At 43.1% G+C, this 134,801-nt stretch overlaps 4 protein-coding genes across 5 annotated transcripts; 2 read left to right on the top strand and 2 right to left on the bottom strand.

The window, feature by feature from the left end:
• Nucleotides 1-38,150: 38,150 nt before the first annotated feature.
• On the top strand, nt 38,151-72,336 carry LOC311131569 (DNA-binding protein RFX2-like; the record flags this gene model as incomplete). The annotated part of the gene is made up of 17 exons (XM_084164626.1): nt 38,151-38,255; nt 48,274-48,363; nt 48,823-48,905; nt 49,441-49,708; nt 51,099-51,173; nt 56,486-56,667; nt 56,836-56,955; nt 57,312-57,433; nt 57,630-57,748; nt 63,639-63,751; nt 63,865-64,016; nt 64,134-64,231; nt 64,354-64,503; nt 64,629-64,837; nt 69,464-69,617; nt 69,827-69,863; nt 69,976-72,336. 17 exons carry the CDS (start codon nt 38,151-38,153, stop codon nt 70,089-70,091), a joined length of 2,193 nt encoding a protein of 730 aa, XP_084020752.1. The 3' UTR covers nt 70,092-72,336.
• Nucleotides 72,337-72,341: 5 nt separating this feature from the next.
• Nucleotides 72,342-108,603, bottom strand: fcho1 (FCH and mu domain containing endocytic adaptor 1). The gene is made up of 27 exons (XM_084164625.1): nt 108,521-108,603; nt 99,889-99,941; nt 91,581-91,672; nt 85,994-86,068; nt 84,928-85,069; nt 84,631-84,783; nt 84,281-84,385; nt 83,494-83,592; nt 83,204-83,300; nt 82,998-83,115; nt 82,854-82,878; nt 82,342-82,418; nt 80,733-80,922; nt 80,280-80,304; nt 80,096-80,152; nt 79,375-79,426; nt 78,995-79,122; nt 77,779-78,786; nt 77,478-77,584; nt 77,063-77,177; nt 76,772-76,886; nt 76,510-76,665; nt 76,271-76,403; nt 75,873-76,069; nt 75,573-75,637; nt 73,227-73,394; nt 72,342-73,103 (listed from the first exon to the last, which is right to left on the bottom strand). The coding sequence occupies exons 2-27, from the start codon at nt 99,913-99,915 to the stop codon at nt 73,075-73,077; spliced, it is 3,555 nt and encodes a 1,184-aa protein (XP_084020751.1). The 5' UTR covers nt 99,916-99,941; nt 108,521-108,603; the 3' UTR covers nt 72,342-73,074.
• Nucleotides 108,604-109,568: 965 nt separating this feature from the next.
• znf692 (zinc finger protein 692) lies at nt 109,569-113,807 on the bottom strand. 2 transcript variants are annotated; one of them, XM_084164597.1, is made up of 11 exons: nt 113,559-113,807; nt 113,074-113,278; nt 112,886-112,917; nt 112,131-112,769; nt 111,962-112,040; nt 111,766-111,858; nt 111,142-111,189; nt 110,940-111,018; nt 110,727-110,841; nt 110,396-110,495; nt 109,569-110,241 (listed from the first exon to the last, which is right to left on the bottom strand). In XM_084164597.1, the coding sequence occupies exons 2-11, from the start codon at nt 113,271-113,273 to the stop codon at nt 110,070-110,072; spliced, it is 1,557 nt and encodes a 518-aa protein (XP_084020723.1). In that variant the 5' UTR covers nt 113,274-113,278; nt 113,559-113,807; the 3' UTR covers nt 109,569-110,069. The 2 variants fall into 2 exon arrangements, with proteins under 2 accessions (XP_084020723.1, XP_084020724.1); XM_084164598.1 differs by lacking the exon at nt 113,559-113,807 and having other exon boundaries at nt 112,131-112,765; nt 113,074-113,100.
• Nucleotides 113,808-119,744: 5,937 nt separating this feature from the next.
• LOC311131554 (leupaxin-like) lies at nt 119,745-124,772 on the top strand. The gene is made up of 9 exons (XM_084164606.1): nt 119,745-119,803; nt 122,057-122,148; nt 122,252-122,340; nt 122,505-122,607; nt 122,828-123,109; nt 123,338-123,511; nt 123,625-123,706; nt 123,847-123,995; nt 124,224-124,772. The coding sequence occupies exons 1-9, from the start codon at nt 119,791-119,793 to the stop codon at nt 124,488-124,490; spliced, it is 1,251 nt and encodes a 416-aa protein (XP_084020732.1). The 5' UTR covers nt 119,745-119,790; the 3' UTR covers nt 124,491-124,772.
• Nucleotides 124,773-134,801: the final 10,029 nt, after the last annotated feature.

The raw sequence follows: 134,801 nt of genomic DNA, 5'->3' as shown, positions 1-134,801 counted from the left end.
TCTCAAATCTCTGGAAGACTGAAATAGGTTTCCCTCAAGAATTTCCCTGTATTTAGCACCATCCATCATTCCTTCAATTTCCCAGTCCCTGCCGATGAAAAACATCCCCACAGGATGATGCTGCCACCACCATGCTTCACTGTGGGAATGGTTTTCTAGGGTGATGAGAGGTGTTGGGTTTGCGCCAGACATAGCGTTTTCCTTGATGGCCAAAAAGCTCAATTTTAGTCTCATCTGACCAGAGTACCTTCTTCCATATGTTTGGGGAGTCTCCCACATGCCTTTTGGTGAACACCAAACGTGTTTGCTTATTTTTTTCTTTAAGCAATGGATTTTTTCTGGCCACTCTTCCGTAAAGCCCAGCTCTGTGGAGTGTATGGCTTAAAGTGGTCCTATGGACAGATACTCCAATCTCCGCTGTGGAGCTTTGCAGCTCCTTCAGGGTTATCTTTGGTCTCTTTGTTGCCTCTCTGATTGATGCCCTTGATCCTTGCCTGATCCGTGAGTTTTGGTGGGCGGCCCTCTCTTGGCAGGTTTGTTGTGGTGCCATATTCTTTCCATTTTTTAATAATGGATTTAATGTTGCTCCGTGGGATGTTAAAAGTTTCAGATATCTTTTTATAACCCAACCCTGATCTGTGCTTCTCCACAACTTTGTCCCTGAGCTGTTTGGAGAGCTCCTTGGTCTTCATGGTGTCGCTTGCTTGGTGGTGTTGCAGACTCTGGGGCCTTTCAGAACAGTTGTATATATACTGTGATCATGTGACACTTAGATTGCACACAGGTGGACTTTAATTAACTAATTATGTGACATATGAAGGTAATTGGTTGCACCAGATCTTATTTAGGGGCTTCATAGCAAAGGGGGTGAATACATACAGTGGGGAGAACAAGTATTTGATACACTGCCGATTTTGCAGGTTTTCCTACTTACAAAGCATGTAGAGTAGTCTGTAATTTTTATCATAGGTACACTTCAACTGTGAGAGACGGAATCTAAAACAAAAATCCAGAAAATCACATTGTATGATTTTTAAGTAATTAATTTGCATTTTATTGCATGACATAAGTATTTGATACATCAGAAAAGCAGAACTTAATATTTGGTACAGAAACCTTTGTTTGCAATTACAGAGATCATACGTTTCCTGTAGGTCTTGACCAGGTTTACACACACTGCAGCAGGGATTTTGGCCCACTCCTCCATACAGACCTTCTCCAGATCCTTCAAGTTTTGGGGCTGTCGCTGGGCAATACGGGCTTTCAGCTCCCTCCAAAGATTTTCTATTGGGTTCAGGTCTGTAGACTGGCTAGGCCACTCCAGGACCTTGAGATGCTTCTTACGGAGCCACTCCTTAGTTGCCCTGGCTGTGTGTTTCGGGTCGTTGTCATGCTGGAAGACCCAGCCATGACCCATCTTCAATGCTCTTACTGAGGGAAGGAGGTTGTTGGCCAAGATCTCGCGATACATGGCCCCATCCATCCTCCCCTCAATACGGTGCAGTCATCCTGTCCCCTTTGCAGAAAAGCATCCCCAAAGAATGATGTTTCCACCTCCATGCTTCACAGTTGGGATGGTGTTCTTGGGGTTGTACTCATCCTTCTTCTTCCTCCAAACACGGTGAGTGGAGTTTAGACCAAAAAGCTCTATTTTTGTCTCATCAGACCACATGACCTTCTCCCATTCCTCCTCTGGATCATCCAGATGGTCATTGGCAAACTTCAGACGGGCATGGACATGCGCTGGCTTGAGCAGGGGGACCTTGCGTTTGCTGCAGGATTTTAATCCATGACGGCGTAGTGTGTTACTAATGGTTTTCTTTGAGACTGTGGTCCCAGCTCTCTTCAGGTCATTGACCAGGTCCTGCCGTGTAGTTCTGGGCTGATCCCTCACCTTCCTCATGATCATTGATGCCCCACGAGGTGAGATCTTGCATGGAGCCCCAGACCGAGGGTGATTGACCGTCATCTTGAACTTCTTCCATTTTCTAATAATTGCGCCAACAATTGTTGCCTTCTCACCAAGCTGCTTGCCTTTTGTCCTGTAGCCCATCCCAGCCTTGTGCAGGTCTACAATTTTATCCCTGATGTCCTTACACAGCTCTCTGGTCTTGGCCATTGTGGAGAGGTTGGAGTCTGTTTGATTGAGTGTGTGGACAGGTGTCTTTTATACAGGTAACGAGTTCAAACAGGTGCAGTTAATACAGGTAATGAGTGGAGAACAGGAGGGCTTCTTAAAGAAAAACTAACAGGTCTGTGAGAGCCGGAATTCTTACTGGTTGGTAGGTGATCAAATATTTATGTCATGCAATAAAATGCAAATTAATTACTTAAAAATCATACAATGTGATTTTCTGGATTTTTGTTTTAGATTCTGTCTCTCACAGTTGAAGTGTACCTATGATAAAAATTACAGACCTCTACATGCTTTGTAAGTAGGAAAACCTGCAAAATCGGCAGTGTATCAAATACTCAAATAATCTCCCCACTGTATGCACGCACCACTTTTCCGTTATTTATTTTGTATAATTTTTCGAAACAAGTTATTTTTTCATTTCACTTCACCAATTTGGACTATTTTGTGTATGTCCATTACATAAAATAAAAATCCATTTAAATTACAGGTTGTAATGCAACAACATTGGAAAAACGCCAAGGGGGATGAATACTTTTGCAAGGCACTGTATATCAGACTGTATACCACGGGTATGACAAAACATGTATTTTTACTGCTCTAATTACGTTGGTAACCAGTTTATAATAGCAATAAGGCACCTTGGGGGTTTGTGGTATATGGCCAATATACCACGGCTAATTGCTGTATCCAGGCGTTGTGACTAAGAACAGCCCTTAGCCGAGGTATATTGGCCATGTACCACACTCCCTCATGCCTTATTGCTTAATTATTATATCATGAAATTACTTCTAAAATATGTGGAAACCTAAATCCATATGAATCACTGTACAGCAGCCCCCCTGTTTATATACGGTCTATGATAGCCTACCACATTTCTCTCTGTATTTTTTAAAAAGAGAACACAAAAAGGTGTGCATCATAAACATTTCCTGTGTCCTCCTTCGGTCTGCATAAAGTCTAGGTTATCAAACCTGAGAAGTCGAGCATACCCAAGTTTTTCAGGGGTGTAATCATTAGTCCAGTTTTGCAATTAAAACAATTGTTTTTATTAGACAAATTCAGGCAGGTCCCTCCCCGTTTAGTTCCGTTTGCTTCCGTTTATTAAACGTTTTGAAACCTGGTAAAGGTCTTGGCCTCTATGGAGAAAATACAGGTTTCATATCCCAGGTGAAATTAGTGTTGATAGTAAGAGTGGCAATGAGTGGAAGAAAAGGAGCACATTGAATGGCAGTATAGCAGCTACGGAAAAACTATGAACCTGTACTGCCACCATGTGGTTGAGATTTTATGCACTGGCAAGGTCCTATTTAGACTAGAGGTTACTAGTAACTCAATTGATTACTGATTACAGCCTTATTGTTGCTTATCTTTGTGTTGACCTTTACTCAACAGATGGGTTGTCATATGTTTATCAAGATTTAATTAATAATAATATGTATTTTATACAAATCAAATCAAAAAAGATTTGGCATGGGTCCCCAGATCCTCAAAAAGTTATACAGCTGCACCATCGAGAGCATCCTGACCAGTTGCATCACCGCCTGGTATGGCAACTGCTCGGCATCCGACCGTAAGGCGCTACAGAGGGTAGTGCGTACAGCCCAGTACATCACTGGGGCCAAGCTTCCTCCCATCCAGGACCTACACTACCAGTCAAAAGTTTGGAAACGCCTACTCATTCAAGGGTTTTTCTTTATTTTAAAAATCCTTTACATTGTAGAATAATAGTGAAGACATCAAAACTATGAAATAACACATATGGAATCATGTAGTAACCAAAAATGTGTTAAACAAATCAAAATATGTTATATTTGAGATTCTTCAAAGTAGCCACCCTTTGCCTTGATGACAGCTTTGCACACGCTTGGCATTCTCTCAACAAGCTTCATGAGGTAGTCACCTGGAATGCATTTCAATTAACAGGTGTGCCTTCTTAAAAGTTAATTTGTGGAATTTCTTTCCTTCTTAATGCATTTGTGCCAATCAGTTGTGTTGTGACAAGGTAGGGGTGGTATACAGAAGACAGCCCTATTTGGTAAAAGACCAAGTCCATATTATGGCAAGAACAGCTCAAATAAGCAAAGAGAAATCACAGTCCATCATTTCTTTTAGACATGAAGGTCAGTCAATACAGAACATTTCAAGAACTTTTAACGTTTCTTCAAGTGCAGTCGGAAAAACCATCAAGTGCTATGATGAAACTGACTCTCATGAGGACCGCCACAGGAATGGAAGACTCAGAGTTACCTCTGCTGCAGAGGATAAGTTAATTAGAGTTACTTACCAGCCTCAGAAATTGCAGCCCAAATAAATGCTTCACAGAGTTCAAGTAACAGACACATCTCAACATCAACTGTTCAGAGGGGACTGTGTGAATCAGGCCTTCATGGTCGATTTGCTACAAAGAAACCACTACTAAAGGACACCAATAAGAAGAAGAGACCTGCTTGGGCCAAGAAACACAAGCATTGGTCATTAGACCGGTGGAAATGTGTCCTTTGGTCTGGAGTCCAAATTGGAGATTTTTGGTTCCAACCACCGTGTCTTTGTGAGACGCGGTGTGGGTGAATGGATGATCTCCACATGTGTATTTCCCACCGTAAAGCATGGAGGAGGTGGTGTTTTGGTGTGGGGGTGCTTTGCTGGTGATACTGTCTGTGATTTATTTAGAATTCAAGGCACACTTAACCAGCATGGCTACCACAGCATTCTGCAATGATACGCCATCCCATCTGGTTTGGGCTTAGTGGGACTATCATTTGTTTTTCAACAGGACAATGACCCAACACAACTCCAGGCTGTGTAAGGGCTATTTTACCAAGAAGGACAGTGATGCATCAGATGACCTGGCCTCCACAATCCCCTGACCTCAACCCAATTGAGATGGTTTGGGATGAGTCGACACGGCAGAGTGAAGGAAAAGCAGCCAACAAGTGCTCAGCATATGTGGGAACTCCTTCAAGACTGTTGGAAAAGCATTCCAGGTGAAGCTGGTTGAGAGAATGCCAAGAGTGTGCAAAGCTGTCGTCAAGGCAAAGGGTGGCTATTTGAAGAATCTCAAATATAAAATATATTATGATTTGTTTAACACTTTTTTGGTTACTACATGATTCCATAAGTGTTATTTCATAGTTTGGATGTCTCCACTATTATTCTACAATGTAGAAAATAGTAAAAATAAAGAAATACCCTTGAATGAGTAGGTGTGTCCAAACTTTTGACTGGTACTGTATATACTAGGCGGTGTCAAAGGAAGGCCCAACAAATTGTCAAAGACTCCAGTCACCCAAGGCATAGACTGTTCTCTTTGCTACCGCACGGCAAGTGGTACCGGAGCCCCAAGTCTAGGTCCAAAAGACTCATTAACAGCTTTTACCCCCAAGCCATAAGACTGCTGAACTAATCAAATGGCCACCCGGACTATTTTACACTGCTGCTACTCGCTGTTTATTATCTATGCAGTCACTTTACCCATACCTACATGTACAAATGACCTCGACTAACCTGTACCCTCACACATTGGTCAATACTGGTACCCCCTGTATATAGCCTCATTATTGTTATTTTATTGTGTAACTTTTTATTTTATTTCTTACTTTAGTTTATTTAGTAAATATTTTCTTAACTCTATTTCTTGAACAGCACTGTTGGTTAAGGGCTTGTAAGTAAGCATTTCACGGTAAGGTACCTGTTGTATTCGGCGCATGTGACAAATACAATTTGATTTTGATTAGATTTACAGTTTTTTCCAACTGCTTACACACAAAATCTTTTCATGTCACACGATTTTTGAAACCTCTCACTCAAAGTGCAAAACTACACACTAAATCTCCAAAACCATAAGCTATTTCTCAGCCTTTGACTCAGTTGTCAATTGCATAAAACACTTTTTTCAAAACACTACACACAATTCTCTACCTAAAACACAAAAATCTAACAGGAAGTGACTTGCTTTCCTTTTGCAAACACAACCAATCAAAATGCTACACTTATTCACCAGGTCAAACACACTCTCCTCACATGTGCAAACACTAATTGCTTAACTGATCACTAACCAATCACTGCTTTACTGTAGTATAGGACTGTTTTGAACAATGGATGCCAACAATGGACAGAGAGCAAGAGGAGTAGGAGGGAGAGGCAGGGGACAACAACGAGGACAAATTCAAAGGCGAATAGTTGGAAGAGGAGGAGTAGGAGGAAGAGGAAGAGGAAGAAGAGGACGAGGGCAAAGAAGAGAAGGAAGGAGAGCCATCTCTGATGAGATTAGGGCAACACTTGTTGATCATATGATCAACCACGGTTTGACCATGAGAGAGGCTGGACTGAGAGTCCAGCCCAACTTGAGTCGATTTACAGTGGCGTCCATAATTCGAACCTTCAGAAATGAGAACAGGTATGCAACTATCTAATGACTATTTTAGCATTACAGTAATGTACTGTAAAATGCGTATGACTGCATAGTATTGCATAAACATTTGTAACTCTAAGCCATCCATTTACTGCACTGCATTGAATGAATGAGGTTGGTTATCATGCTGTACTACATTTTTGTGTACATTGTTTACAGTTCCTATGCTGAACACATACTGTGTTTGAATTCTGTACAGAGTGGAAAGGCAAAGACATCATGGAGGACGAGGACGCTTGTTTACAGATGTACAAGAGACTGCAATTATAAATATGGTTTTGGCCAACAATGCAATTAGGATTTGAGAGATGAGAGCATATCTTGAATAATGACACCATATTTAACAACATCAATGCTGTAAGCCTGTCGACCATACAACGCATCCTGCAATGGCACCAAGTGACGATGAAACAACTTTACAAGGTGCCATTTGAGAGAAACTCTGACAGAGTCAAGAATCTGCGAAAAACGGGGTCCTCCATCACAATGCTACACTGGGTCCGTACAACACCGGCCATATGCTCACTTTTTTGGATGCAATTTACACAATGCTTGTCCCTGATCCAGATCAGGAGCCTGCTAGATTTGTGGTTATATGGGACAATGTTAGTTTTCACCGGGCTGTTCTGGTCCAAAACTGGTTTGCCACCCATCCACAATTTGTAGTTTTGTACCTACCCCCATATTCACCTTTTCTAAATCCTATAGAGGAATTATTCTCAGCCTGGCGCTGGAAAGTGTATGATTGCCAACCCTATGCCCGCATGCCCCTTCTCCAGGCAATGGAGGACGCATGTGGGGACATAGAGGTTGCCTCTGTCCAAGGTTGGATACGCCATGCTAGGAGATACTTCCCTCGATGTTTGGCAAGAGAAAACGTATCTTGTGATGTGGACGAAGTATTGTGGCCAGACACAGCCCGGAGAAGAGATGAAGCGTAGCTTAGCACTGGTGACTGCCCCCCCCCCCCTACCATTTCCTGGACTGCCCCCCCCAGGACCCCCCACATACATTTGTGTTCTTTACTGTATTCTAAAGAATATACTTTTGGTTTACATATGTTTATGGTTTTGTTGTATGCTACTATATACAACAGTAATGTTTGGCCTAATAAATATTTTCTGTTTCTACATTGCATTGGTGTTTACAGTGTACTTGTTACCCCTCTCAGCAGATTACTTTCACTGTAGAACATTGTATTGAAATGTGTATATATAAGCCTATGAAAGACCTACGAGATTTAGAACAACAGTGTTTACATGGTATATCCAAAAATGTACTATTATGAAAGTAGTGTTTGCCATTTGATGCAAATGCTTCATTCTGACATGTGTTTATGGCATTTTGAATGCAGTGTTACATTTTGAAGGAGATGTGAGGCATTTTGGATTTTGTGTGTGCAGTTTTAGGAATTGTGTGTAGAGTTTTGAAAAAAGGCGACAGTTTTGAAAACGTGTGTAAGCAGTTGGAAAAAACTGTAAAACGGACGAGTCAGCGCCAAACGTAGCGGTATCTTGCCTTACCTGAGGAATAGGGTCAGAGCGCCCTCTAGTGATCGATTGGCCTTATTGGGCGGAGTCAATGCAGTATTCCCGCCCTCATTTTTTTTTTTTTTTTTTATCCACTGACGTATGTAGGAGAGGGTAGCAACAGTTGCCTCGAGACCCCCGCGCCATAGTGACTGTAGCCGTGGAGACAGTTACTTACCAACGGGCGCAACACTCAGCAGCAACTGGAACACAACGAGCAAGTGATTTGAGAGAGTGGAAAGAGAACACAGCCAGGGCAGAACTTATACAAAGCAAAGGTGACTATATCTTTACAGAGTTGAGACGATACATTTATTCTAATTTGGCATAACGATACTGTGGTATTGAATGCATACCGCCATCAATCTCTTTCACACCCTACCTGCTACTTTCCCTTCGTCGCATTCACCCCATAAATCTTCTAATGTCAAGCATTAACGTTACGTAGACAGCCAGCTAACTAACGTCGTTTACTCCATCCAACGATTGCTTGTCAGTCATTTATATAAGTTTACCAGCAAGTTAACTGTCTTATTGCTAGCGATTTTAGCTAAGTTAGTTCCACATTTTGTCGTAATGTTTCCATTGTTATACACACGGGTTTAAACCTTGTGCCAGATTGTGTGCAGACTGGAATGTTCAGTTTATTCTGCTATCATATTTGCTTGTTCTGATGTGGCCAAGCTTGCCAGCTACAGGTTGTAGCTAGTTAGCCAGGTTAGCTAGCTAGCTAACTTTAGCTAACTAATCTCATGACATGGGTGAAATGTTACCGTTACATTTTACCTTGTGGATGTGACTTGTGACAACTTGCTGAAATGTTGTCTAACTCCGTCTAAGCTAGCTAGCTCGATAACACATGATGCACAGCGAATTAATTAACCTAAACCAGCAGTCAAACTGTTTCACGCACAGTTTAACCGATTGAGTTAACGTTAGCTAGCCAGCTGGGCCAGGTAGCTAGCTAGCATTAGCCTAGCTGTTCCAAATTAATTATATTTTACCAACACCATCTCTAAAATCGGCTTACTGACGTTGATATACGTTGTCAATGTCAACTCAGGATGAGACCCATCATATTGCTTTTAAAACATGGAACAGTGGCGCGAGCTGATCTCCAATAGCTCACTAACGTTAGTACTCGTTATTTGCAATGTTTATTACCGATCCTGTTACCAACAAGCGGAAAGCTCGTCAACTTGCTGGCTACGTTAAATTCTGGATGCCACTGTCGTGTGTCAATCTCGTTTTGGGGAGGGCGTGCGATGGTGGAGTAGTTTATTTGGCATGATTTTAATAGGAGGCTGTGTGAGAACTGCTTTTGAAATCTGTAATTTGCCCATGGCAAATATACTGAACAAAAATATAAACGCAACATGTAAAGTGATGGTCCCATGTTTCATAAGCTGAAATAAAAGATCCCAGAAATGTTCCATACTCACAAAAAGCTTATTTCCCTCAAATTTTGTGAACAAATTTGTTTACATCCCTGTTAGTGAGCATTTCTCCTTTGCCAAGATAATCCATCCACTTGACAGGTGTGGCATATCAAGAAGCTGATTAAACGGCATGATCATTACACAGGTCCACCTTGTGCTGTGGACAATAACAGGCCACCCTAAAATGTGCGGTTTTGTCACACAACACAATGCCACAGATGTCTCAAGTTTTGTGGGAGCGTACTATTGGCATGCTGACTGCAGGAATGTCCACCAGAGCTGTTGCCAGAGAATTGAATGTTAATTTCTCTACTATAAACTGCCTCCAACACACCACAGACGACGTGTTTCAACGCCAGCCCAGGACCTCCACATCCAGCTTCTTCACCGGCGGGAAACCGTCTCAGGGAAGCTCATCTGCATTCTCGTCGTCCTTACAAGGGTCTTGACCTGATTGCAGTTCGGCGTCGTAACCGACTTCAGTGGGCAAGTGCTCACCTTCAATGGCAACTGGCACGCTGGAGAAGTGTGCTCTTCAAGGATTAATCCCGGTTTCAGCAGTACCGGGCAGATGGCAGTCAGCGTGAATGGCGTCGTGTGGGTGAGCGGTTTGCTGATGTCAACGTTGTGAACAGAGTGCCCCGTGGTGGGATTATGGTATGGGCAGGCATACGCTACGGGCAATGAACCCTATTGCATTTTATCGATGGCAATTTCAAGGCACAGAGATACTGTGACGAGATCCTGAGGCCCATTTGTCGTGCCATTCATCCGCCGCCATCACCTCATGTTTCAGCACGATAATGCATGGCTCGATGTCGCAAGAATCTGTACACAATTCCTAGAGGCCGAAAATGTCCCAGTTCTTCCATGCATACTCTGGATCGATGTGTACAACTGCATGTTCCAATTCCCGCCAATATCCAGCAACTTTGCACAGCCATTGAAGAGGAGTGGGACAACATTCCAAAGGCCACAATCAACAACCTGATCAACTATGCGAAGGAGATGTGTGGTGCTGCATAAGGCAAATGGTGGTCACACCAGATACTGACTGGTTTTCTGATCCACGCCCCTACCTTTTTTAAAGGTATCTGTGACCAATATATGGAATCCATAGCTTAGGGCCTAATTAATTTATTTCAATTGACTGATTTCCTTATATGAACTGTAACTCAGTAAAGTCTTTGAAATTGTTGCGTGTTGCGTTTTTATATTTTTGTTCAGTGTAGAGACTGTATTCTGCTATAACAAGATACTAACTAATAGTAATGCAATCACAGAATACAATTCTTAGCTAACTATCAATATTCCCCCTTTTCCACACCTTTAAAAACATAATTACCAAATAGATGTTACAGCTAGGTGGTGCTATGATAGTTATTCCTCCTTAGTGGACCTTTTCCATTTTGTTTTCTTTCCATCTTTGTGGGGAATAAGTTTGAGTGTGTTAATATAGATGGTCCATGTGGAAATTGTCAGTCAAATATTTTAGACATCTCACCTGAGAAACACATTTATTCATTATTGTACAATTCAGATGAATGTGGATCAGAATCACCTTTATTCACCAAGTACATTTACACATACTCAGAATTGTACTTAGTGATATGGTGCTGCTAGTGATAGAGTTTAAACAAAGTTGATACATCAAATCAACATTTTATTTGTCACATACACGTGTTTAGCAGATGTTATTGCGGCTGTAGCGAAATGCTTGTGCTTCTAGCTCTGACAGTGCAGTAATATCTAACAATTTCACAACATATACCCTATACACACAAATCTAGTAAGGAATGGAATTTAAGAATATATACATATATGGACAAGCAATGACAGAGCGGCATGGACTAAGATACAGTAGCATATTATAGAATACAGTATATACATATCAGATGAGTAGTGCAAGATATGTAAACATTATTAAAGTGACTAGTGTTCCATTTCTTAAAGTGGCCAGTGATTTCAATAGGCAGCAGCATCCTCTAATGTGCTAGTGATGGCTATTAAACAGTCTGATGGCCTTGAGATAGAAGCTGTTTTTCATTCTCTCGGTCCCAGCTTTGATGTACCTGTACTGACCTCGCCTTCTGGCGTCCCGAGTGGCGCAGTGGTCTAAGGCACTGCATTGCATTGCTAGCTGTGCCACTAGAGATCCTGGTTAGAATCCAGGCTCTGTCGTAGCCGGTCGCGACCGGGAGACCCATGGGGCGGCGCACAATTAGCCCAGCGTCGTCCAGGTTAGGGGAGGGAATGGCCGGCAGGGATGTAGCTCAGTTGGTAGAGCATGGCGTTTGCAACGCCAGGGTTGTGGGTTTGATTCCCACGGGGGTTACGAAAAAATAAAATAAAATAAATAATAATAATGTATGCACTCACTAACTGTAAGTCGCTCTGGATAAGAGCGTCTGCTAAATGACTAAAATGTAAATGTAAAAAAATTGATGATCGCGGGGTGAACAGGCAGTGGCTCTGGTGGTTGATGTCCTTGATGATCTTTTTGGCCTTAATGTGACATCGGGTGCTGTAGATGTCTTGGAGGGTGGGTAGATTGACCCCGGTAATGCTGTCGGCAGACCGCACCACCCTCTGAAGAGCCCTGCGGTTGCGGGCGGTGCAGTTGCCGTACCAGGCGGTGATACAGCCCGACAGGATGCTCTCAATTGTGCATCTGTAAAAGTTTGAGGGTTTTAGGTGCCAAGCCAACTTTCTTCAGCCTCCTGAGGTTGAAGAGGCTCTGTTGCGCCTTCTTCACCACACTGTCTGCGTGGGTGGACCATTTCAGTTTGTCAGTGATGTGTACGCCAAGGAACCTGAAGCTTTCCACCTTCTCCACTGCAGTCCTGTCGATGTGGATAGGGGGGTGCACCCTCTGCTGTTTCCTGAAGTCCACGATCATCTCCTTTGTTTTGTTGACGTTGAGTGAGGTTATTTTCCTGGCACCACACTCCCAGAGCCCTCACCTCCTCCCTGTAGGCGGTCTCGTCATTGTTGGTAATCAAGCCTACTATTGTTGTGTCGTCATTATATGGATCCCAAACTAGCCCATATTCATTTGTCTCAAAGGTCAGATAGACTTCAGGAGACATTGACTGTAACAGCTTGACTCCGCTTGTCTGAGCTCAGTCCAATTTTCTAGGTACACGTCATCACTACGGGGATGTTACACCTATTCAACAGAGCCAAGGCAGTTAATGAGTCCTATCCATGATAGTGACACATTGTCCAGGTCTCATTGATTTCTCTTCAGAGCTGAGTGCCCATACCAGGGGCAACAGGTAGCCTAGCGGTGAAGACCATTGGGCCAGTGAACTCACTTTTCTAGACAGCTTTCAGACAGTCCTTTGTGAAACCAGTTTGCTGTAGCGGCAGCAGTTAAGTGTTTGCGGCATGAAAATTCACTCTTTTAATTAACTCTATCTGGTTTCTGGTAATGTCATACACCGTCACAGGTGCATGTCAACATAGGATTCATCTCTGAAGGCAGAGAACGGAATGATGCATGTTTTAGATGCATTATTGATAGGGCCCAGTACCCGTTTCCTTTCATGAAATGGGCCGTATATTGTTTTTTGTATTTTCATTAGCTGGTCTGTATATTTATGAGAATTAGGTTGATGGTGACTTTTTGAATGCCATCTGTTAATGGGTATTTTGTTGGAGAACGTTGGTAGCCAGCGCTACACTGAATATAGTTTCCTTCAAAACAACGTTTTTCCTTGCAGTCTAATAATTTTACTAATCACCTGATTTTGAACAAGTATTAAATCAATGTTTAAGGGATTATTGCACTTATTTTGACAAAGTAGCCTACTTATGAAAAAACCTAGCTTTGATTGGTCACACCCACACTAGCTACAAAGAAAATAATGTCCCTGAAACGCCATGCACCCAGAATCTCAGCATGCTGCTGTTATGTTTACATTGCAACTTTATATTTACAAATACACCCAAAGTCATGGAAAGAGAGGGGGTGGGCCAGGGGGGTAATGTGTTATTCTGTGAAAAGTCAGTGTTTTTAAATAGGTTATTTTTTATCTCCCTGGATGTGACGGTATGCATCGTTTTGGCTTGCAGAGGCAGGTCAGGAGGAAAAGTTGCTCAATAGAGGAGAGTGAGACAGCATAGAAAGCAGTTGGTACTGCCTAAAACCCATTCTGAGGTTTTGTACTAATTTGTATTTTGGGATGTGGTTGTCTTTCTTGGACTCTTGAAAAGAACAAGCCAAAAAAACGTTAATTTGGTGGTCCAGGTGAAAGAATACATGTGTTTTGGGTAACTTCTGACACATTTTTTATTTTGCTCTGTCTGCCTGATATCTGTCTGCTCTTGCTACGTGTACACCAAACATACATTGACCTACACACATTCACATGTGCGCTACACCGTAGAGCCTACACTTGTATACACATGTATACTGAAGAGCAGCGAACCAGTGGTTTCGTTATTGACGCAGCCTGGGATCGTGGTCATGCTTCAGTGCCTCCCAGCGATGGATGCCATGGTGACCTGTGATTCACTGCTGCCGCCTGTGGTCCAGGTTTAGTCTTGTCTGTACTCCTCCCATGGTCCCCTGTCGTGAGCAGTGTCCACAGTAACCCTATACAATGTTGAGGTTTTAATGGACTCGTCTCTGGTACAGTGCAGCTCTCAAATGGACAGCTGCAGTTGTCCCTGGGTGGGGAGGGGGTTGACCCGAGACGGGTCACGTCCACTGTGTGTGTGTTCGTGCTGTATTTAGCTTATCTGGATGAGGCCCAGCTCAGAGGAGAGGCTTTCAGTCCAATACCCGGCCAATGGCTGCCCGATCAGTTATTGAGAGAAGTCCTGCACAAACTGTAACAGACTGCTTGATAGAAGCAATTATGCGTGTCGCAAATTAAAAATGTTAGCCTAAGAACTTTAATATTTTCAAAAAATTGATATCATGACAGAGTAATCTCTATTGTGGGCAATGGCTCACTGACGGTGCATTTGCCAGAACTCAATCAATCAATGTGTGTTGATGATGGCCCATTTTTTTTATTATCAGCCTTTGAATTGTCTTAGTAGCTTTGATTCACATCTTATTTTAAAAGCATATAGTTGGCACTAGCAGGCAGTGTGCCTAATTATATGTAGATGTCATCACTTTACAGGTATGGTGTTTAGATCCAAGAGCATTTCAAATTGGGTTTCGTCCTTGCTGTGCTTACTGAACCATCTGGTCTCTGTACATTTGATTATCTGACATTAACTCAGATTTTAATGAGATGCACCAAAACTCCAGTCAGAAATGTCATGAGTTCACTGAACAGAGCTGAGGCACAGAGAATAGGATGAATACCTTTGGGGAGTTGTTAATGTGTGTAGGCCTACATTGAAAATATTGGCGTGGTGGTTTTCTATATAAGAAAGGGGCAGGACTCTGGTTAAGTTTTTCCTATTTTGTCATTACAACGTACAGAGACGACACTTGTACAAAACCAACGAACGAGAGGGAAATTGTTTCATCTCAAGTGTCTATGTGCAGTAAATGTGTTTTGTCTTGCAGACAGTGTTGAGTTGTCGACACAGGTAGTGCAGTTTGTAAATCATAAAGTAGGCTTTTGTCTCCAAGCTACTGAGAAACAGTCTCACCAGGTACAAAAAACATTACCCATGATTGGCTCTCAGTAGCAACATGTTAAAACTTGTTATGAAATGTTATTCAGTGTCTCTCTCTCTCTCTCTCTGTCACCAGGGGCATTCTTTACATTCCACCTGGTTTGTATCGTAGCTACACAACTGCTAATTGAATTTCCTGCCACAAACCGCAGACAGGGTTCAGATATTTGCATCACAATGATAGCCCCTCCTTTCCTTTCAGCCAGGGACAGTAGACTCCCCCAACCCTATCCCCACTTTCTCTCTGGTTATTTTCTTTTGTGGAGCTTTCCTTAGTTAAAATACATTTTTGAAATGTGGATGTTTTTTAATTTCTGAAGTAAAAAAAGCATCAAGTGTGACTGAACTTGCTTCAAAATAATGACTATGTCCTGTGAGTCATTGGGAAGAAATGTTCTCTGATTTCTGAGCAGGCTACTTACTGCTTCTTTGCAGTCTTCATTTGTCTGTAGGGCTGCACTTCAGAAGCCCTTTAATGAGATGATTTGACAAGGAACTGGGCAGAGGAGGCTCGCAGGCCTCTCAGGTGGAAGGCTTCCTGGGCTCCGGGTAGAAAGCACTCATCAAAGACTATTCTCACTACGAGATATTTACATTTGACATTTTTAGTCATTTTAGCAGATGCTCTTATCTAGAGCGACTTACAGTTAGTGAGTGCATACATTTTCATACTGGCCCCCCTGGGAAAAGAACCCACAACCCTGGCGTTACAAGCGCCATGCTCTACCAACTGAGCTACACGGGGCTCTAGAGGTTTTGAGAAAATACCCTTGGCTAGACCTTTTACTGTAATGTATCCTGAGCCTTGTTCTAAGGTAACTTCAATATGCTATGTAGCACGGGTTGGAACAGAAATTATTTTCCAATCGTTTCGTTCTGAACAGAACCATTATTTTTTTTCGTTCTGTTCCACTGTTCCGACCTGCAAAATAACGTTTTGAACCGGTTCGAACCAAAAGAAAGTACCGCTTTATGTTGTTCCTTTTTAAACCTCTGAAATATATATTTTTAACATTTAGCTCGACAATAAATGACTTCACCAATCAGTGCGGATAGAGCAGCTTGCAATGGAGCGGGCAAGCTATAGACTAGTTATTTACATGTGTGATGGACAGACAAGCGTAGGGCGCTAGATGTGACTGAAATTTCCTGGTGGGGAGAGAACAATGGAGGGTAAGGAGGATGCTTGGCTTGAAGCGCTGGGCATCTTGGAATGACACAGCCTACATCAGCTGAATTAGGCCCACAGAATATACAGTGCATTCGGAAAGTATTCAGACCCCTTCCCTTTTTCCACATTTTGTTACGCTACAGCCTTATTCTAAAATTGATTAAATTAAACTTTTCCTCATCAATCTACACACAATACCCCATAATGACAAAGTGAAAACTGGTTTGTAGAAATAAACATATCTTATTTACATAAGTATTCAGACACTTTTCTATGAGACTCAAAATTGAGCTCCGGTGCATCCTGTTTCCATTGATCATCCTTGATGTTTCTAAAACTTGATTGGAGTCCAGCTGTGGTACATTTCAATTGATTGGACATGATTTGGAAAGGCACACACCTGTCTATATAAGGTCCCACAGTTGACAGTGCATGTCAGAGCAAAAACCAAGCCATGAGGTCGAAGGAATTGTCCGTAGAGATACGAGACAGGATTGTGTCGGCACAGATCTGGGGAAGTGTACCAAAACATTTCTGTAGCATTGAAGGTCCCCAAGAACACAGTGGCCTCCAACATTCTTAAATGGAAGAAGTTTGGAACCACCAAAACTCTTCCTAGAGCTGGCCGCCCGGCCAAACAGCAATTGTGGGAGAAGGGCCTTGGTGGGAGGTGACCAGGAACCCGATGGTTACTCTGATAGAGCTCCAGAGTTCCTCTATGGAGATGGGATAGCCTTCCAGAAGGACAACCATCACTGCAGCACTCCACCAATCAGGCCTTTATGGTAAAGTTGCCAGACTGAAGCTACTCCTCAGTAAAAGGAACATGACCGCCAACTTCAAGTTTGCCAAAAGGCACCTAAAGGACTCTCAGACCATGAGAAACAAGATTCTCTTGTCTGGTGAAACCAAGATTGAACTCTTTGGCCTGAATGCCAAGCATCTCGTCTGGAGGAAACCTGGCACCATCCCTACGGTGAAGCATGGTGGTGGCAGCATCATGCTGTGGGGATGTTTTTCAGTGGCAGGGACTGGGAGACTAGTCAGGATCAAGGGAGAGCTGAACAGAGCAAAGTACAGAGAGATCCTTGATGAAAACCTGCTCAGGACCTCCGACTGGGGCGAAGGTTCACCTTCCAACAAGACAACGACCCTAAGCACACAGCCAAGACAACACAGGAGTGGCTTCGGGACAAGTCTCTGAATGTCCTTCAGTGGTCCAGCCAGAGCCCGGACTTGAACCCGATCGAACATCTCTGGAGAGACCTGAAAAATAGCTGTGCAGAGACGCTCCCCATCCAACCTGACAGAGCTTGTGAGGATCTGCAGAGAAGAATGGGAGAAACTCCCCAAATACAGGTGTGCCAAGCTTGTAGCGTCATACCCAAGAAGACTTGAGGCTGTAACTGCTGCCAAAGGTACTTCAACAAAGTACTGAGTAAATGGTCTGAATACTTATGTATATGTGATATTTCTGTTTTTGCTTTGTCACTATGGGGTATTGTGTGTAGTTTGAGTGGGGAAAAAACAATTTAATCAATTTTAGAATAAGGCTGTAATGTAACAAAATGTGGAAAAAGTCAAGGGGTCTGAATACATTTACATTGAAGTCATTTAGCAGACGCTGTTATCCAGAGCGACTTACAAACGGGTGCATACTTTCCAAATGTACTGTACCAACAGAGGAGAGGCTTCTTGTGTGCAGCCTTATTAACTACCTTTTTTGTAGTTAATAAATCCAATCTGAAATGTGATAACTACAATATCCTTAACTAGCATTTAAATAATTAATCCATTCTGCTCTAATTAAAATCGATCCCTAATTTCTGAATCATGCTTGTAACGTTAGTAGGCTACAGTAGCCTATGCTTGGGATGGTTTGAGTGAGTGGGGGCTTTGCATAGGCGCTTTGTTGCGTTTTTTTTGTGGGACTGAACAAAATGGCTGTAATGTAAAATAACGTAATTAACCGGTTTCTATGCTTTTAAAACAACGGTTCTGTAACAGTATAGATCACTGTCGTTCCCTGTTCTGATTCTGTTCCTCGAAACATTTTGTTTTCGGTTCTGTTCCCTGAATCGGTTCCAACCCCTGCTATGTAGGCTGAAAAGCAATCTAGCTATGGTTCAGCTAACGTTGGCTGACATTAGCATTCCGCTAACTAACTTAGCTAGTAAGTTAGCGGCAGTAAGCCAGTAGTATGTGAGGAGGATGCAGACATTTTGTTTAGTTTGCTACCTTGCTCTGCATAATATGAATGACACTGAATGATAACATTACTGTACTTTTTATATTCGTCTGAGAGGGGTAAATGTTAATTTTTGCTATGCTTAAGTTACTTGATGAAGAAAATGTTGTTAGCTAGCTATAGTAGTAGCTGTGCAACCTTGTCTGTGTTATTTTCTTGCAGCTCAATTAATTAGTGTATGGATAAGAAAATGAAACATTTAAATGTCTACACATGGCTAATATGCTTGTGAATTGTTGCATTATTGTCCCCCGCGATGAAATCGGGGAGGGACTATGGATATGTCTCACGCGATATCTGACACCGCTGGCCCAATTTTGACAACTTGGGTGGATGATGAGTCTTGCCATAAAGATCTGCCATTTACAAAATTACACTGATTGGCCCAAGGGGGGCGCTATAGTAATCAACTGAAATTCATTAGTCACATGCGATATCTCAATTAGCCAAAGGGGGGGGCGCAGCATCATTCATGGGGGACGACATGTTTACTATTGCCTTGTTCAAGAGTGTAATAAGGTTTTGTTATATCCTAATCAAGAGTGTAATATGGTAAATGAAAAGTTGCTTGCATAGTTGAATAGGTTGCATGCTTACTGTCTAGAGGCTACTGTGATATTTAAGTTACATTTGAGCTTTGGAGCTAGAATGTCATGTCGACAAGCCCCCGAACCCTCTCTCGGCATGTGACATTCCATTGCTAATGCAAATAGAAACGTTTATGTACATATTATGTAAATTGATATTTAGTTGCTTCAACTCTCTTCAGTCTGAATAAACCCAAATTGTCATTCAGACAAATTGCCACATTTTCCTTCCTCTATGACTACATCAACCATTTTCAAATATTATTTTTTACCAATGTCAGGTTGTCATGGAGATGTAGTAACAACAGATGTTGTTTCTCTATTCAGAGAATGTCCTAACTGGCTGGGGCTTTCTTCTAACCTGATCTTAATAATCACGTTTGAACTGGCTCCAGACACATAGATTCAACGCCCACATGCTCACGCTGAGTCCTTGTACCAATGATGACACACCCTTTGTGCCTGACTGAAACAGCCCTTAAATAACTGCCAGGATAGTATTTGGCCACTTAGCAGTCATAGAGATTGTCACCTTATGATGTTGTTGTGTTGTGAGGATAAAAAAGACTGGTCGAGTCACGTCCGTCTGATAGTAGAAGAGGTCATCATACTATCCATTGCATGAGAAACCATTTGTACATTTTAATGAAAACAATTTACTGGGTGACTCATTGGTTTGTTTTAATGTAGTGCTCGTGAAAGCATTTGATCAATTGCTGTGTGTCATGTCTGTGTGGAGTGAATCCCCTGGCAAGGAAATGGAGATTCCTCTTGTGAGAACCTGCTACTTGGTTTCAGAGACAAGGGTGCTAGCTGGAGGCACTACCTCTGCCAGCTACGGAGGTAATCTCTCAGCTATCTCTCTCTGTGGAAAAAATTATTCACACCTGCACAAGAGCAACTGAAAAGAGATCTGAAATGCACTTTGTTTGTTTGACTGCTCTCAGCCTGTCTTCTACGGGCAGGTACTGCTTGCACATTTAGTCTTTGAAAGTGAAAATATAATATGCACATCTGGACAGGAAGCTAATGTGGGTTTATATTGAAATATTCCTGGGATATGATTATGAAAATTCATAGTCCATGGCGTTCCGTGATAGCGTTGGAAAACAGCAGAGGCATTGAATTTCACTGAGCCTGATGTTCATTAGTCTTGTCTCAAATCACAGCTGCAAGATTAGTCAACCTACCTCCATGGATATGGGTTTGTCTTAGATTTTAGGACCAGGTTAACACGAAGTGCATGCCATGGAGTAGGGCTGGCCGGTATACCGTATTTTACTATATACCGGTATTGATGCACGGACCGGTTTGTGTTTTTACTTTACCTTCTATAACGGTATTTAGATTTTAGTCATTTAGCAGACGCTCTTATCCAGAGAGACTTACAGTAGTGAGTGCATACATTTTCATACTTTTGAATGTTTGGTTTGTTAAATGTGATACGCTGTGTGTAACGTCAATTTTTTAAATAGTTTGCTTCACTACTTGAGTCCTCTCTCTCTCCATGCCACGCCACTTTCCCCTGTCACTCAAGGAGCGCATTTGTTCCTGTGATCAAGAGACATTTGTGTTCAGTCTCTGCATGGTCAATTCAGCACATGCAACAATGTTAATGACAACGATGCTGTTTTCACTTTGCTTCTTAATATAAATCCACTAGGTTGTGTTTTTTACATCTGCAAACAGCTAGTTTGTCTTTTCTTAGTAAGTTGGGCCGAAATCGTGTTAGCCGCTAATGCTAATCGCTAGCTAGCCAATAAATGTACTGCGTCAGAGCAAACGTAATTAGCTATACAGCCTGATAATACCAGTGATGGTGTAGAACTACATCTGCATAATTTTTGTGTAACAATATCTTCTAAATCAAAGAGGAATACACGAAGCAAGTGCTAGTGTAGTAAGAAATCCGAGGAAGATTTCTAACGAAAGCACACGTAATGTAGAGAATATTTCGCATGACAGAGTAGCTATAGTTGAGTTTTTCCTTTGCCAGTATGGGCTTTGCATCTTGCTGTGTACGATTCATAAGTTGCCGTTTCGACCTCTGTTTTGACACTCAAATATGGAAACAAGGGTATTCTGGAAAGCTTGAAAAGAGGTGTCTACAGTGCACACTTTACCCATTTACTAGTCGAGTCATACTGTCTAGGCTATGTCTTTAAATTTTGTGAAAGTCTACATTGTTAAATTCTAAATGGTAATTTAAGGCAACATGGGGCACTACAAAGCAGTTCTATTGTTTGCATTATAAGTGAATTATTATAGGAATGCCTTAGGTTGTGGTTTCATCAGATGCCCACAATCTGCTGGTGTATTTGTCTGCGCAGATAATGGCACCAATTCCATGGCATGAAAATATTTTTATTGGACTTTTGACATTGAGTTGGTAAATATGCATTGATGAGCATCACTTAGTGATGTTAAATTTGTTTTTGTCTATGCTATATTTTCTAAGCTATATGCTTTGTCTAGGCTATATATAACTCTGCATGCTAGCTGCCACGTGGGAACAGTTTTTTTGTTTTGTTTATTTTCACAAAGTTTTTCTATCTCTATGGGCAACAAGGTGGCATGAAAACAAAGACCTGATGTTCCCTCAACTCTGTCATCACCCCCGCTGGAAAAACAGGAGATAAATGTTCATTAAAGAGAGAGACACCCACATGCAACAGATTACCTTCAGGACTCTAGTTCCTCCCTGCCCTTCTGGTTTGTTTTCCAGCAGGTTGACTTCTCAGAACTATACTTTCTTATCCTTTAACACAGTATATTCAGCTTAGGGGTGGATGTAGAATGGGGATGGGAGGTGGTGGAAATCTGGAAAGGGTTACAGAGGTGGGGGATTGGGGGAGGTGTATGGGTGAACACAGTCTCTATGGCAACAGTTTCATAATTCTTGGTCTGTCAGGCCTGCACTCCACATGGTGACGGGCTGTGGGCTGTAGTGGTAACCAGAGGTGGAATCAGGGAAAGAGAGTGGATCCAGGATCAGTGGCTGGTTTAGCGGCTCCTTGAACGGCTCCTCTCCTCTGTTAGCTGGCCAGGTCCCCTCCTCTCCCTCCAGCCTCACCATCTGCAGACCCCAATAGCTGCTTTGATTGGATTAGCCATGAATTAATGAGACCGGCTTGAAGAACAGCCTCGTCGTGGAAATCTCTTATCATATCTTAATTCGCTTTTTGTGTGAGTGCAGCGCCTGTGTGCTATGGTTATGGGTTTTTTAATAGAATCAATAAGGAGCCAACCTGGGTTTCTTACAATGGGGATGGCTATTGGATTTGTTACCCAATAAAGATTACATTGATTGAACTCTTTTCAGAGTATAAATGCAGGTATGGAAAGCCTGTTCCTTCTCTGTTTAAGTATATTTATCTGTTATATAACTGAACAAATAGGCTAGGGATTGGGGGTGGGTGTGGGGGCAGGATATGGTGAACAGAGGACTCTTGGATAAAACTAAGTGCACAGACAGACAAGGCTAGCTGGAATACAAGCAGTGGTGTACAAATGTCCCCCCTAAACAGGACTTTAATGGCACCAAGTGTCTGCTTTATTGCCTGGTTGTTTCAACTTCCGATGTGCAGTAAAAGCCTCCGGAGTCGGACTAGTCTGTGCTCTCCTCTCCAAGGTCTCCTTTCTGCTGCATGGATTATAAAAGTTGGAAAAGTCATTTGTGCTTGATTTTCAAAGTAATTGTTGTTTTTGGAGCGGAGAGGTGTAAACCAAGCTTAGAGAATTGGCTGTTGCATTTCTGATGACTTAAACATTCCTCCTTTATTTGACCACTGAGTGCATAAAAAAGAAAACACTACATTCTGCCTTCAATCTAGTTGAAACCAGCATGGAGTTAACATTTTTATATAATCTTTCCTCTGCATGGTACTGGAATTAGCCTGCCCTCTGTGTCTTCCCCCCAGTGTCTGAAATTAATAGCTTACGTATTTATTGTTGTAAGTTTCTGCTTAGTGTGAGATAGAGGGATCAGTTGGGGGATGGCATTGTTTGGTTTGGGAAGTATTCTGTTGGTTGCATAGCAACAGGCTCCTGGAAACGGGAGTGGACGGTGTTGCCACTAGCAACCGTTGTTGCTCTGCAAACAATGTGGGCCAGTGCAAACAAGAGCCAAGACTGGGCTCCTGTTTTTAATTGAACATCTGTATGTGTTTTTCTCTGAGTGCTGTTTTCAGTTAGATTTGTCATTGACAGATGTTTAAATCTTGTCCATATTTTCATGCCAAATAGCAGGTATGTTTTATAGAACTGCACATTTAATTTTAGAAGTCTAAAATGGTCAAGTTCTTCATTCTTCCCTTTCCCTCACAACTCGGTTGACTCTTTAACAGAGGGAAATTGGTCCACTCACGCAATTGTCTTAATTGCTCATTTGTGATTTGCTTGAGTGAAAACCGGCTCCTTTTGTAGGGGTTTGTGTGTGAAGTTGTCTCGGGGCTGTGAGGAGAAAGGCTGTTTTTAAAGTGCAGCCCATTCACCGTTGGGTTCTACAGTGGTGTGCTGGGGCTCCCCGCTGTGTTCTGCCTTTGTGCCGCTCATAGCAGCTGGTGGGGAATTTGTGTGGCTTTTAACCTTTACTGGGGGTTCAGATCATATTGGCTGCCTGCCTGCCTGCACTTTCTCCCTCCTCCAGTCCAACGCATGGCGCACTTCACCACTCCTACCAAAGCTCCCATTTAATTGAGCTTTATGCATGAAAACCTAAAGGACAAAGCCCAGGTTTATGAGCTGCTGCACCACCCCACCCCACCGCTCCCTCTCCCTCTCCCTCCCTTCATTGCATAATAACCGTGCTAAGGAAAGAAGTCCAAAGATAACTGCAGGGATTGTTACCAGTGTATTTATAACTCAAGTGACATTCTACAAACAAATGTATTTCCTTTTAAAACATCTGACCGATGGAGCTTTAAATAAAAATGTTTTCCCTTTTAACTTAATTCAGAAAATCCTAAATGAGTTCTGCGATTATTTGCTTTGCCACAAGGAATAATGCAAGAAATGGACAAAGGAGGATTGTCTGTCTCTAGGGTCTACTCTGGACCCTTACAGAATGGTGTTAATTTTGCCTCCTCTCTGACAAATACATTTGAGAGGGACCAGAGGGGGCTGCACGTGACAGAAGTTGTTTGTGACTGTTTAGAGAGGTTACACAGAGAAGGACTTGGCTTTGTCGTCTCAAACAGCTTTACAGTGGGGGAAAAAAGTATTTAGTCAGCCACCAATTGTGCAAGTTCTCCCACTTAAAAAGATGAGAGGCCTGTAATTTTCATCATAGGTACACGTCAACTATGACAGACATTGAGAAAAAAAATCCAGAAAATCACATTGTAGGATTTTTAATGAATTTATTTGCAAATTATGGTGGAAAATAAGTATTTGGTCACCTACAAACAAGCAAGATTTCTGGCTCTCACAGACCTGTAACTTCTTCTTTAAGAGGCTCCTCTGTCCTCCACTCGTTACCTGTATTAATGGCACCTGTTTGAACTTGTTATCAGTATAAAAGACACCTGTCCACAACCTCAAACAGTCACACTCCAAACTCCACTATGGCCAAGACCAAAGAGCTGTCAAAGGACACCAGAAACAAAATTGTAGACCTGCACCAGGCTGGGAAGACTGAATCTGCAATAGGTAAGCAGCTTGGTTTGAAGAAATCAACTGTGGGAGCAATTATTAGGAAATGGAAGACATACAAGACCACTGATAATCTCCCTCGATCTGGGGCTCCACGCAAGATCTCACCCCGTGGGGTCAAAATGATCACAAGAACGGTGAGCAAAAATCCCAGAACCACACGGGGGGACCTAGTGAATGACCTGCAGAGAGCTGGGACCAAAGTAACAAAGCCTACCATCAGTAACACACTACGCCGCCAGGAACTCAAATCCTGCAGTGCCAGACGTGTCCCCCTGCTTAAGCCAGTACATGTCCAGGCCCGTCTGAAGTTTGCTAGAGTGCATTTGGATGATCCAGAAGAGGATTGGGAGAATGTCATATGGTCAGATGAAACCAAAATAGAGCTTTTTGGTAAAAACTCAACTCGTTGTGTTTGGAGGACAAAGAATGCTGAGTTGCATCCAAAGAACAGCATACCTACTGTGAAGCATGGGGGTGGAAACATCATGCTTTGGGGCTGTTTTTCTGCAAAGGGATCAGGACGACTGATCCGTGTAAAGGAAAGAATGAATGGGGCCATGTATCGTGAGATTTTGAGTGAAAACCTCCTTCCATCAGCAAGGGCATTGAAGATGAAACGTGGCTGGGTCTTTCAGCATGACAATGATCCCAAACACACCGCCTGGGCAACGAAGGAGTGGCTTCGTAAGAAGCATTTCAAGGTCCTGGAGTGGCCTAGCCAGTCTCCAGATCTCAACCCCATAGAAAATCTTTGGAGGGAGTTGAAAGTCTGTGTTGCCCAGCGACAGCCCCAAAACATCACTGCTCTAGAGGAGATCTGCATGGAGGAATGGGCCAAAATACCAGCAACAGTGTGTGAAAACCTTGTGAAGACTTACAGAAAACGTTTGACCTGTGTCATTGCCAACAAAGGGTATATAACAAAGTATTGAGAAACTTTTGTTATTGACCAAATACTTATTTTCCACCATAATTTGCAAATAAATTCATAAAAAATCCTACAATGTGATTTTCTGGATTTTTTTTCTTCTCATTTTGTCTGTCATAGTTGACGTGTACCTATGATGAAAATTACAGGCCTCTCTCATCTTTTTAAGTGGGAGAACTTGCACAATTGGTGGCTGACTAAATACTTTTTCCCCCCACTGTATATTGAGTGAGTCCCTATTTGATCAATGGTTAGAAAACGATTGACACATGCCAGCCTAAAGTTTTTGAAGAATTTCAACATCAGCTCCACCATTGAGGCTATTACTCATCTAGACAGCCAATCCTCCTGTGTGGAAAATGTCAGTAGCACACCCGGCTCGGTCTGTTGTGGTGAAAAAATAACATTTCACAATCATGTTTCACAATTTGTTGTTTGATTAGCCTAGGTATGGTGTTGCTCACAACTAATTGTCCTCATGCCCTAATGTTAATCTATTATTTGCCATCAGTCTTTAACTTGGTGTACAGCTCTGAAGCAATTTGCCACCAGTATATAAGCAATCGGCATTTTACATTCACTCACTGTTGAATGCTATTAGAACGAGTCTCTTAAGTGTCATAACAGATTTGTAAGAAATACTGGCATTTAAAGTGCTGGGGGTGTTTGAGCAGAGGAAGAGCTGAACAGCACCTGTTGCCCACCCACTATCTTGATTAAATCATTATTAATGACGGTCTAATCAAACCGTATTAAAAGCCGCCTGTTAATGTAAGCTATTCATGCTTCAGGCAGTGTAGTACTGATCTAACCGGCAGCAAGCAGTGTTACTGTTTACATATGAGCTTTGATTATGGTAGATATGATAAAGCTTTGTGTATTATTATCCTGTGTAATGATAGGGCTTTTATTGCAGTAATTGTAGCCTATATGTAGGGAGTGTTTATCAGTGTGTAAAATTATTTTCCTAATTCAGCCTGTGCCTGCCTGGTATGGTGGCCTTGTTTTAAAGTGGAACTGACAGCGGTTTAACTACTTTGCAGGTATGAAACAAACCGACAATCATATCAGTCAAAAATATAAAATTCCTAGTTTATGCTACAAAACTAGCTTTATAAGAGGTTTTAAAAATTGGTTCTGTTTGACAAAAAATTCCATAACGCATTGTTGGCAGAATAGATGGATGCAGTTCAATCCGTGATTTAATATAATTCACCAATAACTTTTCATGGTAGTACACAAAATATTGCTATCAGGTTGTAAATCATAGCTGGCCTGATACATTGTTTGCTGCCTCCACCCATTTGGGATGCACTGTTTCAGTTTCAATGACTCAACATTTTGGACAAAAACAAACGAATGTAACTAAGGCTGGGAATGTCAATACAATCAAATTAGCAAGGGCAATGATCACAAGTCAATCATAACATGGCTAATAGGCAGGTGTATCTATTTATGTAGCTATTTAGCAAGCTAATAACACGGAGCCTAACGCTAGCTAGCTGCTGGGAGGATGCCATGTCATTGAAGGAGTGGGTGAGTGACCGACTTCTTCCCCTCATATGGTTTTTTTGGTGGCTACAGCTACAGATGCAGGTGTCATTTGGTTAGCTGGCAAGAAATGTGAATCGCTTTGCTAGCTACCTATGCTGACCTTTAACGACTGTTATCCAGTTAGCCAGAGTGAATTTACGAACACAAGAGATATGCTATCTACTCTGATTTCAGAGCTCTCTCGTCTGAGTGTGCCAGAGCGCAGAATAACTAATGAATTTACGAACACGCAACACCCGCTGAATATGTCCGGTGTCAGTAAACGTTGGCAAAAAGAGTAATTAAATTGTTGCCAGCAGCACAGTTAGTCACTAAAGCTCTAGATAACGTTAGTGACTACGTAATGTAAACAGCCTAACCAGCTCTGCTAGGGCGAGTAAAATGGTCAGTGAGGTGTTCTCTCATTTGTGTCTGGAAGTTGCTAGCCAACTTTAGCCAGTTAGCTTGGGGATTGACTGCCGTTGTGAGGAACGCTCGGTTTAACCCTACTTCTCGGCCAGAGTGTCCAGTGTCAATAGTGCAGTGTGCGCTCTGAACGCTCGGAGAGCGAAACGCTCTAAATCTACGAACAGACAATCTGACAACGCTCAATTTATGAACGACGCAGCGCACTCTGACACACTGGAGGCAATTTACGAACGCACCCTTAGTTGTAAATCAAAAGTATTTGGCATCGATCAAATGGGCGGGCAGGCAAGTTCCCATTCAGTTGTCAAAACGTGGTTTGGGACAAGCATGCATTGGCAGGCAAGCTGCAGAAGGATGAGCAGGCTACTATTCCCCATTGTTTATTAGTGCAATTTTAATGGCCAATTAGCTGAAAAAGTTTGAGAGGGTTTATCGAATGTTCCCTGGTTAAATTCTAGCTCATCTCGCTCTGGCTAGCATTTAGTTGTTGATCTTGTTGTTGATGTGCATAAATGAGGGTGAGAGCCTACCTTTCCATGGTTGTTTGATCAATAGGACTGTATAAGTTCCCATATATATATGAGGACTCCCGTGGTATTTTCATATTTGCAGAAATCCATTCATGTGTATTTTGTGGCTTTTGGTGAATGCGTTCTAATGATCTGAAGTCGCGCTGTTGCTACTGCCTGCAAACACACAGTCCAGTTCAAAGTGAATAATGGCAGGCCCGTGTGGTAAATGGCTTATTTGTATTGTAGCTCTGATTGACTCTGGTGCACTGGTCTGCGTAGTCTCCGGTCCTGGATGAGACAGATGGTTTTATTTACTACAGTGTCTATTAATTGTCCAAACGCACGCTATAGAATTTTTATAAATGCCTTAAACTACATCATTCCCAAACATTCTATGAATTTATGAAAACGTGAAAATTACCATATCTAAGTGCTCGCGTGTCAGAAAATGTAAAATAAAGCGGTCATATTTTTCCTGGGGGTGTATATGAACAGATTTTACTAAGATTTCATGTTGCTAAAACGCTGGCAGTTCCACTTTAAGGCAGCTCCTCCTGGCGACTGACTGACCTGAGGATTAATAAGTAATGGCAGTGGCATGTCTAAGGAGCGATTTCAGTGCCAACAGAAATTGTATTTGAATTTGATTTCAGTGCCAATGGATTGTATTTGAATTCAAAAAAATTTTGTATTAGGATATTGAATTAGTAATGCACAAATTGAATATATAAATTCATAAATTGAACTTTCATGACTTGAAACTGAATCTAATTAAAATTCAATTTAATTGAATATGTATACACTACTGTTCAAAAGTTTGGTCACTTAGAAATGTCCTTGTTTTCGAAAGAAAAGCAATTTTTTTAACCATTTAAAATAACATCAAATTGATCAGAAATACAGTGTAGACATTGTTAATGTTGTAAATGGCTATTGTAGCTGGAAACGGCTGATTTTTAATGGAATATCTACATAGGCATACAGAGGCCCATTATCAGCAACCATCAGTCCTGTGTTCCAATGGCACGTTGTGTTTGCTAATCCAAGTTTATCATTTTAAAAGGCTAATTGATCATTAGAAAACCCTTTTTCAATTATGTTACCACAGCTGAAAACTGTTGTGCTGATTTAAAGAAGCAATAAAACTGGCTTTCTTGAGACTAGTTGAGTATCTGGAGCATCAGCAATTGTGGGTTCGATTACAGGCTCAAAATGGCCAGAAACAAAGAACTTTCTTCTGAAGCTCGTCAGTCTATTCTTGTTCCGAGACATGAAGGCTATTCCATGCGAGAAATTGCCAAGAAACTGAAGATCTCGTACAACGCTGTGTAGTACTCCCTTCACAGAACAGCGCAAACTGGCTCTAACCAGAATAGAAAGAGGAGTGGGAGGCCCCGGTGAACAACTGTGCAAGAGGACAAATACATTAGTGTCTAGTTTGAGAAACAGGTGCCTCACAGGTCCTCAACTGGCAGTTTCATTAAATAGTACCCGCAAAACACCAGTCTCAACATCAACAGTGAAGAGGTGACTCCGGGATGCTGACCTTCTAGGCCGAGTTGCAAAGAAAAAGCCATATCTCAGACTGGCCAATAAAAAGAGAAGATTAAGATGGGCAAAAGAACACAGACACTGGACAGAGGAAGATTGGAAAAAAGTGTTATGGACAGACGAATCGAAGTTTGAGGTGTTCGGATCACAAAGAAGAACATTTGTGAGACGCAGACCAAATGAAAAGATGCTGGAGGAGTGCTTGATGCCATCTGTCAAGCATGGTGGAAGCAATGTGATGGTCTGGGGGAGCTTTGGTGGTGGTAAAGTGGGAGATTTGTACAGGGTAAAAGGGATCTTGAAGAAGGAAGGCTATCACTCCATTTTGCAAAACCATGCCATACCCTGTGGACGGCGCTTGATTGGAGACAATTTCCTCTTACAACAGGACAATGACCCAAAGCACAGCTCCCAGCTATGCAATAACTATTTAGGGAAGAAGCAGTCAGCTGGTATTCTGTCTATAATGTAGTGGCCAGCACTCTGAGCTGTTGTGGGAGCAGCTTGACCGTATGGTACGTAAGAAGTGCCCATCAAGCCAATCCAACTTGTGGGAGGTGCTTCAGGAAGCATGGGGTGAAATCTCTTCAGATTACCTCAACAAATTGACAACTAGAATGCCAAAGGTCTGCAAGGCTGTAATTGCTGCAAATGGAGAATTCTTTGACGAAAGCTAAGTTTGAAGGACAGAATTATTATTTATATTAAAAATCATTATTTCTAACCTTGTCAATGACTACATTTCCTATGCATTTTGCAATATTTCCTATTCAAACTCATTTCATGTATGTTTTCATGGAAAATAAGGACATTTCTAAGTGACCCCAAACTTTTGAACGTGTGTGTGTGTACATTGAGGGAAAAAAGTATTTGATCCCCTGCTGATTTTGTAAGTTTGCCCACTGACAAAGAAATGATCTGTCTATAATTGTAATGGTAGGTTTATTTGAACAGTGAGAGACAGAATAACAACAAAAAAATCCAGAAAAACGCATGTCAAAAATGTTATGAATTGATTTGCATTTTAATGAGGGAAATAAGAATTTGACCCCCTATCAATCAGAAAGAGTTCTGGCTCCCAGGTGTCTTTTATACAGGTAACGAGCTGAGATTACGAGCACACTCTTAAAGGGAGTGCTCCTAATCTCAGTTTGTTACCTGTATAAAAGACACCTGTCCACAGAAGCAATCAATCAATCAGATTCCAAACTATCCACCATGGCCCAAAGAGCTCTCCAAGGATGTCAGGGACAAGATTGTAGACCTACACAAGGCTGGAATGGGCTACAAGACCATCGCCAAGCAGCTTGGTGAGAAGGTGACAACCGTTGGTGCGATTAGAAGGTGGTGAGAAGGTGACAACCGTTGGAGCATCTTTTTAAGTGGGAGAACTTGCACAATTGGTGGCTGACTAAATACTTTTTTCCCCCACTGTAAAGCTGTTTGAGAAGACAAAGCCAAGTCCTTCTCTGTGTAACCTCTTTAAAATGTCACAAAACTTCTGTCACGTGCAGCCCCCTCTGATATTAGTACCAGTCAAAAGTTTGGACACCTACTCATTCAAGGGGTTTTCTTTATTTTTACTATTTTCTACATTGTAGAGTAATAGTGAAGACATCAAAACTATGAAATAACACATATGGAATCATGTAACGAAAAAAGTGTTAAACAAATCAAAATATATTTTGTATTTGAGATTCTTCAAATAGCCACCCTTTGCCTTGACAGCTTTGCACATTCTTGGCATTCTCTCAACCAGCTTCACCTGGAATGCTTTTCCAACAATCTTGAAGGAGTTCCCACATATGCTGAGCACTTGTTGGCTGCTTTTCCTTCACTCTGCCGTCCGACTCATCCCAAACCATCTCAATTGGGTTGAGGTCTGGGGATTGTGGAGGCCAGGTCATCTGATGCAGCACTCCATCACTGTCCTTCTTGGTAAAATAGCCCTTACACAGCCTAGAGGTGTGTTGGGTCATTGTCCTGTTGAAAAACAAATGATAGTCCCACGAAGCCCAAACCAGATGGGATGGCGTATCGCTGCAGAATGCTGTGGTAGCCATGCTGGTTAAGTGTGCCTTGAATTCTAAATGAATCACAGTGTCACCAGCAAAGCACCCCCACACCATAACACCACCTCCTCCATGCTTTACGGTGGGAACTACACATGCAGAGATCATCCGTTCACCCACACCGCATGTCACAAAGACACGGCAGTTGGAACTAAAAATCTCCAATTTGGACTCCAGACCAAAGGACACATTTCCACCGGTCCAATGTCCATTGCTCGTGTTTCTTGGCCCAAGCAGGTCTCTTCTTGTTATTGGTGTCCTTTGACCATGAAGGCCTGCTTCACACAGTGTGTCTGTTACTTGAACTCTGTGAAGTAATTATTTGGGCTGCAATTTCTGAGACTGGTAACGCTAATGAACTTATCCTCTGCAGCAGAGGCAACTCTGGGTCTTCCATTCCTGTGGCGGTCCTCATGAGAGCCAGTTTCATCATAGCGCTTGATTGTTTTTCTGACTGCACTTGAAGAAACTTTAAAAGTTCTTGAAATTGTATTTTCCGTATTGACTGACCTTCATGTCTTAAAGTAATGATGGACTGTTGTTTCTCTTTGCTTATTTGAGCTGCTCTTACCATAATATGGACTTAGCCCTATTTGGTAAAATACCATTTTCTGTATACCCCCCCATACTTGTCACAACACAACTGATTGGCTCAAACGCATTAAGAAGGAAAGAAATTACACAAATTAACTTTTAAGAAGGCACACCTGTTAATTTAAATGCATTCCAGGTGACTTCCTCATGAAGCTGGTTTAGAGAATGCCAAGAGTGTGCAAAGCTGTCATCAAGGCGAAGGGTGGCTATTTGAAATATATTTTGATTTGTTTAACACTTTTTGGGTTACTACATGATTCCATATGTATTATTTCATAGTTTTGATGTCTTCACTATTATTCTACAATGTAGAAAATAGTAAAAATAAAGAAAAACCCTTGAATGAGTAGGCGTTTCCAAACTTTTGACTGGTACTGTATATATATTCCCTAATCACTCAGAGATCGATAGATCTAGAGACACCATATTTTATCACATAAACTAGATTAACCATAATTTTCTCAACTCACTTTAATGGGAATGTAGTGATGTTTTTCACAATTTTCAATGACTATTCATGCTTAGCCCTACAAATCAGGTGCACTCCAGCTGTTGTCATTAGCACTGCTCGTGTCTTGATAGAATTAATGTTTTTAATCTCTTCACTAACGGCAAACTCATCTTGCTTATGACATTTCCATGGCTTGACACAAGGTAATTGACCCCCAGAATCATAAAGATGTATATTTTTTACTTAGGCTTGTGTGTGGCTGCTCGGCCATGTAAACCCATTTCATGAAGCTCCCGACTAACAGTTATTGTGCTGACGTTGCTTCCAGAGGCAGTTTGGAACTCAGGAGTGAGTGTTGCAACTGAGGACAGATGATTTTTACGCGCTACACGCTTCAGCACATTGGCGGTCCCGTTCTGTGCGCTTGTGTGGCCTACCACTTCGCGGCTGAGCCGTTGTTGCTCCTAGAAGTTTCCACTTCACAATAACAGCACTTACAGTTGACCGCGGCAGCTCTAGCAGGGCAGAAAGGTGGCATCCTATGACGGTGCCACGTTGAAAGTCACTGAGCTCTTCAGTAAGGCCATTCTACTGCCAATGTTTGTCTATGGAGATTGCATGGCGGTGTGCTCGAATTTATACACCTGTCGGCAATGGGTTTGGCTGAAATAGCCGAATCTAATAATTTGAAGGGGTGTAGGTAGGTAGGTAGCATTCGGAAAGTATTCAGACCCCTTCACTTTTTCCACATTTTGTTACGTTACAGCCTTATTCTAAAATTGATTAAATTGTTTTTGTCCTCATCAATTCCCCATAATGACAAAGCAAAAACAGGTTTTTAGAAATGTTTGCTAATTTATTAAAAATGAAAGGTCCCACAGAGAACAGTGCATGTCAGAGCAAAAACCAAGCCATGTGGTCGAATGAATTGTCCGTAGGGCTCCGAGACAGGATTGTGTCAAGGCACAGATCTGGGTAAGGGTGCCAAAAAATGTCTGCAGCATTGAAGGTCCCCAAGAACACAGTGGCCTCATCATTCTTAAGAAGTTTAGAACAACCAAGACTCTTCCTAGAGCTGGCCACCTGGCGAAACTGAGCAATCGGGGGAAAAGGGCCTTGTTCAGGTAGGTGACCAAGATCCCGATGGTCACTGACAGAGCTCCAGTTCCTCTGTGGAGATGGGAGAACCTTCCAGAAGGACAACCATCTCTGCAGCACTCCACCAATCAGGCCTTTATGGTAGAGTTGCCAGATGGAAGCCACTCCTCAGTAAAAGGCACATGACAGCCCGCTTGGAGTTTGCCAAAAGGCACCTAAAGGACTCAGACAATGAGAAAGAAGATTCTCTGGTCTGATGAAACCAAGATTGAACTCTTTGGCCTGAATGCGAGGTGCCACGTCTGGAGGTAACCTGGCACCATCCCTACAGTGAAGCATGGTGGTGGCAGCATCATGCTGCGGCAGGGACTGGGAGACTAGTCAGGATGAAGGGAAAGATGAATGGAGCAAAGTACAGAGAGATCCTTGATGAAAACCTGCTCCAGAGCGCTCAGGACCTCAGACTGGGGAGAAGGTTCACCTTCCAACAGGACAAGACCGTGAACACACAGCCAAGACAACGCAGGAGTGGCTTCGGGACAAGTCTCTGAATGTCCTTGAGTGGCCCAGTCAGAGCCCGGAATTGAACCCGATCAAACATCTCTGGAGAGACCTGAAAATAGCTGTGCAGCGATGCTCCCCATCCAACCTGACAGAGCTTGAGAGGATCTGCAGAGAAGAATGGGAGAAACAACCCAAATACAGGTGTGCCAAGCTTGTAGCGTCATACCCAAGAAGACTCAAGGCTGTAATCGCTGCTAAAGGTGCTTCAACAAAGTACTGAGTAAATGGTCTGAATACTTATGAAAATGTAATATTTCTGTTTTAATTATTTTATAAATTTTTATAAAAAAACGGTTTTTGCTTTGTCATTATGGGGTATTGTGTGTAGATTGATGAGAATAAAAAAACTATTTAATCAATTTTAGAATAAGGTTGTAACGTAACAAAATGTGGAAAAATTGAAGGGGTCTGAATACTTTCCGAATGCACTGTGTTTTTTTGGTTTTGGGGGGGTTGGGGGCACCCCCGCCTTGCAGGGCCTGCGGGTGCGTGCTACGCCACTACTTATAAGTGAGGTATAACTATAAGAAATCTAAGATGTCCAATTTTATCCAGCTCAGGGCTCCAGCTATGCATTTGATTTGCTAACTTGCTAGCTAAGTGGTTAGATGTCAAGATCAAGCTTCTTGGTACAGCCGAGACATTCAATCCCCTCCTGGATCAAGATCCCTGTTGCCTAAATAGTTTTGTGCGTACATAAAAAAATGTATTTTTATAGCGCCCCTTGTGTGCACATTCGGTAATACCGTATACCCCGGTTTGGTACAGAAACTGAATGACGGTATGAAAATCTGGATACCTACCAACCCTAATTGTTAGGGCGGAGACATGAGCATCTCCTCATTATGTACAGATCTCTAACTAAGGTAACATCTTTTAGGGAGCGGTAATGAAGTGACCAATAATGGTTGCAATTGAGATCAGCTGTGTGCTATTAAGGGTTTAACGAGACATCAGCTTTCGATAATCTAGTGCCATTGATTGTTGCAATAGGCCGCTTGTTATTTGATTATATTCCTATAGGCTACATTCTGTAGGCTACCCGTGTGAAAACCAATAATTAACTGTTTATTACCCTGGTTGAGTTGATGAGCTGATTTGGGCCATCAGTTGATTGACAGATGTAGGCCAACTGTAGAACGATCAACTTTTCTCCAGTGTAGATGCTCACGCTATATATAAAATAAAATAAAATAAAATTGCAGAGGTGGGTAGAGTACCTTAAATCTGTACTTAAGTAAAAGTACCGTTACTTATATTGTAATTTACTCAAGTAAAAGTAGCCCTCTTAAGAAACCACTTGAGTGAAAAAGTATCTGGTCAGAAAACAAAGTACTAGTTACAAATTTAGTTTAGTAATTTTTTACACCTTCTGGTAAGCTATGACAACAAACAAAAAGGACAACAACTTTCAAGTACATGTGACGGTGAATGTTTAATTTTTCACTCAGAATGAAATGTAAGTATTACAACAGTCAAACAACAATCAATATCGAAATTTCACTATCAATCATATTACTACGGTAGTATGAAAATCGGACACATTTTAGCATGGAATTAAACATCAACGTAGGTATTTAAGTAAGAATCGTGTTGGTAATAAATAATCAAACAGTGCAGATATCAATTGCCATAGTCGACTCAATCATCTTTTTCCTGCCAAGGTAGGATTTACCCTCCATCCTCCTTCTCTTGCGAACCTCTCCTTTCCACTTTGAAGGGTATTTTCATTTCTTGGCTGGCCTATTTTCCTCACCCTCGGTTGTTTCACTACAAGCTGTAAATAAAGACATACACACAAAATGTATTTCTAGAATATGGCACAAAAAGCGTACTGAGATGATACACTGACTGTATGACGTGCTTATAGGCCTTGTCATAAAAACAATGACACACACACACACACAGAGTGAGAGAGAGAGCAATGGAGTGGGAGGATGCTGCGCTGGACTGACCGGATGATCTAGCTAACGTTAGCTAGCAACATGGTTGACACTGCAGCTAGTTAGCTTGCGCAACTTGCCACATTGGCTTCAGAAACCGCCAGAAGCTTCTGTTTACCACAGAGAGCGTTTGAGTCTATCTGTTCTCCGCTACCTTTCCTAACTGGCAAAGAACAAGGATGTTGTCTCTGGTTTTGAATCTGAATTTAGAGAACTGAATCTGAATGCATCTGAGAAGTTGAATATATGAACTTGAAATGATAGTTTGTAAACTTCATACACAGACAATGAATGCAATATCTACCGTATTGAAAATGAATATATACATACTGAATTTGAATATTCAAATTGAATTTGAAAACTGAACGCAATATTAATTACATTCAGTTTTAAATAATGAAATGCAAGTTAAATTTCTTAATTCAATGATCCAATTTGTGCATTGCAAATTCAAATTTTTTAAAATTCAAATTCAGTGTTATAATACAAATTCAAAATTATGGAATTCAAATACAATTTAATTTTGCACTGAAATCACTCCATACTTATCCATGTCTGCTGACTGATTAGGCATTTGTTTTAGCTCCCGATCTTCTAGAGGTGTGCTGCCTTCTTCCCTCCTGCAAGACCCTCAACCCCTTTCTTTATTCCTCTCTCCTTCACCTCCTCCCTTGCTTTGTGGCCACATTTGAAAGTTCCTGTGCATGAGCTTTATAAATAAGAGAAAGGACAGCACAGTGGGGGGAGGGAGGAGAGCGGGGCAGAGTTAGGGGTGGTCGTCATGGATTCCTCACCATAGCAACCGGCAAACGTTTACAAAGCATTGAGGAATTTCCTGATATCAGCTGGATTATTGGAGCCCCCAGAGAACAGTTCTCATTAGAAACAAACACTGGATATCATCAGGCCCTGGCGGGGGTAGGAGCCCCACTGCCATTTCAATCTTTTTTCTCTCTTCTTTTGAGGGGCTGTGAAAGTTTTTTTTAGTTTTTTTACCCCCCCAAAAAAGTTTCCCCTTGCAGTTCCATTCTTCTCAACAACCCCTCCCTCTCCCCTCTCCCCTCTCCCCTCTCCCTCTCTTTCTCGCTCTGAAAGAGAGAGCCTTTGTGTCACTACATTTTTAGCTCGCCTCACTCCCTTTTGCCATGCTGTGCACATTTTCACCCAATGTTGGAGAGAGAGAGTGTTTACAGTTTGGAGGACCGGGCCTCCTAAGTCCTGACGATACTCAACTGTTTTCACCACAACTTTTTAATCTGCTTCTTTCCTAGCAGCTGGACTTATACTAAGCAGCTGCTTAGTGTTGCTGGCTTTACCAGTGTTGTTAATATTCCAGTAATAAAGGCCAGAGGTGAGGTGTCTCTAGGACTCTGAGGTGACTTGGCAGGGGCCTGGGGCCTGGTCTGGACCCCCTCCTGGGCAATATGAAAGCCCGGGCCCTTCTCTCAGGCACGCTGTGAAAAGGCCATTTGTTTGGCATGGCAGCACATGCGCAGACCAGGCTCTGAGTAGGGATGCATGCTGGCTGTTCTCCTGTCCTGTCTGGCAGGGCTGTGTGTCTTGTCTCTTGCCTTGGATATCCTTGTGCTCACTCCTCCTCTTCCCTCACTCCCCCATCTCTCCTCATCCCTCTCTCCCCGTAGGTTCCCAGCATGCAGAGTTCAGAGGGAGGGTCCGATTCGTCATCCAGTGTGGCGCTGCGTACGTCCACCTCCGCCCAGGCCCCCGTGGTGCAGCCTGTCCCAGCCTCACAACAGGTAAACTACTACACTATCAACAAGGCAGGTCCTACAGGCCCTAGTTTTGTCTCACCTGGACAACTGTTCAGTCGTGTGGTCAGGTGCCACAAAGAGGGACCTCGGAAAATTACAATTGGCTCAGAACAGGGCAGCAAGGCTGGCCCTTAAATGTTTTATGTATTTAGTTTTGTTTTGGTACTTTATACCCCCTTTTCTCCCCAATTTTGTGATATCCAATTGGTAGTTAGTCTAGTCCCATCGCTGCAACTCCCGTATGGACTCCGGAGAGGCAAAGGTCGAGAGCCATGCGTCCTCCGAAACATGACCCTGCCAAGCCGCACTGCTTCTTGACACACTGCTCGCTTAACCCGGAAGCCAGCCGCACCAATGTGTCGGAGGAAACACTGTAGCCACAGGAGTCGCTAGAGCGTGATGGGACAAGGACATCCCGGCCAGCCAAACCCTCCCCTAACCCGGATGACGCTGGACCAATTGTGCGCCGTCTCATGGGTCTCCCGGTCGCAGCCAGCTGCAACACAGCCTGGGATCGAACCCGGATCTGTAGTGACGCCTCAAGCACTGCGATGCATTGCCTTAGACCGCTGCGCCACTCGGGAGGCCCCGTGGCCCTTAAATGTACACGGAGAGCTAACATTAATAATATGCATGTAAATCTCTCATGGCTCAAAGTGGAGGAGAGATTGACTTCATCACTACTTGTTTTTGTAAGAAGTGTTGACATGCTGAATGCACCGAGGTGTCTGTTTTTAAACTACTAGCACACAGCTCGGACACCCATGCATACCCCCACAAGACACCAGAGGTCTCTTCACAATCCCCAAGTCAAGAACAGACTATGGGAGGTGCACAGTACTACATAGAGCCATGGCTACATGGAACTCTATTCCACATGAGGTAACTGATGCAAGACGTAGAATCAGATTTTTAAAAACGGATAAAAAATACACCTTATGGAACAGCGGGGACTGTGAAGAGACACACGCTTACACATACACATGGATTGTGTATTATAGGTATGTGGTAGTAGAGTGGTGGCCTGAGGGAACACAATGTGTAGTGAAAAGTGTTATGAAATGTAATCTAGTATTTTAAATTGTGTATATAACTGCCTTAATGTTGCTGGACCCCAGGAAGAGTAGCTGCTGCCTTGGCACCAGCTAATGGGGATCATTAATAAATCAATACACAAAACCAGGCTGTACTCTCTCACATGCAGCGCAGTGGGTCTTTCTCACTCAACCATAACTCTACCTCACAGTACTAGGGCTGTGGCGGTCATTACATTTTGTCAGCCGGTTATTGACCGTTAATTAACACGTTTAGCATCTCTAGGCCTCCACACATACAAGCCACTGATGTGCGCCTTTGGAACATCTACATAAAAAAAATTATAATCACATTTTTTAATAAACATCACAATAAATCCATTATGTATTTTAGTCGGGTGTAAAGAAACATTATGATATGAATAAAAAATATGCTAAAAAATGACTAAAATGTATTTCAGAAAAACAGAGTAGGAGTTAGCCTAATGTAGGCCTATGTTATCTGGCTATGCTCCATGCCATAGGCTGTAGGCTTGTTCATTTAGCTGACAAGATATGCTTCTAAATCCTGTGACATTATTTTATGATTGTATAGTAAGAAGAATATAATTTAAACTTAGCTGACTAAAATAGTAAGGATCTTTTTCCCATTACAGAGCGAGTGTGCATATGAAGTGGTTATGTTGAGCTAAAAGTGAACATTTGAAACAGGTCCTATATGCTAGATTTAGAGTTATTTGGCAACTTTAGTTGTGAATGATACAAACCTTAGAATGTGTTAGAAATCAAACATATATGGGCTGCATGGTATGACTGTAGGCTATTGATGATTTGAGAAAGTAGCAAAAAAAGCTTGAGCTCTGTTCCTTGCCTCAGGCTGCACAGCTGTTCTCTCATCAAGTGATCATATTTTCACCCATCAGACTATTCTCAATTTAATCTACTCTTTACTAATATGTAAAATTAGTTTAGATTTAGAATGGCCCACCATCAAATGAGCAGGGGAAAAAATACATGTCATCTGTATGCACTCGAATAGCGAATGGAGGCCGCGTCGGTCCGTTTTGTAGGCTACTTCGGGTTTATAGCAGAGCATGAGCTTAATATGAGCAGCTAGGGCTGGGCGGTATACCGTATTTTACGATATACCGGTATTGATGTACAGACCGGTTTGGGTTTTTACTTTACCTTCTGTAACGGTATTTGAATGTTTAGTTTGTTAAATGTGATACTGTGTGTAACATCTATTTTTATAGTTTACTTCGCTACTTGAGTATCTCTCCGCTCTCTCTCTCTCCATGCCGCTTTCCACACTGACATAGCCCCGCCCCTGTCACTCGAGCGCATTTGTTGTTCCTCGACCACTAGACTTTTGCGTTCAGTCTGCGTGCTCAATGCAGCACATGCAACAGTATTAATGACAAGGATGCTGTTTTCACTTTGCTTCTTAATATAAATCCACTAGCGTTCTATAATTACATTGTAGTTTGTGTTTCTTACATCTGCAAACTGCTAATTTTGTATTTTATTAGCAAGTTGGGCCTAAATCTTGTTAGCCGCTAATTGTTAGCTGCTAATGCTAATCGCTAGCTAGCTAGCTAATAAATGTAAGAGTAAGAGCAAATGTAATTAGCTACAGTGGGGAGAACAAGTATTTGATACACTGCCGATTTTGCAGGTTTTCCTACTTACAAAGCATGTAGAGGTCTGTAATTTTTATCATAGGTACACTTCAATTGTGAGAGACGGAATCTAAAACAAAAATCCAGAAAATCATATTGTATTATTTTTTAAGTAATTAATTTGCATTTTATTGCATGACATAAGTATTTGATCACCTACCAACCAGTAAGAATTACGGCTCTCACAGACCTGTTAGTTTTTCTTTAAGAAGCCCTCCTGTTCTCCACTCATTACCTGTATTAACTGCACCTGTTTGAACTCGTTACCTGTATAAAAGACACCTGTCCACACACTCAATCAAACAGACTCCAACCTCTCCACAATGGCCAAGACCAGAGAGCTGTGTAAAGACATCAGGGATACAATTGTAGACCTGCACAAGGCTGGGATGGGCTACAGGACAATAGGCAAGCAGCTTGGTGAGAAGGCAACAACTGTTGGCGCAATTATTAGAAAATGGAAGAAGTTCAAGATGACGGTCAATCACCCTCGGTCTGGGGCTCCATGCAAGATCTCACCTCGTGGGGCATCAATGATCATGAGGAAAGTGAGAACTACACGGCAGGACCTGGTCAATGACCTGAAGAGAGCTGGGACCACAGTCTCAAAGAAAACCATTAGTAACACACTACGCCGTCATGGATTAAAATCCTGCAACGCACGCAAGGTCCCCCTGCTCAAGCCAGCGCATGTCCAGGCCCGTCTGAAGTTTTCCAATGACCATCTGGATGATCCAGAGGAGGAATGGGAGAAGGTCATGTGGTCTGATGAGACAAAAATAGAGCTTTTTGGTCTAAACTCCACTCACCGTGTTTGGAGGAAGAAGGATGAGTACAACCCCAAGAACACCATCCCAACCGTGAAGCATGGAACTGGAAACATCATTCTTTGGGGATGCTTTTCTGCAAAGGGGACAGGACGACTGCACCGTATTGAGGGGAGGATGGATGGGGCCATGTATCGCGAGATCTTGGCCAACAACCTCCTTCCCTCAGTAAGAGCATTGAAGATGGGTTGTGGCTGGGTCTTCCAGCATGACAACGACCCGAAACACACAGCCAGGGCAACTAAGGAGTGGCTCCGAAAGAAGCATCTCAAGGTCCTGGAGTGGCCTAGCCAGTCTCCAGACCTGAACCCAATAGAAAATCTTTGGAGGGAGCTGAAAGTCCGTATTGCCCAGCGACAGCCCCGAAACCTGAAGGATCTGGAGAAGGTCTGTATGGAGGAGTGGGCCAAAATCCCTGCTGCAGTGTGTGCAAACCTGGTCAAGACCTACAGGAAACGTATGATCTCTGTAATTGCAAACAAAGGTTTCTGTACCAAATATTAAGTTCTGCTTTTCTGATGTATCAAATACTTATGTCATGCAATAAAATGCAAATTAATTACTTAAAAATCATACAATGTGATTTTCTGGATTTTTGTTTTAGATTCTGTCTCTCACAGTTGAAGTGTACCTATGATAAAAATGACAGACCTCTACATGCTTTGTAAGTAGGAAAACCTGCAAAATCGGCAGTGTATCATATACTTGTTCTCCCCACTGTATACAGCCTGATAATACCAGTGAAGGTGTAGACCTAAATCAGCATGTTGTTTGTGCAACAGTACCTTCTAAATCAAAGAGGAATACGCAAAGCAAGAATGTTAGCTACATGAAGTAGCTAAGAGAACATTCAATGTAGCCAAATATTATAGGGTCCCCTAGGAAACACTTAAGTGATAATGCCAGAGAAGCCTGTGTTTTGGAGGATATATTGGCACGGGTGTTGTTTGTTGAGGGACGGCAAACCGTGCCAATATATCCTCCAAACACCGGCTTCGAGGGCATTATCACTTTTGTACAACGGGTTACCAACATATTCAAATAATGATTGACATATTTTCATTAAACGTTATTTTGATGAATTTATTCATACTATTTAATCCTTCCACAAGATGTAGTCCCGACACAAATCTAGGGCTGCTACCCAAGCCGGCTGGTCGTTCGTTATATCGGTTGCCAGAGACGCGACCCAGTCGTTCGTTCTAAATGTTCCATTGCCATATTGGCCGGCAACATTCTTATCCCTTGCTTGCTAGCTAGCCAACTACGGCTAATTTATAGTAACGTCAAACAGTGTAGCCAGAATAACAACAGTAGTTGCATTTGTTTTAAGCTGTTTTCTAGTGACATTTATTTGGATACATCCATAACAATGAGCTAATGAAGCGCGATGTCGCCTGGCATAGAAAATGTGCTCTCTCGTCATGACACTGTTGTTCAGAGGAGCTAGACAAGAACACAGCTAACACAATTACTTCAAACTGAAGCTGGAAAGACTGCAAACTAGCTGCACTTTGTTTCGTTTGACCTTTCTTTCAATTTATATTGATTTGTATATATCCATTAAAATGATGCCAGCCCGACTCCTGTGGTGGGCTTGGTGCAGTGCACGCTGACACTGTCGCCAGGTGTACGGTGTTTCCTCCGACACATTGGTGCGGCTGGCTTCCGGGTTAAATGGGCATTGTGTCAAGAAGCAGTGCGGCTTGGCTGGGTTGTGTTTCGGAGGACGCACGGCTCTCGACCTTCGCCTCTTCCGAGTCCGTACAGGAGTTGCAGCGATGGGTCAAGACTGTAACTACCAATTGGATACCACAAAATTGGGGAGAAAAAGGGGTAAAAATGATGCCAGCTGACTGGCTGAGAAACGCTGCCTGCCTGTCTGTCTCGTCCAGACTCCCGACACGTTCATTACTATGGGACAGCTGGAGATAAAAATTTAATATTGAAACAATGTTGCAAATGTCGGAGACGGAGGCAAGGTTTTTACAAATCTCTGCTGTTGAAAACTAAATGTTACTCTAAAATAAATGAGATAATGTCTAGATGCTTTTTTATAGTCGAGATCAAGTTTATAAATTGCCTGGCTGGGCTGATGAGACAATGGATTGCACAGTCAGATGGAGCAGAATAAATCAGCATTTTAAGATCATAGATTTAGCCGGTGGTAACTTGTGGAATAGACACCGGCTGGAATGCGGTTTTAACCAATCAGCATTCGGGATTAGAACCACCCGTTGTCAACAATTGTCAACATCCTACCATATCACAATAACTCCTCCCTGGCATTTTCATTCGTTGTCATGTCAAACAACACTATTCAAAGTGGCCACTATTATATTCTAACTATAGAATTTGAATAATCATTCTATTTCCATGATTCCAACAGTTCACCCAAATGTTTTGCTCTAAATCGCAAGTCAAATCACAATTACAACATTTGGTTAAAAATAAGGCCTCGATTGTTTGCCCATATCGTGTAGCCCTACGTGGCAGTGTGGAAATGATCTCGAATGAGTGCAGGAAATGCAGAAATTGCTGAACGTTTAATTGAACAGTATAAAACAATCAGAATGGAGAAAGACCCATTTGAAATCACTTAGAATGTATGCGTTACCACCCTGTCATACCGTCCAATTTAAAAAAAAAATACAGTGATATGATATTTGGGCCATATTGCCCAGCCCTATGAGCAGCTGAGAAATAAATATAAGAACACTTATTTCACGCCACGCATCAACCACTGTTTGAGGAGCATGCACTCTCTGCCCGACAGGTGATATTCCGCCTAAACTCTGTATGCCATGGGGTCTCCAACTTTGTTCCTGCAGCTACCCAGTGCTTAATTTGGGAAACCAAGTGAAATCTGTTCATGAACATCGATAGTAACATGTTTTCAAAACTAAACATATTTCACTAAACTGTTGACAGCCCGTCTGCACGCTCTGGAAAGGCATAAAGGAGAGAGAGGAGGAGATGGAAACGCATGGTGGTGAGATATTCTGTATAGCCAATTTAATGATGGAAATATAAAAAATACCCTTACCAGGCTATTAAAAATCAAATTCACTAATTGTAGGCTAACAGTAAGCTACCCTGCACAATCAATGAACCAACAGCATTGCCTAGGGCTATACATTCTCTCCCAGACTCATGGATTGACATTTTGGAGCGTAGCATAAGGTAACCAGTCCATCCAGTATGCATAATAATACGGTCCACACTCAAAGGCGATTATTCAAATTTGTTTAATTTTGGAGTATAGGCTAGACCAATTATGTACCAAAGACATCTTAAATCAGTTTTGTTTTAGTTTTTTGCCATGCGGAATATGTAGTAGGCTTTGTATAATGGCACAATCATAATTTTAATTCAGGATTTATTTTTCTGGCTTGGGCTCATAAGCCTATGCATAAGCTCTAATATGCGTATGAGAGTTTTGAATCAATCATCACCTTAGAAAGCACTGCCCATTTCATTGTGTTAGTCTTTGAAACAACATCCACAACAACCATGTTTTACACTGTTTCAACCTGCTGTTGAACTTCTTTCTTCAAATTGATCATCACAGTTATGTGAGTTTTAAAAGTATGATAGGCCTACTGTTTTGATAAGTGTTTGATGTGATTTTCAATTGCATCTGCATTGATGTCAGAGTGGTTAGAGGGACAATAGAGCCCGGAGTACCAGGCCATTAGGACCTGATGGTAGTTAGCAAGTTGGGTACTACCAAGGCATGTCCAGAGTTCATAAAAGGAGATTACCGTGACTCAACGGTCACGTGGAATTTTACTGTGGTCATGACTCATGACTGCCGGTGTGGCAGTAATACGGTCACTGCAACAGCCCTACACAGTACGCTACATCACAGCATCCCACCTCACTCCCAACACACAATATTCTCCCCAGGGGAGCCAAGCCCCTCACACAATGTACTGGGAAAGAGCAGCAGAATGTTAAAAGGGAATTCTCAACAGATGTATTATACTGCAGAGCAATCCTTTTAATGTGAATTTATTTCCAGTGTACAGTATATTAAGAACCACCAAAATATATCAACAAGCATTAGCCTAGATGTGGCTGAAGGCATCATGAATCATTTGATATCATGTTGTCGTGTGTGATCAGATCTGGCTAGGCAGGAGTTTCTGATCAGTACAAGTAGGACCTGTAACCTTGTATTGCCACAGCTGTTCGGGGAAAAGGACATTGGTCGACGAGAGAATCCGTAGAAACCAAGCAGTAAATATCCTTATGTTAATATTTTTGGATAGTGCATTGTATGTGCCTTGACAGCTGGCTATGCTTGAGAGAAGCCATTGCTGAACTATATGCCTATACTACACCACAGTCTGCCTCTCACATACTGTATCTCAGGCTCTTAGAGGGAAACATATTTTAGTTGTCATGAACACACATCTCCATTAACACTCCCCTGAAGAGGGATACCAGGAGTGGTCGTCTGCGACCGCCAAAGAAAAACGTTGGATCCAAACGAACATACATTGTGGTCGCCTGTAATTAGTGAAAGCCTAGAATGGACTTGCACAAAAAGATGTTGGCTGCACTGCTGCTGGATAGGAAATCATTGTATTTCCCACCAGCATTCACTTCATATTTGTCTTAGTTGACAGAAGAAAGGTTTTGCACAGTATACAGTGAGGAAAAAAAGTATTTAGTCAGCCACCAATTGTGCAAGTTCTCCCACTTAAAAAGATGAGAGAGGCCTGTAATTTTCATCATAGGTACAGGTCAACTATGACAGACAAATTGAGAAAAAAAAATCCAGAAAATCACATTGTAGGATTTTTAATGAATTTATTTGCAAATTATGGTGGAAAATAAGTATTTGGTCACCTACAAACAAGCAAGATTTCTGGCTCTCACAGACCTGTAACTTCTTCTTTAAGAGGCTCCTCTGTCCTCCACTCGTTACCTGTATTAATGGCACATGTTTGAACTTGTTATCAGTATAAAAGACACCTGTCCACAACCTCAAACAGTCACACTCCAAACTCCACTATGGCCAAGACCAAAGAGCTGTCAAAGGACACCAGAAACAAAATTGTAGACCTGCACCAGGCTGGGAAGACTGAATCTGCAATAGGTAAGCAGCTTGGTTTGAAGAAATCAACTGTGGGAGCAATTATTAGGAAATGGAAGACATACAAGACCACTGATAATCTCCCTCGATCTGGGGCTCCACGCAAGATCTCACCCCGTGGGGTCAAAATGATCACAAGAACGGTGAGCAAAAATCCCAGAACCACACGGGGGGACCTAGTGAATGACCTGCAGAGAGCTGGGACCAAAGTAACAAAGCCTACCATCAGTAACACACTACGCCGCCAGGGACTCAAATCCTGCGGTGCCAGACGTGTCCCCCTGCTTAAGCCAGTACATGTCCAGGCCCGTCTGAAGTTTGCTAGAGTGCATTTGGATGATCCAGAAGAGGATTGGGAGAATGTCATATGGTCAGATGAAACCAAAATAGAACTTTTTGGTAAAAACTCAACTCGTCGTGTTTGGAGGACAAAGAATGCTGAGTTGCATCCAAAGAACACCATACCTACTGTGAAGCATGGGGGTGGAAACATCATGCTTTGGGGCTGTTTTTCTGCAAAGGGACCAGGACGACTGATCCGTGTAAAGGAAAGAATGAATGGGGCCATGTATCGTGAGATTTTGAGTGAAAACCTCCTTCCATCAGCAAGGGCATTGAAGATGAAACGTGGCTGGGTCTTTCAGCATGACAATGATCCCAAACACACCGCCCGGGCAACGAAGGAGTGGCTTCGTAAGAAGCATTTCAAGGTCCTGGAGTGGCCTAGCCAGTCTCCAGATCTCAACCCCATAGAAAATCTTTGGAGGGAGTTGAAAGTCCGTGTTGCCCAGCGACAGCCCCAAAACATCACTGCTCTAGAGGAGATCTGCATGGAGGAATGGGCCAAAATACCAGCAACAGTGTGTGAAAACCTTGTGAAGACTTACAGAAAACGTTTGACCTGTGTCATTGCCAACAAAGGGTATATAACAAAGTATTGAGAAACTTTTGTTATTGACCAAATACTTATTTTCCACCATAATTTGCAAATAAATTCATTAAAAATCCTACAATGTGATTTTCTGGATTTTTTCTCTCTCATTTTGTCTGTCATATTTGACGTGTACATATGATGAAAATTACAGGCCTCTCTCATCTTTTTAAGTGGGAGAACTTGCACAATTGGTGGCTGACTAAATACTTTTTTTCCCCACTGTACATATAATAAGGAAGGATATTCTACCAAAAGTCATGTAGAAATTCCAGTCAAATTCCCTGTTTCGTTTGTGATTTTCTGGTGCTCTTTAGGGGCTTAAGGATTTGTATTTTTTCTTTTTTTGTGTCGATTGGCATAGTGTGTGTTTGCTTGTGCATCTTATGTGCTTACCAATAATGGTGCGTGTCCTCTCCACCCAGAGAGTGCTGGTTCAGGCCACAGGCTCGGCCCAGAAGGGAGCGCAGGTGCAGCAGCTGTCAGTCCCCCGGGTGCAACAGGTCCCTCAGCAGGTACACACTATCATCACCACCCCTCCTTCCTTCTCTCCAGCTCCCAGGACACTCAGTCAGTCAGGCTTTATCCACACGCACAGCATGGCTCCAGCACAGTAGCATCAGACATATTGATACCGATCACATTCTCCACTGTATTGTAAGCTTTGTTGCTTTTGAATGGTATGGGTTTCTAACTGATATAATTGCTGTTAGATCTCAATCTGTTGTGCTTCAAGTGCTCAGCATGGATTTTCTTTATTCTCAGTATGACACTTTGGTCCCACTGCCACCTACTGCCAGTACTGTGGTAATATATGATCAAGATAATGATTATGGAAGACATGAGTTACTCTGTTTCTTTTGATTACTAACAAGCATAGGATATCTATCTAATTTCAAGGAATGAAAAACAGCCTAGAAGTGGATACTCCCTCTTGATAATAATGCTCAAAGGTTGTGTTTCTCTCTCCATAGGTCCAGCAGATCCATCATGTCTACCCCTCCCAGGTTCAATATGTAGGAGAGGGAGGAGAAACAGTTTACACTAATGGAACCATGTAAGTACTGCGGTGCTCTTCATTTAAGGCAATGGAACGTGTTCCAGCTGCCTTTAAAATACTTCTAAATAGAATACCATTAAAAGATGCACTATGCAGAAATCGCTCCGCCATTTCCTGGTTGCTAAAATTCTAATAGTTTGGCTATTTTCAGTTTGTGACAAAACAAGCAAGTATAGTGTAGAGAATCATTGTACCATCTAAACCGCTGTGAAAAATATTTTCCATAACCAAAAATATTATATTTTCAGCTGTTGGAAGCTGGTGTACAAAAACGAAACCGATCTACCGCTTCTTAGACTTGCTTTCAATGAGTGACAAATCTATAACACATATTTCTATGTGAATTTGGTTGAGTCACCCAAAAAGTTACATATTGCAGCTTTTAAAGCTAATTGAACCCCTAACGTGAGATTGTAGATGTGTAATATTATAATAGAAACACAAACTAAGTGAATGTAATGTTATGTGATTGCTGTTTCATTCTGTATAGATCTGAGGTCATACCTTTACATTATGGCACCTCTCTCCCTAGCCGGACAGCCTACTCCTATAACCCTGAGGCCCACCTGTATGGCCAGGGCAGTGGAGGAGCCTATTTTGACTCTCAGGGCGGGGGTGCCCAGGTCACCACGGTGGTCTCCTCGGCCAGCGGTGTGCCGCCCCACGGCATGGTGGGCATCGCCATGGATGTGGGCGGCAGTCAGATCATCTCAGGCGGCAGCACCTACCTGATCCACGGCGGGGGCATGGAGGGAGGCCGCCACCACGCCTCACACTCCTCCCGCTCCTCCTCCGCTATGGTGAGCACCTTGGATGAGTTGCATATACTCTGTGTCCTTGTTGGGACTTAAGGATTTAGTAGGAAGAATTATGTTTCCAGTCCAGTAGGTATCTCCGTGAAATTATTATGATGTGATTATGTAAGTCCATCAAACCTGATGGAATAGAAGAGGCACCAACACCTTTAGAAATGAATGCCCATGTCTGAGAGTCAGTTATTCCAACTCATCCCAAACATGAGGGATGGTTTATGGTTTCCATTACTAAACTGCTTTTTAAGCCGTGCATGGATGAAAGTATTCTCTATGAAGTGTGTATAAATCATTAGTTACACCAACAAACAAATTGCCCTGCCGTAGCAGACACATTCCCTGCCTTGCGCTGCTGTGCCTGTGACGCACACTGGTGTGCCTTTCCTCACCGCTGCCTGCCTGGCCGATCTACTGAGCCTCAGGGAAACCTGAGTATGGGGGTGGGCCTCAGCCTTCCCAGTGCCCAATGGAGTTACGAGAGAAGCGGGACAGGGGAAGCAAGGCGCAAGCTGGTTTAAGTAATTCAGCTATGCCTTGTTTTGGAGTTTTTCACAGGCACTTGTGCGCCCTGCAAAACAAAGCAACCCCTGGGCCTCATTACCATTTGGCCAACAGCCCTTGGGAGCCTTTTTAAGGCTTTGGAAGGATGCCAGGTTTTTTTTTTTCTCAAGTTTGGCCGCTATACCACACATCTTTCTGTGGGTGTTTCCCCCCCCCCCCCCCTCTTTTCTTTTACCCCCTAAGCTTTAAAGCCCATGGTTTTGTAATTCGCTATGCCTGCTAGTTTAACTCGTATTTTCTCTAGTCCATGAGACTGCAGAAAAAAAGTCTAAATTATCTGGTAAATTCATTGAAATGGTCCCTTTGGGATAACAAATGGAAAGAAAAGATGGGGGATGATATAAAATATGGAAATCTGTTGCTCCTGTAGGAAAAAATTTCTATTAGGACAGTATTTGTGTTTATAAATGGGTTTCAACAGTGACTTTTACATATAACTTCTCAAGTTTTGCATTGTGTGATGATTTTCTTTGGGTGTTAGGTGGAATTTGTTGACTCATTGTCATTGAGCATGGTGTGACCCGTGGCCCTGATTGCAGAGTTAATTTGCATACGTTAGTGTCAGACAAGGAGGGCCTTCAGTCAGCAGCTTAACCCCTTGAGTCCCTCTCATTTGCATGCTTTTTCAGCCAATAATGAATTTGGCCGCAACACTGACTGAGTGTAATGGAAATGCAGAGATCTGGCTGCTGCTAACCTTCTTATTTCCTTTCTGTTTTGTGTTTTTGTTTTTCCCTGTCTACCCCCCTTATTTCATTTTCCTCATTTTTTTTCTTCCTCCTGTTTCATTTTTTGCATGCTCATTTTTTTTCTTTAGCTTGAAATGGCGATTGAGAACCTCCAAAAGTCGGAAGGGATTGCAACTCACAAAAGCAGCCTGCTCAACAGCCATGTAAGTCAATCAGGAACTTTCTTTGAAAAGGACAAGAAAGACCTGCCTTTGTCTCCCTGGCGCTACCTTACCTCTTCACTGTGATCTTTTCTCTTTCTGATGAAGGGTACATACTTACAGACTACTGCTAGCCTCAGTGTGCTGTGACCCAAAACACTACATTGTCTGACCAGAGACGTTCTTTGCATCTGCTGCCACTTGTTTCTCAACAACAACTTATTGATTGGGGGACTTGCTGCTGGCTGAGCTTGCCTTGTCCTTGTCTTGACAGAAGCTACACATGTATTTAACCTGTTGCTTTTTCAGATTCTCCATCCTCCACATGGTGACAGCTACGTGATTGTTATAGCCACATAACGCCCTCCACCTTTTTCTACTGTCAGTGAAGCACACATTCCCACGCGAATCAAGACACACTCACTATTTGTCAACAATTACATGTTGTATAATGTGAGTCGGTGTGTTGGCGACACATCTCCATAATAACAGTGTGATATGGTAATGAGATGTAGTACTACTTGACTCTACTTTATTACTCCATCAGAGCTGCCATTCAAACCAGCTATTTTATTAGACGTTAGGGGTTTATTCTCCATTCCAGTTCTTAACCCTCGGTCACCTCTAGAATCTCTATATTATTGTCATCAACTCCACGCTGTGTCTGTCACACTCAGTCTGGCCACCCTGTATATTGAGATAAATATCAATGTGTTTTATATTTCTTCTTTTTACGTACCATTCACCATCCACACAGACGGGTAAATCATTGTATCTACCCTGTTGGGGAATAGGGGACAGCAGAGTTCTATATTTCTCTTGTGGACAGGTATAAAATGAGTGAGCAATTATCACATTAAATATACTCATTCACTCCCTCTGACAGTTTTAACCCACTGACATGTTTAAACTCACTAAACAGGTGGTTGGAGTGTGTGTGTGTTTCTGCTCTCTGTTGATGTGGTAATAGAAGATGGTGCACTCTCTCTCCTCTGGTTGGGCAGACAGCTGCAGGATTGGAGTAGGGTTGAATATTTTCCCGGTATTTTACAAATGTTCCATCCCGAGAATAGATCATTTTCCTCCCAGGTAACCCAGTATTTCCCGCCAAAACCGGAAGTGTCATTCAAAAGCATTATAAAGCACATAAATGTCTGGATTTGATAAGATCTTTGAACAGCATGAAAATTCTAACCTGATGCTACCTGAGCCTGATGAGCCTTATATTAAATACATTAACGACATTTAATGAAACCCAAGCCCAAAAAATACCAAATGATTGTACCGTTATCCAATTAATATATGATATAGGCTACTGCACATTAAGCACGACAGAAAAACATAAAAGCACATACAGTTGAAGTCGGAAGTTTACATACACTTAGGTTGGAGTCATTAAAACTTGTTTTTTCAACCACTCCACAAATTTATTTTTAACAAACTAGTTTTGGCAAGTCGGTTAGGACGTACTTTGTGCATGACACAAGTAATTTTTCAAACAATTGTTTACAGTCAGATTATTTCACTTATAATTCACTGTATCACAATTCCAGTGGGTCAGAAGTTTACATACACTAAGTTGACTGTGCCTTTAAACAGCTTGGAAAATTCCAGAAAATGATGTCATGGCTATAGAAGCTTCTGATAGGCTAATTGACATCATTTGAGTCAATTGGAGGTGTACCTATGGATGTATTTCAAGGCCTACCTTCAAACTCAGTGCCCCTTTGCTTGACATCATTAGAAAATCAAAAGAAATCAGCCGACCTCAGAAAAGACCTCCACAAGTCTGGTTCATAATTGGGAGCAATTTCCAAACGCCTGAAGGTACCACATTCATCTGTACAAACAATAGTACGCAAGTATAAACACCATGGGACCACGCAGCCGTCATACCGCTCAGGAAGGAGATGTGTTCTGTCTCCTAGAGATGAACATACTTTGGTGCGAAAAGTGCAAATCAATCCCAGAACAACAGCAAAGGACCTTGTGAAGATGCTGGAGGAAACAGGTACAAAAGTATCTATATCCATAGTAAAACGAGTCCTATATCAACATAACCTGAAAGGCCGCTCAGCAAGGAAGAAGCCAAAACCGCCATAAAAAAGCCAGACTACGGTTTGCAACTGCACATGGGGACAAAGATCGTACTTTTTTGTGAAATGTCCTCTGGTCTGATGAAACAAAAATAGAACTGTTTGGCCATAATGACCATTGTTATGTTTGGAAGAAAAAGAGGGGGAGCTTGCAAGCCGAAGAACACCATCCCAACCGTGAAGCACGGGGGTGGCAGCATCATGCTGTGGGGGTGCTTTGCTGCAGGAGTGACTAGGATCTAGTTCTCAAAATAGATGGCATCATGAGAAAGGAAAATTATGTGTATATATTGAAGCAACAGCTCAAGACATCAGTCAGGAAGTTAAAGCTTGGTCGCAAATGGGTCTTCCAAATAGACAATGACCCCAAGTATACTTCCAAAGTTGTGGCAAAATGGCTTAAGGACAACAAAGTCAAGGTATTGGAGTGGCCATCACAAAGCCCTGACCTCAATCCTATAGAAAATGTGTGGGCAGAACTGAAAAAGCGTTTGCGAGCAAGGAGGCCTACAAACCTGACTCGGTTACACCAGCTCTGTCAGGAGGAATGGGCCAAAATTCCCCCAACTTATTGTGGGAAGCTTGTGGAAGGCTACCCGAAACGTTTGACCCAAGTTAAACAATTTAAAGGCAATGCTACCAAATACTAATTGAGTGTATGTAAACCTCTGACCCACTGGGAATGTGATGAAAGAAATAAAAGCTGAAATAAATCATTCTCTACTATTATTCTGACATTTCACATAAAGTGGTGATCCTAACTGACCTAAGACATGGAATTTTTACTAGGGTTAAATGTCAGGAATTGTGAAAAACTGAGTTTAAATGTATTTGGCTAAGGTGTATGTAAACTTCCGACTTCAACTGTAGATGTAGCTAGCTATAGGCTCCAGTAGGCTAATCTTTCTGCGTTGAACTTTATTATTATTGTATTATATGGGCTGGAATTACGCACATCGTTCAAACCACGATAAAGTGGAAGAGAACATGCAATTCTGGTGCAGCACATGCAGCCTACAAAGTAACATGTATAGGCTAGCGAATTTGATTTTAATTTTGAAATATAATAGGGCCTATTTGTATAATAAGTAGGCTGATGCATATATACCTTTCATAATATTTCCCATTTTTTAGCCTACCTCTTTCTCTCTCGTTGCTTCATTCTTTTCTCGCTTTCAACATTTAAATGAAATAAGTTTTGTTGTCCTTATCTTAATCATTTTAATGACATCCTTGAATAATATACAGTAGGACTGGAATTTGATCCAAAATGTTTTCACTTCTCTTCACGAAGATTGAATAGTTATGGGTCTGAATAAATAACTGCTATGGCTTACCGCCATCGCACATTCGCTCTTCTTTCAAACTACCCGTGAGTTCTATTGGCTGCTGTATTTAACATTCAGCCAAAAAGAACTTGCGTCCTCTTCGAATAGTCTATTGGTATAAGAAATGCACACAAAAAAAAAGTATGCCGCATTGAAGGTCCCCAAGAACACAGTGGCCTCCATCATTCTTAAACGGAAGAAGTTAAGAACCACCAAGACTCTTCCTAGAGCTTGCCGCCCGGCCAAACTGAGCAATTGGGGGAGAAGGGCCTTGGTCATGGAGGTGACCAAGAACCCAATAGTCACTGACAGAGCTCCAGAGTTCCTCTGTGGAGATGGGAGAACCTTCCAGAAGGACAACCATCTCGGCAGCACTCCACCAATCAGGCAGAGTGGCCAGATGGAAGCCGCTCCTCAGTAAAAGGCACATGACAGCCTGCTTGTAGTTTGCCAAAAGGCATCTAAAGTACTCAGACCATGAGAAACAAGATTCTCTGGTCTGATGAAACCAAGATTGAACTCTTTGGCCTGAATTCCAAGCGTCACGTCTGGAGGAAACCAGGCACCATCCCTACGGTAAAGCATGGTGGTGGCAGCATCATGCTGTGGGGATGTTTTTCAGCGGCAGGGACTGGGAGACTAGTCGGGATCGAGGGAAAGATGAACGGAGCAAAGTACAGAGAGATCCTTGGTGAAAACCTGCTTCAGAGCGCTCAGGACCTCAGACTGGGGCAAAGGTTCACCTTCCAACAGGACAATGACCCTAAGCACACAGCCAAGACAACGCAGGAGTGGCTTTGGGACAAGTCTCTGAATGTCCTTGAGTGGCCCAGCCAGAGCCCGGACTTGAACCCAATCGAACATCTCCGTAGAGACCTGAAAATAGCTGTGCAGCGACGCTTCCCATCCAACCTGACAGAGCTTGAGAGGATCTGCAGAGAAGAATGGGAGAAACTCCCCAAATACAGGTGTGCCAAGCTTGTAGCGTCATACTCAAGAACACTCAAGGCTGTAATCGCTGCCAAAGGTGCTTCAACAAAGTACTGAGTAAAGGGTCTGAATACTTATGTAAATGTGATATTTTAGTTTCTTATTTTAAATACTTTTGCAAACATTTCTAAAAACCTGTTTTTGCTTTGTCATTATGGGGTATTGTATGTAGATTGATGGGGGAAAAACAATTTAATCAATTTTATAATATGGCTGTAACGTAATATAAATGTGGAAAAAGTCAAGGAATACTTTCCGAATGCATTGTATTTTGGATGCAATTTTCAATGGAGTTGATGGAGAGAGCGAGGGACTGCGAGAGAGTGCTCGTACGTGCAGTGATTTAAAGCAACGATATTCGAGTGATAGGCTGTTTTTTAAAACTCTACAGCTGCAATAAAACAAAAAAATAATATTTTTACAATTTAAAAAAACAATGTGACCTCTGAAAGCCAGATGGATGGGTAAATTAAATGCGCGTTCGGTCTTTATATTACTGTGACATAGGCTATGCTGCAGCAAGTGTAGGCCTACCTGTCACAAGAAAAAAAGTTACCATGAGATGATAGGTCTACATGCATTGTGAACTGCACACCATACTCAGATGGGTCTGTCCCCACCCTGAGTGTTTCTTCATAATGCAGAGGCCGTAGTGAACCCAGATTTAGACATCGCATATAATTTAACAGTTCCATTTACGCCATGTTGTTCATATGAATAATAATTTACCGGTGTCTCAGTTATTTATCCTGGGGAAAAAGGAGTGGTTTTGGCCGGTAAATCTCGGTAACCGGGTTCCCGCCATTCCACGCTAGGATGGAGGTGTACTGTAAGGATCAGAGTGCAGCAGACATGGCCCAGTAGGTGTGACTAACTGTGTTTCTGTGCTGTGTGTGTTTAGCTGCAGTGGCTGCTGGATAACTATGAGACAGCGGAGGGGGTGAGCCTGCCCCGGAGCTCCCTCTACAACCACTACCTGCGCCACTGTCAGGAGCAGAAACTGGACCCGGTCAACGCTGCCTCCTTCGGGAAACTCATCCGCTCCGTCTTCATGGGCCTCAGGACCCGCCGTCTCGGCACTAGGTAAGACCATGATGATAAGGGTGAGGGTGATGAAGAGCAGGATAGTGTTAATGATGGATTGGAATGATTGATTGATGTGGTGATAATTAGTATTTATTCTGATAAGACTGATTACAAAGCTGACTACAATATTTGCTTATTAACCCCCGATGTTCCTGTTTGTTCCAGGGGCAACTCCAAATACCACTACTATGGCATCAGACTGAAGCCAGACTCCCCACTCAACAGACTGCAAGAGGACTCTCAGTACATGGCCATGAGACAGCAGCCTGTGCACCAGAAACAAAGGTGAGCCCTCCCTCTCACATCCTCCTCTTCTCTAGTTCTCTTTAATCTGTCCATACTGTCAGCCAGAACTTTAATCAAGTTCATTTTTAGCTTTAAAAAAAAAAAGATTTGACTTCATGTCCCCTGCCTCTGCCCAAATAACTTTTGTGGATTTTTAAATGCTTCTCTGCAGCAGAGTGAAATGGTGCACTCACCCATATTTCAGATACATGCTTTATTTAACCTCTCACACCTGTCTTCATTCTCCACCCTCTCCTCTCCACTGTTCTTTTGTGCTTCCTCTCCTCTCCCAGTCATCCATTAGTTCTTCCCAGCCCCACCCAACATAGCTGTGCTGCCCTCTCCCCTCTCCGCAGGTTCAAGCCCCTCCAGAAGGTGGATGGCATGGGGGACAGCCTGTCAGGAGGCTCCCAGCATTCAGCCAGCACCCCAGAGCAGTCTGTGGCAGCCCAGAGCCAGCACCATCAGCAGTACATTGGTAAGGAGCGCCGCTAGCCACACTAACACTCAGACAGAGCATCAGGTCCCCTGTACCAAAACGGAGCTCACATTAATGCCATAGTTTGTGAACACAGGATAAAACTGTGGTGATTTTTAAAAATCACCTCACTTCAAAGGATTATTAGACACCACTTTGTTGTTTGGGATTTAACCGTGTGTCATTGTGTCTGCAGATGTGTCCCATGTCCTGCCCCCGTTCCCAACCCCTGACCTAGGCACCCAGCCCCTCCCCGAGCGCATCAACATGAACGATGTGAAGAAGTTGCAGAACCTGTACAGGGACCACTGTGAGGTACGTACACAACAGCGCCAACTAGCTGCAAACTCTGCACTGCTCTGGTGTGGTCTGGTCTGGTGCAACAAGCGCTGCCAGAGAGAGAGGCTGCAGCCATCAACAGGTGTCCCGTTCAATGTTCTTTCTAAGCCACACAGCTCCTGGAGACTAGAATTTGCTAGCCCACGTAGATGAACGAGATTGATCTTCACTAAAATGTACACTAGCTTTCCTTATTTGCTGTGGAAATTGGGATTGAATCAACATAATCAATATTTTTCTGTGAAACAAACCAAATGTAACTTCATGACTGAGTTGGTGATTTTGTTTTAGGCTGAGGAGCAGTTTTGTTCTCTTATAAGTGTTTTTTTCCATCACCCCCGATCGGAGAGTAGCCTATATGCGCATTTGAGATCCCAGAGCAGCGTGTAGCCGCGTGTGCACATTTGTTGATATTCTTTGCTAGTTAGTGAGTTACTAGCCCGGTTATAGCTAATTTTGGTCAGGAATGGGGGAGTTTTTGCTTCCTACAAGAGCACAAAACTTGAACATACAGTGCCTTCAGAAAGTATTCACACCCCTTGACTTTTTCCACAATTTGTTATGTTTCTGTCTGAATTTAAAATGGATTACATTGATATTTTGTGTCACTGGCCTACGCACAATACCCCATAATGTCAGTGGAATTAGGTTTTTAGAAATGTTTACCTGAAATGTATTTAGTCAATAAGTATTCAACCCCTTTGTTATGGCAAGCCTAAATAAGTTCAGGAGTAAAAATGTGCTTAACAAGTCACATAATAAGTTGCATGGACTCACACTGTGTGCAATAATAGTGTTTAACATGACTAGCTCATCTCTACCCCACACATACAATTATCTGTAAGGTACCTCAGTCGAGCAGTGAATTTCAAACACAGATTTGAGACCAGGGAGGTTTTCCAATGCCTCGCAAAGAAGGGCAACTATTGGTAGATGGCAAGAAAAAAAGCAGACATGGAGTATCCCTTTGAGCATGGTGAAGTTATTAATTACACTTTGGATGGATGTATCAATACACCCAGTCACTACAAAGATACAGGCGTCCTTCCTAACTCAGTTGCCGGAGAGGTAGGAAATCGCTCAGGGATTTCACCATGAGGCCAATGGTGACTTTAAAACAGTTACAGAGTTTAATGGCTGTAATGAGAGAACTGAGGATGGATCAACAACATTGTAGTTACTCCACAATACTAACCTAAATGACAGAGTGAAAAGAACGAAGCCTGTACAGGATACAAATATTCCAAAACATGCATCCTGTTTGCAACAAGACACTAAAGTAAAACTGCAAAGAAAGGAACATTATGTCCTGAATACAAAGCGTTATGTTTGGGGCAAATCCAACACAACACAACACAACACATCACTGAGTACCACTCTTTATATTTTCAAGCATGGTGGTGGCTGCGTCATGTTATGCGTATGCTTGTCATAGACTAGGGTGTTTTTTATGATAAAAATAAACTTAATAGAGCTAAGCACAGGTAAAATCCTAGAGGAAAACCTGGTTGTCTGCTTTCCAACAGACACTGGGAGACAAATTCACCTTTCAGCATGACAATAACCTAAAACACAAGAACAAATATACACTGGAGTTGCTTACCAAGACGACATTGAATGTTCCTGAGTGGCCTAATTACAGAACCTTACAGATAATTGTATGTGTGGGGTACAGAGATGAGGTAGTCATTCAAAAATCTAGAAATGTTTAATTCATTTGTAAAAATGTCTAACAACAATTCCACTTTGACATTATGGGGTATTGTGTGTAGGCCAGTGACACAAAATCTCAATGTAATCCATTTAAAAATTCAGGCTGTAACACAACAAAATATGGAAAAAGTCAAAGGGTGTGATTACTTTCTGAATCCATGTGGAAATGTTATTGCATTTTCTCCATTGGTTTTGTTGATAGGCCACTCTGATGGGCTTACATTATGCTCAAATAGCCACAATAGCCTATTGGCCACTGTCTGAAACTGTAACTTAAAGTGGGTATAGCCTCTGTGTTCACAGTTCATGTGTGCCGGAAGTTGCACAGAATGTTTGCAAAATGTGTTTCTGCTCACAAGACCTGTAATTTGCTCAGTGCCAAAACATTTGAGGGAATATTGGTCCTGTCCTAGTTTATGTACAGTGGCTTGCGAAAGTATTCACCCCCCTTGGCATTTTTCCTATTTTGTTGCCTTACAACCTGGAATTAAAATTGATTTTTTTGGGGGTGGGTTCGTATCATTTTGATCTACACAACATGCCTACCACTTTGAAGATGCAAAATATTTTTTTGTGAAAAAACAACAAATAAAACAAAAAAACAGAACTTGAGCGTGCAGAACTATTCACCCCCCCCCCCAAAGTCAATACTTTGTATGTCTCTATAAGCTTGGCACATCTAGCCACTGGGATTTTTGCCCATTCTTCAAGGCAAAACTGCTCCAGCTCCTTCAAGTTGGATGGGTTCCGCTGGTGTACAGCAATCTTTAAGTCATACCACAGATTCTCAATTTGATTGAGGTCTGGGCTTTGACTAGGCCATTCCAAGACATTTCCCCTTAAACCACTCGAGTGTTGCTTTAGCAGTATGCTTAGGGTCATTGTCCTGCTGGAAGGTGAACCTCCGTCCCAGTCTCAAATCTCTGGAAGACTTTCCCTGTATTTAGCGCCATCCATCATTCCTTCAATTCTGACCAGTTTCCCAGTCCCTGCCGATGGGAAAAACATCCCCACAGCATGATGCTGCCACCACCATGCTTCACTGTGGGGAAGGTGTTCTCGGGTGATGAGAGGTGTTGGGTTTGCGCCAGACATTTTCCTTGATGGCCAAAAACCTCAATTTTAGTCTCATCTGACCAGAGTACCTCCTTCCATATGTTTGGGGAGTCTCCCACATGCCTTTTGGCGAACACCAAACGTGTTTGCTTATTTCTTTCTTTAAGCAATGGCGCTTTTCTGGCCACTCTTCCATAATGCCCAGTTCTGTGGAGTGTACGGCTTAAAGTGGTCCTATGGACAGATACTCCAATCTCCGCTGTGGAGCTTTTGCAGCTCCTTCAGGGTTATCTTTGGTCTCTTTGTTGCCTCTCTGATTAATGCCCTCCTTGCCTGTTCCGTGAGTTTTGGTGGGCGGCCCTCTCTTGGCAGGTTTGTTGTGGTGCCATATTCTTTCCATTTTTTAATAATGGATTTAAAATGGTAGGATGTTCAAAGTTTCGGTTATTCTTTTAGAACCCAACCCTGATCTGTACTTCTCCACAACCTTGTCCCTGACCTGTTTCGAGAGCTCCTTGGTCTTCATGGTTTCCCTTGCTTAGTGGTGTTGCAGACTCTGGGGCCTTTCAGAACAGGTGTGTGTGTATATATATACTGAGATCATGTGACACTTAGATTGCACACAGGTGGACTTTATTTAACTAATTATGTGACTTCTGAAGGTAATTGGTTGCACCAGATCTTATTTAGGGGCTTCATAGCAAAGGGGGTGAATACATATGCACGCACCACTTTTCCATTATTAATTTCTTAGAATGTTTTGAAACCAAGTAATTTTTTTCACTTCACCAATTTGGACGATTTTGTGTATGTCCATTATGTGAAATCCAAATAAAAATCCATTTAAATTACAGGTTGTAATGCAACAAAATAGGAAAAACGCCAAGGTGGATGAATACTTTTGCAAGGCACTGTATGGGGGAAGTGACATTTCAGAGCTGGTGCTAGAACCTCCTTAGTTACTGTTGAATGTGGCTGATGAGAATACCAACTCCCTGGATGGGATACAATGATCAGTGAGTGAAATATTTAATGGAAATTTTTTGGGGACTTTTCAAGCTACAGAGAGCGAGAAGGAGAGATACAAAAAGGGAGAGGGCCCTGAAAAGCTTAATTAAAGCGCTGAAGCCGTGGGTTTATCATATTATCCGTGGCCTCCCCCTGTCCAGCCACACCACGCTCCTATTGTTCCAGCCTCCTTTCATCTCAGCGAAGCCTTTAAGACATGCCAATTAACCTTTCAGCGCGCTGGGTGGACATCTTGGTGTCTTTGTGCTCACCTCCCCCTGGGCCTTTGTGTTGCCTTGTCTGTGGATGGGCACATGGGCTCCTGCCTTTATCTTCCCGGTGCATTTCTGTCACTCTCACAGCACTCTGTGTGTGCATTTGAATGTTTATGCGCTTTTTTCTTTGTGAGCAAACAACGATCTGTTAACTTTATACTAGGAGGATTATTAATGGTAATTGAAATTTACACAGCAAATAAAGGTAACAAGTGTACAAAGGACAAATCAAGGTGTAGTTTCAGGAATAACCTATTCCTCACCCTGCATTAAGTGGAAACAAAGCTGTAGATTTTGTATTTGAACATTTGTTCAAGCAAGCAATGCATTAATTATCTCTACACATCCATATTCATTGGCTTTGGCTTCCATACTTGCATTTATTAATGTCAAAGTTGATATTGATAAGAGCCAAATATCCTGTATCAACCACGCCAATTAATCCTGCTGTTGAATCTGAGTTGAATGATAAAATGAGTAATAAAAACTCCAGCCTGAAAGGAATAAATCACAATCAAAACCACATTAAGAAATGAATGTGTGTTGGGGCAGCGTTAAGGAACCACAGTCCCAGCCTGCTCCTCTTTCTCTCTGCCTCTCTTGTTCTCTGCCTCTCTCCAGCACGCAGTTTTTCCTGTGTGGTGAAACTGGGGAGGTAAAACACTTGTTTGTAGGGGCAGGGGAATTCTCCTTTTTGTTTTGGAGTTCAGTGTTTTAAGCTGTTGCTGGGGCAACGGTAAACACGGTTGCCATGGTGATCCTAGGAGAGGAAGCAAAAACATCATGTGATTGAAGGAAATACTGTGCTGGGCTGTAACTGGAGAAGGGGAGCATGTCCTGCCAAAGGAGAATCTCTGGGCATGGTGTGAATCATAGTGAAGAGAGACACTGTGCCACAGAGCACTGATAGATAAAACATACAGCTCACTGCTCATCCGTTACTGTGAGGGTGGCCTGCGGCTTCACTGTCTAAATGATGTGCTATTAGAACCTACCGTAGGCTAAATCTGTGACCTTTGTTGTGTGTACCATCTGGAATGTTATATGAAATTATTTTTTACAAATTCTCACTGAAGTTGTCTCCTTTTAGCCCATGAAGTTACTGGAAACTTGTATAGAGTTAGTAAATCTGTAGTATAATAAATCTGTCATGGATGTGTTGCAGTGGAGTGTTGATTATAGTGTGTAGCACATGCTCTAAGTGAGAGTTCAAACAGGAATGAGGAAGTCACGTGTGGGTGGGGAGTTGAGCCTGCCAATGTCACAGGGAGGTAAACGCTTATAGCACACACTATAATCATTAAGGCCGGGATGATACTAGTATCGCAATATTTTTTTTCCATGGCAAAAATGAAAACACGAAGCAGACAACTCTTTGGTCATTTAAAAACCTGCTGTATGTAAAATATTGTGTGCTTTAGCTTGGAAAATAAATACATGTGACTGGATGACAACATAATGATGTTTGTTTCCAACATTAGGGCTGTTTTCCTAAATAAGTTAAATCCGCTTCATGTTTTGTTTCCTTGCCACGATACCGCGATACTGGTATCATCCTGGCCCTATAATCCATGCTATAAAAAAATTAACATTAAATTCATATTAGTTTAATTCGTAGTAAATATCACTCTCAAATATGATCCTCGTTGTGGTTTGGGATCAATGGGTTGGAAGGAAGGCAGCGTTAAAAAAAAACTCTGAAACTCTCAGACTCTGAGGGTTCAGTTGGGAGGCTGCTGCAGAGAAACTTTGTGTGTCTGGTTGCCATGGCTCAGCTCTGTGTGTTTTGTCCTCCCCCTCCTCCCCTCCTCTAGGCTACTCTGGATGTGGTGATGAACCTCCAGTTCCACTACATTGAGAAGCTGTGGCAGACCTTCTGGTATTCAACAGCGCCATCTAGTGATGGATCCACCACCATCCCCAACAGGTCAAACAACTGAAGTACTCTATTTTAATTAGGAAAAACATGCAGGCATTATATGTATGTTTTCTGTGATTTTTAAACTGTGCTTTTAGTGATTATATGTTGTGTGTCTGCAGTGATGAGGACATGGAGGGGGTGATCCCCAGGCAGAAGCTGATTGCGCTGTGCAAGTATGAGCCTGTCAAGCTCTGGATGAGGAACTGTGACCACATCTTGTACCAGGCCCTGGTGGAGATCCTCATCCCCGATGTGCTGCGGCCTGTCCCCAGTACGTTCACCTAAATACCTTCAACACTATTACTACACTTCATCACTGCTACTCCAACTCAAACACATACTCCTCCCTAGTCATTTATATTTATTCAGGTTCTGTTTTGTATTACAGGCACTCTCACTCAGGCCATCCGCAACTTTGCCAAGAGTCTGGAGGGCTGGCTGACCACAGCTATGAGCGACTTTCCCAATGAGATTGTCCGCACCAAGGTACAGAAAACACTCCAACATCCTGATAGTCTCCCTGGATACTCCCAGATATACAGTAGTAACGGTACACTGAGAGACATTCCCTGGTGAAGTCAACCATCTCTCCCCTGTGCGTCTTCTAGGCGGCGGTGGTGAGTGCATTTGCCCAGACCCTGCGTCGGTACACCTCTCTGAACCACTTGGCCCAGGCGGCCCGCGCCGTGCTGCAGAACACCTCTCAGATTAACCAGATGCTCAGCGACCTCAACCGTGTCGACTTCGCCAACGTACAGGTACGCCTTTTACCTATCAACACCTGTTGATAGTTATGACTTCTGACTCTGTGTCTATTCATATGTGTTTGTACCTCCTACTTTGTATATCCTCTCTGATTTGTTTTGTGTGTGTTGGTGAACAGGAGCAGGCGTCGTGGGTCTGCCAGTGTGACGAGAGCGTGGTTCAGCGGCTGGAGCAGGACTTCAAGGTGACCCTGCAGCAGCAGAGCTCTCTGGACCAGTGGGCCGCCTGGCTGGACAACGTGGTCAACCAGGTCCTTAAGCCCCACGAGGGCAGCCCCAGCTTCCCCAGGGCCGCACGACAGTTCCTGCTCAAGTGGTCCTTCTATAGGTACGGACCCAATCTATATATGTATACAGTTTATTAGGTACACCACCCCGTTCACGAAAACGGTTCACTCCTACAGACAGTGAGGCACGTGGTCGTGGCTTGCTATATAAAGCAGGCAGACAGGCATCAAGGCATTTACAGTGCCTTCGGAAAGTATTCAGACCCCTTGACTTTTTCCACATTTTGTTACTTTACAGCATTATTCTAAAATAAATAAATAAAAATCAACAGCAATCTACACACAATACCCCATAATGGCAAAGAGAAAACAGGTTTTTAGACATTTTTGAAAATGTATTTAAAAAAACAGAAATACCTTATTTACATAAGTATTCAGACCCTTTGCTATGAGACTCGAAATTGAGCTCAGGTGCATCCTGTTTCCATTTGTTCATCCTTGAGATGTTTCTACAACTTGATTGGAGTTCACATGTGGTAAATTCAATTGATTGGACATGATTTGGAAAGGCACACACCTGTCTACAGTGAGGGAAAAACGTATTTGATCCCCTGCTGATTTTGTACGTTTGCCCACTGACAAAGACATGATCAGTCTATAATTTTAATGGTATGTTTATTTGAACAGTGAGAGACAGAATAACAACAAAAAAATGATTTGCATTTTAATGATGGAAATAAGTATTTGACCCCTCTGCAAAACATGACTTAGTACTTGGTGGCAAAACCCTTGTTGGCAATCACAGATGTCAGACGTTTCTTGTAGTTGCCCACCAGGTTTGCACACATCTCAGGAGGGATTTTGTTCCACTCTTTGCAGATCTTCTCCAAGTCATTAAGGTTTCGAGGCTGACGTTTGGCAACTCGAACCTTCAGCTCCCTCCACAGATTTTCTATGGGATTAAGGTCTGGAGACTGGCTGAGCCACTCCTTTGTTGCCTTGGCCGTGTGTTTTGGGTCATTGTCATGCTGGAATACCCATCCACGACCCATTTTCAATGCCCTGGCTGAGGGAAGGAGGTTCTCACCCAAGATTTGACGGTACATGGCCCCGTCCATCGTCCCTTTGATGCGGTGAAGTTGTCCTGTCCGCTTAGCAGAAAAACACCCCCAAAGCATAATGTTTCCACCTCCATGTTTGACGGTGGGGATGGTATTCTTGGGGTCATAGGCAGCATTCCTCCTCCTCCAAACACGGCGAGTTGAGTTGATGCCAAAGAGCTCCATTTTGGTCTCATCTGACCACAACACTTTCACCCAGCTCTCCTCTGAATCATTCAGATGTTCATTAGCAAACTTCAGACGGCCCTGTATATGTGCTTTCTTGAGCAGGGGGACCTTTTGGGCGCTGCATGATTTCAGTCCTTCACGGCGTAGTGTGTTACCAATTGTTTTCTTGGTGACTATGGTCCCAGCTGCCTTGAGATCATTGACAAGATCCTCCCGTGTAGTTCTGGGCTGATTCATCACCGTTCTCATGATCATTGCAACTCCACGAGGTGAGATCTTGCATGGAGCCCCAGGCCGAGGGAGATTGACAGTTATTTTGTGTTTCTTCCATTTGCGAATAATCGCACCAACTGTTGTCACCTCCTCACCAAGTTGCTTGGCGATGGTCTTGTAGCCCATTCCAGCCTTGTATAGGTCTACTGTCTTGTCCCTGACATCCTTGGAGAGCTCTTTGGTCTTGGCCATGGTGGAGAGTTTGGAATCTGATTGATTGCTTCTGTGGACAGGTGTCTTTTATACAGGTAACAAGCTGAGATTAGGAGCACTCCCTTTAAGAGTGTGCTCCTAATCTCAGCTCGTTACCTGTATTAAAGACACCTGGGAGCCAGAAATCTTTCTGATTGAGAGGGGGTCAAATACTTATTTCCCTCATTAAAATACAAATCAATTTATAAAATTTTTGACATGTGTTTTTCTGGATTTTGTTGTTATTCTGTCTCTCAATGTTCAAATAAACCTACCATTAAAATTATAGACTGATCATTTCTTTGTCAGTGGGCAAACGTACAAAATCAGCAGGGGATCAAATACTTTTTTCCCTCACTGTATATAAGGTCCCACAGTTGACAGTGCATATCAGAGCAAAAACCAAGCCTTGAGGTTGAAGGAAACTCTGCCTAGAAGGTCAGCATCCCGGAGTCGCCTCTTAACTGTTGACATTGAGACTGGTGTTTTGCGGGTACTATTTAATGAAGCTGCCAGTTGAGGACCTGTGAGGCGTCTGTTTCTCAAACTAGACCCTCTAATGTATTTGTCCTCTTGCTCAGTTGTGCACCGGGGCCTCCCACTCCTCTTTCTATTCTGGTTAGAGCCAGTTTGTGCTGTTCTGTGAAGGGAGTAGTACACAGCGTTGTACGAGATCTTCAGTTTCTTGGCAATTTCTTGCATGGAATAGTCTTAATTTCTCAGAACAAGAATAGACTGACGAGTTTCAGAAGAAAGTTATTTGTTTCTAGCTATTTTGAGCCTGTAATCGAACCCACAATTGCTGATGCTCCAGATACTCAACTAGTCTCAAGAAGGCCAGTTTTATTGCTTCTTTAATCAGCACAACAGTTTTCAGCTGTGCTAACATAATTGCAAAAGGGTTTTCTAATGATCAATCAGCCTTTTAAAATGATAAACTTGGATTAGCAAACACAACGTGCAATTGGAACACAGGACTGATGGTTGCTGATAATGTGCCTCTGTAAGCCTATGTAGATATTCCTTTAAAAATCAGCCGTTTCCAGCTACAATAGCCATTTACAACATTAACAATGTCTACACTGTATTTCTGATCAATTTGATGTAATTTTAATGGACAAAAAATGTGCTTTTCTTTAGAAAACAAGGACATTTCTAAGTGACCCCAAACTTTTGAATGGTAGTGTCTATATATATATATATATATATATATATATATATATATATATATATATATATATATATATATATATATATATATACACATATATATATATATATATATATATATACACACACACACACACGTTTCCCCTATATTAATTTATCGTTGCCACCAAATCATGTCCACTGCAAAAAATTCTAATAAAAACATGTTTAGAATGTAGACGTATGCCCCAGGAAGACCATTTGCGGCCAAATATATTGGCACCCTTGCACTTTTCTTAGATATGTTGGAAATGAAAAATACTTTGTCTCCACATCTTGTTATTGTATTTGACGTTGCAGAACCAATTTTATTTTGTAACCTTATGTCAAATGGCATGGACAAAATGATTGGCACCCCAGAGCTAGTAATTTGTTGAAGAGCCTTTGGCCAAGATAACTGAGCTTGCTATACCTTTCTACTGTCCATTTTCACCACTTTTCAGCAGCAAACTGCTCAAATTATTCAATGTTTGAGGTGTACCCTACACCAACTTCTGTTTTCAGCTCTCGCCATAGGTTATGGATGTGATTCAGATCTGTACTCTTTAGCAGTCTTCACATCGGCAGTTAGAAGTGACTTATATTCTATTTCTTTGCATATCCGATTCGAATCTAACTAGTTTAATTGTTTTCAAACAAATTAGTGAATGTGCTGGAAAGCTAAACAGCTACCTAGCTAGCTGGTTGACTGCTCAGGCGAGCCAAAAATGACTTGTTTTGAAAGTTGGATCATCTTATACTTTTGAGGCTAAGTGTTCTTACCCTATGATTTTGAACATTCAAAGCAACTGGGAAACTTCCATGGCAGGCATTGTTGTCACCTTAGCTTGCTACATAACTTCTGAGTGATACGAAACACAAGCACCACCACCAGCCTACACCTCTGCACACCTGTCGTTACTATGACAACTAGCGTAGCCTTGTCAGCAAATGACTGCTGTCTGACACACACATCTGATTTGGTCACTTGTAACTTTGCCATTTGGACAGTCAGTAGTCCAAAACGGATTTGAAAAACAAAACTGATTTGAGCATTAAGGCCTGCAGTGTGAACAAGGCTTTAGCTGGCCACTCCAGAACAGTACAGTCTTCTTGAACCATTCCATGGTGCTTTTGATGTGCGTTTGGGGTTGTTGTCCTGCTGGAAGACCCACAACCTTCAACAGAGACAGTTTTTGGACACTGGGTTGAACATTGCACTCCAAAACACCTTGATAATCAGCTGATTTAATGATGTCTTGCACACGTTCAAGGCCCCCAGTACCAGAGGCAGCAAAGCAACCCCACAGCATTATCGAGCCTCCCCCATGTTTGATTGTAGGGAGGGTGTTATTTTCTTTGAATGCTGACATGTGGGCAAAATTGCCATTAGAAAGGAGCAGCAAGCTCAGATGGCTACACGAAGAGTTTGTCTACAGTCATCTTGGCCAAAGACTGTGCACCCAAGTACTAGCTCCGGCGTGCCAATAATCTGCAATGTTGAAAATCCCAATTACAAGGTGTGGGGACAAAGTTTTTTCAATTTGAACTTATTTTAGAAGAAATGGGTAATTATTTAAGAAAAGTGCAAGTGTGCCAATATCTTTGTCCGCAACTAAATATGCAGCATAAATGTAAAATGTAGCTGCTTTTCACTAAGGTGTGGTAGTATTTGCAGGCTGATGAATGTGGTTAGCTTTGTGTGGCAGGGGCACATTAAAACTCAGTGGGGCTGCGTTAATGTAATCTCTCTCTGATGGCCCTCTCTTTCTCTCTTCCCCACAGCTCCATGGTAATCAGGGACTTGACCCTGCGTAGTGCAGCTAGTTTTGGCTCCTTCCACCTAATCAGGCTGCTCTACGATGAGTACATGTTCTACCTGGTGGAGCACCGCGTCGCCCAGGCAACCGGAGAGACGCCCATCGCTGTCATGGGAGAGGTGAGTGGGAGGGCTTTTATGTACCCGTTTCCTTGAGCGATTCTGTGGAACTCCTGCAAAATTCACTGAAATAATTATGCGTATTTCATGGCACACCAGTTTCCGTGGTCTAAGTTTTTGGTAATGAGTAATATAGCCTGTTTGTTGACAGCATATAAATCTGTATTAGTCCATTACTAATCAAATTTCTCCTCTCTTCTGAAACACAGTTCAGTGACCTTAACTCGATGATGCTCATGGACAAAGGTAGGTCTGCTCCCCCTGGCTCCTAGTGTTTGACTTGTTTTCTCTATCAGTCTCAATGTGGTATAGAACTAGACGTTACCTAGCTCGTTAACTGCTGTTTTTCCCATCTCAGACCCGTCCTTCTCCGATGACATGAGTGACATAGGCAGTGACGAGGGCCGAGGGCCCAACGAGCCGGCCGTGAAAAGGGAGAGGATCGAAATCAACCACTCGCTGCAGGAGATCTGAGACCGGATGAGGCAAGGCGAGGGCCATAGCCCAACACCCCAGGAGCCCTGCTGCCGCCCTGGGCCCTTCTGGTCCTGTCAGCACACTGAGAGTGGCTAGGCTAGCCCGCTACACTGCCAGTGTGTTCAGTGTATATAGAGAAGAGTACTAGGCTCAGCCCCTACCCTACCACCCCTCCTAGTTAGTGTAGTTAAAGGGGGGGGGGGGGGATCTTTATCCCAGGGAAAACAATGAATGCTCACCAAGGGAGGCTGGTTTGACCTTTATAGGGGTATACAGTTCTAATTTCTCTCCGTTCACTTGTTCCCGTTTTGCAACTGTGAATAAGGATGACTTTGTGCAGTACCCATGTTGGATACGTGTAACTTGGTATGAGTGGTGTGTGTTTCTTATCCTTTATTAGCTGTGTAATTTCAGTGCCTTAGATAACTCTTTAACCGCCACTACTACAGATGTCTATCTCCTCCCTCAGCTGTGCCTCTACCGCAGTATGAATGTATTGTTTCAGAACCTCAGACATTCTAAAGCACCTTTAAACCTGTAGGTGTAGGAGTATACTATACATGTTGCCTCTGTTGCTACTGGCAGCTCAACCCACATTGATGCAACCCACTGACCCAAAGGACTTGTCCCTCTCCCACCAGCGCGGCCACTCTTGGCTCTGTCAGTAAGCCCCTCATAATTGATTGGGAGGGAGGGACCTCTATCACCCTGGCCGTATGAGATGATTAGTTACCTCATCCTTTTCTATGTTCCGTTCTTATGAGGCAACTAAAAGAGAGAAGCCACTGTTACTGTTAATTCTACCAACTCCCCCTAACTCAAGTAACCTTCTCCATGTATATATCACTTTTCATCCAAATGATAACGATTCTATGGTGCCATTTGGCAGAAACTCAATTTCAGGATGCACACAAGGCTAGTCTCATTGATCCATGACTGTAGAACTTTGGGGGTGTTTCTACATGTCACATCCCAGAGTCTAGGACAAGCCAGTTGCATCTATGTTGATGAGACATTTAGATATGTTTAAAAGACAAAGGAGAGTGGTTGACTGTGTTCAGGAAACCACCAGATTGTACGTATATATGATGATCTACCTTCTGGGTTAACTGGAGGTGTCTGGCATCCATTTTGTGGAGCTGTATGTCTGGCCCAAACTGGGCCAAATCAAATTTCTTAAGGGATGTAAAATAGTATGTATTTACCAAAACGTGAAAGAGCGTTGGACCTCCGAAGCCAAAACCCTCAAAGGAAACTCTAGATGCATCTGTTCAGTTCAACTGATGCTGTTAGTTCAGATAGGCTTTCCCCCTTACCGTTACTGAAATGGACTCATTCCATATTGATTGGAGGGAAATATTCAGAATCTCCCAATCCATGTTTATTCATTCATATTGCTTGATATATGAAAATGCAAACTGCTTTTGAGTCGGTTACTCTTAAGATTTTATGATATAGCCGTACAATTGTACTGTAGGAGGCCTGATTGTGCAAAACCAACAAACTGTTAAACTTTCAAATATAAATATTTCTTAATAAGATGTAAAAAATGTGTGTTCATCAATGGCCTTTGGTATCGCTTGGTCTTTCCCCAATCATTTATCTCTCCCCACACTGTATGGTTTGTGTTTTTAAAGGGGATGTCCTCCTTGCTTTGATTATTTAGTGGCTGGGACTGATGTGTACGACGCAGACGTTTGTCTTGTTTTGATAATTTTCTGTGTCATCTGGTCAACACATCAATATTTAACTAACAACGTTGATATTTGGGGTATAAGTGCCCAATTAAGCTATGAAACGGCATTCGCGGAGACTGCATTCACAGTAAACTGTGCATATGTCTGCTCAACCGGAAATTACAACTGACATGGAGCTTTTATTTCTAAACACTTTTGTTTGAGTTTCCCCTGTTCCCCCTGATTTTGTAGTAGCTATGAGACTTCTGAGCTTGAGTTATTGAAGGCTCTTTGTAACTCGTGCCTGTCACAGTACTTTGCCTTTAAGTGCGTTGGAAAGTAATTTCTGTGTGTACTTTAATGTTTCTTGTAAATCTGTTTTGACTTGGCTGAGGATAATTTTTTTATAGAACTAGATCTGGTTCTTCTGTATTTTGAACCCTTATTTTTAAACCTGTTCTTGACTACACTTTACCTAGCCTGAGGGCAGACAAGTCTGTAACAAACTGCATAGTTCAACTGTATTTTGTACTGGTCAATGTGTAATAAATTGGTATTAAACCATCTGTTTGGCCAAGTTTGTATTTATTTCTTAAATATCAATGTCGAATGAAACATTTTGGAAAAACAGCAGCTTTACTAGCATTTGTGTCCTGGCAAAATAAACGTTATTACTGGAACCGCTCACAATGATTAAGTGCTCTTTTAAATTCGTATCGCGGAAGTTCAGCGTTGGTGTGATTGCCTTTAAATTGTAGTGTTCCGCGTGACCTTTACATTTCTATCGTGCAATCTGTAACCCTTTAGCGATAGATTGAATAGAGAATAAATATTCCTTATTTACATTTAAAATTCACGTTTCCATGGCAATTCTGTTCGACAAGTATGTTTATTTATTCATACACAATTGATCTCTTCAATAAAACCAACTTCATACATCCAGTTTTCAAACTCCTGATATAAAGGCACACGAACACAATGCAAACAGAACAAGATTCTGTACAAAGAGAAAAGGGTACACTCCCCTGGAAAATGGCGAGGATTGTGTGTACAACGCAGAGCTGAACGGCAAAAAAAATAAAGGCTAGGTCCCAAAATGAGTTTGGTCCATAGCGGCCAGGACACCATACACGTCAAGTGCAGGAGAATGAGTCTGAGCACGGTGCGTGGTCCCAACGTCAAAACCATCCCAGTCTGTCTGTCCTCTCCCTCCTGGAGGAATAGGTCGATATGGCCCAGAGGGCTAAAAGTGCAATGTGTAATCCAGTAACTCCCAACGGTGACCTGGGCACTCCTACTCCTCCTCACAAGGTGCAGCCTGCCATGTACTTCCCTGCCAAGGAGACAAACATATGAACATTTCATGGATTTCACACATCATACTACCTTGTGAAACTCCAGGGCCCACATACTGTATCTTATTGGCCAGGCCTAGTAACAGATGGTGTTCCTCTACCTGTGGCAAATCTCTTCTTTACCAGGGACATACGGTAGTGGTTGCCCACCAGTTCCACGTCCATGCCTGAAAGAGAGGCCCCGGATCCAACAAACTGGACTGCCAGGCTGGGGGGAGGGCCGCGAGGAACCTCTAGGCACTGCCAGCTGGCACACAGAGTGCCAGAGCCTGGAACAACCAACAAGTGACACATTCTTCAGTTCCCCTCCACTAACAGGAGCAAGTTAATCACACTGACTTGTGGTATTGTCTATGTGGCAATCGGACAGTACAATCTGTTATCACCAGGTAGATTGGTGGCCAGACTGGCCACTGAAATGATTGCAATGAGTGCCTTCAGAAAGTATTCATACCCATTGACTTATTCCACATTTTGTTGTGTTATAGCTTGAATTGAAAATGGATAAAATATTTTTCACACAATACCCCATAATGACAGTGAAAATATGTTTTTAGAAATGTTAGCAAATTTATTGAAAATGCAATACAGAAATATCTAATTTACATAAGTATTCACACCCCTTTGCTATGACACTCCACATTGAGCTCAGGTGCATCCAATTTCCTTTGATCATCCTTGAGATGTCACTACAACTTGATTGGAGTCCACCTGTGGCCAATTCAATTGTTTGGACATAATTTAGAAAGAAACACACCTGTCTATATGACAGTGCACGTCAGAGCAGAAACTATACCATGAAGTCCAAGGAACTGTCCGTAGATCGCCGATATAGAATTTTCACAGGCCTATATCTGGGGAGGGGTATAAAACAATTTATATAGTGTTGAAAGTTTCCAAGACCACTCATCATTGGGAAATGAAAAATATGAAACTACCCAGACTCTGCCTTGGGCTGCTGTCTGACCAAACTGAGCAACCGGGCAAGAAGGACCTTGTTCAGGGAGGTGACCAAGAACCCAATGACCACTCTGACAGAACTACAGAGTTCCTTGGCTGAGATGGGAGAACCTGCTAGAAGGACAACAGCCTCTACAGCGCTTCACCAATCTGGGCTTTATGGGAGAGTGGCCAGAAGGAAGTCACTCCTGAGAAAAAGGCTCGACCGCACGCCTGGAGTTTGCAAAAAGGCACGTGAAAGAGAAAAAAATGGAACTCTGAATGCAAAGCACTATGTCTGAAGAAAACCAGACACAGCTCATCACCTGTCTAACACCATCCCTACTGTGAAAAACGGTGGTGGCAGAATGGGGATGCTTTTCAGCAGTAGGGACTGGAAAGAGGGAGCCAAATACAGGCAAATCCTTGATGAGAACTTGCTTCAGAGTGCAAACGACCTTAGACTGGGTGCGAAGATTTACATTCCAACAGGACAATGACCGCAAGCATACAACCAAAACGACGCTGAAATGGCTTCAGAACAAGAATGTGAACGTCCTTGAGTATACAAAAGTATTGACTCGGGTGTGAATACTTATGTTGTGTTTAGATGGTACGAGGTAGACAGCAAACCGGATGTCATTGTTTTCAATGAGAGCACGACAGTAAATGCCGTTGAGGCTGGCGGTGAATGCTGTCTGCCGCCACGGTTAAAATATTTCAACTCTTGCAGTCTGCTGTTGCGATGTTTTCTACCGGATGTAGATTTGCACTGTTTATTTGCACCGGATGTTTGTTTACTGCAATCACCATAGCACGCATACCGTTGTGCTGGCTTGCTTTTGCCGTCAGTCTTTCTTGCCCCGCTATGCCGACTGGTATGATATTTTTTGCGTCCTTCGTCTAAATGCAGCATTATGTAAATGAGATATTTTTGTATGTTTTAAAGAAATTTGCTAAAATGTATAAAAACATGTTTTCACTGTCATTATGGGGTACTGTGTGTAGATGTGTGAGGATTTTAAAAAAATCGAATCCATTTTGAATTCAGGCTGTAACACAACAAAGTGGAATAAGTCAAGGGGTATGAATACTTTCTGAAGGCACTGTACCAAGGAGAAAAAGGTATTTGTATAGGGCGAACAGTAAAGGAGTTATTGTAACCTTTCCGAGATTCTGATCACTGCCTATAAATGATGATGTTCAGGCTTTAATATTCCCCAAACTTCCCTCTATTCATAAGGCATATAAATAGCCGTGTTACCATCTCTCACTCACGGGCTCAGCTTTCATATGCTAATCTTGATATTTAGGACTATGACACCTTCATAGAGGCTGCATATTAAAATAGAGAAAAGGGTGGCACTCAATGCAATTATGTTGTCAAAGACTTGTAAGAATGTACATTATACTGCATTTATATGTCCTTATCTATAATTTCTATGGCTAGAATATGACCGATATGTGGCCATTAAGTGAGATGGGTGTACTGTTGACAGGTCAGTAACCTTTGCTTTGGTTGGTGGGGGAGAGGTTGGGTAGTTTCCACAGAAGCCGTCGTTCCTCAGTATTCCTGTGAAGGTAGACAACAAAAGGTCAGTGAGGCCCACCCAGTCTAAAGTATCCACACCCTTTCCCTTGACCTTCTACCATCCGCCCATTCTCCTGTTCTCCCCATTCATCCACCCTTCATCTCTCTGCCTCCCTTCCTTCCCTTTCCATATCTCCTCCCACTCCCCACCCATTCATCCTTTCTCCTTCCCTCTATCCTTTCATCCCTCCTTCCATTCCCACCTCCCACTGCTCACCAGGATGCGGGGGGCTGGCACTGCAGGTCTGTGGCGGTGTGGTCGAGGGGTAGCAGCACCTGCACAGCAGTGAGCTGGGTGGAGGGGGCGGTGGCCGGGCAGCAGTGGTAGTCCAGGGACACACGGGTCACTGTGCCACTCCGCTGGCACTCTGCTGACAACAGGAGGGGAGCGCGACCAGGGTCCTGGGACGACACCTGAGAAGGGAGGGAGGGAGGGAGAGAGAGAAAGGAGAGAAGGAAGGAAGGAATGAGAAAAGAAGAACAGAGTTGGGCGAGGTTGTTGATGTTAGGACAATGCTGTCATTTGGAAGATAAGGGAAAATGTGTTTCTTGAGGAATACTTGAAACTTCAGATGACAGAGGGTAAGAGAGTTCCACTGTACTTCACTCACTCACCTGGTACTTGAGTAGGGCCACGTTATAGTAGGACGCCTGGGGGTTGAGCTCAGCCTCTCTCTGCAGGTAAAGGTTCAGTGCCTGCATGTTGAACCAGAAGTCCCTGGTGTCTGGGTCACTCTGAGAGGGGTCACTGTGGAGAATAACACACTCAAGAGAATGAGATATATCCTACCATTTCAGCAATCTGTCTATATATCATAACACCACAACCAATCCCATAGCCCATATTAATCTACCTGTAGAGCAGCTTCTGATTGGGCAGAAAGTGGTCAACCCGGGAGATGTTGACCAATCGAAAGCTGAGGACCGGGGTGTTGGGGTTAGCAGTGAAGATACGAGTGATTCCAGCAGGAAAAGACATGGTGAGATCGCCTGTGATCTTCACCAGACACCTGGAGAAGAGAGAAGAGAAACACGCACACGCTTCGCCTTCAGCAGGCCCATGTATAAAAGGTAATAACATTGGATCTGGTGTAGAGAGAGCTTATGTATACTGACCGGTTATGCTGTCCACCTTTGAAGTAAGCGTTGATGTATTCTGTGATGGCTGCAGCCACAGGCCAGGACTCTTGGGTGCTCAGGGAGATCGGGCTCGGCCCGCGAGACAGATGCACTGTGGGAAAAATAGCCATGTCTAAGACACAAGTTCAAAGCACAATGTCCTTATTCATAAGTGCTTTATGCTATTGAGCATCTTTAAAATATTGGTATGAAAATGGTTGTGTTCAGACTAACTGTGTAGGCGTGTGTGGTCTTGGTGCAGGTGTGAGAGGGGGGAGGGCAGCCCACCTCTGGCAGGGCTGGTGGTGCGGGTCTGGGCCCCCCACTCACTGGGGCTGGAGGAAGAGGATGAGGTGAAGTCTGGGCTGGGGTCCGGCAGAGGAGATGAGCACACTGACCTGGACTGAAACACAACAGGGATAAATAAGGGTTACAGTGTGGAGGAACCAGAGAGGATGTGTGGAGAATGTCATCGTTCAGAACATACCCCCTTCACTGAACATTTTCTCTGCTCAGCTCAATCAGAAACATATTTTAGTTGTAACTTTTTTTTTTTCTACAGTCATCAATCATGTTTGGAAGAATGAACAGGACTACTGTTCTAGCCTTGCTTGTCAGACTTATCGCTGTAAAAGCCACAGGTCTGTGAGTGAGACCAGACCGGAGCTGCTGTAGTCAGGTTGATTTCCCTGAGGACACTCACTCTCTCACAGCCACTCAGTCTGCCTGAGGACCTCTTGGCTCTGGCTGGTCTGGGAGGGGCTGCCACCAGCAGCTCTGCACTGTGCTGCCTGAAGCTATGCTTCAAACCTGGAGAGGAAGGAGAGAGGAAAGACCAATATTACAACCTGTAAGACAAGAGGAAGTAGTCTAAAAGACTGTGTGGCGTTTTGAATAGTGTGAAATATATTTGGGGAAATATATATATTTTTAAAGATACAATCTCAAAATATAGCTAGTGCATAGACATTTGAGCCCAGTAGTGCAGTGTGTAACATTTGTACCTTTGTGTGAGCCCATGTTGCAGGATTGCTGTGGTGCGTTCAGGTCCAGACAGTTTTGGTCTTTGTCAGTAGAGAAGCACAGGTCCTCCTGTGGCCCAGAATGCAGTGTGAGAGGCAGGCCACTCCTGCGTGGCTCGCTTTCACTGCGTGACTCGCGCTGCTTCCTCCCTCCCTCATTCACCACTCCACCCAGGGCCAGAGACGCAGCAGAGGTCCCCTCACTGAAGGGGTTGTGGACAGAGTTCCAGTGGACCAGCTCCTTCTTCGGCTGGGATAAGGGGAGGGAGTTGGAGGTCAGCCAACTACTGCTGACACTGTGGGTCAGGACCCCTGTCGCAGCAGCCAGGGCTGACTGGTGGGTGGGGCTGCCAATCATAGTGATGGCGAATGGGTCGTCAGGTGATTCTGGGGGCGGGACGCTACGGTCTCGTTTCCTGTCCATGTCCTTGCAAAAGGAGGATGAGGGGGTGGGGAGGGTTTTACTGTCACTTAGGGAGATGGCAAAGGGATCGCTCCGTACCTCTATCCCCCTCCCGTCTCTGGAGGGGCGCGGGGGTGGGGGGGCCCAGGCGTCAGGGGGGGGCAGGGTCTCTTGGGTGATGGTCCTCTCAAAGGCGGCCAGAAAGGGGTCCTCAGGAGGGATGTGTTTACAGCTCCACAGGGCCGGGTCCGGCTCTGGAGGGGCCAGGGACTGGGAGAAGACCGGGAAGCGGAGGGCCGAGAGGTCCATGTCAGGAGGGAGGCGGGGGGACCGAGAAGCAGCTGCCCAGATACTGGCAGGGTCGTCCTGGGGGTGGGTGCTGCGTCCTGGGGAGGGGTCTCTAAAGGCAGTAAGGAAGGGGTCTGCTGGCCTGCCCAGTCCTGCTGGTTCTTTACTCTGACCTGCTGATGGCCACGCTGCCCAACCAGCCGTCTCAGGGGAGGGGCCCAGGGTCTGATGGGAAGGTGAATCCAGCCCAGAGTCCTCTACGTTTTCAGGAGAGGAGGAGTCAGTGGAGAAGGCAGCATCTGGAGAGAACAAGGGCAGACGATCATTCTACTATCTGAAACAGTATGTATCATAAATGCATACATAGGACCAGGAGTTTTTACTGACTATGTGATGGGGAAAAACTTCTGTCCCTAATTTTCATCAATAATATATAATATTATTAGTATTATTATATTATCATTCAATTATTATTAATATTATCATATTAACATGAACTATATTTACATTCAGATGCACCAAAGACACTCTCTGCTCTCGGTAGCTGCTCTCTACTAGCAAAGCTTTTAGACTTAAAGGCCGACTCCAGAGGAGGTCCAAAGAGACTGTCTGAGCGTGATGCAGTAGAACTCAACCTAGAGGGTGGGATGGAATGAGAGAGGGGAAGAGAGCGGGAGATTATGCATTACCAGGAGCCAATGAAAAGCATAGCCAGAGATAATGTCAGGATTTGACAGAGTGATGCAGCACAATCATCAGATCTCGGGCTGGCTTCCTCTCCCACAGCATCTCTCTACCTCTCTATCTCCCTGCAGCTCACAGCTACAGCTATGAACGTCAGAGAGAGGAGAGAAGAGAAGAGACGAGACTGACTGACATTCACTCACCTGCTGTGATCCGGACTTGAGGTGGATCTGCGTTGGCTGTCCTGCTCTCCCTCTGCAAAGTGTACGCACACACAGACAGTTAGTGAAGTTTAATTCGTGACTGCTCCCCAATCAGTCCCAATCAGGAAGAGATGTGATTAACTAGCGTGCTTATGGAGGGCAGTGCCGTAAGGGAATGCCCATTATCTTCTATAATGATAAATAGCACCCATTAGCCTGGATCTCTAAGCAGCATCAGCCCAGCGCTTTATGCTACTGTTTTAATCAAGGCACTCATCGTTAATCATGCCTGCTCATTTCCCCTGCTTTATTCCATCTCCTCCGCAAATAGCCTCCTACTGTAGCATCACAGGCTGCTATTCCCCTCCTAATAAACCATGTTCCAGGCAGACCGAGGTGTGACTAATAGACAGTGTCATTCAGCCAAGGTCAGCCACCTATAGGATGTATTACTGGACGGATACGCACTGCTAAGACTAGCCAGAAGCAATACAGTAAATCACATTCACAACATCACTTCAGACTGGTAGTAACATTAAAGATTGGGTAATAGTATCCTTGTGCATGAATACCATATGAAATGGACGTTTATGACCTTTCAATGCTGATAGAATACATTGTGGTGAAATGATAAAGTAAGTAAGTAAGAGGCAGGGCAGTGGAGAGTGGACTGCTGATGCTGCAGAAACAGTCGTGTGGAGAGAGTGCTAACTCCACTTACCCCTGTGGGGGGCGCCCTCTCCCTCCCCCTCTGAACAGCCTGTAGTACTGCCGTTTCCTGTGGAGGAGACAAGGATTCAGAGAACGTGCGCGCGCCCACATCCACATATAAATGTACACGTACAACACAGACAGAGACAGACAGAAACCCAACTATTTTTCAACAAGAGTTTAATGGAACTTACTGGAGAGATGACGTTTCACTGACACCTGGAACAGAGGGAGAGCAGATGTGTTAATTACACTTTCTGGAAGCATCTAAATAATGAAGAATGTTTATATGTTACAACAACATGATGACATAATACCAGGAGAAACAAACATGGCACAATAAACAGATAAGCATTTCTGAGCTCCTCTTTTTCATCAATCAATCAATTGGTCCTCTGTAGCTCAATTGGTAGAGCATGGCGCTTGTAACGCCAGGGTAGTGGGTTCGATCCCCGGGACCACCCATACGTAAAAAATGTATGCACACATGACTGTAATTCGCTTTGGATAAAAGCGTCTGCTGAATGGCATATTATATTATTATATTCTGATACCACCATGTGAAAATTAGCGACACATTTCACCTCATCCATGCTTCCCCTCTGGTCCTGTATCCCCTCCTTCCCCCTTTTCTTTTCCCATCGTACCCCTCTGTTGGGGGGCAGTGTGAGTGCTCCCACAGTGGCCTTCAGCTCCATCTCTGTAGCAGCAGAGTTGCTGCTGCCCACCGGGCGGATCTGGATGTGGAACTTCTTGGGCTCTTCGTCGTCAAAGTCAGAGTCGCTGGAGTAGAAGTCGTTCTCCTTGTCCTCCGTCGAGCAGCGTAAGGACAGAGAGCTGGGTTAAGGAGCAGTGACCTGAGATAGAGGCTTGAATGGAGGGAAGAAGGCCTAATGCAGCTTGCCAAGGACAACTTTGGGAGTGTCAGGGTTTCCATTGTCCTATTTATACAGACACAGTGACAACCATCTATGAGTTTAGAAAGCAGTGGAAAATGTTCCTGTAGGCTTGCTTGAGCTTTATTGCAAAAATGTTTTCACTCAGGCTGCAGGCATTTTATTGAGGATAATCCTATATGGCTTTATTAATCCCCTCTGGGGCCAGAAAATCAATGCATGTAGACTAGAGAGTACAGGACTGCTGTGACAAACACAGAGCTGGAGTGCACCAGAGGTAACAGCGTATAAAACAGACAACCACAACATCCTGCACCTCCAGCCAACCTTATCTCCATCCTGTTCTTACACGTTCATCTGCATGCATGTGTGTTTGTGTCGGTTTGTTCACAGGTGTGTTGTGCCCGAGAGAGAAACAGATCTAGTGTCAGTATATTTGGCCGTTACATAAAAGGCCTGATGGGTCTAACAACTGTGCTCTGCTGAGGAGACAGTGACAGAATGACAAGGTAGCCTGCTATCATGGCCCCCATCGCCCCAGCCTCATAATGGACTGGAGTTGGACTAAGGACAGAGAGAGCATTTCAGTCCATTTAAATGTCCCTTAGGGAAAGGGACAAGGGAAAAGGGGATACCTAGTCAGTTGTACAACAATGCAACTAAAATGTGTCTTTCGCATTTAACCCAACCCCTCTGAATCAGAAAGGTGCGGGGGGCTGCCTTAATCGATATCCACGTCATCGGCGCCCGGGGAACAGTGGGTTAACTGCCTTGCTCAGGGGCAGAACGACCAATATTTACCTTGTCAGCTCGGGGATTTGATCCAGCAACCTTTCAGTTACTGGCCCAACGCTCCTACCAGCCAGGCGCCAGGGAGACCTAGCTAATGTTCTATTAATCTAATAGGAGACGGTCTAGAGCAGGGTTCCCCAACTGGACATAAAAAACTGTAAAAACACCAGGAAATCAGCTCCAGGTTATTTTAATTTGGGAAATCTGTTCCCAAGTATTTCCACGCATAATAGAGAGACACGGGATCATATACAAATGTAAGGAAGGTTTGAAATGATTACGTTTTAGTCAAATATTATATCTGTTTGGGCTTCTTGCGGTCAATTTGCAGTCTACAAATTATTTGTTATTATGTTCCGGCCCCCCGACCATCCGCTCAAGCAAATAATCATCCCACGGCTGAATCTAGTTGATGATCCCAGGTCTAGAGTGCTTTATAAAGACAGAATACTCTCTTACACAGTGGCAGGAAGCCTTGTTTTCATTATGACGATAAAGAGGTCTGTCAAAGGCAAATATTACTACAATATAGTAGAGAGATAGCCTCTCATCTGATAGTCAGTGTCACTGCCTGGAAAGGATATCATTCTGATTGACGTCGCCTCGAATGACAAACCCCTCCTCATCCACCTCCAGGGGAGAGTTCTGTATGCAGAATAGAGAATACCCAGCAATGTCAGACACTAACATAAATACTTGATCCTAGTGTTTGATATGCTTAATAACAACCCCCCCCCCCCCATGTGACACTTGTCTGTTAAAACAGTCCTGGCAGCCCACTGATCTCCACCCAACCTCAAAAGCCCCTTCTCAGAAGGATAAAAATAGGCAAGGTAACCCAACACTGCCAGACACGTCATTGTCACACATATGACTACTCTCCCTTGCTCATACACACGCACAAATGCACACCGTGACACACACACGTCGATGTGTCTGTCAGTAAGTTGGCAGGGGGAGCAAAGTGATGTGCTGTTTAAACCACCACCACCACGTATGTAGAACTGATCATGGATAAACTGCCATTGACTTGATGGTTTTCGTGCCACTGTGTACAAGTGTAAATTAGCATATACTCACTGGTGTCTCCGTCACAGCCGAATCCCTGCAAAAAGCAACACATAGGTGAATGTAAGTGACAAGATAATATCACAGATGAAGCTGACAAAAGAGAGTGCGGGTAATTGGGATTTATCGTCCGTTTGTGTGTGTGTCTGGGCTCACGTTGAGTCTGGCTCTTTGTCCCTCTTGCCCAGTCCAGGAATCCTGAAGGCTTTTCCTCGACTCTTCTTACTCCCCTCCGGTACTAAAGCTGTCATGTACTCCTCAAACCCCACCAGGGCTGCCACACATAGGGACACACCACAGTGAGGACAAATGGGACACATGCTGGGATCAAACCATCTGTTTTTGGTGTCTGTGTGATATACCTGGTCTGTCCTTCCCTGTGCTCTTCTGCTCTGTAAACTTCTGGATGAGGTTATCTATGCCGATGTTCTCCACGTTCTGTTTGAACTCCTCATGGACCTGAACAGAGGACAGAGGGGCTCGTTACAGTCTGAAGAGAGAATAAGCATGCCTGAGAGAGAGGGGTTTGGAGTGTGTGTGTTGTGGATGTGAAGTTTGACTATAGCAGGAGATAACCCCTCAGAGAGGGCAGTTAAATCCCTCCAACCAGACTCATCCTGTGGCCTCCTGGGTCAGTGCCTGGGTGACCTACCTGTCCCACCTGGACGTGGGTGTCCTCTATGGAGTGGGAGTATCCCTTGACCAGCTGTTTCATCTGCCTCAGGTGGGCCTCCTCAATGTCCTGGAACTTCTGTACCCAAGAAGGGAACACAACAGTGTTCAAACACCAAGATCGGTCCTAATTACAGCAAACTACCCCAAAGCACACCAAAACGCTACTCAAAATACCCACAAAACATCACAAAATGCTAGCACAAACTACCTCAATGTGCAGTTAAGTAGTAAGAACTGAAACCCAAAGAACCCCAAGACACAAAAACAAAAGGCACTTATCAGCCATGGCAACTGTAAAGGAATAGAACCAGGCACAGACCAAAGCAGGGGAGCAGGGAGCATAATCGTTCCCATCCCAGGTAATAACCTGGTACTAATCACAACACTGCATGTGGGCTAGAGTAATGGCTTGAAAGAACAGGTCATTTCCCCCTGTCATGTTCTGGGCTGTAGTCTTCATAAAGCCACACTGAGCTCTCTCTACCCCACTCATAATTAGGGACATATCTCCCATTGTAGCTATTAAACAGGTAATTGGTCACCAGGATTCCAATCATCATTTCATACCCAAATATAGCAACGTTCATCGGGTTTGTTAAGGGTTTCCTTGGAAACTGCAGGTAGCCATGGAGATGTGTTCATTGTGAATAAAAGGGGTTTATGTTAATTTAAGGGAACTGCAGGATTGGGACAAAGTGTTATAACATGTCTGGTTCCTCCAGGGCGTCTGTCTAACCCGCCCCAGGACCAGTGGACTGACTGACCTGAGCTGATTCGCTCATCTTCTGCTCAAAGTCTCCCCCCACGCGGTTATACTTCTCTATACACACAGCAAACAACTCGGCAGCTTTCTTAGACTTCAGCTCCGCCTAGTGAGAGGAGAGAGAGGATGATTATAGCCTTTATCCAGTCATTAGTTAAACCTTTATTTATCCTGGTGAGAACAAATGATCTGTTATAATAATAACCTTGTTTGACTATCTATCTTAGCCTACCATTAGTAGTCAGTAAACTTCCAGCAACCATTCATTTATAAACAGTAGGCACCCTGTGGTTATATAACAGTTAAGACAGCTCTACTGTAGTTATACAGAATGACGCCTAGTGGACAGACCTTCTCCAGTTCTTTCTGGGGGGCTCCCTCTTTCCTCAGTCTGTCTAGCTCAATACACTTGGCGTGGTAGCCCTCCCTGGACTTCTGGAGATAACCATTTTGGACCTGAACCGCCTGAACAGCCTCCAGGGTCCCTACCTGCTCCTCCTTGGTCTGTGAGAAACAAACCACGCACATATTATTAAATGATTGTAGATTGGCCGTTATAGATGAGAATATAGTGAGTGATTCATGGGGGGGATAGTTTGGGCATGATCATGGAAATATATGGTGAGAAGAGGGGCTTCATCATGTTACCTTGCGGTGAACTTTGACCTGCTCGTCACCATACTTGTTGATGTCCCGGATGAGGTCATTCATCTTGCGCATCAGCTCTAGGTGGCAGAGAGACAGCTTGTCTGATGACACCCGGAACACGTCCCACATAGGAGCAAACGTCCTGAGGGCCACACAGCAATATGTCACCTACATTATATAAAGTCCTAAGGCCAACTTTTTTAAATCTAATAATGACATATACTGAGTGTACAAACATTAGGAACACCTTCCTAATATTGAGTTCCACCCCCTTTTGCCCTTAGAACAGCATCAATTAGTCGGGGCATGGACTCTACAAAGTGTCGAAAGCATTCCACAGAGATGCTGGCCCATGTTGCTTCCAATGCTTCCCACAATTGTGTCAAGTTGGCTGGATGTCCTTTGAGTGGTGGACCATTCTTGATGCACACGGGAAACTGTTGAGCGTGAAAAACCCAGCAGCTTTGCAGTTCTTAACACACTCAAACCGGTGCGCCTGGCACCTACTACCATACCCCGTTCAAAGGCACTTCAATCTTCTGTCTTGCCCATTCACCCTCTGAATGGCACACATACACAATCCATGTCTCAATTGTCTCAAGGCTTAAAATTCCTTATTTAACCTGTCTCCTCCCCTTCATCTACACTGATTGAAGTGGACAAGGGATCATAGCTTTCATCTGGATTCACCTGGTCAGTTTGTCATGAAAAGAGCATGTTGTATACTGTGTACATTTTCAGAGGTGACTTTTGTTTGAATGGTAATATGACATTAAAGTCCATCTTTATGGTGCATTTCTAGAGTTAAACAAACCAAAGCAACCCAAAACAACACACACAGGAAGTGAAGAAGACAGAGAGTTCTGGGATGATGGAGTAGATCACATCCCTGACCTATGACCCAGTAATCATAGACCCTAGAGAATCATAGACCCTAATCATACAGACAAACTACTGTACATCCTGTAGGCAGCCTGCCAACATATGGAACAGTTGATTTCATTATGATAAGAATACTGCTCTCTAAACTGAGATGTTGATGACAACAGTTGTCTAATATACTCACCCTAGTGGGCTTCCATTGCTTGCCATCTTGGCCAGTTTGCTCATGGACTTGGAGTAGGTTTCCTCGATGGCAGCCCTGAGAACCCACAGATAGATAAGAGTCATTCCCTATGAGCCCCTGGCTGGCCAGTAACAAACCAGGCAGAGTGATATTCTACACAGTCTCAGCATTGGAAATCCTGCATCCATGGCTAAGGCACTGCATCTCAGTGCTTGAGGCGTCACTACAGACCCCCTGGTTCGATTCCAGGCTGTATCACAATCGGCCGTGATTGGGAGTCCCATAGGGCAGCGCACAATTGGCCCAGTGTCGTCCGGGTTTGGCCGGTGTAGGCCGTCATTGTAAATAAGAATTTGTTCTTAACTGACTTGCCTAGTTAAATAAAGGTTAAAAAAAAAAATCCAACTGCAGTTGAGCTACTAAACCTACACTCGTACCCTTCTGGCTCACAGAAAAACTATTGCATATCTTACTAGCATAATACGTCATATTATTATGTACAGAGCATAATAAAGAACAAACATAGTGCTTAAAACAGCCAGGCAAAGGGAAATAAATATTTAGCTTCCGTACTGTGTAAATGTTGCCCAAACCCACATTTGAATAATAAATGGTCTCATTTTGCAGGAGGAACATAGACCTTTAATAACCATCTGTAGTCCCGTGGAGAAAAATTACAAAAGTAGACGAGGAAAGAGCAAAGAAATAAATAAATCGAAAACAAATCGCTGCAGTTTCACAAGCCTCCGGCAACAGAGAAATCCCTTTTTAAATTATATCGAGAAGTAGTACACCCTGGGGTAGCTACGCCTACAGAAAGTTAGAATATCTGACATTTCTAATCAACCACTCCTAGATTGACCTTTTAGATACATCAAACTTCCCCATCCAGATTGAGAGCGAGCTTTAGGCCCATTGAGAAGAGCGTGGGAAATCAATCAGCTCAATCGGTTACTCCGTCTGTCCTGAGGGGAAACACAGCTTCTCTACAATGTCTCATTTCATTTCCTGACTGCCACTTTGTTGTCTCCACGTAGATAACCAAATTTCCTCCCGCCTGTGGGGAATGTGCAGTGGTTCGGATCTTATGAATAAAAGTCAAGATTATGACATTGGTCTGACAGTCCCAGGCTTAAATACTACAATGAGTCTTCTACCTCCAGCTAATTTACTCATTAAGAGATTGAATAAATACAGAGGACTGCAGGGAAAACAACCGAGAAGGAAGATTATTCAGACTGAGCATGTTACCTGAGCTGAGTGCCCAGATAACATGCAAAACACTGCTACTGCAAATGTGTGTGTGTGTGGTAAGACAGGGAGCTCCTTGTCTTGTGGGCTGGGTCTTGTCTTGTGTGAGAGTGTGTGCATCTGTTAGCACTCCTGTGTGCTGGTCTGTCCAAATGCAGCACAGTAGTGTGGGTTAGAGGGTAGGGGTGACAGGGGAGAGGAGCGGCTCCATCAAAGACATTACTATGTAAGGAAACGGCAAGGCCCTGTATCCTGTATTGGATAAAATTCTTTATATAATATTTTTATTCACAATGAATGAAAGATAAAATGTAAAGACATTGTACATTCTTCCCCTTTTTGTCCCCCCTCAGAATGCCTCCAAACACAAAGTAATTGAGTTACATGTCAGAAAACAAAAGTGTACAACAATGTTACTTCAATACAAGCAAAAATGTAATAGCCTAACAATTTCAGGTGATTAGGTGATCTTCTAGGCCTATAGCAGTAATCTCAAAGGGTGGGGGTGGGGCCAAGAGTACTAATCTGGAGGAAGTGTTTTGCAGCTGGTCAAAATAGGATATCATTGGGTACCAGGTGGAATAATATGAGTTGGTTGACCCTCGAATGGTATACTTAATTTTTTCTAATTTTAGGAACAGCATCAGATCTTTGAGCCAAAGAGAGGCTAATGGAGGATTGATAGATTTCCAATCCAATAAAATCCTTCTGCAGGCTAACAGGGAGGCAAAGGCAATGGCATCCAGCTGTCTATTGGTCAGAGAAGGATTGTTGTTTGGTACTCCAAAAATAGCAATTTCTGCACTAGGCTGCAACTTTATATCAAATGCTTCAGAAAGGGTTTTAAATATAATGGACCAATAATCTGCCAGACAGGGACAGGACCAGAACATGTGGGTCAAGTCTGCCAAGGAGCCTTTACACCTGTCACAGGTACCATCAATATTTGGGTAGAATTTGGACAATCTGGCCTTACTGAAATGGATACAGTGAAGTACCTTAAACTGTATAAGGCTGAGCAGGGCACAAGAGGAGCTTCCATTTACCCTAAGTAAGGCACCATTCCAGACTTCATCAGAGATCTCTCCACCAAGTTCCCTTTCCCACTCAGATCTGATTTTATTGAGTGACGGGTTATCAAGGGACATTATTATCTCAAAAATACGGGATATGAGTCACTTTAGTTGAAAAGGTGTTTTCCAAAGGGCATCCAGACCCGATCCGGGTGATAGAATTAGAAAGGTTGGGCTTTGAGTGCGAATAAACTGGCGGATTTGGAAATACCAAAATAAACTTGAATGGGGTAGATTCAATTTGATAAAGGTCTTCGAAATTGGCAAAGGTGCCATCAATATAAAGATAATTAAACTTAGTAAGGCCAATCCGCTGCCACAGCCTGAAAGCTGAATCCAGTTTGCCTGGAAGGAAGAGGTGATTATTACATATAGGACCTTGAATAGAGAAATCACAGAATTTAAAATGTTGACGGAATTGAGTCCAAATTTTAAGAGTATTGACAACAATTGGATTGGATGTGTAGCGCAAAGCTGAAAGAGGGAGATTGGAGGTGACTAAAGCTGACAAAGAGGAGGAGAAATAGGAGTTGGCTTCTGTTTGACACCAGTCAGTTTCTAGGGTACAAAGCCAGTAAACAATCATTTGTATATTCACTGCCCAGTAATAATACATAAAGTTAGGAAGGGCTAGTCCTCGGTGTGTTCTATCTCTCTGGAGGAATGCTTTATGTATTCTTGGATTCCCACCGCCCCATAAAAAAAAAGATATAAGCTTATCCACTGAAGTGAAAAAAGCCTTTGGTAAAAAAAGAGGGAGACATTGGAACAAATACAGAAATCTGGGCAATACATTAATCTTGATACAATTCACTTTACCAGCTAAAGTAAAATGGAGAATACTCCATCTCTGAAAGTCCAGTTTAAGTTTGCTAATCAGGGGAGTAAAGTTCTCATCATGGAGGGAAAACAAGGTATAGGTGATCCTGATCCCTAAATATTTAAAGCCAGACTTGGACATGGAATAGTATCCCGTGGAATTTGTAATGCTATTTAATGAATAGGAAAACATTCACTTTTTGAGAAATTCATTTTTTTTTTAGCATAATAGAAAGGGGTGAGGGCGGCAGGTAGCTTAGTGGGTAAGAGCCTTGTGCCAGTAACCGAAAGGTCGCTGGTTCTAATCCCCGAGCCGACTAGGTGAAAAATCTGTCGATGTGCCCTTAAGCAACGCACTTAACCCTAATTGCTCCTGTAAGTCGCTCTGGATAAGAGCGTCTGCTAAATCACTGTAAATGTAAAATGGGTTCCATCGCCAGGACAAATAACAGAGGGGACATTGGACATCCCTGGTGTGTGGCCCTTGATAATGGGAAATACTGTGAACGAAGTTTGTTTGTAAGTACTGATGCCTTGGGTGATGAGTACAACAGTCGGACCCAGGAAATGAAGTTTGCATCAAAGCCACATTTTCCCAGTACAGAGAATAAATATTCCCATTCTACCCTGTCAAATGCCTTCTCCGCATCTAAAGCGATAACTACTTCAGGAACGTCCGAAGATGCAGGAGAGTGTATGACATTAAGCAGACGTCGAATGTTAGAAAAGGAGTGGCAACCCTTAATTTACATTTACATTTACGTCATTTAGCAGACGCTCTTATCCAGAGCCTATCTGATCCGTTGATATGATGTCTGTCATAGTGGATTCTTTTCGAGAGGCAAGCAATTTCGCTAATATTTTTACATCTGCATTTAAAAGGGAGATCGGTCTGTATGAGCACACTCAGATGCATATTTGCCGGGTTTTAACAAAAGTGTGATCGACGCCTCTGTCAGGGTTTGGGATAAAACACCCTGGTCCAGGGCATTTTCAAACACAAGCAGGAGGGGGGCCAGTTTGGCAGAAAACCTATTGTAGAATTCTATTTTTTTTGTTGAAAATATTATTGATTTCAGTAGGACTAACTGTTAAGACACCCGAGGTGTTGTGAATGAGGGATCAGCTGTGAGGCAGATTTGCACTTGAGTTGATGAGCTAGAAGTCGACCAGCCTTTTCTCCATGTTCGTAAACAAAACCGCGTGCGCGGAGTAGCTGCTGCTCAGCCTTATCTGTGGATAGTAAATTGTACTGAGTTTGAAGACTCAGCCTTTCTTTGTAAAGTTCTGGTGATGGAGAGGCAGAGTATTGTTGGTCTAATTCCAGAATTGCGTTGATCAGCTGTTGTTGTTTAATTTTCCGTTGTTTATTGAGAAGACAGGAATAGGAAATTATTTCGCCTCTAAGAACAACTTTAAGTTTTTCCCGAAAGTGTAGATGGAGAGATCGATTCTGTTCTATTTGTCTCAATAAAGACATAAATTACATTCGATAGAATGGTGCAGAATTAATTGTTTGAAAGAAAAGATGAGTTAAGTCTCCATGGGGGGCGATCTGTATAGTTTACATTTACATTTTAGTCATTTAGCAGACGCTCTTATCCAGAGCGACTTACAGTTAGTGAGTGCATACATTTTTCATACTGCCCCCCGTGGGAATCGAACCCACAACCCTGGCGTTGCAAGCGCCATGCTCTACCCAACAATGAGAATGAGAGGTCGAGCGACAGAGGAGCATGGTCACTAATAACAATGGCAGAGTATTCTACTTTCTTAACAGAGGGGAGAAGGGGAGTGGTGCACATGTGAAAAGAAAGACAAATCTTTGTTACTGGGAAAAAGGAATCTCCATGGATCGACACATCCCGCCTGGCTCATGAATGCAGACAAAACGCTGGTCATTTTTGAGGGAGATATTGATGTAGGGTTTGAGCGGTCCAAGACTGGGTGTACCACACAATTCAATTAAATAGTGTGAGTTGAGATTGGGCAGCAAAGAAATAAGTTTATTAATAAAATCAACATCATCCCAATTGGGAGCATAAACATTTACAAGCAAAACAGAGGTGTAAAAGAGAGAACCAGATACCATAACAAAACGCCCCTGTGGATCCGAGTCAGCAGCGGTACATTTAACCTTTTTATGAATAAGTATTGCTGTTCCCTTGCCTTAGCATTGCATTTTGAATGGAATATTTGTCCTACCCAAGCTTTATGGAGTCTACTATGATCTGCTGTACACAGATGTATTTCTTGTAAGAATGCTGGAATCAGTATTTTTAAAGGCAAACTTCAAAACCTTAATGAACGTTTGAAAACTAACTTTTTCAAATGGACTGATGTGTTGAAAGAAAAAACTAATTGAGAAACATCTCACTCCTCCCCCATATCCCATCACTACTGTACCACCCCTCCCACACGTCCCAGCCCAAACAACACCTCACCTCTCACGGACAAACTCTGCCAGCTCCTTGGTAGCAATCTGACCATGCTTCATGTTGTGGTACAGCACATCAAAACCTGCATTCTTCTCCCCCTGCAAAAACACAAACACCTTGGGTGAGCCACAGAATTATATTATGCTGTATCTCTATGGGGTGAGCTTTATAGATTCTTCAATATGGGAGATGTGATTATTTTTTATATTTATTTCATATAAAAATTATGTCAACACTTCTCTCTGTTACTTATTGCTTGAGGTCCTTGGAGCATAGTAACATGGATTGTTAAAGGTATAAAGGAGGTGAAAGATGAACACAAACAAAACGAATACTGTTTTCTTTCATCATGGCTTTATCTTGGCCAGGTCGCAGTTGTAAATGAGAACTTGTTCTCTACTGGCTGACCTGGTTAAATAAAGGTGAAATAAAATAAAAAATATTGTGGATGTGGACGCTTCTCTTGTTGTTAAGAAACCAGAACCAAGCTTGACATATGGTTGGAGAAAACAGAAATGTCTATCTCTCCACCAGAAGCATTCCTGGGAGGAGGTGATGACACAAGCAAATCATTTTGTTTTCTTCCATGACCTTTAGTACTGTGGATGTTTTTCTTGTTTCTCTTGTTGGCGGGGAACCACAAGCAACCATGACACTGGTTTGAAGAAACAAAAATCTATGTATTCTTCCTCCAGCTTTCAGAGGAAGGCAGACAGGGCAAGCTGAGTGGTTCTTCAAAAATGCTATTTCTTCCCACAGGGTCAATGCACATTTTAGATTTATTGTGCTACAATAGAATACATCTGAATTTGCATAGACCCAAAGCCTTTCTTCATTTCACCCCCCCTCCCCCCTGCACCTTAGCAGCCTGGTGCAGATGTCTTTATTTTCTACAAGACTGGCATAAGCAAGCCAATACCACACATGTAAAGAAAAACCAGGAGCCGTGCTTGTTTCAAAGACGGGATTCCCTCCCTACATATAACACTAACAAAGTTATCACATAACAGGTGCGTTAGGCTAACTGAGGCAGCATTAAAAATAGCCCATACCTTGAAGCACCCACTTTGATGTCAACAGTGGATCTGTTGTGGAGGCTGTCCAGACAGGCAAGCAGCTGCTCCTCAACACTATAAATACGGTGCTAGAGGGACACACACGTTTCCCAAGTAGCAGGGGAATGGCTGGAATGCCAAGGGTCCGGGATAGAGGCTAAGAGCAGGCCAAAACCACAACCACCCAAAGTCACAGACACCAAACACAGTCGTTGCGTTGAGACATCTGTCTACAGACAGGACAGTGGTGGTGGGCTGGAGGCCTCAATAGGGTTCAGAGGATTTGGGTTCAAACCCATTTGATTATTTAACAACAGTACACTACGTAATACACAGACTTTAATTCACATGTGATTCTCCAAAACCTTTCCTTCTCTATGGAAGGGCAGTTATGCCGTATTCTGTCTCTCGCTCTCTCTCTCCCATCTGCTCCAGTATTTGTGTAACCGAAGCCAGAGAAAGGTGAGCTGCCCTGCTCGGTCCTAAACACAAAGCAGGTATATAGTTCCCTTAACTACGCTAACATGTACATGTCGCTGACCAGGTGTAGCATCGCCTGTGTGAGTGCAATAAACAAATTGACTGCAAGAAGCCCAAACTGATATTTTTGACTAAAAGATAATAATTTCAAACCTTGCTTACATTTGTATATGATTACATACACTACATGGCCAAACGTATGTGGACACCCCTTCAAATTAGTGGATTTGGCTATTTCAGCCACACCTGTTGCTGACAGGTGTATAAAATCAAGCACACAGCCATGCAACCTCCATAGAAAAACATTGGAAGTAGAATGGCCTTACTGAGGAGCTAAGTGACTTTCAACGTTCCAAACTGCCTCTGGAAGCAACACACACACACAGTTTGGGAACCCTGATCTAAAACATACAGCATCTAAACTTAGAGTAGCCTGCAGTATATAGAAATAAGGCATAGGCCATCATTGAAACATATTTGCAAATAGTCAAATTAGACCCATCAGGTCCCAAGCAGTTTTCCATGCAATGAATGTAACGATGAGTGACATGGGACAAACAATAGGCAAAACTGTTTAACTGTTAAATAACTTATCTGTGAAAGGAGCTTAAGTCACACACCAACTCAGTAATAACACCCAGACAGAAAAGATTAGACTTATTTCACAGAAACAAAATAGCCTAATCTAAAAAGGTTAGGCCTAATTCTCATTTGACTCTCTTGGTCTCAATTGAGACGGACGATTATGGACACATTTGTCTTTAGAAATTAGTATGAAAGTAATCCCAATGGATTTTCTTATCAATTAATGAGACCAGAGATACATTTAATATGGTGGCTTGGCTTTATGAACAACTATTATGCCTTTGTGTTTCCAGAAAGGATAAATAATTGCTAGCTAATCAGAAGTTGACCTCCCAGAGAGTTATCATTCACCCCATGGCTCATTGTCCCAGCAACAGAGTTCCCCTGCTAAAAGACACAGTGGGACAGAAGTATGACAGCTCTTTAATTTATGTGACAGACAGGTGTGTGTGTGTGTGTGTGTAATAATAATAATTATTATTATTATTTGGGGTGGTTCTTATATTTGTCCTGTTACAAACAAGTGTGCAATGGAAATGTGTTTCTTGCATATCCCAACTCCCCCTGAGACACCCGCAGGGAGTAGGATCACGGCCAGGGTCACTATTGTACAGCGTCCCGGGAGCAATTAGGGTTAAATGCCTTGCTCAAGGGCACATAGGCAGATCTTTTTTTTCACTGTGTGCGTGCGTGTGTCAGACCTGGAACAACTATAGTTTTAACTATGCTTTTGGAAAGCAATACATTTTCCCGGGGGAATAAAGTTTAATTACTACTTTAATATTTGAAAGTGATGACCTTTTAAAACCTATTTGAATACAGATCTTAGAAAGCAACTACTTAAAAAATATATATTTGAATACAGATCTCAGGAAGTGATTACTTTTCTGAAACTATTAGATTGGATGCCTTCAACTAATGGCAGGGCTGTATCAGGGCTGTAACTGCATGTTGAAGATAGAAATAGAATGAATAGAACACACAATCTCCTGTACTATTCCAATCTGACAGTCATATTTGATCTACACAATACATTTCTATCTGAACATTTTGTAAATGTCCATTCTCCTGAATGTCTATTGCCCCAGGTAATCAAGTAGATAATCAAGTCAAACCAATTAACCAATGATATTTTGTACAGATAAGTATAAATAAAGTTGTGACGCTCAATTACTGTATGACTCTTTCAACATGCCACTGAAAAGGTTGAAAACTGCTATTAATTTTATGACACCTGAAAATACTGCAGAGTAATTCAAAGCCATTTGCAAACAGCAAGTTTGATGCTTAGCAAAAACAACTTCTTTACCTTTTTGTCCATCTGATGGTAAGTGTTCTTGTATCAAACACACAATATACCATCTTTAAAGGGATAGTTTACTCAGAATACAAACTAACATGATTTTCCACCTACCCTGGCTGTAGCTGTTCAGGTTTCTGCGTCTTATACTTTCGGTTTTTTACACCAGCTTCAGACAGCTGAAAACACAATTATGGAAAATATATTTCACGGCGGTTTAGATAGTACAATGATTCTCTACACCAGGGGTACTCAACTGTTACCCTACGAGGTCCGGAGCCTGCTGGTTTTCTGTTCTACCTGATAATTAATTGCACACACCTGGTGTCCCAGGTCTAAATCAATCCCTGATTAGAGGGGAACAATTAAAAAATGCAGTGGAACTGGCTTCAAGACCCAGAGTTGAGTTTGAGGGCTCTACACTACACTTGCTGGTTTGGTCACATAAACTGAAATTAGGTGAACTATTAGAATTTTAGCAACCAGGAAATAGCGGAGCGATTTCTGCTTAGTGCATATTTAACAGCCATATTTTGTTACTTTTTATTTTCATGTTACATAACACTTTGGTAATTGCACTTTAATTGCATAGCAATGAGCTGACCGTTTTTGTAACTACTGTACACAAGAGGAATAGTGACTGTTCCTTATTCCACTTATGTAATAACTCCATTATTATGCAATTATAAAGCAATTTCCAAAGATCTTGATGTCAAGTGTTACTGTATTACCTTGTGTCTCACTCATTATGAACATATTTGTGTTACTCATTATGAACATATTTGTGTTAGCCATTTTAAAGCTGCAAAAGTGGTCTACTCTGTTTGTCTCTTCATCAAATATTTGGCAGCCATCAAATAAATATTTTTTGGTTTTCAAATAACTTGCATATATTCAAATACCTTCAAATATTATTTGGTTTTCTGAGAGGTACTCAAAATATTTTCAAGTCTTATATGTTTTTCAGAGACCTGTATTTGAATATCAGTTGAAACTCTATATAAACTATATTCAACTACCTTGAGTACTTGAAAAGTTGCCCAGGTACGGTGTATGCGTGTGTCAGTATCACAGCTTAAACAAGTTCTCATCCAAAGATGTCCTAAGAGTTAAATCCATGACCAAAATGATTAATTATAGCACATGTCATGATCTTCCATCTGAGATCATTCATCACACAGGTCTGTTTCATATTCCACTCCATGGCCAGTGGTCTTTGACAGTTCTCTTTGTCTGATTTATGCAGGCCCCCTCTTCTCCCTCCCTACTCCTTTTAATCAATTAAGATGAGAGTTTTGTCTCACGCAAGAGAGAGCACATTACAATGACAATGTCGTGAGCTGTGGGAGATGAGAGGAGAGACGGAGGCATCAAGACAACTCACAACTTTCTCACCATGGCTGAGATTCCTTTGTACTCCATGAAACACTGAGAAGCTCTGTCTGTCAGTCTAGTTTGTGTGGTCAGGTAGTGACCAGGTTCATGTTTTACAGCTATTAAACTTTAAAAACACACATCACAGGACTGATTAGTTCCTGAGGAGCAGGGTACCCCGTGGGAGGTTTGGGTTGGGGGTCTTCTCCCTCACTCCTTCCATAACTCCCTAATCTATCCCCCAGCGAGCGGTGCTCCCAAGTCAAACAGCCTCCCCTCTGCCTCCCTCCATGCCTCCCTCCCTATTGCAGTTAGCCAGCCAAGACTTGCAGCACCATTTCATCTGTGTGTACTGTGCATAGCAGCCAGCTAACGACTCTCACTTGATTCTAATTAGAAGTATCCTTGGCTTTACCCCTCAGACCTGAACAAAGCTAATTACTGCACAGACGAGGCCTGGGATGCTGCTTTAAACAGTGTGATGAAGGCAGGCCTCGTTTGGAACTGGCGTGGTTAGCTGTGTCTGGATCCCCCTGCTAGAGCGTGTCCGGCTTAATTGGGTAAGTGGTGTTACCTCCCGGTGGGGAGGTGTTCCTCACAGGCTCACTAGCCACAGCAGAGACCTCAGCCTCAGCTGCAGTGTTGGTGTGGTTCAAGGGTTGACCAGAGTAGAGCTATACTATGGGTTGCGGTTCACTCCCTGACCAGTGTCGGAGGACATTCTTGTGCTGTGATGCAAGCGGGCAGAAAGGCAGGCAGGCAGTAGGCAGCCATGGAGTCATGTGAAACCTGGCACACAGTGACACAGAGTACAGAACAGCCGGTCTGTCCTCTCACTGGTCAGCAGCATAAACAACACTGCCTGCCAATCCATCTATCAACAACTACCAAGAACTATCAGACCTGGATAGTAAAGGAAACATTTCCTATCCTATGTTCAGAGTTGGATATAATAGGGAGTGGTATGACATAGCATAGGCCTATATGGTATGATAATGATCTACTATAATATAGTTGAATGACTGGATAGCCCCAGGTCAGTGTCAGTGGAAAGAGACAGTCTAGCTGACTCATTGAGGTTTTGTGCTTACGGTGCAGTTTGGGCTCAATGGGCAATCCCACAGCAGAGTGTCAGCAGCACTGATGATGGCCCTCTAGTATCTCGTCACACCACTTTCACATCTAAAAAGGACAGCGTCATTGAGTCCCCATAACAAACCCATCATCTGCTCTAGTCATTACCTGGTCCACAGTGCCTGGAAGAGACCAGCAGCATCCATGTAGAACTATACTGCACTGGACATCACTTCAGATCAGAACAAACACACAGTCCTGTTGCCGCATTGATTAATGGCTTCAGTGTCCCATTGGGCAACAGGCAAGTGGATTGAGCCCTGTGGTACACGTGACACCCTAAGTGCAGGACCAACCCATGACAGAGACTGAGCACAATGCAGTCACACTCACGCTTTTCTTACCATCACCAGTGCATTTGCATCTGGCCTCAGGAACCTGAAGGCAAATTCCCTGAATTGGCTCTTTATCTAACGGGACAGTGAGCGACTATCCTGCTGCCATTAATCTAATTTAGCAGAGCAAAGAACAGCTCAACAAGGAGGGAGAGAGGGAAAGATGGAGAGAGGAGAGAGAGGAGAAAGATGTGAAGAGAGAGGGAGCGAGTTTGTCCTCTGGTAACGTGGTATTCCGACCGTGCCGCCTATGGACACAGACTGATGTGAGACTGTCTGAGAAAGAGTTACATCCCTCCTGGTTTGGGTTGGAGGGAAGCGTCTTTGACCTGGCTTTGTTCCACACAAAGGAGTTATCCTCTCCTCTCCGTAGGCATGGAGGCCCTGCTGCCTGCAGCCACACAAAGGCAGCCAGGATCACATGACTTGCTGCTGGTCAGTCAGCAGGCAGGCAGGCTGGCAGAGCAGACAGACAGACAGCCCAGCTCGCTCTGCTGCTCACAATAACACACTCAACTCTGCCTCTGTCTCTGTCACAGTCAGTCACACAACACAACTCTACACAATGGAGCCAGGGGGATCCAGCACCACTGATATAGAGGCTTCATGTACACACACGCGCGTGCACACACACACACGCACAAGTATGAGAGCATGCACAAATACAAAGACACACAAACCCCACCACGACCAAACAAGCACACACACTGGCACACACTATCTGATGCACAATGAATGAGGAATGGGGAGTTACAGAGAAACCAACAACGATCATAATCAGATATCCCCCAACAACTGAATGAAAAAAACAACAACATTAGATTCTCTAAATATTACGACCTAAAAAAACCTCTCAATTCAATCAATGATAGGAATCTCATTTCCCTAACCAAATTAAATTCCTGACTCGCTTCCGCTCCCAGACCCAATTGTTACTTGACTTTTAGTTACATTTTTTGGCACAGCGTCCTCCTCTAAATATCCCTCCTTCACGGTGAACGGGCAGAGTGGTGTATCAGAACTAGGGCACGCCAGGTGTGCAGAGGAGAGCAGAACACAGCCATAGTCCCCTTGGGAGCAGCTGACAAACGCCTGGCCTGTTCCAGTCTCTCCTTCTATCCCTCTAAGACTAGGGGGTTACAGTCAGTGGTACATTGATGTCATGCTTATTCTCTGCAGTTTCTGTCCAGGTTATAACATATTGATAAAGATATGATGATATGTGTTAATCTGCATGTCAGGAATTAACCCTGTGCCTCTACTCCCGCCATCACTAAGGAGACCAAGCAGCCTCAGTTCTATGAATGAAAGAAAGAAAGAAAGAAAGAAAGAAAGAAAGAAAGAAAGAAAGAAAGAAAGAAAGAAAGAAAGAAAGAAAGAAAGAAAGAAAGAAAGAAAGAAAGAAAGAAAGAAAGAAAGAAAGAAAGAAAGAAAGAAAGAAAGAAAGAAAGAAAGAAAGAAAGAAAGAAAGAAAGAAAGAAAGAAAGAAAGAAAGAAAGAAAGAAAGAAAGAAAGAAAGAAAGAAAGAAAGAAAGAAAGAAAGAAAGAAAGAAAGAAAGAAAGAAAGAAAGAAAGAAAGAAAGAAAGAAAGAAAATCACTCAGGGGACTGGTAGAGTGCAACATTTGCAGCATGGTGGTGGTTCAGTATCATTCACAGATTAATGATTGAGAAAGTAAGGCATCATAACTCAGGGAAATTGGATGGAATTGTTCTGTCAGCCTACATGCATTTGTCCCCTTTAAATATGTATGTGTTCCCCTTTAAATATAATGCTGTACAAAAGTTGTATATTTAAAAAAGCATTATGTTTAACTGTAAAAGGCAGGCCTAGTATTGCTACGTTCACATACAGTTAGTGAGTTTTTATTAGCTACTGCAATCTGTATAGAAATGAGTGGTAAAAGGGTCTAAAGTTTGCATGCATAATAGCTAAATAAAATAAAACAATGACTAATCTTTACATAACCCAATCTCTGATTGTTGGTTTTCACCTCTCCATGTTGAGTTGCCAATGATCCTCATAGAATGTAATACATCAAATAGACTCACCCAGAAGTTGTTTTTAAAGAACGCCATCTTCACTCAGAGAGTTTTATAGGGATCTGCAATTATGAGAGAGGGGAGGAAACCATTAGGGACAGTACAGAAATGAGGCTACAGCCCTCAGCTCTCCTCTGTATCAGTGACCAGAGTTAGCCGGTGGCACGGAACCAACATTCACACCAATAATGAGACAACTCTACAAATGGATTGTTGTTTTCCCTGTGCTGAATTGCTATTGATCTCTAGCTGTGGGCTGAATCTCCCCTTGTACAGACACTGTAACAATAAATTGGGCAATGTGAAAAGCCTCCTCTCAGACCCAAAAAGAGACAGAGACACTGTAGTGTATAAAGAATAAAGTGGAAACTTCTGTTGCGGTCTTATTAAAAACAAGCTGGCGTAGGCAAGGCGACAATAGACAGCTTTAGTTCAATGCACAGCCCAGGTTTAACAGTTCACTTCAAAGAGATGGAGGCTGACACAGGGAGGAGAAAGGGAAGAGAGAGAGCTCTGACACAGCCACCAAGGAGAGGGTGCCCTATCAAGATGAATAAAGATCTCTACAGTGTGATCACTCACTCTGGCTGTATGTGCAGTAGAGAGCTGAGAGACTAAGGGAATAGCCAATAGCCATATCTCTAATACCATCCCCCAGAGTCACCTCCCAGAGAGCTAGACAAGCAGCAGGTATACTTTGGTGAGGACACACAATGAATCAACAGGAACCATGTTCTCTTTTCTGACTGTGAAGTGAGAATTGCGACTATGGGCTTCTATGGGATGGGACTATGGGAGGCAGGAGGAAACATAGCAACAGCTGAGCATACACCCTTTGACCCCCTATAGCGTTTCTCCACCCACCCACACTGCTGTGGGGGATTTCATTCCTGCTCAAGTAGCTCCTAGCTATCTGCTCATCATGAATAATAGTAGCCGGAAGAGCTTCTAAGCATATAGCAAAGGTGAATGAGTGTGTGAGCTAGTGTGACTGCGTACAGGTGAATGTGTGTGTGTGGTGACCCTGCAGGCACAGTGTTTCCCCAGGGAAGGCTGTGGGTTCCTATTATTCTGAGGAGAGGAGAGGAGAGAGGGCTTTATCTTTGCTGGCACAGAGGAGCGACTGGCCCTAGCTCAGGCAGGGCGACCTGGTGTTGGACAGGGGAACACACAGGCAAAAGCGCTCTCGCTCGCTCACTCACACACACCTCCCCTCTCACACCCCGTTAATTAACTCAGTGCTTGGAGTCGTTTGGCAGCGTGGCTCAGGGCTGAAAGTGAGACGCCGCAGCCAGCTACCAAGTACCCACTCTGTTCTAGGCAACACAGAACCAGGGTGATAGAGGAGAGGAATCAGTAAGACAGAGGGGTCTGTTTGGCTGTTAGTTGGATCACAGGCTGGTGGTGGTGGTGAGGGGCAAGCATATTGTGCCAGGCTTCACACAGGGCTGCTGAGGAGAGACTGGTGAGGGGCTAGAATAGATGACATTCAGCTAACTTCATCAGGAATCACCCTGACCTTTACAGAAATCACACCTCTACTCAGCGGTAAACAAAGACTAGAACAGTGTTGTGCATTGGGATTCCTCTGGTTAATTAATATTCTAAAAGAACTGAGGCTGAAGCTGATCATGGTGGGCTGCTGTGGATGTTGCTGTGGTGGAACCATCTGGTACACACTGAGTCACTGAGACTCACAGAGGGTCAGAGAGAGAGAAGCATTCTCCACAGCCCAGAGCCTCAACAGACGTGGGAGGACTGATAAGGAATATGATTAAAAAAGCACATTAAAAAATATATATTTCCACCAATGCATGATCTTTTCGGGTAAAGGAATGGAAAGCTCCCAAGAATACCTTGTGGGTTAAAGGATACACTTGACGGGACACACTAACAGGCTAGCTAGCCTAGCAATATGTCCAGTAGACATAACGTTTGTTCCTTTCTGTGTCTCCACAGCTCAGTATTAGTGAGTTTGAAACAGTAACGCGTCATGCTGCCTCCACCCTGGGCTGGGCTTCTGCCATTTCCCCTGCTGATTGTGAGAGCGTGGCAGACAGGCTAGTGGTGGCTTAGTCTAAGACCACAGCTAGGGCCGCGCTACGCTATCACCAGCACACAGTAGTGGAGAAGAAGCCTTATCAGCACCCCAGTCTAGATGGCCTGCCATGAAAAACTAGGGCTAAACATTTTTCGTCTTTCCAGTCCCCCCCACAAACTGTTCCTTCCTCTTGTTTTGGCAGTAAATAACTGGCATCTCTCCACCCATATTCAGCCTCCCTCAATTTTCCCCGTGGTGGTGGTCATTGGAGTGGGGCTACTGGCAGATGCTTCTCACTGGGTTGACAGTTCAGCGGTGGCTCCCTGCCTGGTCCTTATATCCCCACACCACCCTCTTTCAGCTCATCTCTGTTAAGGCATGAGGCTGAGAGGGAACTGACTAACTCCCATAGCCATCTTCACTGACAAATGACAACCCCAGAGATCTGCCTCCTCCATCTAAGAGAAGAGAGAAAGTGAACAAGACAAATGGAAGAGAACTGAGGAGAGAGCAACCACCAATCAACACACTCTCCTACACTAAATAACAGACAGATACAGCAGTAGAGCTCTAAAATGCATGTGATGATAGCAGTGACCTTTAGCTAAATCCTCTCTCTCTCGTCTAACACATATATGACGTGTCTTGCCCAACTTTCGTAGCTGTAGGTGTTTTCCTGGACAGCGACAGGGAGAGTAGCTACTGCACTGCAATGTCTGTCACTCTGTCCTTCATCAAACCTGATTTGGCAGGGAGCGGAGCAGAGATAATTTCATCAGACCCATTATGCAGTGCATTACCCTCCCTGCCAATGACGATGCTTCCAGAGCCATTGTGAGTCATCACAGTGACTGCCACATCTGGGCACAGTGGGCAGAGCACTACCCGTTAGAGAGCTGGCCGTGATATGGACGAACGCCTATGTTCATCAGAACAGTCTTAGCACAAACGCCTATGTTAAATCAGAATTGCCATTAAATGTAGCCTACATGCAATCATTGATTGCCCTATTCACTAGCTTGATGTAATGTGCTGTTGCTGCATCAATTCTGACATCATTACTAGAACAACATCAAGCTGTACACACATGAACAAACCTCTGCTTGTGTAAAATGCTCTCTCCCTTCTCTACCCAGGCAGCAGCAGAATCATCAGGCAGAACCAAAGTATGCTCTCCTCCCTACCCTTCCATTGTTTGGAGCTGAATGTGTTGTTGTCCCTGTAGCATATCGTCTATGACACTGAGCCAGCCTGCCAGGCATCACTTCAAGCACAGACCCTCCACTGAGCAGAGCATGACAGCATGGTGAGCACTGGCAGTCCATTCAGAATGGATGGATGTCTGTGTACAAGGCATCAAGGGCATAACAAAACATTCAAAACAACAACACACAAATCAATACATTTGAGACCCGAATAAAACGAATATGTAAATCCAAATTTATACACAATAAGGCTCTCTCTCGCATCTCATCTCCTTCACCATGTTTTCTTTTGGGTCACCATGTGCTTTTGGGGGCGACCCAGATTAGAAACATAACTGATAACACAAAATCAGAGCTTCTCTTTTTCTACTGCAACACAAACAGCAACATCCATATTATATGGAATTACACAAAATAGATTTGACATCACAGTAGTCAGCCACCATGTCAACAACATGTGATGCATTTCGACCCGACTTCGCAATCCTAATATTGAGCTCCTCTTAGTTATCACTGGTCCACATAGCACAGCTTGAAGTGGACCAGTAACCCAGAATAGAGTGAGGTCTGTTCCTGCAGCCAGCAGCCATCCCCATGGTAGATACTGGTGGCCAGGGAGCTCCATCTGCTAGAGACCCTATGCTTAGCAGCATGGCCACCGGCTGCACAGGCCCTGCCTCCTGCCTCCTGCCTCCTGCCTCCTGCCTCCAGGCTCTGCCCTGCTTGACAAGATCAAAGGGAGGCCACGGCCAGCGGCTCCGTATCCTACATTACAGGCAGGGGATCTCCATAATTAATTAATCCACCATTCAGTAGCACAATACTGTGTGGGAGAGCTGGGAAGGGAGAGAGAGGGAGCCAGCTAGATCATGAGGACAGAAAATCCTTAAAGGGATACTTTGGAATTTTGGCAATGAGGCCCTTTATCTACTTCCCCAGGGTCAGATGAACTCGTGACTAGGTATCCACGAGTTCATCTGACTCTGGGGAGGTAGATAAAGGGCCTCATTGTCAAAATCCCGAAGTATCCCTTTAAGGATCAAGTGAGAAGCTTCTTTTCCCCAGTGACATAAAATGTGTGATTTGAGTGCTACGATTGCAGAGCGGAGTTAGTTATATTGATGTGGTATTTTCCTCGCATGCTGAGGCGGACAGCTCTGCAGGAAGGCTATGATCAGGCTTTGGGCTAATCAACAGCACAACACAGAGAGACACACAGTCAATTCAAATCTAAATGCAAAGTAGGGCTCTTACTCCCCCTGACCTTGACTTCCTTCTCTCCCTTCTTGCTGCTCCCAACATCGCAGCCTTTCAGGGGCTGAGGCGAGGCTGGGTGGTGATGGATGGTGTCGGACTGGGCTGTAATTGCGGCAGGCTTCAGATGTGTCTCTGTTCTGGGAGGAGAGCTAGCAGGGACCTGATGATGGCAGCGGGTAGAGAGAGAGGCTGCTGAGGTCCCAGCCTGGCCCCAGATCAACAAGCCTGATGGGGGTCAAAGCAAAGCCTCCTCTGTTCAGCTCAGAGTTATCTCCAGCAGTAAGGGCCTACCTGCTGCTGCCTGAGAGACCTGCTGGAGCCAGCAGCAGCAAGCAGCACTCAGCTCACCCCTTAAGAGAAGCTGGATGGTTATGGTTTCAGATGCAGAGGTTCTCAGACTAAAGGGATGCTTTACTGGCTTCAATAGGTAGCTGATTAGAAACCAGACCTCAACCCACCCATATTTCCCACTATGATTATCAGGTGAATTTCTGCCTCTGGTCAAACTAAAGCTGATAGAAATCTCCATAATGAAAAGCTAACAGAGACGAGACAGAAAGGTAGGTAGAGTTTTCAGAGTGCAAATCATAAATAAACATTCCTTTTCTAAAGATAAAATGCTTTGCGAAATACATACCTAAGTACTCAACTACTCAAGAAATCAACTGGCAAGAGGCCATGAAGTTGGTACATATTTCTTCATCTAATTGAAACCCCTCTCTTCATTCCCAGTCCCGCCCATATGGAGCGATTTCAGTGCCAACAGAAATTGTATTTGAATTCCATCATTTTTTATTTGTATTAGGATATTGATTTAGAATTTCCTATTTTTTCATTTGTAATGCACAAATTGAATTTGTAAATTGAACTTGCATTTCAGGATTTGGAACTGGATTGAAAATTGCATTCATTTTAAAATTATATTTAAATTCAATTAAATATTTATATTGGCCTATTCAGTTTCAATACTGTAGATATTGCATTCATTGTCTGTGTATCAAGTTTACAAACTATCATTTCAAGTTTGTCAAAGTATCATATATTCAACTTCTCAGATGCATTCAGATTCAGTTTTCAAATTCAGTTCTCTAAATTCAGATTCAAAACCTGAGACAACATCCTGATATTTTGCCAGCCAGGAAAAGGACAGGAGAATAGATAGAATCAAACGCTCACTGTGGTAAACAGAAACTTATGGCGGTTTCTGAAGCCAATGTGGCATGTTGAATTTATTTTCTTATAATGAATTTGGCTCTAGCATTAGAACCATTTTGGCTATGAGCTATTATGACCCCATTCCTGAAAGCTAAGACTCTGGAGCCTTCTATTCCCCTCTATGATGATTACAGGCTGCGTTAGAAGGCAGTGTCACAAAAAACTAAATTTGGCCCCCATAAGAATATAGTTTAAATGCCCTGTCACAGCCCTTCTAATGATAGCCTTTCCACTCCCTATTTAATGTTGCTCTTGTGACTGACTGGGTTCGAACCAGGTCTCCTGCATGTCACAAGACACTGTTAGCCCACTTTGCTAAAGCCTATAGGGAGAAGTTCAGGAAGTTCATGTAAAGGACGACCCGCTGCTTGCTTAACGAGTAACGCTTCCCCCTGATTCAGCTCATACCGAGACTCGAACTCAGGATCTCTGCCTCATAAACACACGTGATCCACCATCCTTAAGCATTCTAATCCACCGCGCTACTGAAAAAGGCCTTCTTCAATTGCGCAAGGAGTGACACTTCAGGCTGATGAGTGAGTTTCACAGATCCCCATCTGTTACATTCCCCCCCTTAACTCACTCCACAGTGACCCCAGTGGTTGAACCAGCTCAACTGTAGATCTGAGTCCAGTGGCACCATTGTAAAGGACGTCATGCCCGAAATGCCAGACTGGCTGGTCCATTTTTAGCCCAGTGGCCGTCGAAATTGTTTTTTTTTGCGTGCAAAATTATAATTATCTGGCTAATAATGGGGGCCTCAAGGAAATAATGGGCCAGTATGGTGGCCTGGAGAAAAATAATGGGTCGGTGTGGGGGCCTCAAGGTAAAGAATGGTCCGGTGTGTTAGAAATGCCAGGGCTGATTTTTGGTCCCAGTCCTCCGCTGGTTTGAAGTCTCTGGCATGGGTAGTCATTATAAGGTTAACATGTGACTGGCTGGGTTAAGAATGTGTTAGCCTGTTGAGCTAAAGCCTAGATATTGGTCCTGTGACTTGGATGGGTCTCTTCAAGGAGGAGGTCAAAGGGGGGTGAAGTGTAACACAGGTGGTTCGGTGACCACGCTCGTGTGATGAGTAACTTGTCTAAGACCTGAAAAGTTGCATTGTCTGGTGCACAGGAGACCTGGGTTAGAACCCCATCAGTCAAACTAATGTCTTCATGTCTCAGCCAAGGTTGCTCATCACATAGCCTTGTGAGCAACCTGATCCCACGAGCTTACATGAATGTTTCGCTTCACATGGTAATCAGTCTGGTAATTACGAGGCTACTCATCACATGGATGGATCACCAAACCACTTCTGTACTCTTATTAAATGGGGGGGAAATCTGTCTGCTTCTGTTTGCCACAGAAAGTGTTGTTGTTGTGCAGGAGGCCTGATTTCGAACCCAGTCAGTTATATTGGTGCCGTGATCTCTGAGTATGAGGTCAAAGGTCCCGTGTAGCTCAGTTGGTAGAGCATGGCGTTTGCAACGCCAGGGTTGTGGGTTCGATTCCCACGGGGGGCCAGTATGAAAAAATGTATGCACTCACTAACTGTAAGTCGCTCTGGATAAGAGTGTCTGCTAAATGACTAAAATGTAAAATGTAAAGGGGGGTGAAATGTAACCGAGGTGGTTTGATGAACCTTGCTGGAGACTTGAAGACTTGTATTAGCTTCCAGAACGAATCCCTATGGGCTAACACAGTCTTGTGACATGCAGGAGACATACAATATTTCAATTTATGAATTCAATGACTCAATTTGTGCATTAAACATTCAAAAATATTAAATTCAAATTCAATATCCTACTACAAATTATAAAATTCAAATACAATTTCTGTTGCCACTGAAATCGCTCCATACACCCACACCTCCATGACTCACTACCCTCTCACCCATCAGCACTAGCAGAGGAAAGGGTTTCACTGGAGCAAGACAGCAGGGAGGGTTTTCTTCACCTCTCAATGTATATGTATATTACTTCTTCAACACTCAGTTCCCTTTTTAGGAAGACACAAAAATTGCAATATGGATACAGAAACACAACATCAAATGAGCATTCATCAACTTCTCCTATTGCATTTTCATATAACCTGGTTGGTTTCGAACCAACTTTAGAATAGGACGGCATTACAACTTTTGCTTTGAGAAGGTTAGAACACAATTGGAGAACAAGTGTCAATGTGGAATTTTACTTCCACTATCATCATTATGTTCAAAATGTTAGAGGGTATTCCATACAACGTTAAATAGAAAACCTGGCAATTTCTGGGACAGTTTGGCCTTTTACAAACATCATGCTCATTCGATAAGTCTTTCTAAGGTCATTGATGTCATTGCTGTTGACATATTGGACTATCCCAGGAGGATATGATTCTACCAAGGGATAGTCTACTCACTGTTTAAAAAAGTGTTGTTGTTTTTTAACATGAAAAACACCAGTCAGAAGTTACTTTTAGTTCTTGCAACCAGCAATATCATCAACTTAGCCAAGTGTCTCATGATCAAAATAAACATTTTCAAAACATTCGATTTGAAGAGTAATGAGAGTCTAATTACCTTACAGTATCTTTATAAATGATACATTATGCATACAATCAATCTTTTTTTTTACTCTCAAAAGTATTAGCTGGCAGCTTTGCGAACGGAGTTCAGTTTTTGTAAAGTAATTAGCAATTAAAGTGACTACTTAACAAATACAAGTAAAGCTAAATCTATATGTCTGATCATTTAATAATATAACATTCACCAATATCCAGTTAGAGATGTTGGCAGCAAGCTTAGCTTAAAAACGTTTTTAGTTGTCTGCTGCTGTTAGCGTGCAAGCTTGAATTCTACATTGTCTTCTGTCATGCTGCTGAAGTCGGTATTATGCAGTTCCTCGCGCTAGTTATAAACCAAGCTATTTTTCAGGACGTAGCCTAAATAATGGTTCATTACCTGTATGTATTTCCTGGAAAACCTTTATAGTACATTTTCCATCCTGAGTCATTCACCTGTCCAGCTCCAGCAGCACGGTGAAGCCTGCCCAAAGTGATTTGATAGTAAGCACCAGGCGGTTGCACAAATTCTCTGGGCAGATTTCAGTGTGCGAGCAAATTCCCACCCATCTCTGTCCCTATTGGTTGACATACTTTTCAATCAAGCCTAGAGGAGAACGTGTTATAGGCATAGCATCCGTTTGGAGGCAGGTCTTCTAGAATTTCTATGCGCCAATTGGATAAAAATATATTTTTTAAGATAACGCCCACCTGTTAGTGAGTGGCTGTATCTGGCAATGCTGGCTTCAATCAATAAAACGGACGTATTGAAAGCCAGATTAAAGATGGAACTCTTAATGAAAGCAATAACAAAGCAGTTACCGCGCCTGTTTTAGTAAAAAGCTGAGGGATGGTCCAGGAGAAATGTAACCACTCTCAACTTCAAAGCGAGAGCTAGGTATGCAAGGACTGACCATCCATTATATCACAATTATAGTTTGAATCATGTTTTGAGGCTATACACTTGCCCCCCTTCCCCAATTCATGTGTAAATATTGTACTATAAGTTATGTATTATACTTGTACTAAAATGTTTATTCTATTCTACTGCCATTTACTTTATGTTGCATTGTCGAGAAGGAACCTTAAAGTATGGATTTAGTTGGACGGTGTATGTATACCATGCGTATTCTGTACATACGACTACTAAAACGTAACTATACAGTATTAGTTTACATGTGCTTTGTTTACAAATATTGGAGCATAACAAGCTCATATTTTGGGTTCTGATGGGGTACGACAGTTGAACTAAGCTCATGAGGCGTGTATAAGTTATATTCTTCAAGGATAGATGGGTATATATCATTAATGTATGAGTCCAAAAATGGATGTAGAAACTACAGATTCTAGCTTTAAAGGGGGTTTAGTCATATATTCACAAAATAGATAAAATGTGTAATGTGATTAGTCTGGTAATTCAAGATCATGCAAGATCATAAAACTAAATGTAAAACACAAACGTTTTATTTCCCCCCTTCCTTCCCTTTGACATACTGTACCTTCCTCATAAATAAAGCTATATAGTAATAGATTTATACAAAAGCAACACCCAAAGATGGTCTTCTCAATCATTACCCTTCTTTACAAAAAAACATTGGGTCATGTAACAAAAACACACATAGGGACGAAGGGGTGACTGCTTGTATTCAGTATGAACATTGTCCATGGACTGCATAGGAGCCACTGACCTGCTGGCCATTTGGGTCACAAAAGACCAAAGGGGGCATTATTTACAGTCAATAGAGTGACCCTGCCAAGCCATTGGCTGGCTGCATACACTTTCTACAGGTGTAAACATTGGGCAAAACACAGCATCATTGTTTCATGTCACGCCAAGGATAAAGCAGTCGTCTGTTGCTGTGCCTGTGGTGGTGTGGTCATTGCAGTGCAGGGACAGGGAAGGAGCGTGAGTCAGTGTTGGGGATGGTGGTGATGGTGAGGCTCAAGGTCTAGTCAGGGTCAGGGTGACTTTTGCGGTGGTGAGCGGTCAGGTTGTAACTCTTCTCAAAGCGCCGGCCGCAGACCTCACAGGGGAACTGGTAACTGCTCTCAGCGTTGTGCTTCTTCATGTGCCAGTTGAGAGAGGCCTTCTGGCGGCAGGTGAAGCCACACACCTCACACCTGGTAGAGAGGGAGAGAGGACGAGGGATGAACACTCATAAGGATCACTACAGATGTACAGAAAGAGTGTTATATAATATATACAGGATCCATAGTAGAAGTCCTAATAATAGTGATACTACTCTCGACAAACAGTATGCCAGAGAATACTCACTGTATAGGTTTCTCTCCGGTGTGGATGCGGCGGTGGATGAGAAGGTGGCTGTTGGTGCGGAACGCCCGGGCACAGAACTCACAGATGAAGTCCCTCTGGTCTCAATACACAAAAGCCAGAACGAGTGATTACATACAGTACCAGGTTCAGAGCATCTGTGGTTGCTCTGTACTTTATATCAAACAGTTAGGGCCCTGAGTTCTTCCTGACTATACGACTGAAGAAACACAAGTCCCTACAAATAGCTACTCAGACAATCATTATTTCAGCATGATGAGCAGAAGCAAAGGATGATAATGAAGAATCCTAGAAGTGAAATGTTACGCCTCACTGCTGTGCAGTTTCTCATGCTCTTTCAGGTGCTTCTTGAAGTTGAAGGACTTCCCACAGGGAGTGTGAGAGCAGGTGAACGTCCTCTGGTGGAAGTGCTGGTACTTCATATGATGCTTCATTAAGGGTGAGATAAGATATAATGGAGTTTTGTGTATTTTACCTTAATAAGTAGATTGTAAGAGGTCATCTTCAGCTATACTGGTGAACTCACATTGAGGTACTGCCGAGAGGAGAAGATCTTCCCACAGCCGTCAAACTCACAAGGCAAGATTGCTTTGGGTGTTGTTTTTCTGGGAACATTAAATTAGGATGAACAGTAAACAGTAAACAGATGGAAATATACAAGTGAGAAATACATAAATTAGTAATAAACAGTAATCTAGACAATAACTTTTATGTGATAATGCACAAACCTTTTCTTTTTGCTGACAATCTGAGAAACATTGTCGGCTGGCTCCGGTCTATAAAATCCAAATCAAATGAAAGAAAATGTATTACATTTATTGCACAGTATGTGGTAATAGGAATCCTTTTAACCATGTTCGCTTTCATGACTTTCATCTCAATAATCTTTTACTTGAATATCCATTTAATCGTTTTAATCATATAATTCAATCTGGCAAATTAAGGAAGTGTGAGAAAATACTATCAAAAGCCACCCGTTGCTATCAAAAGCCACCTCTCCTTGTCCCCGACTTACTGTATCTCTCTCTGGCTGTGTTTACACTGGCAGCCCTATTCTGATCTTTTTTCCACTAATTGGCCTTTTGACCAATCACAAAGATCTTTTCAAATCTGATCAGAGCTGATCTGATTGGTCAAAAGATCAATTAGTGAAAAAAAGATCAGAATTGGGCTGCCTGTGTAAACGCAGCCTCTCTGCCTCTGACTGAACTGCTTTACTCTGTGTCCCCCTTCAGGTTCTCGTGTGCTACAATTACATCACTATGAAGTTCAATAAAGTGGTCATTAATTTTTCCAACATGTTCATTCACATTTTATTTCCTTCTTAGATGATTAAACTGTGCAATTAAAACCTGCCGGGTGAAGGGTCATCCTTCTCTCCAGTGATGTTGTCGGGGTTGTGCTCTTTATCATCATCATGATCATCACATTCCATAGGCAGCCGCCTATGAAAATATCAAATTAGATCACCATGAGGTTGGGTTGATTATGATTTCAACAACAAATTCATCCAAGGAGTTGTGCATGAAGCAAACTATTCAACTTTACCAATCCTCCAATGACTGCAAGGACTCTGCTGGCAATGTGTTACTTCCTGCCACTGACACTTCCTGTGTATTCTCATTTTCTGGATGTGACCAAACAACATAGTGATGTTGAGTCAACACTGGCATTTCAGAACTAATCAGGAAATTCAAAATAATATTTCTTAATGAACCTCTTGAGTTGCTCTCTCCAGAGGTTATGGTTGTCAGGTCCATCATCTCCTCTCCTGGCTGCTGTGCCTCCTCTTGGGTCACCACAGACCTTGCTCCACCACGACCCCTAGTCCTCCTCACAGTAAGATGACCCATCCCTGTGACACTCTCCTTCTTGGGCTCCATAGCTCCTCTCCTCCCTTTGGACCTAGTTGGACCTGCAGGGGTAATATCCCCCTCCACAGTCTCTCCTTCCCTCTCTCCTGCCCCCTTCTCGTCATCACAGCCATTCTGACTAGGTTGCCATGAAAGCAGATGCCCTCCCTCACAAACATAGCGCAGACACAGTTCTGCCTCTAACACATCCGAGGGTTCTCTCATTTCCTTCCCCTGAGCACATGGGGAGAGGCCCTCCTCTGGAGAGCTACAGTCCTTCACATCTGTCTGAGGTGGTAAATGCATTGGGCCTGTTCTCTGCTTCACTGTCTCTCCCTTTGACTGTCTCTCCTCTGTGTCAGCTGCCTGCTTCTCTCTGGCAGTGTCAGACTGGAGAGTGGGTGGGAAGGGGCACTGTTGCCCGTGAGTGTGGACCAATAGGACAAAGCGATGCAGAGATTCTCTTGATGTCACCAAGACAGCCTTGTCCCCCTTCATACTGTCTAGTGGACCAAGACCAAACACATGTTTACATCATCATACAAAAAACACAGGCTTTGGACATACATATTCACATTAATGAAACTGAAAACTGTATGTCATGGGAAAATGTCTTTACCTGAGCATTTGGCACACACTTTAGAAAAATAGCTGAAGAGAAGAGAGGGGGAATACATTTAGCAAACTGAATAATAGCCAACATCATATTACTCCAATGTTATAGTTGTGTAATAAAGATGAGCCATGACGACTGTATGCTGTTTGTTACCAGTGCCACCACCAGCCCATTCTCGTCTGAGGCCTTACCTCTGCAGTAGGTAGTTGGCGAGCTCAGAGTGCAGAGAGAATCCCAGGTGGTTCTTCAGCTGACCCCAGCTCTGCAGGCATGACCCCAGACGCACACGAGACTTACTCCGCCGAGCGTCCAGCTCCCTGCGCCGCTGCCGTCTGACGGTGTCTGGAGTAGACTCCGACACCATGGTCAAAGGGTCATTAACCTGCTCCATCACCCCTGGCATGAACAAAAAGAAAGATGGCAGTTTTACGAAATATCTCGATGTTAACTTCACGCTGGCCACTATAATAATTATTGTCAAAATATGACAGCTGAAATTATTTCCCCCATTCTTTGACACCTGACAGAAGAGCTGTTCAGAATCAGAGGGTAAACTGAAATGTGTGAAACACTCACGACTACATTCATGTGATAATGTATTTTTGAAGATTACTGTGTAAATGTATGTTTCATTTTATTATACATTTGCTAATTCTAAAAGAGGGGTCCACCTCACCTCGTTATGTTTAGTTGACTCAGTCTTGTACATTCTAAGGGGTCCCACCCGCCATGATTCAGTTGCCCTTTTAAGATCTAAGACGCAAACCCTGGTAGTAGATTCCAATCGACTACTGTCTGTACGATTGTGGAGTGATGTTGCCGCTAAAAGACTAAACTATAAGAAATCACACTGCCTTTCATTCATCACTCTACTCAAAGCTCGATCAATAATGACAACTGAATCGGGAGAAATATCAACAGGAACAGAGGAAGTGGGAGGTGGCTACTTTTTCTTCCCATGAACCACCACGGCACATTTGTTACATTATAACCAGAGAGGAAAAGGCGAAGCGAGAGGGATAACTGGGCCAAAATCTGTCTTCTCCAGAGGTGGCTTTTTTTCGCTCACCAAGCGAGGGGGTTTTGTATGGAGGTCAATGAGAGAATGTCGAATTTAGTTAACAAAACATTGAATGGCTTATTTGCTACGTGTGGCTTATTTGATCGAATAGAAGTTTCGCAACGACTAGGTTATTACGAGTGTACTGATATAAGTAGGACCCGTGATATCCCGGAAACTTTGAGAAAAAAACGCTGCCGTGGGCCCCACCCATGTCCCAAAGCACTCACAGGCGGCCCAGTCCTCGCGCAGCAGTCCCTCCCAGCTGCAGTCAGAGCAGGAGATGTTCACACCTCCGCGTCCAGACTGCACATGAATCGCGCATGCGGGAAGCATGCAACAACAACAACAAAAATAATATAAAAAAATTAAATAAAAAAGAAGTAACTCCGCCAGAGTGTCTCTTTTGGGTCACTTTTGCCCGTCCCAAACCCGGATTAAGGAGGATGGTTGGAATTGTGACATAAAAAAAACAAGAATCGACAGAAAAAAGTTCATTTGTAATTCTAAACATATTTAGGGTGTTTTTTACTCACTTTTTGTCTCTCCCACAACGTTATTCCTCTCTCCTATAGCGTCCATCACAATTACATGCACATGGCCAATTATGCAAATTGGGTGATGACGTCATTCAGCGACTTCTAGCGACTTTTAGGACAGCCAATAGCTACTTTCCTTACTGAGGAGTTGGCAACACTGGAGGTGCATCTGCGACAGCCGAAAGTCGGACACTGATGTGGTTTTCCAAGAGTAAGGCTCAGTGCAACATTGCAGTTTTGCCATTGTTTGTAAAAGTTTTTCTTTATAGTCGAAATAAACATGTTTCCAACCCAGTGGCGGCTCCTGAAAAAATTCTCAGGGGGGGCAATTTTTCTGATGATTTAGGTGACCTACACACATTTTTAAAAAGATATGTCCAGCAACAACATGAAGACAGGGGCAGCATATAAGTCAATACCAGAAGCATTTATTGACTGATCTCAAAAGTGTTGGCTTACAAAATCAAAATAAGTTATCACAGTAAAAATAATCAAGGGTGTTCTTTCACATTCCTCAACACTGCATAAACAATATGCATTTCCATAAACAAATGAAATATCAGCTGAAAATACAGCATCTTGGTATTTGTTCAGATTGCAGGATCAACAAGAGCTTTTACCACATTTTTTGCCTCATGGTTGAATTGGAAATATGTGCACCTGAGCATAATTCACAACAAGCAAGCAGGAGCTTTTGATAGAGGCTACTGAAAACATTGATGCAAGTTATTGGTAATAAGACATTTTATAGACTTCCATATTCTGCCCTCTTGTATAGATTTGTGAAAATGAACAGTGATAGACATTTTGCCTGAAAACAGAATTTGAAAGTAATTTCTAGAAAAGGTAAACACAGCTATCTGTATGGCTTTGTAAAAATGAACAACCATATTCTGGCCAATTGTATAGATTTGTAAATATGAACAACCATATTCTGGCCAATTGTATAGATTTGTAAAAATGAACATGAACAGATTATTTTTTTTAAAAACTTTTTTTTAAATGAAAAATAACTATTTTAAACAACATCAACTGTGAACTGATTTGGGCGTGTGTGTGTTAAAGAGACAGACAGGGAGGGACAAAGAGAGAGAGAGGCTACATTACTTGTACTGAAACTGTTCTCTTCTCTGTTTCAATACAGCAAAGCGTTCAATGACTTTCTCATTGAAATCAGGCATGCTGAGGACTAGTTCCCTCTCCATGGAAAGCATGGCCAGTGCATTCAGACGTTCCTGGCCCATTGAATTTCGCAGGAATGTCTTAACTCGTGTCAAAGTTGAGAAACATCTCTCAGCTTCAGCTGTTGTCATGGGAGTAGTTATGAGGATGTTCAACAGAGTCACAGTCTCAGAGAACGTCTCCTGGAGGTTGTAGCTCATGAGAACCTGGTACAGTGCCAGTGCACCACAGCAACCCTTGAATTCAGGATTCTCATAGATCAGAGATAGTTCTGTCTTGAGCTTTGCCTTGCTCATCATGGGGTATGCATTCACAGTGGCATTCAGAGCCTCATCAGGAAATGAATGGCAGTACCTTTCAAACATGTCTGCTTGCAGTAAGGTAGCACTCACAAGGTGGCCAGAGAAAGAGAACCTTTCTTTGGTGTGATCCAGGATGGTGTTGCAGACCTCTTCAGACAGCCCTTCTCCTCTTCTCTCAAAGCTGTTCTGGGTCTTTTGGCTCCTGTTGCTTCTTGCAGCTGCTGTTGAGAGGAGTCCCTGAAGGCAAACAGACCAATGTGTTTGTTGGCTTTGTACAGTATTGTTGTCTATGTGATGCACAGGTATATGCAATGTATCCATGTATAGTACAAATACTTCAGTTCCACTTAAAATGGGCAGGGATGCATAAAGTCTTTAGTGTTTAAGTTAGCCTTTGTGTCTCACATAGCCTGGATGTTCAGCACAGTATACAGTGGTGCTCATAAGCTTATGATCCCATGCTAAAGTTGACTAAAAATAGGAATAAAAAAGAAAAGAAAATTGGTGTCCTTAAAGGTTGGATTTTCCAACTTTTTTAATTAAGTCATTAAGATCAATTTCCAAAAGATGATTTTTTTTATTTTTGTATTCCTCTTTTTAGTCAACTTTAGAATGTGTTCATACACTTATGAGCACCACTGTACAGTACACATAGTATATAAAATAAGCTAGATTACACCACTGGCCATATATAATGAGAATAATGTAATTTCAAACACAAATGCAGTCTCCTTTCATGCATACATTTTCAAATAAAGCTCTGCTTTGAGAAAGATCGAATGATATTGTTTAATCTTACCTTATGGCCTGCACACTGCTTGTGAAGCTGTCGAGGGCACGTTTGATAAAGACAGCATCGATGTCCTTCTTCTGTAGCTTCTGGTACAGAATGTCGACGTGGGGCATGATTTTGTGAAAAAGCCGCAGGAAAAAAATAAAATCTTCATCATGTAGCATCCTCACGTAGCCAGATGCCTCTCTCACGGTGGGCTGGTCAAATGAACCCAATGAACCCGTCCGAATGGCTTCAAAATATTCTATGAGGTCGTCTCGATTCTCGTAGACAGTGTTCACGACTCTGCTTAGTAGAAACCTGTTGAATTATTAAATTTGGTCTGGGAGGTCCTAATTGTTTCGTTGCCAATTTATCTTGATTTGTTCGCCGACAAAAAGGAACTTCTTTCAAAGAGACAATCGAGTTGCACTGAAGGCTAGCCATTTTGACAGTAGTAGTGAATTGATTGATGAGGCTACCCGCTCTTTTCTTAGTTACGTTCATGGTTATGTTACGTATGACGAAAGCGCGTAAGTGCAAGCCCTCAGAAACCCATAGAGATTGTATTGAAAGCTCTGATATTTGAAAAAAATTGATTTTACATTAGAGGCTATGAGAGACTTCTGGGCGATTTTCAACCTGACTGAAATCGCCCCAAAACGGGCGGGGACATTTGAAGCACGACTTTAGCCTGATTGGACATTTAGTGGCAGATCAGACGTCTAGATTAGAACACTGATAACTACTGTTGCCGTGATATAATTGATTAGAAAAAAAATCCCTTCCTTTTCCCGTTTGGCAGTGCGTCGCCCATATCGCCCTAATGAACACACCGCCCCTGTTCCAACCCCCATATCACACACTCACAAACTGAAAATATATGTGTGTACATTGTACAATCAATTGGTGAGAGAGCCTGAAGTATCACATTCACACATTTTTACATTTCGCACTGCTTTGTTTTATCTTAGCCAGGTTGCAGTTGTGAATGAGAACTTGTTCTCATTCACAACTGGCATACCTGGTTAAATAAAGGTGAAATAAAATTAAAATAAACATGAATTGCGTGAATTACGGCAAAGTTGGTTTCTGTTTTAGTCATGTCTTTGGTCACGTCTTTGGTTGTGTGGGTCAAACAAAAACACCCTAATGATTGGTTGACAATAGTCTCCCACAATGCAGTCTCCCACAATATAAACACTAAAAGGAACAAAGTGTGTGTCCGTGTGTGTGCGTGTGTGTGTGTGTGTCATGCTTACTTATGCTGTCTTTGTCCATGCATTTGTTACAAACCACAAGCATGTGACTGTGCTCTTTGCAGACGGGTGTGTTGCACAAAAATGAACCCCAAAAGGTTCTTCAAAAGGTTATTTGAGGATCCATTAAAAGGGGTTCTTCGAAGAACTAAAGGATACTCCAGGAACCTTTTCTTTTTAGAGAGTAGGATACAGTTTATTTTCATCTTCTGTAAAACACAAATTGCTAGAATAATACCTCTAATTTGCTCCAGGGGCAGCGTTCTACTATGGTTGACCATGTAAAACAACACATTTCACTGAACGTATCCGGTGTAAGTGAAAAATAATAAATACAAGTTTTTTTGGGGAGATCTCAGTCGGGGTCTCAATGTTGAGAGTTAGAATAGTAGAATACGGACAGTTTTTTGGCCAGTTATCTAAACTTGTTATCATGGCCGAATTACCTTTTGGGATGTGGGTACGCAGACCCACGAGCAATTGCAGCCCCTCATGATGAGTTCAGATTTTCTGTGGCACCTACCCCCATCAAAGTTGCCGATCCCTGATATAACTGGATATGAAACGCATTATGCTGTCATAATAAAGTAATGATGCTCACAAAATGAACTCATTATGTCATCACACAATTACACTGTAATAATGCCATTATATTGGGATGTCATGATGTCAAAAATGTTTGGCATTATGTAATAAATATGCAATAATCTATGTTGTCATAAATATGTCTACGGAAAAACCTTCCCATTATGTTATCATATTGAACTATTATGAAGTGGAACAATCTATTCACCTATGTTACACCATTATTAAGCACAACTATCTTAAAGTTAAATAAACTTTGAATCTTTCCCTATTCCATTTTCAGATAAGGGGGACTGCTCTCTCACCTTTCATATTGATAGTTGACCATTTAACCCATATATCATCAGCATTTAGAAGATAGCGGTTGATAAAACATTTATGTACATACAACCTGTGCTTTGTAAAACTACTCACCAGATCATAAATTGACATTTTATTAAGAACATGAGTAGAAATATCTTAGATGGTATCCAGTGTCTTCAGGAAGGTAGCAGTGCACTCAGAGAAATTCAAGTTAACAAAAAAAACTGACAACAGGAAATGACCTGATTAAAGGGATAATTCAAGATTTTGGCAATGAGGCCCTTTATCTATTTCCCCAGAGTCAGATGAACTTGTGGACACCATTGCCAAGTATCCTTTTAAGATGTGGGCCAATTAACTGGCAGTAAACTAACACACACACACATACACACACACACACACACACACACACACACACACAGACAGACACAGACACCGACACACACACACAGTCTTGCGCAGTTAACCTTGTGGGGACGTACAATTCAGTCCCATTCAAAATCCTATTTTCCTTAACCCCTAACCCCAAACCTAATCCTAACCCTAGCTCCTAACCCTAACCCTAATCCTAACCCTATCTCCTAACCCTAACCCTAAACCTATTTCTAACCTTAACCCTAAACCCCCTAAAAATAGCATTTGACCTTGTGGGGACCAACAAAATGTCCCCAGTTGGTCAAATATGTCTTGGTTTACTATTCTTGTGGGGACTTCTGGTCCCCACAAGTATAGTTAAACACGTCCACACACACACACACACACACACACACACACACACACACACACACACACACACACACACACACACACACACACACACACACACACACACACACACACACACACACACACACACACTCACACACGTAGGCTCATTCACACAGTGCACAAGTATATTGAGCAAGCATGGATGAGCTGGGTGAGTATTCTTTCCTCTGCTGCTGTTTTAAATATTAAATATAAAACAAAATACAATAGATAAAACTATGAGGGAATACACATTGATAGGTTTGAGCACAAATAAGATGCAAAAGTTATGAAGTTGCTCAGGAGGTTTACATGAAAAATGTTGTGGTGTGTGGTGAATGAAGCTTGCCTTGCATTACATTGGGCACGCTGATCATATCATGTGTCTTATCATATCTATTTAAATTGTATTCTTGTTAATATGATTGTCAATGTAAATTCACAGTGAATCACAGAAGGTTCTCTCCGTTAAGAGACAGATGGATTCTTGATGTTGTTGACGGAAGTCACTGATATAATTCCGTTCCACTACCAACCACATTTTGAGAATTATTAATAGAAGTGTTTGTTTTTAGTTATTTTTTATGGATTTGCGCTCCACCAGTGTAGTTATGATTTACTTATGAAGAACTTATGATAAAATGTATTTTAAAATTAACACAAGTACTTAGTAGTTATATGTAACGTTCACTTTCATACTGTCAGTCATAGAGGGTTGCATCAGTGTCAGAAGTTTCACTTCTGGTGTGAGGATCTTGTCTGTAACTATAGCATATCTTCTACCACTTCCTCAGGAAGCAGCACTGTATGCAGCAACCACAGCAGATCAATTGGTGCACCTTGCAATATGCAAGAGGTGACTGTAATGAGGCACTGTAACTTACCTCAGTGGAAATCTGTTAGAAATGCCTTTTCTGAATTATAGTACCTACAGTACCATATCATATAAACTCAGCAAAAAAAGAAACTCTCACTGTCAACTGCGTTTATTTTCAGCAAACTTAACATGTGTAAATATTTGTATGAACATAACAAGATTCAACAACTGAGACATAAACGGAAAAAGTTCCACAGACATGTGACTAACAGAAATGGAATAATGTGTCCCTGAACAACGGGGGGTCAAAATCAAAAGTAACAGTCAGTATCTGGTAATGCAGTGCATCTCCTCCTCATGGACTGCACCATATTTGCCAGTTCTTGCTGTGAGATGTTACCCCACTCTTCCACCAAGGCACCTGCAAGTTCCCAGACATTTCTGGGAGGAATGGCCCTAGCCCTCACCCTCCGATCCAACAGGTCCCAGACGTGCTCAATGGGATCGAGATCCGGGCTCTTCGCTGGCCATGGCTGAACACTGACATTCCTGTATTGCAGGAAATCATGCACAGAACGAGCAGTATGGCATTGTCATGCTGGAGGGTCATGTCAGGATGAGCCTGCAGGAAGGGTACCACATGAGGGAGGAGGATGTCTTCCCTGTAACGCCCAGCATTGAGATTACCTGCAATGACAACAAGCTCAGTCCGATGATGCTGTGACACACTGCCCCAGACCATGACGGACCCTCCACCTCGATCCCACTCCAGAGTACAAGCCTTGGTGTAACGCTCATTCCTTCGACGATAAACGCGAATCCGACCATCACCCCTGGTGAGACAAAATCGCGACTCGTCAGTGAAGAGTACTTTTTGCCAGTCCTGTCTGGTCTGGCGACGGTGGGTTTGTGCCCATAGGCGACGTTGTTGCCGGTGATGTCTGGTGAGGACCTGCCTTACAACAGGCCTACAAGCCCTCAGTCCAGCCTCTCAGCCTATTGCGGACAGTCTGAGCACTGATGGAGGGATTGTGCGTTCCTGGTGTAACTCCGGCAGTTGTTGTTGCCATCCTGTACCTGTCCCGCAGGTGTGATGTTCGGATGTACCGATCCTGTGCAGGTGTTGTTACACGTGATCTGCCACTGCGAGGACGATCAGCTGTCCGTCCTGTCTCCCTGTAGCGCTATCTTAGGCGTTTCACAGGACGGACATTGCAATTTATTGCCCTGGCCACACCTGCAGTCCTCATGCCTCCTTGCAGCATGCCTAAGGCACGTTCACGCAGATGAGCAGGGACCCTGGGCATCTTTCTTTTTGTGTTTTTCAGAGTCAGTAGAAAGGCCTCTTTAGTGTCCTAAGTTTTCATAACTGTGACCTTAATTGCCTACCGTCTGTAAGCTGTTAGTGTCTTAACGACCGTTCCACCGGTGCATGTTCATTAATTGTTTATGGTTCATTGAACAAGCATGGGAAACAGTGTTTAAACCCTTTACAATGAAGATCTGTGAAGTTATTTGGATTTTCACAAATTATCTTTGAAAGACAGGGTCCTGAAAAAGGGATGTTTCTTTTTTTGCTGAGTTTATATGTATGTGTGTGTGTTACAGACCTTATCCTAGAGGAGTTGGCTTTCAAGTCAGCTGGTCCAGAGTCGGCTCCTCAGAAGAAAGAAAGTGATACAGCCAACACACATGGACAGGTAATGACAAAATCCCCTCTGGCAGTTGTTGTTTAATCTTTTGTCCAATTACTACAACTGGATGTATTTTCTAGCCGGATGTGTTAAGTGGAATTTCCTGCAGGTCCCAAAGGTGTGTCCTGTTGGTCTCCCTCCAAGGAAAGGAAAGGAGCCAGATAGCACCAATGATACAGATAGCACCAATGTATACAGGTCAGCAACTGGTATAGCCCATAGATAGCCAAACGTTATGACCCTGGGTGAGACCATACAGATAGAGCTGAGACTCAGATTCATCATCACCACAGATTTAAGTAACTGTCCAGTGTCCACTGTATACCAGTGCTCATCTGTGGTTTGCTCTGTGTGTTTGTCAGTGAGTTACCAGCTCCAGTGGAGGCCAGTCTGCTGAGCCCTCGCTCTGCTTCCAGAGAGCTGGACTCCATAATGGATGAATTGCTGCTTGACCTGGTGATGGGGGTGAGGAAACATCTATCAGTGAATAAATACACTGTTGGTCAGAGCATGAAAAGAGGACGACTGTGCCTTTTAGTGAAGTTGACTTGATCTGACAGCAGAGGGCAGTATAAGCAAGCTAAACAAATATTGGAAGCTACTACTAGTGCCACCAACATTATTTTTATGTATATGAATGGATGCAAGTCTGTTTTGTGGACACATTGATTTTTCTCATCTTTAGCTGCCAGACCCTTCCCCTCCCTCAACCCCACCACCACTTGTCCAGAAGTCAGTCAAAAAGAAACAGGTTGGAGAAAAGAAAGAAATGGATGACACACAAGTGAAAGAGGAGAGCACAAACAGCCCAAAGACTTCTGATCTGGAGCACAAGGTGTCAACACAGAGAAAAACGGACACCATAGATTTCCTTCTGGGAGGCCTGAGCTCTGATATGGAGAAGATGGGTGTACGCACCACGGCCAAGGGCCACTGTGCTTCTTGTGGAAAAGTCATTGTGGGAAAGGTAAACAGTTTGAGCTGACAAAAAACGGACAAAATCCTGCTTTCAAAATAGGCTAAGATGATCAATTGCCAGTATATAAAACAAGCCACTGGGCACACACTGGTTGAATCAACGTTGTTTCCTCGCCATTTCATTGAAATTATGTTGAACCAACGTGGAATAGATGTTGAATTGATGTCTGTGCCAAGTGGGAATATAGCATCACCTTTTCTTTCTATCATTCTGCAGATGATCACAGCCCTAGGCCAGGTGTGGCACCCAGAACACTTTGCTTGTGTGGTGTGTCAGGCGGAGCTAGGCACCAGTGGCTTCTTCGAGAGGGAGGGGAAGGCCTACTGTGAGAAAGACTACCAGCATCTCTTTTCACCCCGCTGTGGTTACTGCAAGGGCCCTATTCTGCAGGTACAACACCTTCTCTTTGGATTGGACTGTATCACCATTATCTAACGCTGCATCTGTTAAGCTGTTGTTGGGTTTACCTCACCGCATGCTGGGCTCTTTGACCTCTCTCTCAGAACATCCTGACAGCGATGGACTGCACCTGGCACCCTGAGCACTTCTTCTGTTCCCACTGTGGGGAGCTCTTTGGGCCTGAGGGTGAGAGAGCACACATCTATCTACCTGACATATAGCACCACAACCACTACTGTTCCCTACAGAGTAACATAAGTTATAGACCACAGTGTGACTGAGAACACTCTCCTCTCTTTGTGTGTGTGTCCTTTGCTGTGCCATAGGTTTTCTGGAGAAGGACGGGAAGCCGTACTGCCACAGAGACTTTTACCATCTCTTTGCTCCAAAGTGCTCTGGCTGCGGAGAGCCTGTGAGAGAGAACTACCTGACTGCAGCCAACGGCACCTGGCATCCCAACTGCTTTGTCTGCTCAGTGAGTCTCTCACCACAGATCACACACATGGCTTCGGCTTAGAAACTTCTACCATTACTCAAACAATACGCTTTGAACAGCCAACAGTCACAATACGTCATTGTCCTGACATTACCCATTTACCATAATCCTCCTCAATCTCCAAAAAAAGAGTAGGCCTACTATATCAACTAGATAGAATAAGTGTTCTCTCTCTCTTTCTCCTTCTCTCTATCGCTCTCTAACCAGGACTGTCTGAAGCCCTTCACCGATGGTTGTTTCCTGGAGCTGGATGGTCGTCCCCTGTGCTCTCTACACTTCCACTCCCGCCAGGGTACACTGTGTGGGGGCTGTAGAGAGCCCATCTCTGGGCGCTGCATCTCGGCTATGGAGCGCAAGTTCCACCCTGAGCACTTTGTGTGTGCTTTCTGTCTGAGGAAACTCAGTCAGGGAGTGTTCAAGGAGCAGGCAGGGAAACCCTACTGCTCAGCCTGCCACACCAAACTGTTTGTGTGAGACTTATACTGTAATAATAATACGCGGTTAATACATAAGGTAATCAATTAACCTGAATTAAAGTCCTACTTACAAAGTATGTGGAAAATCCCACACAAATCATCAAGGCAATATCTGCATAGGAATCTAAAAATAAACTATTAATTTAATCAGTTGGTAGAGCATGGCGTTTGCAACGCCAGGGTTGTGGGTTCGATTCCCACGGGGAGTATAAAAAATTATGTATGCACTAACTGTAAGTCGCTCTGGATAAGAGCGTCTGCTAAATGACTAAAATGTAAAAATGCGGGGGGGGGGGGGGGTCTTGGAGGGCTGGTGGCCTGGCGGTTGGGAGCTTGTGAGCTTGGGCCGGTGGCTGATGGATCGCTGGTTCGGGTCCCCGTTTTTGACCTTGGGGAGATCTGTCGACGTGCCCTTGAGCAGGGCGTTGAACCTGGTTGCTTCTGTGTGTCGCTCTGGATGGGAGTCTGTTAGATGACTAATGTGATATAGTTGTTGAGCGGCTTCACTGCAAGTATATTGTATGTTTTAAATATTCAATAAATAAATAAATAAAAATAATAATAATCTCTTTGTGTTCTGTGCTGTTTTGCATGTGGATATACACTGTGTACAACACATTAGGAACACCTGCTCTTTCCATGACATAGACTGACCAGGTGAATCTAGGTCAAAGCTATGATCCCTTATTGATGTCACTTGTTAAATCCACTTAAATCAGTGTAGATGAAGGGGAGGAGACAGGCCCCTAGAGTCGATTGACGCACATAACTGTCACGAACGTCAGGGTAAGGAGTAGACCAAGGCGCAGCGTGAGAAACAAACATCACTTTAATTAGTTAAAGTTTCTAAACAAAACAAAACTCGACTCGTGAAGTCCACGGTGACAATGACCGAACACGGAACAAAAACCCACAAACCCAAAGTGAAACACAGTTAAATATGGCTCCCAATCAGAGACAACCAGCAAACAGCTGACACTCGTTGCCTCTGATTGGGAGTCACACAGTCAAACATAGAAAATGACGAACTAGAACACCCAACACAGAAACAGAACACATAGAATGAACACACCCTGGCTCAACATAATGAGTCCCAGAGCCAGGGTGTGACAATAACGTAACATAACAACAAGCTCTCAAGTCCTGTGTAGCTCAGTTGGAAGAGCATGGCGCTTGCAACGCCAGGGTTGTGGGTTCGATTCCCACGGGGGGCCAGTATGAAAATGTATGCACTCACTAACTGTAAGTCGCTCTGCTAAATGACTAAAATGTAAAATAATACAACAATTGTTCAGTTTAAACTAGAGATATATTTTACATTGGATGCGTCTCAATCCCCCACATCCGCCAATGTCGCACTTCCACATCTGCGGTGAAAGGTGGCAGAGCTAGAGCGGTGTTTGTCTGAAGTCAGTACTGTCGATGTGACAACTTCTGTTTGTAGCATCCAAACCATTTGCGCTACAAACTAATGTGAAAGGGGAGTTTCTCACGAACTTGATGGTGTTGTCCGTTTTGCTCTATGACCCCCACAAGTGTCACGGGACTCGTCTGCAGGTAACCAGTACTGGTTTTAAAAAATGAATGGAAGTACAGTATGAAGGTAGTTTTGTGCCTACCCAAAAAAGGGGTTAAATATGTGTAAAAAATTAAATAATAATACAAAAATAAAATAATAATATATATATATATATTTCCTGAGCTTTCTTATATCTCCTAGATATAGGACAAACACTTCAAAACCTTGTTTCTTATTATTATTCCTTGACTGTCTTTTTTGCCATTTATGAATGTGTTATTCATGCGTTTCTCTGGACTATAGTAGTAGGGCCAAATTCAATATTTTGTTTTCATAACTAAAGGGGTCCTAAAATTCTAAATCAAATAGCTGAATGATCCTTAGTATGACCATCTTAAAACAATTCCATATGTCAGCTTAGAACTACCCCCCCTCCCCCAACGGCTTAGACTTTTATTAAAGAAGGATTTTCAAGCCTTGAGTCAATTGAGACATGGGTTGTGTATATGTACCATTCAAAGGGTGAATGGGCAAGACAAAATATTTAAGTTCCTTTGAACGGGGTATGATAGTAGGTGCCAGGCACCTGTGTGTCAAGAACTGCAACGCTGCTGGGTTTTTCATTCTCAACAGTTTCCCATGTGTATCAAGAATGGTCCACCACCCAAAGGACATTCCGCCAACTTGACACAACTGTGGGAAGCATTGGCGTCAACATGGGCCAGCATCCCTGTGGAACGCTTTCGACACCTTGTAGAATCCATGCCCTGACGAATTGGAATGTTCTGAGAGCAAAAGGGGGTGCAACTCAAAATAAGGAAGGTGTTCCTAATGTTTGGTACACTCAGTGTATAACCACGTATTCGTGGCAATGAACAGAAGTGTGGGAACAGAGTGAGATAAATGGTTTAGAATAAGCTTACCAAGGAAAATAGTTACCATCTGAATACCTCATTGACATCTAGTAACATAACAGACAACCTAATAGAGTAGATCATGAAAATACCATGAAACATGAAATTAAATTATACATTTGTGAACTTTGGATCAATTTATCATTTTGAATTAATGTTAAGACGGAGAAAGAATAACAGCAATCAACCAAATCCAGTTGAGTTTTTCCTGGAGGAGGAAAAACTCCATAGGTTTCATAAAGATGTCCTCAGTGCCATGGGTTGGCAGACGGGTGATCGATGCTAGCAGAGCCGAGGCTGCTTTTCCGACTGTAGTTTATCAAGAGACTTCTCTATGGCTCTGACAGCTTAAATTGGCATATTCTCTCTGGTAACAAGTTACATATCTAGACCCTGGATTGAACACTTATCCTGGCATATGGCAGGTTTAGAAGAATTATCCACACTGACCCTTCTATTGCAGTCCATGAGAGATTGATGAAGGTGATGAAACTAATAGCGAAGGTTCCAGGAGAAGCTTTAACAACAGCAGTGAGAACGTGCATACCACTTAACTCAAGCTCCACAGCCAGGGTGTAATATGGTATAATACTGGGGCCCTACAAAGGAGGGACTTCTCTGCTGAAGTATAGGACTACTGGCTGTGTGCAGGCAGTGTGTGACTGGACATTGAGGAGGGGATAAATCATGTTGTCATCAGCACATTAGATGGAAAGTCTCCTGGTCTACAACCCTGGATTAATGTGGGCTGCTGTCACAACATACTACTGTGCCTGGCCAAGCCCTCTGCTCGGTTTGCTACTGTACCTCTCTCTCACGAATGCTAAGCCTTGATTAACACACCGTTTCCTGTATAAAAGCTTTTAATAGCTGTAAACTTATTGGTCAGCTTAAATTTAGATTTCAGTGAAATACCTCTGACATACACGCTGACACTAATCCTGGCTGTGGTGTCAGGTCTTTTTGACCAGACAGCAATGAAGACAGTCTCAAACAACATTAAAACAGAAAATGAATTAAGATATAGACGAAACAGGCCAAAAATACACAAGAACATTTCATACTTGAAGGGGCGTGATTCAACTGAGAGAGAAAGTGGGGAGGAAAAGGTTCTTGGGGCATAATAAACCTAGCAAACATGAAATGTGAGCGGTGGCTCTTATAAAAGGCGGTGAATAAAGGTCTGTCTGGGGGTGCTGGGGGGAGTGTAACTCAGGTGACATTTACTGCTGTGTAACGAGGTAACAGAGACCCGTGGAGTGCACTGGGGCATGGATACTGAGATGGGCTGGGGGCTGTGGGGAGAAGGAGGGCAATAGGGAGAGTTACCCCAGTGTGACACTGAAACCCTACCCTCACCTCAAACTGCCCGTGGCCCCTGTGTCACCCCACTGGGGGTAGGGGGGTACCCAGACAGGCACAGTCCCACTGTGGATCACAACCAGGTGAGGGTGGCCCTCTACCTTGTAAACCTTGAGTTGACATGCACCCTCAATCAACATTTCAGCCAATAACTGTCTAAACACTTCAGTTAATCAGCTCGACAGCCAGCAGACCCCTACTATGGCCATGTATGTATTAACACATGTAGATGACAGTTCAGCTCTGTTTATTAAACCCCCTAAGGTCGATGTCCGTGCCCCCTGCAGAAATCTAATGAGCTTAATAAAATAATCCCCATAAAAATCTGTCAGTTTAAACTAGAGATATCAGTTTTTTGCATTGGATTACTATCAATCCACCGCATCCACCTATGTCGCACTTCTGCATCTGAGGTGAAAGGTGACAGAGCTAGAGCGGTGTTTGTCAGACCATGAGACATCCCGAAAATCGTTATTCTCACCAAATCGTCTGTAGCAACTGAACGGTTTGGTCTAGAAACTATTATGACCCCTCTATGGAAAGACGAGACTCTCACGAATACGATGGTGTTCTCCCCCACAAGCGTCTTGGGACTCGTCTGAAGTCGGTACAGCCGATCTGCCAACTTCTGTCTGTAGTGTCCGAACAGTTTGCTGTAGGACGCCCAGAGGCCTCACAAGACTCGTCTGAAGCTCCCCCGGTACCAGTTGAAAAAATGAATAGAAGTATATATGGAGACTATTTAGTACCAAAAATAAGGGGTTAAATACATGTAAAAAAAAGTACAAATGTTTCCTGATCTTTCTTATATCTCTCAGATATAGGACCGACACTTCAGAATATACTTGGGACTGTCTGTTGTTCCATGTAGTGAATCTGTTATTCAATGTGTTTGAATGGGCTAATAGCAGTAAGGCCAAATAAAATGTTTAATTAAATATTTTTGATACTTCAAGGGGTCTTAAAATTCTAAATCAAATAGCAAAATGATGACCTTCTTTAAACAATTCCATTTTGCTTAGTACAGGGCTTAGACTGCCAAAAATAAGGGGTTAAATACATCAAATCAAATCAAATCAATGCGCCAAATTGGTCACATGCGCCGAATACAACAGGTGCAGACATTACAGTGAAATGCTTACTTACAGCCCTTAACCAACAGTGCATTTATAAAACAACAACAACAAAAGTGTTGAGAAAAAAATGAGCAGAAGTAAAATAAAATAACAGTAGGGAGGCTATATATACAGGGGGGTACCGTTGCAGAGTCAATGTGGCTAGTTGAGGTAGTTGAGGTAATATGTACATGTGGCTAGAGTTAAAGTGACTATGCATAACTAATTAACAGAGTAGCAGCAGCGTAAAAAGGATGGGGTGGGGGGGCAGTGCAAATAGTCCGGGTAGCCATGATTAGCTGTTCAGGAGTCTTATGGCTTGGGGGTAGAAGCTGTTGAGAAGTCTTTTGGACCTAGACTTGGCACTCCGGTACCGCTTGCCGTGCGGTAGCAGAGAGAACAGTCTATGACTAGGGTGGCTGGAGTCTTTGACAATTTTGAGGGCCTTCCTCTGACACCGCCTGGTATAGAGGTCCTGGATGGCAGGAAGCTTGGCCCCAGTGATGTACTGGGCCGTACGCACTACCCTCTGTAGTGCCTTGCGGTCGGAGGCCAAGCAGTTGCCATACCAGGCGGTGATGCAACCAGTCAGGATGCTCTCGATGGTGCAGCTGTATAATTTTTTGAGGATCTGAGGACCCATGCCAAATCTTTTCAGTCTCCTGAGGGGGAATAGGCTTTGTTGTGCCCTCTTCACGACTGTCTTGGTGTGTTTGGACCATGATAGTTCGTTGGTGATGTGGACACCAAGGAACTTTAAGCTCTCAACCTGTTCCACTACAGCCCCGTCGATGAGAATGGGGGCGTGCTCAGTCCTCTTTTTTTTCCTGTAGTCCACAATCATCTCCTTTGTCTTGGTCACGTTGAGGGAGAGGTTGTTGTCCTGGCACCACACGGCCAGGTCTCTGACCTCCTCCCTATAGGCTGTCTCATCGTTGTCGGTGATCAGGCCTACCACTGTTGTGTCGTCGGCAAACTTAATGATGGTGTTGGAGTCGTGCCTGGCCATGCAGTCATGGGTGAACAGAGAGTACAGGAGGGGACTGAGCACGCACCCCTGAGGGGCCCCGTGTTCGTGATCTTTCTGATATCTCTCAGATATACTTCAGAAAAAACTTCCTTTAGCTTTTTTTGGGGGGACTATCTGTTGTTCCATGTAGTGAATCTGTTATTCAATGTGTTTGTATGGGCTTATAGCACTAAGGCAAAAATATTTTTCCATCAAATAATTTTGTAATATATTTTTTTTGGGATACTTCAAGGGGTCTTAAAATTCAAAATCAAGTAGCAAAATGATCCTTGCTATGACCTTCTTAAAACAATTCCATATAGCTTAGTAGTAAGAGTCTGCAACACCACTAAGCAAGGGGCACCACCAAGCAATCAGCACCATGAAGACCAAGGAGCTCTACAAACAGGTCAGGGACAAAGTTGTGGCGAAGTACAGATCAGGGTTGGGTTACATTTTTTAATCAGAAACTTTGAACATCCCACGGAGCACCATTCAATCCATTATTAAAAAATTGAAAGAATATGGCACCACAACAAACCTGCCAAGAGAGGGCCGCCCACCAAAAAGGAGGGCATTAATCAGAGAGGCAACAAAGAGACCAACGATAACCCTGAAGGTGCTGCAAAGCTCCACAGCGGAGATTGGAGTATCTGTCCATAGGACCACTTTAAGCCGTACACTCCACAGAGCTGGGCTTTACGGAAGAGTGGCCAGAAAAAAGCCATTGCTTAAAGATTTAAATAAGCAAACACGTTTGGTGTTCGCCAAAAGGCATGTGGGAGACTCCCCAAACATATGGAAGAAGGTACTCTGGTCAGATTAGACTAAAATTGAGCTTTTTGGCCATCAAGGAAAACGCTATGTCTGGCGCAAACCCAACACCTCTCATCACCCCGAGAACACCATCCCCACAGTGAAGCATGGTGGTGGCAGCATCATGCTGTGGGGAAGTTTTTCATCGGCAGGGACTGGGAAACTGGTCAGAATTGAAGGAATGATGGATGGCGCTAAATACAGGAAAATTCTCGAGGGAAACCTGTTTCAGTCTTCCAGAGATTTGAGACTGGGACGGAGGTTCACCTTCCAGCAGGACAATGACCCTAAGCATACTGCTAAATCAACACTCAAGTGGTTTAAGGGGAAACATTTAAATGTCTTGGAATGGCCTAGTCAAAGCCCAGACCTCAATCCAATTGAGAATCTGTGGTATGACTTAAAGATTGCTGTACACCAGCGGAACCCATCCAACTTGAAGGAGCTGGAGCAGTTTTACCTTGAAGAATGGGCTAGATGGCTAGATATGCCAAGCTTATAGAGACATACCCCAAGAGACGTGCAGCTGTAATTGCTGCAAAAGATGGCTCTACAAAGTATTGACTTTGGGGGGGTGAATAGTTATGCACGCTGAAGTTTTCAGTTTTTTTGTCTTATTTCTTGTTTGTTCGAGGAACGTACGAGGGAAGTGGATGCAGGCAAATCTGAAACAGACAAAATGGCGGAAAGATAGGCTCACAATAACTGGTGATGAGTCCTTAGACTACAGTACTAAGGCTTCTTCTCCACAGTTGATTTACCTCTGTGTGTGTCTGTGTGAGCATCATGGGTATGGAATTAGTAGCCTGCTGTCAGACACAGTCATGATTAATTGGGGAGCAGAAAAAAATGTAATATGTTGCCAACCACAATAATGGCCCTGGTGCACATTTCAAGCACAAATAGGCCCGTATCCACGGTTACCCTGGTCAGCATCACCGACTTTCATAAATAACTAAATTAGCACAGCTTCAGTGCTCAGCTTGAACACAGGCACTGACGATGCAGAGTAGTCTGTTATTTTAACTGACCAAACAGAGAAAAAAGCCTGTGAAGATATTCACTTCAACAAATGGAGACCATTTTAACAAGACTCAGTGGTCCATGTCTGTTTAAAAGTGTTAAAACATTACCTCGCATTATCTTACACTGGGAAATACGTTTAATTTGACTGAAGCAAGGGTAAATAATAAGGATATTGGTTTACAAGGTGGTCCTTGGTATGTACGTCAGACTCCATGCCCATTTATGAAGGGTCAGTGTTCCTGGAGTTGTGAATAGATGTGTCTTTTAAGTGAACAGGAAAATTTCAACACCCCTATAATTACTTCCACAGTAACACGGAGGGTGACTTAGCAGCAGGGAAGTTAATTAGGCCAGTGGATTCACGCTGGGGCCGGTCCAATCCTGGTCCCTCTGTGCTGTGGGCTGGCTGTGTTTGGCTTGGCCCAGTGCTGCTGGGCTGGTGGAGGGTGGAGGGTGCAGCTATCACACCTGATTAATGACTGGCTCCTCTGTCCTCAGGCACTTCCTGTTGTCCTTGGCTGAGCCTCCTCGATCTGCTCTCTTCGCTCACTTTCTAACACGAATAGTACAGACACATTGACACACACATACGTGCACGGATGCATACACACACTAACACATGTACACACATGCAACCACACTTTAAACTTAACTAATGTGTTATTAATGTGTTGTAATCAATTTCGTGAATGTGTTGTACACATCATTGTGTGCATTTCTGACCTGCTGTGTGTCCTTTACATTCCTCTATGTGTGACCTCGGTGTCTAGTGTTATAGGGGTTAAACGGGTTAGTGGAGTCAGTGGAGTGCTCGCTTGGGAAACATTGAGGGAGGTTCTCATAACAGCCTCCAAACTCATTCCTCCATTCCACATTTCAGTGCCTCGGTCTCATCTTTCTCCCATCTGCTGCCAAAAGTCTCAGTCAGCCCTTGTGTTTCCCCTCACCAAGATTCCCCCTATCAGCGTGAGAGAGCGAAAGAGAGAGAGAGAGAGAGAGAGAGAGAGAGAGAGAGAGAGAGAGAGAGAGAGAGAGAGAGAGAGGGGTGAGAGAACAAAAGACGTGAGAGAAACTAGATAGAGAGTGAGAGAGAGACAGAGAGAGAGTGAGAGAGAGAGAGAGAGAGAGAGAGAGAGAGCTGCCTAGTCTGTGTGTCCCATTGAAGGGACTGACAAGAGCACACACTAAATTCAGGGCATGAGACAGATTTATAGGACAATGGACCACTTCTGTTTGTCGGCTTCCAGTGTCAAGAAGATAAATAGTTCATTATACAATTTATGTGAGTGGGTGTGAGGACTCTATGAGAATATGTGAATTGCTGAGTATGTTTAACTATATTTGTGTATGTTTTTAATCATGGCTGGGACAAGGTCTGAAGCTCTGGCTGAAGTCTAGATGTGGATGGGGCTGGGGCTGGGCCTAGGGCCGTTTGTCGAGGCAGGGTATATCCTCTGCAGTGGGTTGAGACCAGATCATTATGAGATTTGTTTTAAAGAGGGATGGTTAACCACATAACGGCCCTGCTGACGGAGAGTTGAATGGCCTCCTGAGTTTGGGGAGGCTCAAAGAGGCACAGGGGCGGCTGGGTGATAAATCACAGACACTGCAGGAGGAGACCACAGGGCCAGCCTTCCTTTAGCATGCATTTTAGCAGGCCTGCCATAGAAAACACTGGGCTGCACACACACACACACACACACACACATACACACAGTAATTTCATTAGCAGACATCCAATTTCCAGCACCTCAGCCTGTATTTGACATAACATTAGATTTTTAACGAGACAATCCAGGTTTACGGTTATGTGCTGAAGGACATATCAGCTAGTATTCCAAACCAAAGGATTTTCCTAATCACTAATCCTCCTTCTATGTCTTATTGTGACACTGTCAGATCCATGGAACCATCACACACTATAAACGGATAGCCTTGTCTGTCTGTTGGAAAAAACATCTCAGTAGTGAAGGACAAGGTGTTTGTTTTTAGAAGCATAACAATGATTTAGTGGACTGTAATTCAAAACTCCATGCATCACTTCCATCACAAGGATGACCTCTGTGATTACTATATTTCTACAGATTAGAGACATTTATGTAATGTTTACGTACCATGCTCATATGATGCTTCTTCTATTGAGCCAAGATCTGATGGAGAGACATGGCTAATATACCGATATTTAATGCTGTGTAATTTGTTCATATCTACAGTGCATTCGGAAAGTATTCAGACCCCTTCACTTTTTCCACATTTTGTTACGTTACAGCCTTATTCCAAAATGGATTAAATATATATTTTTCTCATCAATCTACACACAATACCCCATAATGACAAAGCGAAAACAGTTTTTTTGACATTTTTGCAAATGTATTACAAATAAAAAACATGAATACCTTATTTACATAAGTATTCAGACCCTTTGCTATGAGACTCGAAATTGAGCTCAGGTGCATCCTGTTTCCATTGATCATCTTTGAGATGTTTCTACAACTTGATAGGAGTTCACCTGTGGTAAATTCAATTGACTGGACATGATTTGGAAAGG

Source organism: Coregonus lavaretus, assembly GCF_964263955.1.
Source record: "Coregonus lavaretus genome assembly, chromosome: 6".
NCBI lineage: Eukaryota > Metazoa > Chordata > Actinopteri > Salmoniformes > Salmonidae > Coregonus > Coregonus lavaretus.
Note: the sequence above shows the minus strand (reverse complement) of the source record. Positions and strands in the feature narration are given on the sequence as shown.

What these genes read in the sequence shown, in the direction of transcription:
- fcho1 (XM_084164625.1), bottom strand. Translation starts at nt 99,915, where the DNA reads ATGGCGTTCTTTAAAAACAACTTCTGG. An exon ending in GACAAAGAGCCAGACTCAAC is followed by an intron (nt 82,879 to 82,997) that starts GTGAGCCCAGAC and finishes TGCTTTTTGCAG; the next exon opens with GGATTCGGCTGTGACGGAGA. An exon ending in CCCCACCAACCAAAGCAAAG is followed by an intron (nt 73,395 to 75,572) that starts GTTACTGACCTG and finishes TGGTTGTTCCAG; the next exon opens with GCTCTGGCACTCTGTGTGCC.
- znf692 (XM_084164597.1), bottom strand. Translation starts at nt 113,273, where the DNA reads ATGGAGCAGGTTAATGACCCTTTGACCATGGTGTCGGAGTCTACTCCA. An exon ending in GATGACCCTTCACCCGGCAG is followed by an intron (nt 111,190 to 111,765) that starts GTTTTAATTGCA and finishes TGGATTTTATAG; the next exon opens with ACCGGAGCCAGCCGACAATG. An exon ending in ATTGTCAGCAAAAAGAAAAG is followed by an intron (nt 111,019 to 111,141) that starts GTTTGTGCATTA and finishes TAATGTTCCCAG; the next exon opens with AAAAACAACACCCAAAGCAA.
- LOC311131554 (XM_084164606.1), top strand. An exon ending in TGCTTGACCTGGTGATGGGG is followed by an intron (nt 122,608 to 122,827) that starts GTGAGGAAACAT and finishes TCTCATCTTTAG; the next exon opens with CTGCCAGACCCTTCCCCTCC. An exon ending in GGAGCTCTTTGGGCCTGAGG is followed by an intron (nt 123,707 to 123,846) that starts GTGAGAGAGCAC and finishes GCTGTGCCATAG; the next exon opens with GTTTTCTGGAGAAGGACGGG.